This window comes from Zea mays, chromosome 2 (assembly GCF_902167145.1).
Source record: "Zea mays cultivar B73 chromosome 2, Zm-B73-REFERENCE-NAM-5.0, whole genome shotgun sequence".
NCBI lineage: Eukaryota > Viridiplantae > Streptophyta > Magnoliopsida > Poales > Poaceae > Zea > Zea mays.
This window is the reverse complement of record NC_050097.1, coordinates 5,243,178-5,383,846: the sequence shown is the minus strand read 5'-3', so window position 1 is coordinate 5,383,846 and position 140,669 is coordinate 5,243,178. Positions and strand designations below refer to the sequence as shown.

Here is a 140,669-nt window from a genome sequence, read left to right as displayed (position 1 = left end):
CCGTCGCACCTCCGACAGCCACGACATCACGCCAGCAAGGTGCCAAGACCTCTCCGGCTGCCACATTGGCATGTACCTAGGGCGCTAGCTCTCCCTCCGCTAGACACGTAGCACTCTGCTACACCCCCCATTGTACACCTGGACCCTCTCCTTACGACTATAAAAGGGAGGACCAGGGCCTTCTTAGAGAAGGTTGGCCGCGCGGGACCGAGGACGGGACAGGCGCTCTCTTGGGGCCGCTCGCTTCCCTCACCCGCGTGGACGCTTGTAACCCCCCTACTGCAAGCGCACCCGACCTGGGCGCGGGACGAACACGAAGGCCGCGGGACTTCCACCTCTCTCACGCTCGACTCCGGCCACCTCGCCTCTCCCCCCTTCGCGCTCGCCCACGCGCTCGACCCATCTGGGCTGGGGCACGCAGCACACTCACTCGTCGGCTTAGGGACCCCCCCTGTCTCGAAACGCCGACAAAGGGCATTAGCATTTAACATTCTGTGTTGCCTTGTTCCTAATTCATAGCATTTGAGAACAAGTCCCCAACATTGGCGCCCACCTCCGGTGAACTCACTTCCACTCTTTGAGTTTTGAACATCTTCGGCAATCATAAACCTTCGCTATGGCGCCGAAGAAAGCTTCAGCAACTGGGGTTGCAGCTCTGCAACCGCTGGACCCCAATCAGGAGACTCTCTCCCTTCGGGAGGCCCGAAGCCAGAAGAGGAAGGCTGTCAGCCCAACATCGCCAGAGGATGAGCTAGACCAAGAAATCAGAGACATGGAGATGCTTCATCAACAGGTGCAGAGGAAGAAGGAAAAGATGGCTAGGCTAGCTGAACTACAAAGGCAGATAGACGAAGCCTCTGAAGAAGTTCGTCATCTTACTCAGGATGAGCAGAACCGAAGGCCTCAGCATAAAGACCTTCATCAGGAGGATTTCTTCAACGAAGATGAGTGGTATGAGAATTTCCACCATGGAAATTTTGCTTTTGATGATGCTTCTCCTATGTCTGCTGAGTTGCAGGCTACACCTTGGCCTCCGTCCTACAAGCCACCTCAGCTTCCCATATTCGACGGCCATTCAGACCCGAAGCAGTTTTTGATGAGCTACGAAGCAACAGTATCTTCGTATGGTGGCAATACTGCAGTCATGGCAAAATCTTTTGTTATGGCTGTCAGGAGTGTTGCTCAAACTTGGTATTCCTCCCTCCGACCAGGAACGATCACTTCATGGCAAAAGCTGAAGGACATGTTTTTAACCAGCTTCCAAGGGTTTCAGACGAAGCCGGTCACTGCTCAAGCTCTATTCCAGTGCACTCAGGATCACGAAGAATACCTTCAGGCGTATGTCCGGAGGTTCTTGCGTTTGAGGGCACACGCACCAACAGTGCCCAACGAGATTGTCATTGAGGCCATGATCAAGGGACTTCGGCCAGGACCTTCAGCTCAGTACTTTGCTAGGAAGCCTCCTCAAACTTTGGAGAAGCTGCTCCATAAGATGGACGAGTATATTCGTGCCGACAATGATTTTCGTCAAAGAAGGGAGGAGGCTTCCAGGTTTTCCGAAATGACTAGGGGCTTCGGAGGAAGATTTTATCCGAGGCACGTTAGGTCAATTCACAACTCTACTCAAAGTGATGATAAGGGGAGTCAGCAGCAAAGGCCACAGTGCTCCTCACAGGCTTCGGGGCAACAGCAAAGCTCCTTCCGGCCGCCAGCTCCAAGAGGCAGAGGCGCCAGGGGCTTCGGCGGAAGATTTGGGGATCAACCAAGGAGAATATTTTGCTTGTTCTGTGGTGAAAACAAGGGCCATACCACCAGGATGTGCCATGTTACCATCCAGAAGCAAAAGGAGATAGCCGAAGCTGCAGCACAACAGGGTCAGCCGAAGCAGATCATGCACACTGCTTCGTATCATTCGCCTTATATCCCAGAATATGTAGGCAACCACCCTGCAGTTTCTGTTGCTTCGGCGAGTCAACCTCAAGCTTCCTGGCAACAGCCTCCGCCTCCACCACCGATGCAACAAGGCCAGCAGCCAGAAGGGGGCCAATATGCTCAACAACAAAGGGACTTCAGAGAACAGTCCGAAGCTCGCACAGTCAATAGCACTGTGCCAGAGTCGAAGCACATTTATTGACAAATATCCTACCTTGATAGTAGTCTTTTCCATTCAGTTTTATTTTCTATGTAATAAAGGACACTTTTTAAATCTCATGTAATAGTTTCATTGTTTGCCACAAGGAAAATATATCTTCCCCACAGGCTTAAGTTGGTGAAGCTTAAAGATTTGCGATAGCAAGGAGGACCTTCGAATTATCAAAAATTTATTTTAAAAGGCACGGTATGAATTCTTCGAAGCAACAAAAAGTCGTTCTAAGGAACGCAGAGTAAGTTTGCTGAAGTTACAAAAAGCCGTTCCAAAGGGAGCGCAGTGTAAGTTTTCTGCTCCAAAGTCGTTCCAAAGGGAATGCAGAGCTTACAGCGAAAAATAAACGCTGATACCGCCTAAGTAAAAGGCGAAGCGCGAAAAGTCAACGCGAATACCGCCGAAAGTAAAAGGCGAAGAAGCTCCTAAGGGAGGCTTATAGCGAAAAATAAACGCTGATTCCGCTGAAGTAAAAGGCGAAGAAGCTCCTAAGGGAGGCTTACAGCGAAAAGTCAACGCTGATTTAAAAAGATTATGTGTTTTGTTGCGGGGATGTGCGTGTATCTTCGGAATAAATACCATTTTACATAGCATAACATCATCACATCATTTTGCATAGCATAAGCATCATACATCATGCTGCATATGGCACAAGAAGGGGACACAATATCGATCTTCGGAAGAATGCTTTGAAAAAGGGAAAACATGTTAAGTCACAAGGAGATACAATATTGATCTTCGGAATGTAGCTTCGGAGAATATTTTCACGAAGCTTGGATATTCTTCATCAGAACACTATGGGTATTGTTGTGATAAATGAAAATTCTTCTTCACGAAGCATGAAAAGAAGGGAAGGTGTTTTTTCGTCAAAGACTCAAAAAAGGTACGTATGTAAAATTTCATGCATCGTAAAGAGTTGAACCATAAAAAAAACAAGTATATTACATTCAGAGTTACAAGATATTACATATATTACATTTCAGAAGTTTTTACAATAACACTTAGTCTTCCCTAAGTACAACTTCCGCAGCTTCGTTCAGGAGTTGATTAACAACTTGATCCATGATAGCTTCAGCCATCTTTTTAATTTCGTCGTCTTCTTTCGGGTGAGGGCCCGGGGACGCTTTAGTAGGATCTGAAGGAGGACAGGATATGGCTACATTGTTATTACAAATTGCGAACGAAGTTTAAAATAAAAAATTACAACACAATAAAAACCATTAGTTAATACCTATTTGCCCTTCAGGCTCTACGCTTTTCTCAGCAGCCTCTGCTACTTTTCTAGCATCATGGATGCCCTTTTTGCTTTTTTGGATAATTTCTCGGGTCATTTCTCGACCACCATTGTCCCAGACATTGGTGAAAAATTTTCCACCAACCATGCTAGCTTCGGCTGAAGGATCTTTTGCATCTTCGAAGGACAAGGTAGCTTCGGATTGCGCTAAAATCTTTACATGCTCGCAGCCCTTTTCTCCAAAATGGTGGTAATCCCCCTGGCACCCGAAAAAGCACATATGTCTCCGCGGCTATTTAAAATTTCCTCAAAGGCCTCAGCTTCGTGATTAATCCATTCGATGGGACCTTCAGGGTTGCCTCTTGTAAAGTTTTCTTCGCTCGAGAATGCGCCAACGCTGGCGAAGCTAGCTCTCATTTTCTTAACACACTCCATAGATTTGACATAGCATCTTTTCTTGGACGAACGAAGCTCTTCAACAGTTCCTTCTAAATGATTTGCCCATTGGTCGCTAAGTTCTCGTTTCGTTTCTTCAAGTATGCGTTCCTCTTTAGCTCTGGCTAGTTGTTTTCGAAGATCTTCAATTTCACGCTTCTGAGCCTCAGCTTGACCTTTAAAAGTAGCTTCGTCTTCTTTTATTCTATTTATCAATGAATGTAATATTTTATCTTTTTCGAGACCTTCGTTCCTTAGTTCAATTACTTCGGAACGAAGGTTGCTCAGGGCCATAACACAACCTTCGTCTTCGGCATCTTTTTGGGTCCTGAGGGCATTGCTAAGTATAAGGCCCTGCAAAGAAAAATGTGTGTGCGTCAATAAATTTAAGCAAACGAAAAATTTTGGTCTCAAGAAAAAATACAAAGGCCTGATTCTTTTTTTTGCACCTTTAAGCTATTGTACGCCAAGCTGTCGGCCAGCTCGTTTTTCGACAACACCGAGAGCCCGTCTTCTAGTGTTGGGAATCCGAAGCTCTTGCTCATTTCCCGACAGACAGAAATCTCCTTGCTGTCAGGGAGACAATACAAGAAGTCTTCTTCTCCGCTGCCGTTGAATATCAACGCCCCCTTTGGATATTTCAGTTTTTGGGCGTAAAACTGGGCCTCTTGTTTTTCTTTTTCAGACAACTTTTTCCCCGAAGCATGTCGAACAATATAATCAAGGACTTTGGGGGATGCTTCGGGGGCAACAACACTGATTTCTTCAACAAGAATTGGATCCATCATTTTTTCTTCCTCGGTTTTCAAGGATTTTGCCTTCGTGGGGTCTGAAGGCCCAGCTTCAGCCTCAGTTTGTTGCTTTGGAGCTTTAGTATCAAAAATTTCAGTTTCCGCTTCGGAAGTTTCAACAGTCTTCTTCGGAGTTGTGCTTGAGGACTTAATTGTCTCCAGAACATCTAGCACATTGACCATTCTTTTTCTTTTTGGGGTCACTGTTGGCCCCTTCTTAATTCCTGCTACTTCAATTTCTACTGAAGGACTTAAAATTTCTGATATTTTTGATCCCTCAATTGATCCTTTTGCTTCTTCCATCTTTTCTGTCGATGGCGCTTCGCCCATCTCTTTGGTTTCTGGTAATAAAATCTTCGGTTCCTCCAATTCTGTTGTTGTTGGCGCTTCGGCCATTTCTGCGACTTCTGGTAGCAAGGTTGGCTCTTCAGCCTCGGTGGCCGAAGAGATCTCTCCGGTGAACTTAGGCACCAAGGCTGGTTCAATATAGCGTGGCCGATGTGTGAGGACCTTTATCCTTTTTATTTTCGGTGCTGGCTCACTAGGAACAGCTGCAGCTTCTTCTTTCGTAGAAGTCGTGCCTTTTCTTTTCTGCCCTCGAATGGGATAACGATAGTCAGGGTAGACGAACCCGATTGCATCAAATACCCGGTTGAGTCTTTTCCTTTTTCGGCCTCCGAAGGCCGCTGACAATGCAGTGTCTTCGGCCTTCGAGTATGCCCCAAGCAATTCATCACTTACAGTCTCAATGCTCTTTAACCAATCATCATCTGGTTCAACGAATTTGTCTCTATACTTGAATGTGTACTTCAGCCGGACTAGCCCACTTTTGTCAGTTTCTTTAATAGTTTCTTGCGGCATTTCCCAATTATCCGCAAGAGGCCACACTCTGAAGGCTATATGTTCTTGTGTCAAATCCCTCGTCCCAATAAAAGAGCAATCAACTCCGAAGGCTCTCTGGCATTCTTCGGCTGATTCGTTCATTTCCACCTTCGGCCTTCGCAGGCCGAAGCTTTGCCAGATGGGGCGCATAATGATCTTCTTTATATCTTCTCGAGAGTTTAAATCATTTTTCACGTAAAACCATTCCGTCATCCAGTCGCCAGGCCACCTCTTGCGAAAGGTCGGCACTGGGCAGCTTGACCCAGAGCGAGAGTCGAAGCTATAGCGGCCAAAGTTGTTGTGATATTGTTCCTTACCCCAGGGTTTTGTCTCGTATAACAATTCGTGTATGTTGCAAAAACTTTTTGCGTCAGGTTCCAGACCTTGGCTTCTCGTGGCCCACACGAAGATATTCATCCTTATGATTGCTTCGGGGGTAAGTTGGTGAAGATAGACTTCAAATATTTTCAGCACCTCTACGACAAAGCTGCTCAGGGGAAATCGTAGTCCAGCTTTCAAAAAGCTTCGGAACACTACGACTTCATTTTCCTCAGGGGACGGGCAAGTCCTCTCTCCTTCGTCGGCCCTCACAATGGATAAGTCCCGGAAATATCTTCCTCTCATGTTGACAAGATGATTTTCTTTGATACTTGATTTGCCAAAAACCGCATGGCTTGGTCGCCAGGGGCGATCTTCGGAGTCTTCACCACCACTATCCACATCATAACTGTCGCTGTCATCAGTATCTTCAGATAAACCTTCTAAAATCTCTTTGGTGATCTTTTCTGTATTGGTCTTCGACATTGCTATAAGAAACCCCAGGTTTTTCTCTTCAGAGAGACTCAGCTTCATCTCGGCAGCAACCTTCTTATCTTCAGACATCTTCGAAAACACTAAAAAACTGTTTTCAAATCCGAAGCTTAAAAACTTAAAAAGCTAAGCAAGTCTTGGTGCGCAAGAGCTAAAAATTGAGTAAGCAAGAGCAGATGGCAAGAGACCGTACCAAATAAGCTCGCGGTATGCTCTTATTTATACGCCCAGTGCATTGAAAATTGGAAGACCCCGCTTGTCAGTGAATGTTGCTATTCTAGCAAAGGGAAGGTGTTTTTTCGGACCTTCGGCTTAAGGCCTTCGTCCATGTCGCAATCTAAATTTATCATTCTAACAAATTAATATTGCGAGGGGCTACTGTTGGGGGCCTTCGGCTTCCGAAGGTCCTCAAAAACATGATTTAACAATGTTTCTGGAGTATAATGTGTGAACAGGTATCTTCGAACTCGAATCGGCACCACAGTGGGAGAAGCCCAAAGAATACGAAGGTTGATACAGCACCGAAGCTGTGAGCAGGAAAGCTTCGGCGTGATAGCAGAAAAGGAAACCGACTTAAAGATAAAAAGGCCATTTAGACCTCGATGGATTACTATAGAGTTATTAGCAAATGCAAAGGGCATGGTTGTAATTTTACATGGGCTGTGTCCCGCGCCTATAAATAGGTGAACAGTATCCACGTACTGTTCACGCTGACTTGGCATTTGGCTCTTGCGTCACGCTTGTACTTTTACCTTCTTTTAAGCCGAAGGTACATTTGTAATTTGATATCATTTCCATTTTTCCATAATAGTAATATAGAAATGAGTTGATGATGATTGCTTATATTGTCTCTTATATTTCATATGCTTCTTCTTTTATTAACATATATTTCGATCATGAAGGTATGTCCTTCATGACCTTCGTCTGAAGATCATTATATCCTAAGGAAAATAATGCTTCGTAGGACGAAGGGCATTAGCATTTAACATTCTGTGTTGCCTTGTTCCTAATTCATAGCATTTGAGAACAAGTCCCCAACAATTACAATTTGCTTTCTGTATCTCAATTATGCAAAATGGGCTACAACTGTCTCTTTACTGATGTAGGTGTCACTGTCTTTAGAAGAAGTGATGATTCAATAGCATTTAAGGGTGTGTTAGAGGGTCAGCTATACTTAGTAGATTTTGATAGAGCTGAACTCGACACATGCTTAATTGCTAAGACTAACATGGGTTGGCTCTGGCACCGCCGACTAGCCCATGTTGGGATGAAGAATCTTCATAAGCTTCTAAAGGGTGAGCACATTTTAGGATTAACCAATGTTCATTTTGAGAAAGACAGGGTTTGTAGCGCATGCCAGGCAGGAAAGCAAGTTGGAGCCCATCATCCACACAAGAACATCATGACGACCGACAGGCCGCTTGAGCTACTTCACATGGATCTATTCGACCCGATTGCTTACATAAGCATCAGCGGGAGTAAGTATTGTCGTGTAATAGTGGATGATTATTCTCGCTTCACTTGGGTGTTCTTTTTGTAGGAAAAATCTCAAACCCAAGAAACCTTAAAGGGATTCTTGAGACGAGCTCAAAACGAGTTCGGATTAAGGATCAAGAAAATTAGAAGCGACAACGGGACGGAGTTCAAGAACTCACAAATTGAAGGCTTCCTTGAGGAGGAGGGCATCAAGCATGAGTTCTCTTCTCCCTACACCCCTCAACAAAATGGTGTAGTGGAGAGGAAGAATCGAACTCTATTGGACATGGCTAGAACCATGCTTGATGAGTACAAGACTTCGGATCGGTTTTGGGCGGAGGCGATCAACACCGCTTGCTACGCCATCAACCGGTTGTATCTACACCGAATCCTCGAGAAGACATCCTATGAACTCCTAACCGGTAAAAAGTCCAACATTTCATATTTTAGAGTTTTTGGTAGCAAATGCTTTATTCTTGTTAAAAGAGGTAGAAAATCCAAATTTGCTCCTAAGACTGTAGAAGGCTTTTTACTAGGATATGATTCAAACACAAGGGCATATAGAGTCTTTAACAAGACCACTGGACAAGTTGAAGTTTCTTGTGACGTTGTGTTTGATGAGACTAACGGCTCTCAAGTAGAGCAAGTTGATCTTGATGAGATAGGTAATGAAGAGGCTCCATGCATCGCGCTAAGGAACATGTCCATTGGGGATGTGTGTCCTAAGGAATCCGAAGAGCCTCCAAATGCACAAGATCAACCGTCCTCCTCCACGCAAGCATCTCCACCAACTCAAAATGAGGATGAAGCTCAAGTTGATGGAGTGGAAGATCAAACAAAAGAGCCACCTCAAGATGATGGCAATGATCAAGGGGGAGATACAAATGATCAAGACAAGGAGGATGAAGAGCAAAGGCCACCACACCCAAGAGTCCACCAAGCAATCCAACGAGATCACCCCGTCGACACCATCCTCGGCGACATTCATAAGGGGGTAACTACTAGATCTCGTGTTGCACATTTTTGTGAACATTACTCTTTTGTTTCCTCTATTGAGCCGCACAGGGTAGAGGAAGCACTCCAAGATTCGGATTGGGTGGTGGCAATGCAAGAGGAGCTCAACAACTTCACTAGGAATGAGGTATGGCATTTAGTTCCACGTCCTAATCAAAATGTTGTAGGAACCAAATGGGTCTTCCGCAACAAGCAAGATGAGCATGGTGTGGTGACAAGGAACAAAGCTCGACTTGTGGCCAAGGGATACTCCCAAGTCGAAGGTTTGGATTTCGGTGAAACCTATGCACCCGTAGCTAGGCTTGAGTCAATTCGCATATTATTGGCCTATGCTACTTACCATGGCTTTAAGCTTTATCAAATGGACGTGAAAAGTGTCTTCCTCAATGGACCAATCAAGGAAGAGGTCTATGTTGAGCAACCTCCCGGCTTTGAAGACAGTGAGTACCCTAACCATGTTTATAAACTCTCTAAGGCGCTTTATGGGCTCAAGCAAGCCCCAAGAGCATGGTATGAATGCCTTAGGGATTTTCTCATCACTAATGAATTCAAAGTCGGAAAGACCGATCCTACTCTATTTACTAAAACTATTAAAAATGACTTGTTTGTATGCCAAATTTATGTTGATGATATTATATTTGGGTCTACTAACGAGTCAACATGTAAAGAATTTAGTAGGATCATGACACAAAAGTTCGAGATGTCTATGATGGGGGAGTTGAAGTACTTCTTGGGATTTCAAGTGAAGCAACTCCAAGAAGGCACCTTCATTAGCCAAACGAAGTATACTCAAGACATTCTAAACAAGTTTGGGATGAAGGATGCCAAGCCCATCAAGACACCCATGAGAACTAATGGGCATCTCGACCTCGACACGGGAGGTAAGTCCGTGGATCAAAAGGTATACCGGTCGATGATAGGTTCTTTACTCTATTTATGTGCATCTTGACCGGATATTATGCTTTCTGTATGCATGTGTGCAAGATTCCAAGCCGACCCTAAGGAAGCTCACCTTACGGCCGTAAAACGAATCTTGAGATATTTGGCTTATACTCCTAAGTTTGGGCTTTGGTATCCTAGGGGATCCACATTTGATTTGATTGGTTATTCGGATGCCGATTGGGCAGGGTGTAAAATCAATAGGAAGAGCACATCGAGGACTTGCCAGTTCTTGGGAAGATCCTTGGTGTCTTGGGCTTCAAAGAAGCAAAATTCGGTTGCTCTTTCCACCGCCGAAGCCGAGTATATTGCCGCAGGTCATTGTTGCGCGCAATTGCTTTGGATGAGGCAAACCCTGCGGGACTACAGTTACAAATTAACCAAAGTCCCTTTGCTATGTGATAATGAGAGTGCAATCAAGATGGCGGATAATCCCGTCGAGCATAGCCGCACTAAACACATAGCCATTCGATATCATTTTCTTAGGGATCACCAACAAAAGGGAGATATCGAGATTTCTTACATTAACACTAAAGATCAATTAGCCGATATCTTTACCAAGCCTCTTGATGAACAAACTTTTAACAAACTTAGGCATGAGCTCAATATTCTTGATTCGCGCAATTTCTTTTGCTAACTTGCTCACATAGCTCATTTGTATACCTTTGACCATGTCTCTTTCATATGCTATGACTAATGTGTTTTTCAAGTCTATTTCAAACCAAGTCATAGGTATATTGAAAGGGAATTGGAGTCTTCGGCGAAGACAAAGGCTTCCACTCCGTAACTCATCCTTCGCCGTCGCTCCGTGCCACTCTCCATCTTTGGGGGAGAGAGCAAAAGGACTTCGTCTTTGGTATAATCTTATCTCATTTATTTATGACCAAAGGGGAAGAAAGAACAAAAGGGCTCTAATGATTCCATTTTTGGCGATTCATGCCAAAGGGGGAGAAAGTATGAGCCCAAAGCAAAAGGACCGCGGCACCACCAATTTCAAAAACTTAGTTTTTCAAAGAGTATTTTAAATTGGTATCTTATCGTGTTCAAAAGGGGGAGAAAGCAGTATTTCAAAAATGGTATATCAAAACCCTCTTGAACACTAAGAGGAGGATCTCATTTAGGGGGAGTTTTGTTAAGTCAAAGGAAAAAGCATTTGAAACAAGGGGAGAAAATTTCAAATCTTAAAGATGCTTTGCAAAATCTTATTCATTTACTTTTGACTATTTGCAAAAGAACTTTGAAAAGGATTTACAAAACAATTTGCAAAAACAAAACATGTGGTGCAAGCGTGGTCCAAAATGTTAAAAACAAAGAAACAATCCATGCATATCTTGTAAAAATTTATATTGGCTCAATTCCAAGCAACCTTTGCACTTACATTATGCAAACTAGTTCAATTATGCACTTCTATATTTGCTTTGTTTTGTGTTGGCATCAATCACCAAAAAGGGGGAGATTGAAAGGGAATTAGGCTTACACCTAGTTCCTAAATAATTTTGGTGGTTGAATTGCCCAACACAAATAATTGGACTAACTAGTTTGCCCTAGTGTATAGATTATATAGGTGTAAAAGGTTCACACTCAGCCAATAAAATGACCAAGTATTGGGTTCAACAAAGGAGCAAAAGGTCAACCGAAGGCACCTCTGGTCTGGGGCACCGGACAGTGTCCGGTGCACCACCGGACAGTGGCCGGTGCACCAGAGGACTCAAACTCGAACTCGTCGCCTTCGGGAATTTCCAGAGGTACTCGCGCTATAATTCACCGGACTGTCCGGTGTACACCGGACAGTGTCCGGTGCTCCAAGAAGACGCGACTCTGGAACTTGGCAGCCTCGGGAATTCACAACGGCTGCTCCGCTATAATTCACCGGACATGTCCAGTGTACACCGGACTATCCGGTGTAACTGCGGGGCAACGACTACTTCGCGCCAACGGTCACCTGCAACAGCATTTAATGCGCGCCAGAAGCGCGCAGAAGTCAGGCACGCGCGTAGTGGCGCATCGGACACTCTACAGTACATGTCCGGTGCGCCACCGGACATCCAGGCGGGCCCAGAAGTCAGAACTCCAACGGTCGAAATCCAACGGCTTTGGTGACGTGGCTGGTGCACCGGACTGTCCGGTGCACCATACGACAGACAGCCTCCACCAACGGTCATGTTTGGTGGTTGGGGCTATAAATACCCCAACCACCCCACCATTCATTGCATCCAAGTTTTCCAGCTTCCAACCACTATACAAGAGCTAGCATTCATTGCAAAGCACACCAAAGAGATCAAATCCTCTCCCAACTCCACACAAAGCTTTAGTGACTAGAGAGAGTGATTTGTAGTGTTCATTTGAGCTCTTGCGCTTGGATCACCTCTTTTCTTTCGCATTCCTTCTTGAGATCATACTCACTTGTAATTGAGGCAAGAGACATCAATTGTGTGGTGGTCCTTGCGGGAAGCTTGATTCCCAAGTGATTTGAGAAGAGAAGCTCACTCGGTCCGAGGGACCATTTGAGAGAGGGAAGGGTTGAAAGAGACCCGGTCTTTGTGACCACCTCAACGGGGAGTAGGTTTGCGAGAACCGAACCTCGGTAAAACAAATCCTTGTGTCACACTCCTTATTTGCTCGAGATTTGTTTTGCACCCTCTCTCACGGACTTGTTTTTATTTCTAACGCTAACCCGGCTTGTAGTTGTGTTTATATTTGTAAATTTTAGTTTCGCCCTATTCACCCCCCCTCTAGGCGACTATCAAGAAGTGTTGCCCATATCCTTACCCATGGGCGAGATTTCTTACCCGTATCCATGCCCATCAGGTACGAAACCCGCGGATATCCGTGCCCGCGGGCAGAATTGCCATCCCTATCGGCACCCCCTGCAGTCGGCGCATCGGGTACCTCCTCGACTAAGGGGGCAGGTTTCCGATCGCCGACCTCGAGTAGCGGCGCCTCGACCATCTCAACATCGGCGGTGACGGGTGGCTCCACGGCCAGAACGGCAACAGCCTCGGCAGAAGCCGGTGCCAGCGCCGGCAACACGTCAGGTGGGCTCGAGGCCGCGACCGCACCAGCAGTCTCCCTCGGCACGACGGCCGCCTCGACGGAGGGGTCAGCCTCGGGAGCTCGCCCCACGGCAACTCGTATCGCATGAGCCCCCTGCTTGGGGGCATCTTGTGAGGAGGCCAGCCGACCGGCGTGGCCCGGTGCGGCGCTGGATGCAGAAGCCGGCGCCGTCTTGAGGACCTTCTGGGGAGCTAGACCGGTCGAGCCGTGCCTCCGTTTGCTGGGAGGAAAAGGAAAAGCAGGATCAGGACACACGAAGAAGGAGTCGGGACAGAGGTATCCTCAGATACTTACCCACTCCGGACCAAGGCCAATCGTGCCTGCGGGGAGGCCCCTCGGGCCTCGGCCCCCACAGGCGCTGCCAAGGTTTGCCCCGCTGCCGGCTTTGGCACCATCCCCGCCTCGGGCCCCCGGGGCGCCGAAGGGACGGTCTGCCCAGGTGCTGTCACGATGACCTGAGGACCAACCACCTGTGCGGCCGGCATGGGCGACTGCTCTTGGGGGACAGGCGGGTCGGCCTGACTCTCTGGGGTCACCTCAACTACCTCGGCCGAGGGGTCAAGTACCCCCTCGGTCTGCCCCTATTCTTCGGACCGGGACCCTGATGTCCCCGCCCCGGATACCAACGGCGCCAGCCCACTCGGGGGCTGACTCGACGACCCCTGGCCCAGCCTCAGATCCGGGCTGAGGCCAAGGCGGGCCGCCATGTCATCGTCTTCATCATCGTCGTCGTCGTCGTCGTCAGGCGTCTCCGGCGACGGCTCCCTCGGGAGCCCGTCCCTCTCCTGCTTCCGACGAAGCCTCTCCAAGGCGTCCCGAGCCCGCATCCGCTCGCGGGCCCGAGCCTTTTTCGCGTCCTTCTTCTCCTTCTTCTTCTCCGCAGCCACCCTCCGCGCGGCTCGGTCCACCACGTCCTCCGGGACCGGTGGCAGGGAAGGCTTGTGAAACCCCAACTCCTGGAGACAGACGGAAATCTCGACTGTGAGAACCAAGGGCAATCTGACACAAGAAAGAAGAAGGAGCGGACACTCACCAGGGATATGCACCCGCGCTCGGGACGCATCGAGGGCTGGGTAAGGGCGCCGGCGTCCAGCCTCCCTACCATGCTGGCTACCCGCCTGTGGAGGTCATCGGTGGGAAGGGGGACCGTGGACATCTGCAAACCCTCCAAGTCGACCCCCGGCGTCATCTCCGAAAGCGGCAGCCGCCACTCCGTCAAAGGGAGCACCCTCCGGCGATGGATGGCGGCAACCACCCCCGCGACGGTGAGCCCTCCGTCTCACAGCTCCTGCAAGGCCTCTAGAAGGGCCTGGAGATTCTTCTGTCTCTCGCGTGGGGCCCCATAGCGCCAGTTGCTGCCGGCGACAGTCACCACTCGTTGAGAAAATGACGGGAGCCTCCCATCGTCGTTCCGGAGGTAAAACCACCGGCGCTGCCACCCCTTGTTCGAAGACACAAGGATGGTGGGGATGTACTGTTGCGCACGCGCCTGCCTCAACTGGAGGATGCAGCCACCAGCCCGCACCGCCATGCAGACTCTCTTTTCCCCCGTCGTCGAGGCAAAAGGCTCTGTGGAGAAGAGATGGGTCCACAGATCCCAGTGGGGGTCAATCCCCAAAAATCCTTCGCAAACCGCCACGAAGATGGCTGCTTGCGCGATAGAGTTAGGGTTGAGATTGTGCAGCTCCACCCCATAGAAATGCAGAATCGCCCGCATGAAACGGCTTGCTGGCACTCCGAACCCCCGCTCATGGAAAGAGACGAAACTCAGCACATACCCCGACGGCGGGGACGGGGCGGCTCCGCTCGGAGGGACCATCCACTCCAGCTGCGGGTCACCGGAGAGGGGACGAAGCAAGCCATCGGCAACAAGGGCCTCCAGATCATCCGCCGTGACGGTGGAGAAAGGCCACGGGTCGCGCGGCGGAACGACGGTTACCCGGTCGGCCATCACCAAGCGAAGGGGGTGGCGGTGGAGCGGACAAGGTGCGTGGTTTTCTTTCTCTGGCTATTCCCTCAGGTTGCGGAAACTAAAGCAGGAGGCAAGCAGCAGAGTAAAGAACCACCACCGGTCCCTCTTCCGAATATATAAAGGCCCGGGCAAGACCCGTTCAACACTTCGCCCGAACCCGCTGCGAAATTCAAAACTCGAAGGCGAAACGCCCGTTCCTCGAATGGCTCGCGCAACGGCTGCCCCGCGAACCACTCGTCCCGTCGCATTAACTCCGCGGCAGGGCAGGCGACACCTTTGGCAGGCGAAGCGGGCGATGCTTCACCTCCGCCATGATGACCGCGTCAAAAAAGGTGCGCCACGACGTTCAATTTCGTATCATTTTCCCCTTTCCCTTTCTCTCTCTTGCTACAGGGACCGGGAAAGGGAATACTCCGAAAGGGATCCTTCTCCGCGAAGGAAGCGGGCCCCGAGCCCCCTACTGATCAGAGGTTCGAAGGCTGGCCCCTCGGAAGGGTTCGATAGCCGCCTCAGAGCACTCGGGCTCCAAGTCCTCCTACTGATCAGAGGTTCGAAGGCTGGCCCCTCGGAAGGGTTCGACAGCCGCCTCAGAGCACTCGGGCTCCGCGCCCACTACTGGTCAGAAGTTCGAAGGTTGGCCCCTCGGAAGGGTTCGACAGCTGCCTCAGGCCACTCAGGCTCCGCGCCCACTACTGATCAGGGATTCGAAGGCTGGCCCCCCGAAGGGTTCGACAGCCGTCTCAGAACACGCAGAGCGAGGGATGACTCTGGGTACATCCGATACATGGCCGAGGCTCGGGCTACGCTCCCGAGGTACCCTAAGACATTTCCGAGACCAGCAGGAGCGATTCTGTAACGGAATCCCATCAGAGGGAGGCATTGAGCCCTCGGACCCTATCAAACGGGACCGGGTCCAGCAAATCACCTGCAGGTACTTTTGGAGCGCGCCTCTGGGCCACTAGCCGACCCTTATCGAACGGGGCACGGGCGTCCACTCGGATTACCCGTTAGCAACTCACTGGAGACACCATGTTCGGCGCCCTCCGAGGGCAACATGGCGCTTTCCCCCCTCCTCCTTGCGGAAAGGCGACGAAGGGGCATATGAAAAAGACGAGTCAGTCCTTGACCGTCCTCTCGCCCTGGGCAGAGGCTCGGGGGCTGCTCTCGCAAACCCGACTCCGGCCAAACCGTTGACAGCGTCAACATACCAGCCCGAGAACTCAGAACCTGACTATGCACCCGGGCTACGACTAGTTCGCATGAGGGAACAACCAGACCGACCGAGGCATCACGAAAGGCATTAAGACCTCGAAGGAGTCAAACCACTCCTCCGAGACCTCGGGGGCTACACCCGGCGGGTGCGCTCGCGCGCACCCACCGGAACAAAATGCAACCGAGAAAGGCCGGTCCCCTTGCAAAAAAGTGCGACAAAGCCTCCAAGCGAGTACCAACACTCCCTTTGAGGCTCGGGGGCTACTGTCGGGGACCATAATTAGGGGTACCCCCAAGACTCCTAAACTCGGCTGGTAACCACCATCAGCACAAAGCTGCAAAGGCCTAATGGGCACAATTCAGGTCAAGGCTCCGTCCAAGGGACACGATCTCGCCTTGCCCGAGCCCAACCTCGGGCAGGAACAGTAGACCCAGGCAGATTCATGCCTCGCCCGAGGGCCTCCTCAAGTAACGGGCGCACCTTCGACTCGCTCGAGGCCCAGCTCGGGCAGGCTTCGCAGTGAAGCAACCTTGGCCAGATCGCCTCGCCAACCGACCGTATCACAGGAGCATTCAATGCAAGGATCGCTTGACACCTTATCCTGATGCACGCTCCTCATTCGACAAGGCCGAAGTGACCGCAGTCACTTCGCCCCTCCACTGACTGACCTGACAGGAAAACAACGTCGCCTGCACTGCTCCAACTGCTGTGCCACCCGCCAGGGTGAGGCTGACAGCCGCCGAGTCCAACCTCAGGCACCATAGGAAGCTCCGCCTTGCCCGACCCCAGGGCTCGGACTCCACCTCGACCTCGAAAGACGGTCTCTGCCTCGCCCGACCCCAGGGCTCGGACTCCACCTCGACCTCGGAAGACAGTCTCCACCTCGTCCGACCACAGGGCTCGGACTCCACCTCGACCTCGGAAGACGGTCTCCGTCTCGCCTGACCCTAAGGCTCAGACTCCACCTCGACCTCGGAAGACGGTCTCCGCCTCGCCCGACCCCAGGGCTTGGACTCAGCCTCGACCTCGGAAGACGGTCTCCGCCTTGCCCGACCCCAGGGCTCGGACTCAGCCTCGACCTCGGAGGATTCACTGCCTTGCCCGACCTTGGGCTCGGACCGACCACGTCGCAGGGGGGTACATCATTACCCTACCCCTAGCTAGCTTAGGCTATGGGGAACAAGACCGGCGTCCCATCTGGCTCGCCCCGGTAAAACAAGTAATAATGGCACCCCGCGTGCTCCATGACGATGACGGTTCTCAGCCCCTTACGGAAGCAAGGAGACATCAGCAAGGACCCGACAGCCCCGACAGTTGTGCTTCTACAGGGCTCAAGCGCTCCTCCGACGGCCACGACATCACATGAACAGGGCACCAACACCTCTCCAACAACCACGTCGGCATGTACATAAGGCTCTGGCTCCTCTCTGCTAGACACGTTAGCACATTGCTACACTCCCCATTGTACACCTGGGCCTTCTCCTTACGTCTATAAAAGGAAGGTCCAGGGCCCTCGTACGAGAAGGTGACCGCGCGGGATAACGGGTTGACGGACATGCTCTCTCTCTCTCTCTCTCTATCTCTCTCTCTCTCCCTCGCGAACGCTTGTAACCCCCTACTGCAAGCGCATCCGCCCTGGGCGCAGGACAACACGAGCCGCAGTTCCCCTTATTGTTCCCCCTTGTGTTCCGTCTCGCGCCGACCCATCTGGGCTGGGACACGTAGCGACAATTTACTCGTCGGTCCAGAGACCCCCCGGGGTCGAAACGCCGACACTAGTTGAACATACTCATAACGAGTTTAAGTCATAGTAAATAAGATATGGAGAAAAGTGTCAAATTTTAGTTGTTTTGGGATGTAGCGGACTGGTGGCGCACCGGGCCTTCTTTCTAGAGGCGGCTACAGGAAGCTTGAGCGGCCTGGTGCACCGAACCACTTTACCAAAAAGTACTACAAGAGCGCAACTGAGGCCTAGTGCACCGGTGTCATGCCAGACCTCTTTTCCAGAGAGGTTTGCAGATGAAGCTCGAAGCACCTTTGGCACGCCGAACCAATCCAGTGTGCACCAGACTAGTCGGGTCCAAATGAAATTTTTAGAGTTCAACGACCGGCTTCAACGACTAGCTGTCATGATAGGGCACATGACAGGGTCTGGTGGTGCACCAGATCGGTCTGATGACTCCACTTAAGGTAGTGTCAGAGGCAATCCCATTAATTGAGGTTACTGTAGAGAGACTTCGTGCTTTGAGATACCTCAACTGGGACGTAGGTTCTTCGAAAATGAACCTCGATAAAACAATTTGTCACTCTTGTTTTCATTGTGACTTGTTCTTCTCTCTCTCCCTCAATAATCTGTCTTTATTGGACTTTGATTTATATCACTTGAGTTGCTCACTAAATCAAATTCTATGTTCATAAGAGCAACAAGTCCAAGAGAATTTCCTCTTATTTCTCCTATCCATATTGATTATATTGGCCTAACCTATAATTTGGGACTTAGTTTGTTTTAAGTATTTAATTTTCAGGTGCATGGTGAAAGAGATAGAAGAGAGAAAAGAAGAAACAAGGATAGAAGGACATGACAAGTGTCCCGTATGTCAGTTTGCCACGACCTGCATAGAGAGGGTTAAGATCTGTTTGGATCTAGATGAAACCGGAAACCAAGTTTAGGGACTTAAAGATAGTAATTTTGGAAGTACATAGATCTATGTGACATCTTATACCAAGTTTAAGAACAAGTTGTGTTCTTATCATCTATACATGTCAATGCGTCTTGCAATTTAGAATAGAGAGAACAAGAAACTAGCCATATGTAGTATTTTGCCATAGAACCCTTAAATTGATATTTAATAACCCATGCCAATGTTGCAAAAATGATGCAGATATTTCGTCACTCAACATAACTCAGAGGAGAGGATCCAAGTTTTTGGTTAGACCCTTTGACAATTCCTTAGCACACGTTCAAATATATAAGTGTTGATAGTTAACAACTAATTATTAGTAAGCGAAGATTTACATGGCCTTGTAGTAGGGATGGTCATGTTTACTCGCTTAGGAGCTGATGTAAAGATGATAACAAACACTGTTGGTTCACTTGCATCATCAAACACTTATAAAACCACACTATTAATAAGTGGATCCAAATAAAGATCTCTACAACTATTAAGAGTGAAGCGTAGACTGCCCCCGCCTCTACCAACTCCTCCTGCTACCGCGCGCCCAGCCCCCGCGAAAATCGCCGCAACCGAACGCCCGCCTGCGCGAAACGCCCGCACGCCCGTCTGTCCGCCGCAGCGCATGCTCCGCGCATCCCGCCGCGAATCCCTCCGCTGTCGAACCGCCCTCGCCGTTCTCCAGCGGGGCGCTCCAAGAACTCCACGCATACCATGTGGGTGCTGCTCCTCAAGACGCACCGCTCGCTGGGTGCCTCGCCTCGCTAGCCTCCGCCGCCGTCGCGCTGGGCGATGCGGCCAGGCATACGGTGGCCGGGGAGAGGACCTACGCGCGAGGCCCGCATGGTAGTCGCCGCCGGCGAGAGCCCCCTGGTGCGCTCTAGGTTCTGGTGCGCCATGGACCCCTCCCTGTTCGATGCACATTCTCCCTCCCCGACGCTCTATCCCTAGATCCACTTCTCGCGTCGCTCTCCCGTCGCCCCCGGCAAGCTCGCCTTCTGCAATTGCCACTCCGCGCTGCTTGCGATGTCAAGCCAGCCACCATCCACCCGTACATCGCCTGACACTAAGGTGCCGAGGACCGGGGAGCTGGCCCTGAGGAGGGCGATCCCCGCTAACCCGAACATGAAGGCCATACAGGTTTGCCTGCTCCTGAGGATTTGCATGTAGGTTTGCTTATTCGATTCTTCCGTCTGGGCGTTGCCTTACATTCCTACATTTGGCAGGAATCGCTGGAGGATATTTCGTACTTGTTGAGGATACCGCAGAGGAAGCCGTACGGTTCCATGGAGGGCGATGTGAAGAAGTCCATGAAAGTAAATTGTCTGTCTCCATGGCATGTTAATTTTTCTGGTTGCTCTTCAGAGTTGAGAGTAACTATTTCCTGGAGCTATCTAGACTGATGGCACATGTTTGATCCGTGCTCTTGTGCACTTGCCAGTTCCACTTGATAGGATTGCACTTCATTCATATACTACTCTGATGCTCTTGTGCAGATAGCAATGGACAACAAGGAGGCAATCCTGGCAAGCATTCCTGAAGAGCATAAGGAGGAGGGTGCCAAGCTATATACCTCATTACTCGAAGAGAAGGTAATTAAAAAATGCTAAGGGTGCAAAATGTAGTTCACGGAACAAACATGAACCTATTTTTTACCTGTATTTAGCCATGATCTTTATTCTTGTAGCATGATAGCTGAGCTATTTTGCACCATCTGCAGACTGGTTTGCAGACTCTCTTGAAATATATTAAGGAGAATAACCCTGACAAACTTTCTATAGCACTTGCTTCATCACTTGACACTGTTGCTGAATTGGAGCTGTTACTAGAGATGGCAATGGGTACCCGAAACCCGAAACCCGATGGGTTTTTACCCCATTAGGGTACGGGTTTGGGTCAATTTTCATACCCATGGGTTTGTTAATGGGCATAAATCTATACCCGACGGGTTTATGGGTACGGGTTTGTTCCTATAGTACCCAAACCCGTGAACCCGTGGGTTTTTTAAACCCGACCAAACCTAGTGCATATTGTCATTTTATTTTATAAACGACCAACAAACTTGTTATTCCTTATTTACTTCATAATTTTTATCAATTGGTGAATGCATCAGTAGTCGGTGAGAGTGTTGCTTGCTTGCTATTATAGTTTTTACTAGCGTTATATATGTGGTGGATGGATAACTTAGTGCAAGGTCACTTAATTATACAACTTATTATTTGTATTTCATTCTCTCTACTAATAATTTTTATACCAAATCATGAACTCGTTGTTCATTACATAGATTTTGGATCATGATCTCATTAATCATTACGATAATTATTGATTATGAGAAGAACAAGTATATTGGAGATGAAACCCGCGGGTAACCCATGGGTACCCGCTAACCCGATGGGTACGGGTTTGGGCAAAATCTCAAACCCGTCATGGGTACGGGTTTTTTAACGGGCATGGATATTTTTCACGGGTACGGGTTTGGGACGGCAAAACCTAGCGGGTTTGTACCCGTTGCCATCTCTAGCTGTTACAGGTACCTCAGTGAACCCATAGACTATCGGATAGAACTTAGACAATGCTTAGAACAAGGTTCCAGTGATCATTCTGAATTTATGATTACTTGAAACGTTTTCCCTCTCTTTGAATAGGCTCCTGGTCTGTCCTTTCTCCTGGTCTGTCCTTTCTCCGTAGAGGAAAGACTTGCTGGCTGCAGGTACCTTGCACCAGAGTATGCAGGTGATCATCCTATATTTCTTCTTACCAAGTATCATATGTGTTCACTTCAATTGACAAGCACATTACATCTAACCTACAACTACCTGTAATAATATTATTTAATGGTTTATTATTAATAGTGAGGTAGCTGGTTATTTTCAACAGTCCACCGACAGCACTCGCTCGCCCTAAACCCTCACCTCTCAGATCCTGCCCCTCGCTCGCCGCCCAATCAACAGCTCAGACGTTGCCGCCACATCCGAGCAAAGGTGGAGGCGTCTGCCTCCACACACCTCGCCCTCGCCACCGCCGTCCCTAGAGAAGACACGGAGGTGCAGAGAAGACACGGAGGTACGTCACAATTTCAAACTGTTGGTTAAACATTACTGAGAATGGCAAATGTAAATAGGATTTTAAAGCATAAGCACTGTGATCACAATGTTGGTTAAACATTATTCAAACTGTTGGTTAGTGAATGTGGAAGTTTTCATGTATTTTTGTTATGAGTGCAAGGTGCAGTTTCTGTATCTAACTACCCCTTTCTTAACATCATGTGGCTATTCTATCGGCATGAATAATTGATTAGTCCTAGATCATTATGTATGGTGGTCTTGCATTAGTCTTTTTATACTTCTGATTTATAGCATGACCTCTTTGAGTATTGATCAGTGTTATATCAATTCTTTCTTAATTCTTATAACATTTTTTTGTTTATATGCATTCTTCCGGTACATATCGGTTGATGCTAATTTTAAGATAAGGACCAATACGTGTCCTGTTTATGGGTCTCACACGAGTCATCATTTGGTCTCCCAGTTACTCCGTCAGCATTACAAACTTGAGTTGGCTTCACCTTTCTGATCTCCTCCAACAGCTCAAAGCGCTCCTCCAAACGTCCTTTCCCATACTCATATGGTATCCCTTGCTTGTCACAAATCTTACCAAGGAGGCCACCAATCCATCCAGTCCTGCCATATATTAAAAACTTGTACAAAGGCTTTTGAGGGGCAGCAGTGGTCCTTTTGGCACTGGTTGCAGGAGCTGTTCGTGCCCGTTCGTTGCATATGGTTCTTGAATCTGGGAGGGAAGAAGATTTTTCCTCAATTTCCGTTGACCATTTCAATCAACAACCATGCTGCATCTATGAGATATCTTTCACCTGTAGTGGATACATTCAATAACTTCTGCAGAAGTTATGCAAGGCAAGAAAGTACCCCTTTCACGTGAACAAGTCCAATGTAGCCTGAATCCTTATGCTCTTTAATGTTTGTGTCAAGCCATAGAACCAAGGGACATAATCCTTTCGCTTTGGATGGCCCAGCTAGCAGACATGAATTAGATTCATCTACAATATAACAATCAATAAGGTTAGCACAAATATCACTTCACATGAGACATACTTCATGGATTTGGATACCAGTTTCTCAGACCTATAATTTTAAAAGTTATCTACCAATATTGGAACTTTACTCATCTTCTCTAATAAAACTAACAATCACACATTCAGAAAGTAGATGGGTTGATTGTAGCAAATAGATGATAATGTTCAGTTACAAACATGCACCTATATATGCGGAAAAAGAGGTTCAGATTAATGGAAAAGATAAGAAATGCTAAATTTTTCATGTGGTGGTGCATCTTTCGCACCTTCTAGAGCCTAATCCTAGAGTAGTATATTGTGGTGATTCAACAAAACTCTGCAATCTCTGCTAGACTTGCGACAGTACACGGACTACACCACTTCCTGAATAACTGTAGCATTTAAGGGAAAGGGGGGGAAGGCCACAATACTACAAGGGCAAGGAAACCGCTGATGGCACAACAAACCAGCAAGGCCAGGCCTGGAAGTGTTTTACACAGCGAGCGTAGGCATGGCGGCTTCTGGCCACGGAGAATCATTGGGAAGATGATCTACCATATTGCCATGGGCTGAACTTGACTGAAGTGACATTTGTCTCGTCGGTGACATCGGAGCCGTCTATGGCAGCCCGGTGCTCTGTGTATTTTCCGTTGTATTCATAAATTTCCAGGTCACCCCACGGTGTAGGGGAGACCACATCTGTCAGGTTGAACCATCTAGGAGTAAATTGCTCGCCCTTGGCCTCTCGAGTTCGTTTCTCAGCTCTCTGTTGTTCCTCGAGCCTGAAAGTTTGCAGAAACTCGGGGGTGGTGTCAAAACTGAAGGCAGGAAAACAGGCCATTCGAAATTCCAATATACAATCAGAAAAGCAGAGAATGGGGAAAGTACCTGCTCTTCTCTGCCCCAGACTTAGACATGTCACCCTTCTCGAGGGCATATCTATCAGGCCTCAACCGTGAATCAGATGCCAACAGCTTCTTAGGTGCCGTGTCGAAGCTGTTTATTTTGTGTGCAAATTGTGTGTACTGATACTTGTCGCCCTGTGGGGCAGGAGCAACTCTCCAGATCTGCAGTCAATCAAGTATGACCAGTTCAGTGCATCAGTCATCCGCAAATATGTGAAAGAAAGTACGACCTCCTTCAGCTCCGTGCCTGGAAGCGGATCGCCTTCTTGGTCACATGGTTGGCAACTCAGGGACTTGTTCCACTTCCCTGTAATCATAATTCTGGGTTCTTCCGCTGCACTGTACACATACCCATCCACCTCGTAACGGCCAGCCCTAAAATGTTAGGGTAAATTGAGACAAGCCTAGACAAAGAAATAAACACTGGACTGAGAGAACTATAAGACAATAAAAAAACCCAAAATGTAGCCTGAATCCTTATGCTCTTTAATGTTTTTGTCAAGCCATAGAACCAAGGGACATAATCCTTTCGCTTTGGATGGCCTAGCTGGTAGACACGAATTAGATTCATCTACAATATAACAATCAATAAGGTTAGCACAAATATCACTTCACATGAGACATACTTCATGGCTTTGGATACCAGTTTCTCAGACCTATAATTTTAAAAGTTATCTACCAATATTGGAACATTACTCATCTTCTCTAATAAAACTAACAATCACACATTCAGAAAGTAGATGGGTTGATTGTAGCAAATAGATGATAATGTTCAGTTACAAACATGCACCTATATATGCGGAAAAAGAGGTTCAGATTAATGGAAAAGATAAGAAAAGAGCCATGGCACTAGAAAGCACAAGCCTCATATGAATTCTCTGAAGCTTGCAATTTGTGAAGTAAGCAGCCAACTCCTTTTGGCGGGTCACCTCATCCCTCAATTCCTTTCTCTTGAGTTCCATCTTCAGACCAAGAATATACTCTCTCACTATCTCAATTAATTCTTTCACCTCATCAACTTCTCTCCGTGTAGTTCAAGAGTTGTCTTGTGAATCTAACCTGATCTTACACGTATACAAGACACGAGACGCACAGCGAAAAAACTAACCACTGTAAAGTACAGTTTCCAGCATCAGTTGGCGTCTGCATCATGGTTGTACTGCGGCTGATGTTAGTTTTCTGTGGCGGTGAAGGCGAAGTCATGGGCACAGGCTGCTGCCCTGCAGGCTGCGGTCTGCCAAAAACCAAGGAAATATATGAAGGAAATCAACAAGGAAATACCACTGCAACAGTTTGTTCAGAGAACTGCTCTTAAGGTCTAAGATGAGGAGATGAAAATGCTGCAAGGACCAAAGAAAATTTCGCAGCAACTCCTAAAACAGAGATACTCTTCTCACAAGCTTAGTTAGCAACTGGGAATCTGAGATAATTAAGTGGTTGAAAGGCAGAGTGCAGGTGCTGGCCCTCTGTGAAAGCACACGTGCTGGCGTTCTTTCCGGAATTGAAAGTTTTTTAAAACCCTTGAGTCGTCTCCAGGTTTTCTTTTGCTTACTAATTATTTGTTAATATACACTATACTAAATGAAAATGTAGCTGCAAGTTAATGACAATTTCTGTGGTGCATGAATAATCTTCAGGTACTTATCATATCTTATGAGACTTTCTGCATGCATTCTTCAAAATTTCAATCTATTCATGTATGCGTTTCTGAACTTTCGATGCTTCAATTCATTTGCGGGAATAAGTTTGGTTTAATCTAGAAGACTGTTTGATCTTGCTTATATGCTTACTTGTGATCTTTCTTTTTCGCCAAGTGAACAGGACCCGCATCTCGGCATCTGCGCGACTGCGTTAAGATCGCACACCATGTCTGAGATTGTCAATCAAGGAAAACTGGTGTCTGATGAGATCATCATAAATCTGTTGTCAAGACGCCTGGAAGAGGGAGAAGAAAAGGGTGAATTGGGGTTCATCCTTGATGGCTTTCCTCGAACCATGAGACAAGCGGTAAGCTAATTATTTGACCTGACCATAAGTATGCAAAAACAAATACTTGCCTTTGATCAGGAAGCATTTTTCACTTGCTTTCGTTAACGAAATGGCCCGATCTGTGGTTTGTTGGTCAATGCCATGTTTTTTTATTACTGTCTTATGCTGGGAGCAAAATAGAAACAGAGAATAGCTTCAATTGATGCCTTTTAGAACGGATTCTGTAGAGCAACTCATGGATACTTTCTGCTTGTTTTAACAAACGCGGCAGTGGGCGAGCTCTGGTGTAGGTAGAAGATGACCCAGATCATGTTCGAGACCTTCAATACCCCAGCTATGTACGTCGCCATCCAGGCCGTGCTCTCTCTGTATGCCAGTGGTCGTACCACAGGTGAGCTAATTCCGTTCTCTGCTTAACAATTTCCAAATCCGATTTTCTCCTGCAGTCCGTAATCTCTAAAATCTGTGGCCTCTCTCAGGTATCGTGCTCGACTCGGGAGATGGTGTGAGCCACACCGTCCCCATCTACGAGGGATACGCCCTCCCCCACGCCATCCTTCGTCTTGACCTGGCCGGTCGCGACCTCACCGACTGCTCATCTGCGCTAGACTGTGTTTGTTCAAAAGATATTATTCAAATTTAACTGAAAGATTTTATTCGTTGCACAATTATTGTATTGCTTTGTTTGTTGAATATTATTTGCTTGGCGATGGGCTGCTGTTGCTGCTAGCAGGATTGAGAACGGATGGGCTGCAATCTATTGTTGGTGCCTGGTATCAGAGAGGGAGACAGGGGTGCACCTGTTCACAATCTTGAGGTGAGAATATCGAAACTGTCTAAGAGACTTCTCGAGGTGAGAATACCGAAACTCTCTTAATTAGAGGTGTGTAGTAATTACACAATAACATTATCAATCTTAATTATTTATCTGATTCCTAGCCATTGTTGCCGCCTCAGCCCGCGCTCGACCACCGCCACCGCTACTTCAAGCAGTTAGCTTAGCTGTGTGGTAAAATGATTGGTTAGCGATCTTTTCTACTTTTATATACTGTCTGCATAGTACACAGTAGGTACATATAACTTTCTTTATCTTTCTCCTCTTTTCTTTTGACATGATCAAATAAGCTTCTTTATAGCTTGGCTAGCAAAAGTTCACCCATGTTTCTTCTGTGTGCTGTTCAGATTTTCACTAAAATAACAGATAACATGTACTTGATGCAGTTTAACATGATCATGTTGATGTTCCATTGGGAGCATTTGGTACATTTCCCAAGTGATATGAAATCATACCTTGCAGTTTATGTTTGACCTACACTAGAGAAATTCTGTTTCTTATGAACACTGATTTGATGCAGTTTCTTACAAACATTTTGGTACATCAAGACGCATGACTAAAAAGTGGTTTCCAAAAGAGCCTGAGGCATATGCTGAGCAGCCCGAACTAAGTGTGGATTCTTCCTCATAGCAGCTTGTTAGCATTCCATCTTCCTCACTTGAAATTGTACCAATGCCTCCTGTGAATGAACTTGTGCCACCGGTGGAATGTGCAGCAGAGGTTGTTTCAACATTGTCCCCACCTAGGAAATTAAGGAAAGCTGTGAAAAAGATAACTCCAAAGAAGAAGATCCAAGCCATGTACAACTGTAATTTGGTTCCTGAAATCTGAAATGTGTGATCCTATGCCATGCAACAGCAGTTGGTTCACTCAAAATGTGTGGTTCTGTACTTGGATACCACTTGGTTCACTCCAAATGTGTGTTCTCGTTTTTAGTCTAAATGTTTGTAGCAACCCAGTTTTATTCTAAATGTTTGTAGAAGTTAGTCTTGGTTCTGGACTTGGATATCAATTGGTTCTGGTCTTGGACAGCTGAAATTGTCACCTACTACTATGACTCATGTTTAACCGTGGCCTGCATTTTGGAAAGCAAGTTCTGGTCTTAGCACTGATACTGGTGTTCTCTGATCATGCTTGTTAACAAGTTCTGTTAACTTTGCGAATGTTTATATCATGTTATTTTGCCCAAAAGTTAGATATCATGTATGGAATCACTTACTTCATTATCATCTGTGGAGACAATGACATAGTTACAGGCAGATACTTGTTGTAGTGCTCTCTTTACAATTTCTGTGTACTATATGCTGTATTCGCAGGTAGTCTGGCTGAACGGCTGCCCCAGTGGAAGAGATGACCGCGCAGTGCAGTGCAGCACCGCGTTGGTGGATGATCGATCGTCCAGTTGTATGTGACTAAAACGCCACGCCCTGTGCATTAGAGAAGATAGAGAATCGCCATGCCCTGTACAGGACAGTGAGCCAAATTCTTGTTCATTTTGCACTATGATACAGATTGATTCATTAGGCCCTAGGTTGGAGGTTGTGATTGATGAGTTGGGAAGGGATTACTTGATTGGTGGTGTACAATTCTTGGACAGGATACAGGTTCCAGTTTTTGGTCCATTAGTTCAGGAATTGTTTCATTTACATGTATATTCAGTACACTCGTATAATGGAAACAGGCAAATCTCTATCTCATTCTTTGGTTATCGTGTTATTATACGGTTCCGTTGCAACGCACGGGCACCCACCTAGTATAATAATAATTATTATTTATAGGACTGTTAGGACTAACGAATCTAGTCACAATCCTATCATTTGTGAAAGGTTATCATACATAAAAACATAACCTATATATGCATGCAACACCCTAGAGTTAGCAGTGTTAGAAACTGATTATTAGTTCTCTAGAGGTCAGCATGACAAAAGACAAGGAGTGGGAAATTGAAATAGGCTCATGGTATCTTGGGAAGCAACGATCGAGGTGGCTTTGTAAAGGAAAAGGTTCACAATCTACCTCTCTGAACTGTTTTTGTGGTTTAAATTTTCTCTTCAAACTTTAAAACCAGACATTTTGAAGCGTAGTTTTAAATGGTGTATTAAAACAAATCTATACACCAATCAGAATGTTTTTTTAAAAATATATATTTTTATGGATATCTTTCTAATTTCCTAGAGCTAAAATCTCTACTACTTATTAAGGCTCTAAGGGTAGCCTGCCGTTCTGCCTTCGTTCAATCTGGATCGTCCATCGCTGTTGTTCAATCTGGATCGTCCATCGCCACACTATCCTGCTAGCCGCGCCACATGCTCGCTTCGCGCAAAAAATCGACACAAGTTAACAATACCAAGAGCTGATTACACAAGCTAACTGCTTCTTCTGTAGCAGGAAGGTTTATAAGTTGCTATCGCAACCTTTGGCTAGCCGATATGGTACATTATATTTGCACTACGGTAGCCTACGTGGGCTGAGTTATTTGGTTACCGTACGAGGCCCAAGGAAGTACAAGTGAAGTTTAATTCAAACACGACTCATCGTCGGGACTTCGTGCGCAGCCGCCACCCACACGACCGCACGTTCTTCCAGCCCAGTATCCCAGATCAAGTCCACTACTCCACTCCCATTCCCCCAAGTCTAGCAGCCAAAGCATCGCCCGCCGCGATGGCGTCTCCGCCCCACTCAGTCGAGGTCCGGACCCCCAGCGACTCGCCGCGGCCCACCGCCGCTCTCCTCTCCCCCTCTGTGGCCGCACCCCAGCCCTCCACCGCCTCCTGCTCTTCCTCACCGTGGTCGTCGCCGCCGCTACGGCCTTTGTCCTGCTCCGCCCGCCCATCACCGTCGTGACCGCGGCGTCCGCTCTCCAAGCCCGTGGTGCTGCTCATTTCCTCGGACGGCTTCTGCTTCGGGTACCAGTACAAGGCCCCCCTCCCGCACATCCGCCGCCTCTTCGCCAACAGCACATCCGCCGCCGAGGACCTGATCCCCGTCTTCCCCACGCTCACCTTCCCCAACCACTACTCCATCATCACCGGCCTCTACCCCTCCTCCCACGGCATCATCAACAACTAGTTCCCCGATCCCATCTCGGGGGACTACTTCACCATGAAAAACCACGATCCCAAGTGGTGGCTTGGGGAGCCGCTCTGGGCCACCGCTGCCGCCCAGGGGGTCCTATCTGCCACATTCTTCTGGCCAGGTTTGGAGGTTACGAAGGGTTCCTGGAACTGCCTCGACAAGTACTGCCGCCACTACAATGGCTCGGTGCCGTTTGAGGAGAGGGTCGACACCATCCTTGGCTATTTTGATCTCTTGCCTAACCAAATACCACAGTTCCTGATGCTGTACTTTGGATTTCAGCTTGCTAAGTGAAATTCAACCACACATTTGGATGCGCTAGCAAAATTGGAGTTCGTTTGCATTGGTGTAGTAGCTATTCAATTTGATCTGCACTTCTGAGTTAAATTGCAATCTTGTGGTAGCCAATTTAGGTGTGTGTGGGTATGGGCATACGTGTAATAAAGGAGTTTTTCATTATGTGCCCAGTTGAAGGTTTGCAACGGGAAGCTTCTACACGTTATCACTTCAGTAAAGGGTTTCTACTTGCCAGTGAAGCCACACAACGTTAGGCGCTCCCTGGTGGGCTTGCTGCAACAACTCAGCAATGCGTTTGCTAATGTAAGTAACCTTGAATCCTAAATCTTCATCATCTTCTATGCTTAGGAGTCTTTACTTAATGTTTTTATTTATTATTGATAAAATAAATAACTGGCAATTATCATTCTTTTTCTATAAGCATATGAGGTTAGCCTATGTTTCTACCTTACAACTTATAACATACTCTTCGGGTCGCTTCCTATACTGGAAATGTAGCATATAAATATCTCTCCCTATATGTCCAGCAATAATATACAAATATATTATGTATAAAATCATATAGTATACAAGTATATTAGGAAACATATCTGGTGCAACCAGACCAATTGGTACAACCATGCAACCAAGACACATGAATAAAGGTGGGAGTACCTTTTAAAAAAAATCCAAGGAGAGGTGGAAGGGTTGTTTTGAAAACGATGTTTTTAAAGAAGTCCTCCCACATCCATTCCTGTGTCTTGGTTATATGGTTACACTAGATATGTTTCCAATATATTATGTATAAAACTATATTAGCTTAATTGATCTATGTCTAAATTATGATTATTAGATTGGAAGTCCATTCCAATGATCCAAATGGGGCATTATGAAATTTAGTAACATTTAGATGGAATTTGTGTGCTTTAGAGAGTCCATCCCCTTTTGTTCAATGGAGTAAATAATTTCTAAAATAAGTAGTCCAAGCTTAGTTTACATCTTAATTTGGATGTCTAGCTTCACTGATGTACTGAAGAGGCAATATAATTACAATCTCGAACAAGTTTCACAATAATATCCCCCGTCTTTTTTACATTATATAAACTCTTAATGAATACCTGCAAAGCCATGGGTTGCTAAAAACTTTCCCTTTAGTTCACCTATGTAGATTTCATGTACCGCCTCATTAGGTGGATTACGTCTGGTCGTTAGCTGCAGCTCTGGACCATTTTGTTTCTTCGATTCAGATAATGAAGCATTACTGAATATATTCATAAGCCAATGGCATCTTGAAACATAACAAGGCCTTTGTTTAATTTTTTTATTTTGATCATTTGATGTGCTATATTGGTTTAATCACAGATACTTGAACTTCACATGACTCCTCCATGAATGTGATCTTAACGTGGAAACTGTTATCGCCATGACATGGCAAAGATCGTCGATCTTCCTTCAGCCATGCCTTGTATTGGAACCGACAAACATACCAAGTTTTTCATCTATATGACTATATTTGTTGCGTTCAAACAATTTCCCAATAAATCCAATAGAATTATTTATTTTATATCTCAAATAATTGTTACTTCTTCCTTTATCATTTAGTATCCCGATCACATTACGATAATCACCACTAAAACTACAGAAAACAACAGTTTACCTCTGTTGGTATTTAGGCTGCTTTGCTACCTCAGTGCTATTATATTATTGTTTTTCTCTAGGTTAACACTTTGTATGATGTGTTGGAATTCTATATCCTAGGCCCCACATCCTGTTTTGTTTCATGATTGGTCTGGTCAACGACGTATTATAGAGTAATGCCCAACACCCCTTCAACTGTTGGACAAGCTGTATCAAGTAGAATTTACTGACAAACCATGGTCCAGGTTTAACCTGTGAATAATACATGAAATTTGGTATGTTTTTTTGCAGTAATATCTAATGTTTTTACTTCTCGGTCATGTGCTTGTGAGAGATGGCTACTCAGGATGATGAAAACCGTGTACAGAAGTTATTCAGTGCCATTGGAAAAGTTTGGATGGCTGTAGAGAAATATTTTGATGATATAACTGGCCTAAGGTACGTAACAGATTATGTATGTGGTGCTGAAATAGGGTGATAATATTTAAGGGTGAAGCTAATTTCTGTATTTTTAATGTTATTATAGTGGTAGTGGTTCGACCTACATTTTCTTAGCATAGAGGCCATGGCTGATGATGGAGTTTCATACTTCATTCATGTTCATAACAATTATTGTATAGTTTGGTCTATGGATCTTCAAATGTTCTTTTTTCTACTTGGGAGATGAACCCACTTCTATGTGTTTATATGAAATTTGAGAGGCTATATGTTCCCCTTTTTTTATATAGTGCAACCATGATATAGTTTAATCTGTAATATGATGTGTGTGTTTTTTTTGGAAACTTCCTTCATTCCTTCGTTGCTAATGGAAACTATGTGAAAGCTGTAAACTATGAGTGTGTTGTCTGCTACCATCTGAGTCAAGGCCAAGCACGCCGGCGTCATGCACGAGATATACATCAGCTTCGATGCCTCCTTCGGTCAGTCCCTACAGGCTTGTGTTTCTATTTTGGATTATCTGGCTAGCCTACCTCGAAGAAGTTTGCTTGTGAGAGTCTCTAATCATTCATTTGAAGGGCTTTGGAGAGTCTCTATTTAATTTATTTTAGTTTCTGTATTTATATTTCTGTGTCAAATACTCTAATTACAACCTTTGGATGGCTGCTTTTCAAGCTTGAATGCTGCTTTGATTTCATACCATTGATCCCCATCAGCATCCACTTGCCCACAATTGACCCATTAGTTTTTATACACAGCAAGACTGACAATTACATGGTGATGTCCATGTCCTCCGGGCCCAAATCGTACCCAAGCAGATACTCTGTAAGTGACATGCAATCTTAGCTTATCAGTTATGACCTACTAAGGACCCATCCAAGCATCTATGCGGTTCATGGCAAGGATATAATAGCCACTTATATGCTTCTGGCTTCCACGGTCCTTCAAGATAGAAGGTAGCATATGGGGTGCTTCAGTCTGGATACTCAATCAACATGAACCATAGGACACCACCCAGAAAGCCCACGAGTGAAGGCATTATTGTGCAATATATTAGTTCCATACAGAACATTCTGTAATATTTAACAAATAAATATTCTTTGATTAGAGAGGACAATTTTATAGTATCTTTTACAGTATCATGACAGATGAAAGTTATAACAAAAGAAAAAAAAGGTTTCATAAGTCTCAAGAGTCAGGATCGTTCACATGCAAATAATCTCAGACTGTAAGAAGCAGTTAGCCTACAAACCTCAATGTTTGGGCATGGTGCAGCTTGGAGCTTTCTTGATGGAGATAAGACAAGACCATCTATAAGAATGTCAATTCCAACAGGGGGCCCTTCTATGACAATAATAGCTTTGGTAAAGGGAGCATGAAGGATGAACTTTCCTTTCAAATGTGTTCATTGCTTATCACAAGTCTGATTTTTTGGTTATAGAAAGGAAAGTAAGGAATAATGTCATTGGCTCCTAAAAAGGGCATTATCAACAAAGAACAAGAAACAAGAATAACTTACTTGGCAAGTCCCACATATCGAAATTGCCTATCAGGTGTTTGTTAATATCATCTTACTTATCGTTATGTGTTTACTGGCGCCAATGTTTTTGGGTTTCTGCGATCTCTCATTTGTGTTTGTTACCTCTATGCATTATGATTATGAAGCTTCAACCACCTTACATGTGTCGATTAGAGCAATCCTAGCCAACACTGTCTCATAAGTCTTGTGTCGTTTAGTTGTATAAACTATGAGTATGGATTTTCTTTAGATTAAAAGAAAGGTAAAACATTTCTTAGTCCACTGTCTGTCATAAACAGTTTTAGAGAGTATAGAGTAGATATGGCTGACACACCATCGTTTCTTCTAATATTTTTTTGTTCTCACGAATGAACATAAAAGTATTTCAAAGGAACTTGAAATGAACTGATCTCTTCTTTGATCAAAATTGCTGCTACTCATACAATTGGACACCTACAAGTTCAAGTGTTTCAAATGTGATATTAATATAAGGCTAATTAACATAGTCCCCTTATAAACTGTGTAAGTTTAACATCTTGTATTAGTTGATTATTGGTGTTTACAGTAAACACCTTCAGTTAACTTAGTGTCTGCATGTCTCTTTTAAGATTTGTACAAACATTGTTTACCTCAGTCATCAAGACAACTATTGTGTATCTATGACACATGTGGTGTTAATTTCTTTTCGATTGATTTTCTCCCTGCTGACATACATGCTTATAAATAAAATCAAAATAGTAGTGAAATCGTAATATATTCACTATGAAATAAAGTATACTTATTGTGAAAATCAAACGTGAGAGGAGTGCTGCTTCACATACAGAACAACTTACCCTTGAAAGCTATATGAAGATGAGTAGATGGTCTCCAATTACTTCCTCATTTTTATGTATCTGACATGTTATTGGTACTAACTTAATTTAAGATGTTGTACTTCTCTAGATGGAAATGAGGTAGGGAAGGTACAATGCAGAGGGAGAAGAATAGAGCTGCTTCGTCGTCATCGTGAAGCCATCAAACTTGAAGAGACTGCGGGTACGGTCCTTCCTCCACCGCCTGCCTCCCTGTGCCTTCAGTTTTTTCATAGGTATCCTGGGTTGCATGTGTGGGTGGGTGAGGGGGTCAGTTTGTTGTGGTATGTTGTTTTCTCATAAACAACATCATTGCCATGTTGTCTTATATATTTCTTTGTGTAACTTCGGTTTGGTACCACAACAGAATAGCTTTGCTTATTAATTATGGTGGACCAATCAACAGAATAGATATCTTAAGTATCAGCCATATACCATTCATATTTTGGTGATTGCTTGCAGGTGCTCCTTACAATGCCAACCACACAAACAGATCGGATGAAGGAAATTGCACAAGCTTCACAAGAATTTCTTTATATTATGAGTATCGAGAAGATCAACAGTATCCTTGGTTTATCTCATGGATTTCTTCTAGAACATTTGTAATCACTCGAACTTGATTTTCCAAAGAACATGAGTGTGATTGTCGTATGCCCCAATGGAATGGGTCCATCCATCCACAGGCTTTATGGACAGGGCAAAAAAGTCAATGGTGGTAGCATCAACTCTAGCTTTGATGTGCACCAGGCATGTTTAAAGCTTTGTTGTGCTTATCAATGTTTCTGTTTTCATTTCTCTTTCTTTGATTTTTTGAAAAACATATTTCAGATGTGTTTGGTGACAGATGTGCTTTATTCTTTTACTAATGTTTTTTCATTGTGTAGGATGCTGATGGGAGGGCTACTGATGTTGCTTAACATGGCCAGTTCACCTGGTTCCCCCATCGCCTTAGCTACTACTTTGGAATAGGAGTACAATAGTGATATCTTTGGAGAGCGAGGTGAGCATACTGGCCTGTTCATGATATATTTTGTATTCTCTACTGTTATTTATTTGTATCGATAGGTCTTGCTTTCTTCAGGTAAGGTTTTCATATGCTTGCTGATGAAATTGGTAGAATCATGACACATTTCTTTCCCTCTATTTCGCCTGATCAATCCCTTATTTCTCTACAGTTTGCCGCTGGCATTCGTGGGGAAGCTCATTCCTGTTCCTGAACATCCATTAGGAGAATTCTTTGCATGCTATTGTAAGAGGAGCAAACAAGGAAGCCATCGCACTGCAAAATCTTTTATTGCTTGCCGATTTAAGTGGTGCGTGATGGAGTGATCAAAAACAAGTTGTCACTTTTAAACAAGTTCCATTTTCTTAGCACAAGTCTGCTTCTTTGCAGCATGTCAACTAAGTAGTCATATCTTTGTTGAAGCAAGCAATAGATGTTGCTACCAGCAAAAAGGTAATTGAAATATTTTTAGTTTTCTTCTTTTTTATTCTTCTCCATTTTTAGAAACTGTAACTTTACTTTGAATGCACATATTTTAGAATTCTTTGGATGTTTCTTCTTGCTATTTTAGAAACTGTAACTTTACTTTGTGCACCCATGCTAATAATCGTAGTATTGACTCTCTACTTTTTAGAAAAATATCCTTTAATCAACCATTTATTGTCCAAGTGTGAAAATCGTGACAATGTAGGAAAGCTGGAAGATGACCACATGAAGGCTAAAGCTTTGGTAGGTCTATTTTCGCTATTCTAAAAGAACTTAGTCAGAATTAGAATGGAGAAGAATAAAAAATGTCAAGTATTTTTCTAATAACATTTAACATGTTGAAAAAGGTGAAGTTCCACTCAGTATCTTAGGATTTAGCATGTAAATTGTTTTTAAAATATGATTAGCATTTTCAATAGCTTTGTTGATGCTATCATATCACTAACATCACCAACACTACTAAAATTAACAATATCAGTAGGTTTTTGAAATCCAAACAATACCATTGTACTACATCCATTCTAACTATTCATATGACCTTTATTTATGCAGTGTCAGGCTTGTCCAATCGTCATTTATGACCGCAATTGGTAGAGGCGTGCTGCACGAGGCGATTCTGTAATATGAATTGGATTTCGGTCTACTAGACCAGTGGTGCTGCTACCTAGCAGACTTTAGCATGAGCTCAGGGCATAGAGAACTTCTTAGTTTGATGCTCTGTATGCTACAAGATTTTCCTTGTGTTATTTTTAGTAATTGATGTAGCTCGTGCTTACATGTAAAATCTGACATAATCAATAGATAACGCTATGAACTGGCTCACTGAGGCTGTTGATGCACATTTTAGGTGTAGTTTTGTGGGGATACAAGATCCTTGTGTGTCGCTTCAATAGTATTTTGTTAGGATCAACTAGGTGGTTCTTGCCTTTTGATCTATTCTAAGTTCTGAGTACGGCTTAGTTGCCTGAATTCTTTGGGCCACTAATAGAAGTATTGTATTTCCAGGACATCATACAAACAGATCATATTATTCTTGGCATTTTTATATCGTAATTGTGTTTTACTATATATATGATGGTACTTGTATAGAACTACAGATGTAACTTCAGTAATATCTTTCTGTAGTTGGACAAGATGGTGAACAGCAGTGGGATTATTGAATCAGGGGAGCACGAGAAGGTCTTGCTGCTCATGGAGAGTGGTGTCAGGATACCCTGGTGTATGCATTTCTGTAGTGACAAGAGCACCACCCCTTTAGATTTCAATCTGAAACTACGAAAGCTCATTCATAACAAGAGACTTGAAGATGTCCATATGCTCAGATATGACAGGGTATTGTTCCAGTTTTTCTTTCTCTCAGATAAACATTTCATGTAAGCAGATTTGTATTGTTGTTTGTTGGCTATTTAATTTGACCGTTTTTTGTTTGTGCAGATTATCCTTTTCCAATTTGGGCTTCATAGTAATGTACATTTCATAATTTTAGATCTCTATGCACAAGGAAACATTCTTCTCATGGATTTAGAATACACAGTAATGACACTACGTTCTCACAGGTTGTTGCCTAATTGATAATTTTTCGTAGCATGTATTACCATTGTTACAACAATATTGACTAATAAGGATAAGAAAATATTAGAGTTACCATGTTGTGCTATGACCGCTCCCCCTGGCTGGTCCTCGACTTCTTCCTCTTTGCCTCCATCGAGGCGCTCTACTTCTCGGTGTCGCTGATCAAGTTCCTGGAGGGCGCGTGGGTGTCTATCCTCTTGGCCCTCATCCTGCTCGTCATCATGTTCGTGTGGCACCATACCACCATCCAGAAGTATGAGTACGACGTGCACAACAAGGTGACCCTGGAGTGGCTGCTGACGCTAGGCGACATGCTGGGCACAACACAATGTGCGAAAACTTGTTTACAATTTTTTACATTTGAAGCGATGATAATTTAAAATTTCTTTATAATTTTTATGTATGAATAGTTGTGAGTTCTTAATCCTTTGCATTCATCTTAGTATTCAAATAATTGGAACAAAATTGTATCAAATTATCTTTATGGTACTTTATTTGTTTTAAATGGTCCACAGCAAGCTTGGCTTATCTGGCCCGTGTTAATGGAGTTTCATGGAGAACTTTGTGGGCATTAAATTATAGAACGCATCAACAATTCTAAATTAAAATTGGCATGACATGAAAGCTAGGGTTTGAAGTGGATTAGTATTCATGAGAATATTTAAATTTTCCGTAGCAACGCACGGGCATATACCTAGTTATTTTTATGTATATAGAGATATTTTCATGACCTCAACATATTATATTTGGATTTTTTTATTCCCAATCTATCTTTAGTTGTTTTCTTTTTTAAAAGCATATAAACATTTTATGTGGTTTAAAAACCTTAAGTATTTATCAAAAAATTTAACTAAAAAGACAAAAGTATCTTTAAAAGCCTTCAAACCAGCACACATATAGGTGTGGTATGGTTCACAAATAACAGCGACAACTCAAAGTGGATGGATAAACGATGGTAATGGGAATGGAATCATTTGCTTACTTATTTTGTTTGGTTGAGTAGGCAGTCAATCAAAATGTTACCGTAATCCTTTAACACATAAATCAAGCGGGAATGGATTTTAGTAGCGACGACATCTATTATAGGGGCAACATTGCAACAAAATACATTGGATATTAAGCAAACAGAAACTAATGTAATTGGTTGGCGATGTGATCTGTTGAACCTGTAAAATGAGCGAACCAAACAATGAAACAACACCATAATTCGAACGGTTTTAATAATCGAAGGGATATGATGGTTAGAGGCTAAAGAGAAAAATCAAAATACAGCTTTAGTCCAAAGACCAAACATGTTTGGACCCTCAGCTTGATAATGTGTTAGATTATCTCCAGCAAAATCTCTATCTCAAACTCAACTCTACGACTAGTGTCATATACAGCGCAAAAAGTATTTTAAGGCATTGTCAACCTCGATCCGACTGAAAGGCTCGTCGAGGCTCAACAAGGAATTAATCAGCCTACATCATGTGCAATCAATCATATACATTTAATTAAAATTTAATACTATTATATATTTAATATTTTAATCTTGAATTCTGATAGAATATAAGATTGTCTCGAGCAATGTTCTCTATATTCTTTCTTTATAGATTTGTTTCTTTGTATCTTTTCTCTCTCTAAGAGCAACTCCAAGAGATTAGCTAAAAAGACTGGCCAAATTTACTGATTTAGTTACTCTCTAAAATAGATTTTAGAGAAAAAATGTAGGCTAATCCAACAGACTCGGTAAAACTACAGACTGAGTAGAGAGTGGACCAGGCTATCCAAAATTGGAGAGCGAAGATGGAGAAATAGAGAGCCACTAAATTTGAAGAGTCGTTTACAGAGTCTATTGGATACAATTTTCTTTTAATATTAGCTAAATTTACCTTTACAAAACCATATACCTAGTCTTTTAGAGTTGCTATAATACGGCAACATCGTTATCTATATCTCGTTCTCTATTCATAAAATACTTGTATTAAAGATACATTCTACTCTAATTTTTTATATACTCTCAATTATTATTTATATATATTAGTTTTATTTAATCTATTATTTAAAGTATTGAGTGAATAGATAAAAATAAAGAAAATCTCTACATATAAATGCTATGCATAGTATATTTAGAGGGCATTTTAAAAATGCTGCTAGATCGTATACATGAGAGTATAACTCCTTTTACCCAATTGTCGGGGACCATAATTAGGGGTACCCTCAAGGCGCCTAATTCTCAGCTGGTAACCCCCATCAGCATAAAGCTGCAAAGGCCTGATGGGTACGATTAAGTCAGGGATCGGTCCACACGAGTGACTCGATCACGCTTCACCCGAGCCTAGCCTCGGCCAAGGGCAGCCGACCTCGAGAGACCTCCGTCTCGCCCGAGGCCCCCCTTTTTTACGGCGGACACATCACCGGCTCGCCCAAGGCCTTGGCTTCGCTCAGAAGCAACCTTGACTAAATCGACACACCGACTGACCAAATTGCAGGAGCATTTAACGCAAAGGTGGCCTGACACCTTTATCCTGACACGCGCCCCCGGCAGAGCCGAAGTGACCGTCGTCACTCCACCGCTCCACTGGCCAGTCTGACAGAAGGACAGCGCCGCCTGCGCCACTCCGACTGCAGTGCCACTCGACAGAGTGAGTCTGACAGGCAGTCAGGCCTTGCCAAAAGCGCCACGGCGAACTCCGCTCCGCCCGACCCCAGGGCTCGGACTCGGGCTAAGACCCGGAAGACGGCGAACTCCGCTCCGCCCGACCCCAGGGCTCGGACTCGGGCTAAGACCCGGAAGACGACGAAACTCCGCCTCGCCCGACCCCAGGGCTCGGACTCGGGCTAAGACCCGGAAGACGACGAAACTCCGCCTCGCCCGACCCCAGGGCTCGGACTCGGGCTAAGACCCGGAAGATGACGAAACTTCGCCTCGCCCGACCCCAGGGCTCGGACTCGGGCTAAGACCCGGAAGACGACGAAACTCCGCCTCGCCCGACCCCAGGGCTCGGACTCCGCCCTGGCCTCAGCCGAACGACTTCCGCCTCGCCCGACCCCATGGCTCGGGCTCGGCCTCGGCAACAGAGGACAGACTCAACCTCGGCTTCGGAGGAGCCCCCACGTCACCCTGCCTAGGGCACAGACCCGCCACGTCAACAGGAAGCGCCATCATCATCCTACCCCGAATCGACTCGGGTCACGGAGAACAAGACCGGCATCCCATCCGGACAGCTCCGCCGGATGGGCAATGATGGCGCTCCACCAGCTCTGTGACGACGGCGGCCCCCGGCTCTCTTACGGAGGCAGGACGACGTCAGCAGGGACTCGACCGCTCCGACAGCTGTCCCTCCGCCAGGCTCCGCCGCACCTCCGACAGCCACGACATCACGCCAGCAGGGTGCCAAGATCTCTCCGGCTGCCACATTGGCATGTACCTAGGGCGCTAGCTCTCCCTCCGCTAGACACGTAGCACTCCGCTACACCCCCCATTGTACACCTGGATCCTCTCCTTACGACTATAAAAGGGAGGACCAGGGCCTTCTTAGAGAAGGTTGGCCGCGCGGGACCGAGGACGGGACAGGCGCTCTCTTGGGGCCGCTCGCTTCCCTCACCCGCGTGGACGCTTGTAACCCCCCTACTGCAAGCGCACCTGACCTGGGCGCGGGACGAACACGAAGGCCGCGGGACTTCCACCTCTCTCACGCTCGACTCCGGCCACCTCGCCTCTCCCCCCTTCGCGCTCGCCCACGCGCTCGACCCATCTGGGCTGGGGCACGCAGCACACTCACTCGTCGGCTTAGGGACCCCCTGTCTCGAAACACCGACAGTTGGCGCGCCAGGTAGGGGCCTGCTGCGTGCTGACGAACAGCTCCCCGTCAAGCTCCAGATGGGCAGTCTCCAGCAACCTCTCCGGCCCGGGACGGTGCTTCGTTTCGGGACTCTTGAGTTCATGTCCTTCGACGGCAGCTACGACATGATACTTCTTCCACCGCCGCGTGACCACGACAATGGCGGCCGACAACCCGCCCGCCGGCGGCGGAATCGACGACATCTTCCCCGCGTGGTGGAAGAGCAACATTCGGGCTCGCTCCGTTCTCTCCCCCGCCAACGGAGGAGGAGGCGGGGCCATCAAGGCCAGGCGGGAGGCCGCGCTTCGTCGGCCGTCGAGCGAATCGACGCCCCCAACGCCCCGACGGAAGGCACGCCGGACGTCGACCTCGCGTTCAAGACGGAGGCAAGCGCCGTCCCCCCGCAACACGCTGACCCCGAGCAAGAAGACGACGCCGGCGCGCTCGCGGAAAGCCTGCAGGACGTCGCCCTCGTACCTGAGATGACGGTGCAACCAGTCCCCGATGTGACTACGTCGCTCCTCGTCGACCAAAAGGTACCGACTAACTCCCATCTTGCGTCATTTCGACTCGGCCTCAACCCGCCAAACGACCTCGTTTTGGCGGGCGCTCTCATTGAGGCGAGCGCAACCCCACTGGGGTTTCGTATGCGGTCGCCTTGGGACCGACTGACGGACGTCTCGACCTACGAGCCCTCTGGGTCCGAGGAAGATGACGATCCCAGCATCTGTTGGGATTTCTCCGGACTTGGCAACCCCAGTGCCGTGCGGGACTTCATGACCGCATGTGACTACTGCCTCTCCGACTGTTCCGACGGAAGCCGCAGCCTTGGCGACGAGAGCTGCGGCCCAAGCCGCGAATGTTTCCACATCGAGCTAGGGGATCCCTCCGAAGGCAACCATCTCGGCATGCCGGAGGACGGTGATCTCCCTAGGCCGGTGCCTCGCGCCGACATCCCACGGGAGCTAGCTGTGGTCCCCGCTCCGGTGGGGGGTTACGACCCACAACTCGAGCAAGTCCGCGAGGCGCAGGCCAGGCTCAACGAGGGAACAGGAGCGCTTGAGCCGATCCGTCGGGACGTCGGACAGGCATGGGTGGGCCAACCCCTGGCCGGAGAAATACGTCACCTGCCCCAAGGTCTCCAGCACCGCGTCGCCAGCGATGTCAGGATCAGGTCGCCGCCCGCATCCAGCGGGGTTGGTCAGAACCTGGCAGCCGCAACGATGCTCATCCGCGCGATGCCGGAGCCATCAACCACCGAGGGTCGGCGAATCCAGGGAGAGCTCAAGAATCTCCTGGAAGGCGCTGCGGCCCGACGGGCCGAGAGCACTGCCTCCCGAAGGCAAGGATATCCCTCGGAACCTCATGCCGCGGCTTCCCGATTCATGCGGGAAGCCTCGGTCTACACCGGGCGCACGCGCAACACCGCGCCTGCGGCCCCGGGCCACCTCGGCAACGAGCACCATCGGCGCGACCGTCGGGCCCACCTCGACGAAAGGGTGCGCCGAGGCTACCACCCCAGGCGTGGGGGGCGCTACAACAGCGGGGAGGATCGGAGTCCCTCGCCCGAACCACCCGGTCCGCAGGCCTTCAGTCGGGCCATCCGACGGGCGCCATTCCCGACCCGGTTCCGACCCCCGACTACTATCACGAAGTACTCGGGGGAAACGAGACCGGAACTGTGGCTCGCGGACTACCGCCTTGCCTGCCAACTGGGTGGGACGGACAACGACAATCTCATCATCTGTAACCTCCCCCTGTTCCTCTCCGACACTGCTCGCGCCCGTTTGGAGCACCTGCCTCCGGGGCAGATCTCCAATTGGGACGACTTGGTCCAAGCCTTCGCTGGCAATTTCCAGGGCACATACGTGCGCCCCGGGAATTCCTGGGACCTTCGAAGCTGCCGGCAACAGCCGGGGGAGTCGCTCCGGGACTACATCCGGCGATTCTCGAAGCAGCGCACCGAGCTGCCCAACATCACCGACTCGGATGTCATCGGCGCGTTCCTCGCCGGCACCACTTGCCGCGACTTGGTGAGCAAGCTGGGTCGCAAAACCCCCACCAGGGCGAGCGAGCTGATGGACATCGCCACCAAGTTCGCCTCTGGCCAGGAGGCGGTCGAGGCTATCTTCCGAAAGGACAAGCAGCCCTAGGGCCGCCCATCGGAAGAGGCTCCCGAGGCGTCTGCTCCGCGCGGCGCCAAGAAGAAAGGCAAGAAGAAGTCGCAATCGAAACGCGACGCCGCTGACGCGGACCTTGTCGCCGCCGCCGAGTACAAGAACCCTCGGAAGCCCCCCGGAGGTGCAAACCTCTTCGACAAGATGCTCAAGGAGCCGTGCCCTTACCATCAGGGGCCCGTCAAGCACACCCTCGAGGAGTGCGTTATGCTTCGGCGTCACTTCCACAAGGCCGGGCCACCCGCCGAGGGTGGCAGGGCCCGCGACGACGACAAGAACGAAGATCACCAAGCAGGAGAGTTCCCCGAGGTCCGCGACTGCTTCATGATCTATGGAGGGCATACGGCGAATGCCTCGGCTCGGCATCGCAAGCAAGAGCGCCGGGAGGTCTGCTCGGTGAAGGTGGCGGCGCCAGTCTACCTAGACTGGTCCGACAAGCCCATCACCTTCGACCAGGCCGACCACCCCGACCATGTGTCGAGCCCGGGGAAATACCCGCTCGTCGTCGACCCCGTTGTCGGCAATGTCAAGCTCACCAAGGTCCTGATGGATGGGGGCAGCTGCCTCAACATCATCTACGCCGAGACCCTCAAGCTCCTGCGCGTCGATCTGTCCTCCGTCCGAGCAGGCGCTGCGCCCTTCCACGGGATCATCCCTGGGAAGCGCGTCCAGCCCCTCGGGCGACTCGACCTCCCCGTCTGCTTCGGGACGCCCTCCAACTTCCGAAGGGAGACCCTGACGTTCGAGGTGGTCGGGTTCCGAGGAACCTACCACGCCGTACTAGGGAGGCCATGCTACGCGAAGTTCATGGCCGTCCCCAACTACACCTACCTGAAGCTCAAGATGCCGGGCCCCAACGGGGTCATCACCGTCGGCCCCACGTACAAACACGCGTTCGAATGCGACGTGGAGTGCGTGGAGTACGCCGAGGCCCTCGCCGAGTCCGAGGCCCTCATCGCCGACCTGGAGAACCTCTCCAAGGAGGTCCCAGACGTGAAGCGCCATGCCGGCAACTTCGAGCCAGCGGAGACGGTCAAGGTCGTCCCTCTCGACCCCAGTGGCGACACCACCAAGCAGGTCCGGATCGGTTCCGGGCTCGACCCCAAATAGGAAGCAGTGCTCGTCGACTTTCTCCGCGCAAACGCCGACGTCTTTGCGTGGAGTCCCTCGGACATGCCCGGCATACCGAGGGATGTCGCCGAGCACTCGCTGGATATTCGGGCCGGAGCCCGACCCGTCAGGCAACCTCTGCGCCGATTCGACGAGGAGAAGCGCAGAGTGATTGGCGAAGAGATCCACAAGCTAATGGCAGCAGGGTTCATCAAAGAGGTATTCCATCCCGAATGGCTTGCCAACCCTGTGCTTGTGAGGAAGAAAGGGGGGAAATGGCGGATGGTCTCAACAAAGCATGTCCGAAGGTTCCCTACCCTCTGCCTCGCATCGACCAAATCGTGGATTCCACCGCTGGGTGCGAAACCCTGTCCTTCCTCGATGCCTACTCAGGGTATCACCAGATCCGGATGAAAGAGTCCGACCAGCTCGCGACTTCTTTCATCACGCCGTTCGGCATGTACTGCTATATCACCATGCCGTTCGGTTTGAGGAATGCGGGCGCGACATACCAGCGGTGCATGAACCATGTGTTCGGCGAACACATCGGTCACACAGTCGAGGCCTACGTCGATGACATCATAGTCAAGACAAGGAAGGCTCCCGACCTCCTCTCCGACCTTGAAGTGACATTCCGATGTCTCAAGGCGAAAGGAGTCAAGCTCAATCCTGAGAAGTGTGTCTTCGGGGTGCCCCGAGGCATGCTCCTAGGGTTCATCGTCTCCGAGCGAGGCATCGAAGCCAACCCGGAGAAGATCGCGGCCATCACCAGCATGGGACTCATCAAGGACTTAAAAGGTGTACAGAGGGTCATGGGATGCCTCGCGGCCCTGAGCCGCTTCATCTCACGCCTCGGCGAAAGAGGTCTGCCTCTGTACCGCCTCTTAAGGAAGGCCGAGTGTTTCGCTTGGACCCCTGAGGCCGAGGAAGCCCTCGGCAACCTGAAGGCGCTCCTTACAAAGGCGCCAGTCTTGGTGCCCCCGGCGGATGGAGAAGCCCTCTTGGTCTACGTCGCCGCGACCACTCAGGTGGTTAGCGCCGCGATCGTGGTCGAGAGGCAAGAGGAAGGGCATGCATTGCCCGTTCAGAGGCCGGTCTACTTCGTCAGCGAAGTGCTGTCCGAGACCAAGATCCGCTACCCACAAATTCAAAAGCTGTTGTATGTTGTGATCCTGACAAGGCGGAAGCTGCGACACTACTTCGAGTCTCATCCGGTAACTGTGGTGTCATCCTTCCCCCTGGGGGAGATCATCCAGTGCCGAGAGGCCTCGGGCAGGATCGCAAAGTGGGCGGTGGAAATCATGGGCGAAACGATCTCGTTCGCCCCTCGGAAGGCCATCAAGTCCCAGGTGTTGGCGGATTTCGTGGCCGAATGGGTCGACACCCAGTTGCCGACGGCTCCGATCCAACCGGAGCTCTGGACCATGTTTTTCGACGGGTCACTGATGAAGACAGGAGCCGGTGCGGGCCTGCTCTTCATCTCGCCCCTCGGAAAGCACTTGCGCTACGTGCTGCGCCTCCATTTCCCGGCGTCCAACAATGCGGCCGAGTACGAAGCTCTGGTCAACGGGTTGCGGATCGCCATCGAGCTAGGGGTCAGACGCCTCGACGCCCGCGGTGATTCGCAGCTCGTCATCGACCAAGTCATGAAGAACTCCCACTGCCGCGACCCGAAGATGGAGGCCTACTGCGACGAGGTTCGGCGCCTGGAAGACAAGTTCTTCGGGCTCGAGCTCAACCACATCGCTCGGCGCTACAACGAAACTGCAGACGAGCTGGCTAAAATAGCCTCGGGGCGAACGACGGTCCCCCCGGACGTCTTCTCCCGGGATCTGCATCAACCCTCCGTCAAGCTCGGCGACGCGCCCGAGCCTGAGGTACCCTCGGCTCAGCCCGAGGTACCCTCGGCCCCCGAGGGCGAGGCACTGGACGTCGAGGAAGAGCAGAGCGGGGCCACGCCAAATCAAGATTGGCAGGCCCCGTACCTGCAATATCTCCGTCGAGGAGAGCTACCCCTCGACCAAGTCGAGGCTCGGCGGGTAGCGCGACGCGCCAAGTCATTCGTCTTGCTGGGCGACGAAGAGGAGCTCTACCATCGCAGCCCCTCGGGCATCCTCCAGCGATGCATCTCCATCGCCGAAGAAGGCGCCCGGGGGCTACACGCACCTGCTGGTCGCCATCGACAAATTCTCCAAGTGGATCGAGGTCCGACCTCTGAACAACATCAGGTCCGAGCAGGCGATGGCGTTCTTCACCAACATCATCCATCACTTCGGGGTCCCGAACTCCATCATCACCGACAACGGTACCCAGTTCACCGGCAAAAAATTCTTGGATTTTTGCGAGGATCACCATATCCGGGTGGACTGGGCCGCCGTGGCTCATCCCATGTCGAATGGGCAAGTAGAGCGTGCCAACGGCATGATTCTACAAGGGCTCAAGCCTCGGATCTACAACGACCTCAACAAGTTCGGCAAGCGATGGATGAAGGAACTCCCCTCGGTGGTCTGGAGCCTAAGGACGACGCCGAGTCGTGCCACGGGTTTCACGCCGTTTTTCCTGGTCTACGGGGCTGAAGCTATCTTGCCCACTGACCTGGAATACGGCTCCCCGAGGACGAGGGCCTACACCGATCAAAGCAACCAAGCTAGCCGAGAGGAATCGCTGGACCAGCTGGAGGAGGCTCGGGACAGGGCCTTACTACACTCGGCGCGGTACCAGCAGTCCCTGCGACGCTACCACGCCCGAGGGGTCCGGTCCCGAGACCTCCAGGTGGGCGATCTGGTGCTTCGGCTGCGGCAAGACGCCCGAGGGAGGCACAAGCTCACGCCCCCCTGGGAAGGGCCATTCGTCATCGCCAAAGTTCTGAAGCCCGGAACATACAAGCTGGCCAACAATCAAGGCGAGATCTACGGCAACGCTTGGAACATCAAACAGCTACGTCGCTTCTACCCTTAAGATGTTTTCAAGTTGTTCATATACCTCGCACCTACGCAAAGTTTAGTCGTCAAGGAAGGGTCGGCCTAGCCTCGGCAAAGCCCGACCCTCCCTCGGAGGCTAAAAGGGGGGGGAGACCCCCTCTGCGTCGAATTTTTCCTCGAAAAAGGGTCTCTTTTTAGCAGGATTGCTTTCGTGCTTCTTGACTACTTCGGAAAGCGGATCCTGGAAACGGCGGAGTACACGTAAGCAGCCAAGGCTGACCGAGCCAAGGGACTCCCACGCCTCCGGGATACGGATACCTCACTCATCACCTTCTGCGAGAAGTAACTCGCGCTTGGATAAAGCGACTCCGTGGACCGAACAAGTCTTCACGTTCGGAAGCTCTCCTGCCGAAGCAGTCCTTCAAGCTTTCTCGACTAAGTCGGGGACAGGGCCTCATGGACGGGTGAAAGTACGCGTAAGCGGCAAGGCCGACCGAGCCGAGGGATTCCCACGCCTCTGGGATACGGATACCTCACTCGTCCCTTCCGCGAGAAGCAACTCTCGCTCACACAAACATCCCTGTTACCGACAGAGTCCAGATGCTCGAAACAAGAGGAAAAAAGATGCAGCTTCGCAAGCGCGGCGAGGGTGTGTTTTTTCTGGCCTCGGCGGCCGCAGAAGGCACACGCTACAAGACGGTCTGATCCTGCAGGCTCGGGTCTTCACGCTGAAGGGAGCCGTAGCACCCTCGGCATCGACAACGTCTTCAGCAAAGTCCGACCCAGCCTCGGACGGCGACGCGGTCTAGGGACTCCTCCGGGAATCCGGCCCGAGCAGGCGGCTCGGCCGGTTACCCCTGGGGCCTCGGTCAACCGGCTTCCAAGGGCGCCAGCCCGACCCGAGGCCTCGGCTGATCGACTTTGGCGTCGGCTCCACAGACGGACAACACGACTAGGCTCCGGCCAACCAGGTTCCCATTCTCGAGCCAACTCCGCCTCTGTTCATACTGATATCGCTACCCCTGGCCTCGGTCCATCGAAGGGCGGCCGAGGGGTCTCTTTAACTAAGCTAGAGGAGCCCCAGACAACAAGGTCGAACGGGCCGAGGGATTCCTACGCCTCCGGGATACGGATACCTCACCTGTCACCTTGACACGGGGCGACTCATGCTTGGTAAAGCGGTTCAGATAATCAACAGGCGAGACTTAGTGCTCGAAAATGAGGAAAAACACGGCTCCGTGCCAAAATTACATACATGTTCAGGCCCCGACAGCCACAATGAACAAAAAACACTGGCATCCAAGGTGCCATTACAAACGGAACTCTGGTTCCCCCTCCGCAGGTACGAACGACCCCACTCCGAGGGGGAAGGCCTGCGGAGCAACGGGAGGCCGACGGATGGCGCGCCGTCACCTGCTCCAGCAGCGGCGACTACGACGACTTCTGCTCCGAGGGGCCAAGCAGCGGCAACGCTGACCTCAGGCTAGATGCCGCTGCCAGGAGGCCCCCGCCCATGCCGAAACTCGTAAGGCAAGGACGGGCAGAAGGCCGTAGAGTTGGAGGTCAGTCCGTGGCTGGCCCCGGCTATCTCGCCGGCAGCAGAACCTCTTCAAGCTGCCGTGGCGGATGCCGGCACTGCGAGCGGCTCCGAAGCCACTCGCGCCCGAAAGCCAGGCACGCTGCAGCTGCCAGCGCCACGGACGACGGCCGCCCTTCCCTCCGATCACTGAGTGAAGGAGCGGGCCGCCGCCCACGCGGGGGCCGACCTCAACTCGGCGCACTCCCCTCCCCAGCCCTGGTGATGAAAATCCTTGAGGCTGAGGGAGGGGAAGAGGCCGCAGCCCGGCTCGCTTTCCCCCACCATCAAGCCGGAGGTCGCCATCTCAGGTGACCGCCGGTGGGGGGTGCGACCGGGCTGCGTGATGAAAATCCTTGAAGCCGAACGATGGCTGAGAGGTACCAACTCCCATGGAGTTGCGTTCCTCCAACGAGGAGGCGGAAAGGCGGCGGATACCCCCCATCCGGGGGCTTGGAAGATGGAAAGACACGACGCATAAGGGAGGAAGAAGACATGGTTGCCTTCCGAAAGGAGTCTCCCTCCTTTTAAAGGCAACTCTCCCTACGTGCGCCCCCAGACGCCGCGGGCTGAGTTTTCTCCAACACGCTCCAAGGCCCTCCCCTGCGACTCGGGGGCTGGGTCCCGCATGTCATGCAAACCAGCTCAGGGCAGAAGAAGCCAAACCGCCGCGCGTGGTGCGCACGACCGTCCAGCGGTTACAAGCGACCCCCCACTTTCGCCCAGACCAACGGGCGGAAGGGGCAGGCAGCCACGCAGGCGGCATGCAACCGCGCCAGGTGGACGCGCTTCTCCGACTTCTGACACGCCAGCTTGGGAACCCAGGCCCACGCGTCAAGCAACCGACGCGCCAGTTGCTGCATGCAAGCAACCGCACCGCCACTTGTGCCACCATCGCGCCTCTTCGGTTGCGGAGCCTATGCCGCGACTCGAGGCGACCCAACAGCGCCAGCCTGGCGCGTCGGTCAAAGCGACCGAAAGTGGGCCGACAGTAATGGCGGTGGCAGGCGGGCGGATGCAGCGGTCACGTCGCCAGCCAGGCTCACGTCCCATCCTGGGACAGCAAGAGAGCCTCCTCTCACGGCGTGAAGACGGTGCACCCGTGACCCGTTCCTCGAACGGATCGCGCACGCGCAACGGCCGCCCCGCCAACCACTCGCCCCGTCGCATTAACTCCGCGGCGGGACAAGCGGCGCCTCTGACGGGAGGAGCGCGCGACGCTTCACCTTCGCCATAATAACCGCGTCAGAAAAGGTACGCCACGTCGTCCGATTTCGTATCCTTTTCCGTTTTCCTCTTTCTCTATCTCTTGCAACAGGGACCGGGAAAGGGGGATACCCCGAAAGGGATCCTTCTCCGCGAAGGAACCGGGCTCCGAGCCCCCCACTACTGATCAGGGGTTCGAAGGCTGGCCCTCCGAAGGGTTCAACAGTCGCCTCAGATCGCGTGGGCCCGACACCCACTACTGGTCAGGGGTTCGAAGGCCAGCCCCCCGAAGGGTTCCATGGCCGCCTCAGGCTACTCGGGCTCCGCGCCCATTACTGATCAGGGGTTCGAAGGCTGGCCCCCGAAGGGTTCACAGTCGCCTCAGACACCGAGCGAGGGATGACCAGGGGTACGTTCGATACATAACCGAGGCTCGGGCTGCGCTCCCGAGGTACCCTAGGACATTTCCGAGACCAGCGGGAACGATCTTGTAACGGAATCCCATCAGAGGGAGGCATCGAGCCCTCGGACCCCGTCGCCAGGGGACCGGGTCCGGCAAATCACCCGCAGGTACTTTTGGGCGTGCCTCCGGGCCCCTAGCCGACCCCCAACGAACGGGGCACGGACGTCCACTCGGATTACCCGCTTGCAGCTCACCGGAGACACCATGTTCGGTGCCCATCGAGGGTAACATGGCGCACTCCCCCCCTCCTCCTTGCGGAAAGGCGACGTAGGGGCGTATGTAAAAAGTCGAGTCTGTCCCTGATCGTCCTCTCGCCCTGTGCAGAGGCTCGGGGGCTGCTCTCGCAAAAACCGGCTCCGGCCAAACCGTTGACAGCGTCAACATACCAGCCCGAGAGCTTGGGCCCCGACCGTGCACCCGGGCTACGGCCAGTTCGCATGAGGGAACGACCAGACCAGCCGAAGCGTTACGCGAGGTATTAAGACCTCGAAGGAGTGTAACCACTCCTCCGAGGCCTCGGGGGCTACACCCGGCGGGTGCGCTCGCGCGCACCCACCGGAACAAAATGCAACCGAGAAAGGCTGGTCCCCTTGCAAAAAAGTGCGACGAAAGCCTCCAAGCGAGTGCTAACACTCCCTTCGAGGCTCGGGGGCTACTGTCGGGGACCATAATTAGGGGTACCCTCAAGGCGCCTAATTCTCAGCTGGTAACCCCCATCAGCATAAAGCTGCAAAGGCCTGATGGGTACGATTAAGTCAGGGATCGGTCCACACGAGTGACTCGATCACGCTTCACCCGAGCCTAGCCTCGGCCAAGGGCAGCCGACCTCGAGAGACCTCCGTCTCGCCCGAGGCCCCCCTTTTTTACGGCGGACACATCACCGGCTCGCCCAAGGCCTTGGCTTCGCTCAGAAGCAACCTTGACTAAACCGCCACACCGACTGACCAAATTGCAGGAGCATTTAACGCAAAGGTGGCCTGACACCTTTATCCTGACACGCGCCCCCGGCAGAGCCGAAGTGACCGCCGTCACTCCACCGCTCCACTGGCCAGTCTGACAGAAGGACAGCGCCGCCTGCGCCACTCCGACTGCAGTGCCACTCGACAGAGTGAGTCTGACAGGCAGTCAGGCCTTGCCAAAAGCGCCACGGCGAACTCCGCTCCGCCCGACCCCAGGGCTCGGACTCGGGCTAAGACCCGGAAGACGGCGAACTCCGCTTCGCCCGACCCCAGGGCTCGGACTCGGGCTAAGACCCGGAAGACGACGAAACTCCGCCTCGCCCGACCCCAGGGCTCGGACTCGGGCTAAGACCCAGAAGACGACGAAATCCGCCTCGCCCGACCCCAGGGCTCGGACTCGGTCTAAGACCCGGAAGACGACGAAACTTCGCCTCGCCCGACCCCAGGGCTCGGACTCGGGCTAAGACCCGGAAGACGACGAAACTCCGCCTCGCCCGACCCCAGGGCTCGGACTCCGCCCTGGCCTCAGCCGAACGACTTCCGCCTCGCCCGACCCCATGGCTCGGGCTCGGCCTCGGCAACAGAGGACAGACTCAACCTCGGCTTCGGAGGAGCCCCCACGTCACCCTGCCTAGGGCACAGACCCGCCACGTCAACAGGAAGCGCCATCATCATCCTACCCCGAATCGACTCGGGTCACGGAGAACAAGACCGGCATCCCATCCGGACAGCTCCGCCGGATGGGCAATGATGGCGCTCCACCAGCTCTGTGACGACGGCGGCCCCCAGCTCTCTTACGGAGGCAGGACGACGTCAGCAGGGACTCGACCGCTCCGACAGCTGTCCCTCCGCCAGGCTCCGCCGCACCTCCGACAGCCACGACATCACGCCAGCAGGGTGCCAAGATCTCTCCGGCTGCCACATTGGCATGTACCTAGGGCGCTAGCTCTCCCTCCGCTAGACACGTAGCACTCCGCTACACCCCCCATTGTACACCTGGATCCTCTCCTTACGACTATAAAAGGGAGGACCAGGGCCTTCTTAGAGAAGGTTGGCCGCGCGGGACCGAGGACGGGACAGGCGCTCTCTTGGGGCCGCTCGCTTCCCTCACCCGCGTGGACGCTTGTAACCCCCCTACTGCAAGCGCACCTGACCTGGGCGCGGGACGAACACGAAGGCCGCGGGACTTCCACCTCTCTCACGCTCGACTCCGGCCACCTCGCCTCTCCCCCCTTCGCGCTCGCCCACGCGCTCGACCCATCTGGGCTGGGGCACGCAGCACACTCACTCGTCGGCTTAGGGACCCCCTGTCTCGAAACGCCGACACCAATATTGCTGGAGGTTGTCTAAGGTTTGTTTATTTCATTGTAGATTTATATAACCCATCTAATTTTATATAGGTTATATAATCTTTATTTACTACCTCGTTTTTAAATATTTGTTGCCGGCTATTTTATTTTTAACTAAAATCTGACAAATAAAAAAGAAAATATAATCTACTTCATATAATTTTATTAAAATATTTGTTTACATAATTTATTAGTGTGTAAAAAGCTAAACACTAATTTAAAATAAGTACCTAATGATCTACTTATTGATTATTATAATCTAGATAACTAAATTATATATCCACTATAATAATCTGTGCCGTTTATTTGTATCTCTTAACTTATTTAAATTGAATTACACATTCTAGAAGGTAAATAACCAGGATCTAAAACAAATTAATTGTATACCTGTATGCATTCCCTTCACGAAAACCTGGTGAGGAATCTACCAATTGCTTTTCGTCTCCTGTCCATCCCTTGTGCGCTACCGCTCCTCTCCCTTGGCAACGACGACTGGCGCCGCCGCTGCCAGACTTCGCTGGGCATCTCGCCGGCGACGAGCTCCCACCAGGTAATTCCATCCTCTACTCCCTTAATGCTGTGCGAAACCGAGGACCCAATGACCCTAACTTAAGCTATTTGGCTATTTTTATTCGGATCCGATCTAATTACGAGTGCAACAGGATTAGAGAAGGTGATGGCGAGGAGTGACAGCTGCCTGGCGCGCGTGGGTGCCGGAGTTGCGATCGGTGGCGCGGTCGGCGGAGCCGTCGGTAACTTTCCTGTTTCCTCCCTAAACCCCTAAACCCTAGACTTGCAGCATCCATCCATCTGTGCGAGCTGCTTCGCCCATGGGTGTGAATTTTTGATGTGGATTAGTGTGCGATTTCAGGGATCTTCTGGAGCTAGCTACTACTGATCCCTGGTATGTCTGGTTAGCTGGCGGCTATAGATGTAATAACCATATGGCCTTTGTTAAGAGTTCGTGCTTAGGTAGCATCTTCTGCCTTCTGGTTCTGGAGGTGGAACATATCAATGCTCTAGTTGGAGTTTATTTTCCCAATTGCTTGTGCTCTTAGAGCTGTTGCCGATTTGGTGTACTGTGATTTGGTTAGTTTCCAGCTAGTGGTGAGGACTTGGGATGAAACATGCATGATTTTCTATTTGCTTTTGATTTGACTGAATGCTTGACTCTTCTAGTGTCAAAAAGCTTGTTCAATGCCACTTTGGAATGTACCAATCAGTAGATTCAAATTTTGGTTTCAATTCCTGATTTGGACTCCATTGTAACAGAAAGATGACAACATATGGAATTGTCTGTATGTTGAATTACTGGTATTTGCTGTCAGAAAGTTATCCTTCCGTTTAGTGGTTTTGTATCTAGCTTGTGGAGAGAATACTGACCACAAGGACTTGAATAGTTGGATATTATAGTAGCAAAGACACCAAGGTACCCTAGAAAATATTGCTAGGGGATCAAGAGCTTAATACACAACGATTTTTTATAGAGTTTTAGGCCGCAGTGTGCGTAATACCCTATGTATTTTTGCTGAACTTGGATTATTGTATATAGATGCTGTACAATGTTACAAGCTCCAACCCAATAAGCCACGACACCTTGTTAAGGAGGGAGATGAGACAAACTAGATTAACTCAAACTGTTGCAGCCTTGGCCGGGTTGAATTGAACTCCTTTGGTTTGGGTTTGGTGGAACTAGGTGTGACATCTTTGGTGTGATCAAACTTCTGGGCCTAAATTGAATGCTGCTCTACTACTCCTTTCATAGTCCAAAGGAGCGGTAGTTTTACATGTATATACCACATGTGGTCCCTATATATCACAAGGCCAACTCTCCATGTCCTGTCTTGTGGCTGTGATCATATGTCCTGCAACAGGCATGCACCGGTGTAATCATTCCTGTGAGACGAGTAGCTGCGGGTCTGCCTACTGTGTATTAATAGTTCCTAGTATGGTTCCTCGTACGCTTTATCACAATTTAGAACCCCTGTATTGCTAGTGACGACTATAACGGTTCTCCCAATCCTGCAGCAGGCAAGATCACCTGTGCAGATACATTCGTAAATACTAAAGTATGTTTGAGCAGCAGCCTCGGGTACACTTGCCCCCTGTGTGCATGTCAGGGCGAAGGTGTGCCCGTAATGTTGTGCTGGCATTTAACGCGAGCTCTGTTGTAGTTATCTCTTCTCAAGGTGACTGTCACACCGGCTGCTGGGGTAGGTATGATAATTGATAACTTACGCCTATGGATACCAAGACCTGGGCTAAGCTGTCCCGGGGCAATTGGTTGTCGGTAAAGTCTCTTGTAGTTTATTATATTGCAGCTATTGCTCGGTACACCATGCGTGCCCTTGTGTGGTTACAGGACCGATGCGTGCACCATGTAGCGACCTCAAGTGCACTACAGTCTATGTTGCTTGTCTGCATGCTGAGTCAGTCCCATTATGTCACATATCGTGCATTTGATATGTTGTACTCGAGACTTATCCATTAAGCTATTGCCATGGATAGTTTTCTGGGCATTTAGGTGCGGGGCCCATGACTCGTGCCGTTCTACCACCGGTTGGCCCGCCACATCCATTAGCCCCGAGATAGGGCTAGTATGTCTGAGATGACCACACCTTGGCCGTAGGTGGTAGGGATGCGAGGTTGGGGGTCATGGCCTGTAGATGTAGACGCGGCAACGCTGAACTGGAGACACCGTGCTAGCGCACGGCGACTGGCTAGGATGTGGGAACGTGAGAGGTAAGGAGATAATCCTTAGAGTAATTCTCCTCTGAACTTTGTTCAATCATCTCCTATGCATTATATAGCACAGACACCCTAATACATCATCTAATTTGACTCCAACAACCTAACAACCTTTTGACTTAATCTATCTAGCTCATCTCCTATTTTGACTCTCTGCTAACAAACCCTCACCCTATCTGGCCAGCGGCTAGGACTCAGTGTCCAACTCGCCCTGGCCTTCTTACATAGCTGGTTGGGCCTTGGGCCTTCTAGTATAGCGGTCATAACATCTCTCTGCTCCTCGACGAACAGCTCGTCCTCGAGTTGGTGATCTAGGTAGGATTTCTGGAATTGCAGAAGAGGTTCCCAGGTTGCTTCAGCTTCTGATGACCCTTCCCAGTGAACAAGAACATGCCATATTCCCCTCCGAAGCCGAGCACGTAAGATCTGTACTGGACGAGGATGCGATCTGCCATTCTCCATTTGAGGCAAGGGTGCTGGCGCTATTGGTGGGGTCCCAAAGAATGGTCTTAAGAGGCCCACATGAAAGACATTATGGATTCGAGCTTCTGCTGGTAGTTGGAGCCTGTATGCCACAGTGCCGATCCTCTCCTTGACTTGCAAGGGTCCCGGGCAGCGAGTATCAAGCTTCCCTTTTGGTCGTTCCACCAATGATAGAGCCTGGCGATTGAGGAGTCTGAGCCACACCTAGTCGCCAACTTTGAACTCGAGGTCGCGGTGCTTTGCATTGTAGAACCTTCGGCCGTGCTCTTGTGCCTGATGAAGCCTGCCACGTACCTCTGATAAGAACTGATCACGTTCCTGCAGCATGCTATCAACCTTAGTTGTAGTGGATGACCCATTCTGGTATGGTAGCAGCGGTGGAGGGTCCCTGCCATACACTACTCGGAATGGAGTGGTACACAGGGATGAGTGGAAGGCTGTGTTGTAGCAGTATTCGTCCCAAGGGAGCCAATCAACCCAAGCTCGCAGACGATCCCCAGTGATGTACCTCAAATACATTGCTATGACTTTGTTCATGACTTCTGACTAGCCGTCTGTCTGGGGGTGGAATGTTGTGCTCATTCAGAGTTTTACCCCTGCCATTTTAAAAGGATCACGCCACACGTTTCCTGTGAAGACTGGGTCACGATCACTGATGATGGAACTGGGAAACCCATGTAGGCAGACAATGCCTTCGAAGAATGAACGAGCAACTGATGTAGCTGTATAATGATGGCCAAGGGTGATGAAATGCACATATTTGGAGAATCTATCCACCACTGTTAAGATCATTGATTTGTCATGGACTTTTGGAAGACCTCCAATGAAGTCCATCGATATATCCGTCCATACCTGTGATGGGACGTCCAATGGCTGTAGAAGCCCGGACGAGTGAAGTGCCACTGTCTTGTTTTGCTGGCAGGCTGTGCAAGCTCGCACCCAGTCACGCACTAAGGCCTTGTCCTTGGGTACAAAGAAATCTGCTCGGAGTCTGTGTAATGTCTTCTGAATGCCTCCATGACCGGCTGTGAGTGCTAACTGGAGAATTAGGGGAATCAAGGATGAGGTAGTAGGCACAAAGACCCGATGCCCGTGGTGGATCAGGCCATCAGTAATGTTCCATGGGCTGCCCAGTTTACCAGACCTAATCTGCTCCTGCATACTTTGCCATTCACTGTCCTGAGGACACTTCTTGCGCAGGTCATTGTACAGCTGGAATGACGGGCTTGAGATTGCTGTTGATCCCAGAACTTCGGCCTCTTGTCAGGACAAAGCATCGGCTACTGTGTTGAACCAGCCTGCACGGTATTCAACTGTAAAATCATAGCCAAAAAGTTTGTTGATCCATTGGTGTTGGGGAATTGTTGCGAGGCACTGGTCCAGCATGAACTTAAGACTGAAGTGGTCTGTCCTGATGATGAACTGTCTTCCCCATAGGTATGGTCTCTACTTTCTAGTGCCGAACAGCTTGGATGAGGCCAATTAGCTTGCGCTCATATGCTGCGAGCTCGACATGGCGTGCTGCAAATGTCCAGCTAAAAATTGCCAGAGGTCCGGCTTCCTGGTGCTGGACAGCTCCAAACCCGGTCCCTGAGGCATCGCAGCCGACGACGAACGACTGTTCAAAGTTTGGGAGCTGCAGAACAGGAGCTGTGGAGAGGGCTGTTTTAAGTGCCTGTAATGCTTGCTCAGAGTCCTCAATCCACTGAAAGGAGTCCTTTTGAGCAGTTTGGTGAGAGGAGCTGCAATCAATCCAAAATCCTTGATGAATTTGCGGTAATAATCGGCTAGACCCAGAAATCCCCGGAGGCCTCAGGCAGCTCGAGGAGCTGAACAGGAGGTGATTGCCTCGACCTTACTGTTATCCGTGGTTACTCCTTGTGCTGATATGACATGGCCTAAATAAGCAATGGAATCTGTCCCAAACTAACACTTGGACTGTTTGGCAAAGAGGTGATTAGTTTGTAGGGATTGTAGGACTGCTTTGACATGTTGTAGGTGCTCAGACCATGGTGCACTATAAATGAGGATGTCATCAAAGAAAACCAGGACACACTTTCTCAAGAATGGATGAAGGACCTCATTCATCAAACTCTGGAAGGTTGCTGGTGCGTTTGTAAGTACAAACGGCATGACCAAGAACTCAAAGTGACCATGATGAGTGTGAAATGATGTTTCTGAATGTCATCAGGATGTACCCGGACTTGGTGATATCCGGATCACAAATCCAGTTTGGTGAAGACATGGGCACCGTGTAGCTCGTCAAGGAGTTCTTCCACAATGGTATTGGGTACTTATCTTTCACTGTTTGTTCATTCAAGGGCCGATAATGAATACAAAAGTGCCATGATTTGTCCTGCTTCCTTACCAATAGTACCGGTGCTAAAAAAGCCAAAGTGCTGGGTCTAATGATTCCTTGCGCTAACATGGATACACACTGCACTTCGAGCTCATCCTTTTGCAACTGCGGGTAGTGATATGGGCGTACTCCTACCGGTGCGACTCCTGGCTTCATGTGTATTCTGTGGTCACAGTGGCGAGCTGGGGGAAGATCGCGTGGTTCCTCGAATATTCCTGCAAACTGCTGCAGCAGGCGGTCCATTAACGGAGTCGGGTCTGCGAGAGCAGCCCGAGCTGCTGCCCTCATCAGAATGTCGCTGCGGGTGGATCCCCATCCCTTCCATAGAATGCATTTGCTGTGGCGCTAGAATGCCATGCATAGATCATCCAAGTCCCATAGAATTGGACCCAAAGTGCGGAGGAAGTCGACACACAAAATCACATCAAGGCTGTCGAGGGGAATGGCAAAAGTTTTCAAACTGAATTCCTGTGATGCAAACCGAAAGTTGAGGCAATTGGCAATCCCCTTGCAAGCAACTTTATCTCCATTGGCCACTGCTACGGTGAGACCCGAACATGGGCGGAACTCCAGTCCAAGGCACTCTGCTATCTTTTGATTGATGAAGGTGTGTGTAGATCCTGTATCCAATAATGCCACGAGTTCACTGCCCTGGATGATGACTTGGAGCTGCATAGTGTCCTCGGTGCGGATCCCAGTGATGACATGCAAGGATATAACCGGTTCTGGCTCTGTTGTGGCTGTTTCCTCTGGTACTCTCCTGTCGCTGTCCTCATCCATGACTTCAGGTAGAAAAGTCTAGAGCAGCAGTGTCCCCGGACGTACTGCTCATCACAATTGTAGCATAATCCTTGACGACGTCGTTCCTTGACGACGTCGTTCTGCCATCTCTGAAGGTGTGAGACGTTTGAATGAGCGCGTCGACTGTGTGGTGCATCCCGTCTGGACTGCTGTAACTGGTGGTGCGGATGATGATGGGTTTGGTGTGGCTGTTCGGGCTGGTGGTCTAGTGCTGCGTACTTTTGCTGGCTGTGGAAGGGTATCCAAAGTTTGTGATCGTCGCTCATAAGCCCTCACCAACTTAAGGGCTTGATGAAGATCTAGGGCCCCTATGAGCTCGACGTCGAATGCGATCTGGTAACCTTGCTGTGAATAGCTGTACTTGCTGCCGACAATAATGGCTCCACGTGACCCAACAATGCGCAGAACCGTTCTTGATACTCCACTGTGGTGCGGAACTGCAGACGTGCCAGTTCGCCCAGCGGATTCTGTCGGAGGGGTGGGCCGAAACGCTCGTTGCAGAGTTCCCGGAAGCGCTCCCATGACATGTTGGCGTTATCACGTTCCACCATGTCATACCAGGTTCAGGCAACACCAATCAGGTGATAGGATGCTAGCCACACTTTGTCTCCTTCCAGAGTTCGCTGGTCGCGGAAGAACCTGACGCAGTGATTCAGCCATCCCAGTGGGTCACCTTTGCCGTCATAGGTTGGGAATTCCAACTTGTAGTAGTGAGGAATGCCACTGGCGGTGGCGGAACCCTCTGGGTGGCCAGATGGGTTTGCCAACGAGGAGGGTAATGATGGCTGGAAGGAATGCAGCGATGGTGGAATTGCTGGTATGGGTGATGGGGAAGGAGGGAATGGTATTTGATGTATGGGAAAGCGCGGTGTGGTGGAGGTGGATGGCAATGGGAGCATGTTCTGCATGGTGGCCGCCGGGAGGCCGCCTTATCCGGGCAGGCCATGTGGGAAGTCTGGCGGATTGGTGGGGAAGGGGTGGAGATGGTGGGGCGTGATTCAATGTCGGTAACATGTGTGGACAGATCAGAGAATTTGGTGGCTAGGTCGGTGACGATCTTGAGGACGTGGTCGAGTTTCTGATCGGATCCCGTGATGTTGGTAGCGACGGAGGTTGCTGTCGCGTCGCCGTCCATGGATCATGGCATATCCGATACCAGATTGAGATGGCTACGCCTTGGCCGGAGGTGGTAGGGATGCGAAGTTGGGGGTCGCGGCCTGTAGACGCGGCGGCGGCGGCGGACTGGAGACGACATGCTGGCGCACGACGGCTGGCTGGGACGTGGGAACGTGAGAGGCGAGGAGATGATCCTTTCTTAGATCAGTTCTCCTCTGAACTTTATTCAATCATCTCCTGTGCATTATATAGCATAGACACCCTAATACATCATCTAATTTGACTCCAACTACCTAACAACGTTTTGACTTAATCTATCTAGCTCATCTCCTATTTTGACTCTTTGCTAACAAACCCTCATCCTATCCGGCCGTCGGCTAGGACTCAGTGTCCAGCTCGCCCTAGCCTTATTCTATAGCCGGTTGGGCCTTGGGCCTTATAGTATAGACTTTGCCGGTCATAACAATGTCATCCAGTCCTTGATTCCTCTGGAGGGTCCTTGAGCCCTAGGGGTATATACCATCAGGTGAACCATGATGTGAGGTGCCCTAGGGGCTTATTTTGTTAGTTGCTCCTGGGCTCGAGGGACCTGAGAGCTTACACCATCTTGTGCCACAGGGCGCGAGGGGCCCGGGCCTTACACTTTCACGCGAGGGGCCCGGGCCTTACACTTTCAGGTGTCCCAGGACACGAGGGATCCTTGGGGCTTATACTGTCAGGTGCCCGGGAGGCCGGGACGCAAGGGGCCTCAAGGGCTTATACCATAAGGTGGCCCAGGACGTGAAGGGCCTTGGGAGCTTGTATCGTTAGGCGCCCCAGGGCGCGATACTGTCACGTGTTCCAGGGCACGAGGGCCTCCGGGGGCTTATGCCTGTATGCCATGGTATATGGTCCTGAAAACTTAGTTTAGAATGCATCCTTGTATAAACTTACTTTGAGAGTTGTGGCCCTTCATTGACCGGGGCGGCCATAGGCCCCAGGAGCAGTGTCCCCTCGTCTGGGGACTTGGAAGTCAGTCACCTGCCTAAGGATCTTTGAGTGTGTCTTGGCAGCAGCCTGTGGTAATGCCTTTTCTCGGGCGCTGACAGATATGGTCGTGTGTTAGGCTACCAGTCTGGCTTTCTTACCTTGGTAGTCACTACTTTTGTGTTTTTGTAAGTTAGAAAAGATGCGCCTGTGGGAAGTTACTTTTAGGGCTAGTTTGGGAACTCCATTTTTCCAAGAGATTCCTATTTTCCTAAGGAAAAATGAACTAATTTCGCTTGAAAAAATGGAAATCCCTTGGGAAAATGGGGAGTTTGGGAACCCTAATTTTTCTAAGGTCATGTTTGTTTCCTTTCATTTTGAGGAATTGGAATAGGCTATTTTTTTAGAATGTGGCATTCCACCACTTTCTAAAGTTATCATATAAGCCTATATCAAATTCATGGGATGAGAGATGTAAATTGATTCTATAGATTTACATGTTATTTTTCCGATGTACAACTTATAGCATACTCTTCTACTTGCTTCACTATACCATAAATATAGTATATAACTATCTCTCTCAAATGATTTAGGATAATATACAAATATATTACATATATAAATATATGAACTTAATTAGTTTTGTCTAAATTATAATTATTAAAATGGAATTCAATTCCAACGAAACAAACGGGCCTAAGGGTTTTTTATTTTCCCAAGGGAAATCAGTTCATTTTCCCTTGGGAAATTGAAAATCTTATGGGAAAATAGGGTCGCCAAACTAGCCCTTCTTAATGGTATTTTTACGGGACCGGGGCTTAAAGGATGTACCTAGCATGCTTGGCTGGCTTCTTTTGTGCATTACTCTTATATAATCGTTCTTTCAAGATGTAGCTCAAACATAGTTGCTTATATTCCCTTCGCCCACTAGAAGATGTTTAAGGCAGCCTAATTAGCATTCATGCACTGTATTCTGTCCTAAATTTCATCCTTGTATGAGTAGAGTGAGTTGGTAGTTCTCAAAGGGCTCTTTTGCCCACGTGCTTCCTAGGATATGAATATCACAGTAATAAAATGGTATATTTTCCTTCTTTCTGCTGCCATAGCATGAGTTCCAAGTTACTAAGGGTGTATTTGGTTGCGGGACAGCCAGGACAACGACGTCCCTGGCGTTCTCTCTCGTCCCTCCAATTTTGAGGGATAACTGGGGACAACACTGAGAGAGTCCTGTCTCAATCATTGACCCTGAACCAAACAACCTTATTTGAGTGATCGTCCCGTCTTGTCATTGCAACCAAACACATCCTAATTTGCATGTTTTTTCCCTCTGCAGGTGCTTGTTATGGAACTTTTGAGGCATTCAGATACAAGGTACACATACACTATTTGCCTTATTTTATACAAAATTTGATTTTGCTTTCAATGTTTGGTTTTGTGTCATTCTCTCATGATGAACAAATTCCACAAACTTTTGGATACTGATGCATCTGAACAGACTAGGAAATAAATTGATTATCCTGTCCTTCAGTATGCAAAGGGTTCAATTTGATTAGGTCTTGATTGTGAACTTCGTTAGCCTTAGATGAGATTTACTTTATTGAACTCATGGCGTAATGTATGGTTTTTTAACTGTCAAGAGATAAGTATCTGAGATAAAATCTTAGAGTTGTTTTGGGGTTATTATGAACGCTAATCAGTTGCTATTCTGTTGCACAGATCCCTGGATTGCTAAAGATCAGACATATCGGGCAAACTACTGTTGGCAGCGCTGCAATTTTTGGGCTTTTCTTGGGGGCTGGGAGCTTGATTCACTGCGGAAAATCCTACTAGTTTGTTTCCCTCCTTTTTCTGAACACGACTTTGTCGATGTGCTTCAGAGGAGGATTCTAGATTTTGAGCGCTACCCTGAGTGGCTTCAGTGAAAACTATTCAACGCCTGTACAATTTAACAGCTAATACCTCAGGGTTGGAAAGAGCAATCAAGTTATGTCCTGGTTTGGTGTGGATGGAAATACTCCCTCCATTTCAAATTAAAATAAAATTCGTTTTAAATACTTAATAGGTTTATACAATATTTTATGTATATGTTTTATGTGTCTAGATTTATTATCTTCTAGTTAAATATAGACAAAAATCTAAAACTAAAACGAATACTATTTTAAGATAGAGGGAGTAGAATTCATGTTTATACGAGAATAGCCAATCTCTAATCTAGCGTATTAGGGCTTGTTTAGTAGAGTTTCGCTCTATGATTCTCTAGTTTTGAGAGCTGATGATCAAATAGAGCGATTATGAATGATTATCTAGTAGTAGTGAATCTATTTTACGAAAATCGTTTGACAAATAGTATGATTATCTAGTAGTATCTAGTAGTAGTGAATCTATTTTACGAAAATCGTTTGACAAATAGTATGATTATCTAGTAGTAGTGAATCTATTTTACGAAAATCGTTTGACAAATAGTTCATGAAGCGATTTATGAGGGGTTGGAGAGTGGAGAGCAACGGGAAGAGAGTCTTTTTTATTCCCACTCTCAAGTACAAAATAAAGTTTAGATTTACTTCGCTCCTACCATGGAGTAATTCAGTTTTTTGTCGTTTGGTTACATGAGAGTGATTGATTCTCACTAGGAGCATAGCTAAGCTCTGCCAAACGCCTGTTTACATTTTTCATCTCATTTTCTTAGAAAATGTAAGGATTTCATTTACTCAACAATAACAATTCTTAATTTTTGTTAGGTGGATGTAATATCGCTTAAAACTTAATGACAGCTATCGTGTATTTTTTTTGGTAATAGCAGATTGTCCAGTGAGAATCTCGACATCTCGTACGTTTAGCTAATGGCTCAAGATACAACAATTCAGTATGCATCGGCCCTGTTTGCTGTAGATTGCCGAACATCCAACTTACGAGAATTATCCAACTTATGAGAATTATTTATCAAAACTATCCAAAATCAACGTGAACATATAATCCACCGAGTCGTTGCACTAATAGAAAATCGTCAATTTCTAAATCCTACATCATATACTCTTTAATCTTCCTCCGCACGTAATCTTGATGCTCAGATTCTCTGTATAGCCAGATTGCCAGATTCTCTGTACAACTAGATCTCCAGATTTTTTTCATAGCTAGATTTTCAAAAAAGCTATAAAAAAAGCTAAACCAAAAGCCCGATCAACAGCTATCAGCTGCAACAATTCACGCTGCCAACGAGTCATTCATGCTGATGCGTTCATTCATATTGTACATATGCTTTGCTTGACTTTGACGTCAAGGATACAAGTACAGATAGTAAGCATTCTCGCTCGAATAAACTCCAGTGGATCTGGACCAGTTACACAGTCATGGACAAAGCTCGCAGTACTAGACACTGGAGTAAACTAGGACATCCTACACTACACCATAGTTCTAGGAGTAGGACAACTACAATTACCAGAACTTCATATTGTTTAATGTTCAGAAGGGGCAGAATTACAAACGTTAGGATCTCAAAACACCTATAGAATAGTTATGGCATACTAACTGTCACAGACCAATCAGCGCCCGAGGTCGGTGCTCGATGGTTAGCAAGGACATACCAGACTGGGAAACAGCTCTTACAAAACCCATGTTAGCAGTCAAAGTAGGGGCCCGCCAATGGTCACCTGTGCCAAAAACAATTTTATTTTTCATCGCGAGCTTCCTTGTGGTTGGAAGATCCATCATTCGTGCTGAAGGATTGTCTGGGACAATGCTGCAGGCCCAAAAAGTGTTCGTAAATACTCTGTAAGATACTGGTTGCGTACTTGCGTGGTTTAAGAAAAACGAATTCAAGACCATTTGCAAGCCCCAAACACACTGGATATGATAATCAGTGACTTGTGGAAAATAGGAAAGTTACTAGTCTACCATGGGTACGATACCAATTTGTATGAACAGGAAAATATTATCTAGGTCAGAGAACAACTATTTGCAGGCGAAGAGGGCAGGAAAACAGCTAGCCAGCAGATGCAGCATGTTCCACTCAGTGTTACTAGAAGCAAAAGCAGTTTCAGTTATATACCAATTTAGAAAATACTCTGGGTATGATAAACAGTGACTTGTGGCAAATAAGAAAGTTCCTAGTCTACTATGCAGTGTTCTTAAGGCGCCTAGGCGAGCAAGTGAACAGAACAACCGCCTTAACGCCTAGGCAGGCAAGGCGGCAAGATTTCTCCGAGGGACTGGATGCCTAGGCGACGCCTTAAGAACACTGCTACTGTTAGAATTACCCCGGCTGCGGAGGTTGTATGAGTGGCTAATGGTTGGAGGGTTGGAGGAAGAGGTGTGAGAGATTGCCGTGGTGACGCCTGACCTAGGGTTCAGGCGCAGCAATGGAGTTGAGAACAACAGGGAGGCAAGACTCAATCTCTTTCTTTGATTAATCTTTCCTGATTACAAACTAAAGGCATAGAGGGCTTATATATTGCCCTGGCCTAACAAGACTTCCTCCTTTTAAGGGGATCTAAACAAACTACCTTTATTTAAGGAAAATCTAAACGACTCTAGCTATCTTATCTGAGTACTTATCTGCTCAGTCTAGCTTATCTTCCTGGCTGCTTAGGCCGGTGCCCATATACTTTTCCAGTCATAACATCTCTCCCTCCCTCGACGAACAGCTCGTCCTCGAGCTGAAATTGTGGGTAGGAAGTTCTGAATTGCTGCAGGGGCTCCCATGTGGCCTGCTCTAGCTGCTCTGCATTCCACTGAACCAGAATGAACCATTTACCACGCTGAAGTCGAGCTTTGAGAACTTTTTGTGGTGTGGGCAGAAGCCTGCCGTTTTCTAGTACTGGCAGAGCTGGTGGTAGAACAGGAGGTGATCCTCTGAAAGGCTTGAGTAGTCCTACGTGGAAAACATCATGGATGCGGGCTCCTTTAGGCAATTACAGACGGTATGCCACTGAGCCGATGCGTTCCAGAACTTGGAAGGGCCCTGCATACCTTGGTCCCAGTTTCCCTTTTGGTCGGCTGACCAGTGATTGTGCCTGTCGGTGTAACAGGCGTAGCCAAACCCAGTCGCCCACCTTGAACTCCAGATCTCGGTGATGGCCATCATAAAACCGCCTAGCATGTTCCTGGGCCTGTAGGAGTCTGTCTCTGACTTCCGCGAGAAAGCAGTCCCGTTCGCGAAACATTTCTTCTATAGTTGGTGTAGCTGCTGCTCCTTGCTAGTACGGGATGAGTGGAGGGGGGTCTCTGCCATAGACCACTTTAAACGGGGTTGTCTTCAGGGCTGAGTGATAAGAGGTATTGTAGCAATATTCAGCCCAAGCAATCCAGTCAACCCAGGCCCTCGGACGATCCCCTGTGATGCAGCGCAGGTACATGGCGATAGTTTTATTGACCACTTCGGATTGCCCATCAGTCTGTGGATGAAAGGCTGTGCTCATCCTTAGTTTGACGCCGGCTAGCTTGAAAAGGTCCCTCCAAATGTGTCCCGTGAACACTGGGTCTCGGTCACTGACTATAGAGCTTGGGAACCCATGCAGTCGGACAATCTCATCAAAGAATGCCCTTGCTACTGTGGCTGCTGTGTATGGATGACTCAATGGAATGAAGTGGGCATATTTGGAGAATCGATCGACGACTGTAAGAATGACTGATTTGCCATATACCTTTGGTAGGGCTTCGATGAAATCCATTGAGATGTCTGACCAAATCTGAGCTGGTACCTCCAAGGGTTGCAATAGTCCTGCTGGATGGAGTGTTTCTGTTTTGTTTTGCTGGCAAACTGCACAAGAACGAACCCAATCTCTAACCAGTGCCCTGTCCCTGTGAACAAAGAAATCTGTCCTCAACCTTTGCAGGGTTTTCTGGATGCCGCCGTGGCCTGCGGAGTGGGCTGTGTGCAGGATAGCAGGAAGTATGCTGGAGGATTGTGGTACAAAAATCTGATTGCCATGCATTATGAGTCCCTCTTTGATCTGCCATGGCGCACCCTGCTGCCCTGTGCTGATCTGATTGTGCAGGAGCTGAAACTCTTGGTTGCTTGCACAGTCTTGCTGGAGGTCTTTGTAGAGTTGAAAGGTTGGTGTTGAGATCGTATAGACCGATCCACTGGTGGTTTCCCTGCGCGAAAGAGCGTCTGCTACTGTATTTAGTCGGCCAGCCCTATATTCCACCTTGAAGTCGAAACCAAATAGCTTACTAATCCACTGATGCTGAGGTACAGTTGAGAGCCGTTGATCGAGCATATACTTGAGGCTGAAATGGTCTGTACGTACCACAAATTTCCTGCCCCACAAGTATGGACGCCAATGGCGTACTGCTTGTACCAGTCCAATGAGTTCTCTCTCATATGCAGCGAGCTTGACATGTCGGGCTGCAAAGGGGCGGCTGTTGGTCCCTCATCTTGATGCAGTACAGCGCCAAAACCTGAGCCGGACGCATCACAGTCAACAATGAATGAGTTGGCAAAATTTGGGAGTTGCAAGACAGGGGCTGTAGAGAGAGCTCTTTTCAGTGCCTCAAATGCTTTGTCTGCCTCCGGACTCCACTGGAAACCCTCTTTTTTTAGGAGTTTTGTTAGTGGTGCAGCTATTACTCCAAAACCCTTGATAAACTTGCGATAGTAGCCTGCCAACCCCAGAAATCCTCGCAGTCCTCGTGGTGCCTGTGGCTGTGGCCAGGAGGTGACAGCCTCCACCTTGGCACTATCCATGGCGACTCCCTCTGCAGAAATCACATGTCCCAGATAGGTGACGGTTGTGGTTCCAAAGGAACACTTAGACTGCTTGGCGAACAGCTTGTTGGCTTTCAGGGACTCCAAAACCGCCTTGACATGTATTAGGTGGTCAGACCATGATGCACTGTAAATGAGAATGTCATCAAAAAATACGAGCACAAATCGCCGAAGGAACTGTCCCAACACTTCATTCATGAGGGCCTGGAATGTTGCCGGGGCATTGGAGAGACCAAATGGCATGACCAAGAATTCAAAATGACCATGATGTGTCTGGAAGGCTGTTTTGTGCACATCATCGGGGTGAACACGGACCTGGTGATAACCTGAACGCAGATCCAATTTGGTGAAGAATCTTGCACCCTGAAGTTCGTCCAACAATTCATCCACTACAGGTATAGGATATTTATCCTTTACTGTCTTCTCATTCAAGGCTCTGTAGTCAATGCAAAAGCGCCAAGAATTGTCACTTTTCTTTACTAACAATACTGGGGCTGAGAAAGCCGATGTGCTGTGACGGATGATGCCTTGTTGGAGCATGGCCTTACACTGGGCTTCAAGTTCATCTTTCTGGAGCTGTGGATATCTGTAAGGTCGTACTGCTACTGGTGCTGTTCCTGGGAGGAGATGAATCCGGTGATCGCAGCACCTAGCTGGGGGAAGGCCACTAGGTGTCTCAAACACTTCCTGAAGCTGCTGTAGCAGACATTCCATCATAGGTTTGGGCTCTGCCTTGAGTGACCGGACTGCAGGTCTCATGGAAATGTCCCAGCGTTGTGAACCTAGTCCCTTCCAGAGAATACGTTGTCCTCTCCTCCAGAATGCCATACATAGATCTTCAAGATCCCAAAGGATGGTCCCAAAGTACGCAGAAATGTGATACCCAATATAATGTCAAAGGAATCTAGAGGAATGGCATATGCGTCCATCAAGAACTCTTCACCGGCAATGGACATACCAATACTGTTAGCAATCTGTCGGCAGTGAATCTTGTCGCCATTTGCTACTGTGGCCTGGAAACCTTGGTTGGAATTGTAGGCTAGCTGCAGCCCATCTGCAGTTTTGAGGCTGACAAAATTGTGGGTAGAGCCCGTGCCAAGAAGAGCTGTGAGGGTGTATCCCCGAATGTCGACTTGCAGTTGCATGGTGCCCTCTGAGCGGATGCCTGTTAAGACGTGGAGTGAAATAATGGGTGCTGGATCCTCTGGATTGGATTCATCCTCGATTCCTGTATCCTCTTCAGAATCTGTGACCTCCAGATAGAATAGACGCGGGCACCGATGACCACGAACGTATTGTTCGTCACAGTTGTAACACAGTCCCTGTTTGCGGCGCTCAGCCATCTCGCCGGGGGTGAGCTTCTTAAATGGACGTTGTGCCCCCGTGCTGGTTGGTGCTGCTACTGTTATAGTGGACTGTTGTGCTGGAATAGGAAATGACGGCTGCTGGGGAGGCCTCGACGACTTGCTGGTAGTTGATGTCTGGTGGACGTCGAGTGCCTGAGCCCTTCGTTCATATGCTCTTGCCAAACTTAATGCATGATTGAGATCCCGAGGAGCCATAAGTTCGACATCGATCTTGATACGCTCTGGAAGACCTGCCGTGAAGAGTTGTACCTTCTGTTCCGGAGTGAGTGGCGTGGTGTGGGCCAGTAAATCCCAGAACCTCTCCTGATAATCCTCCACTGTTGTCCGGAATGGAAGCCTTGCCAATTCCCCGAGTGGGTTGCTGTGAAGCGGTGGTCCAAATCGGAGTTGGCATAGCTGCTTGAAACGCCCCCATGACAGGGGTGGTTCATCACGCAGGAGCTGGCTGTACCAAGTCCGTGCAGCACCGAGCATGTGATATGAAGCCAACCAGACTTTCTCCTCTTCCAACGTGCGTTGTCCCTCGAAGAATTGTTCACATCGAGTCAACCAGTGCATTGGATCTTCCTTGCCATCAAAGGTTGCAAACTCCAAGCGGTGGAAGCGAGGAACAGCAGCAGATGGTGGTGGAGAGAAAGCACTGGGTATGGTGTGCGGTAGTGGGGGAAAGGATGGAATGGGAGACGGTGAATGTGGTAACGGCAGCAGGTGCGGTGGAAGTGAGGTGGTGGTGTGTGCTGGTGCGGATATGGTGGTGGGTGGTGGTGGAAGGTGGCCATCGGCCGCTGTCATAGCCGGTGGCAGTCCACCATATCCAGGCATGTCGTAGGGGCAGTCTGGTGGCGGCGCCATGGCCGATGTTCCTGGGGTGGATTCCACCGCGGCAATGCGGGAGGACATGGAGGCCATCTGCGTGGCGAAGAGCCCCAGTTGGCGCTGGACTTCAGCAAGGGCAGTGGTGATTGCTGCCAACTCCGACGGCTGGGCTGAAGCTGCAGTTTCAGCTTCAGCAGATCCTGGCATATCTGATACCAGGTTGTTAGAATTACCCCGGCTGCGGAGGTTGTATGAGTGGCTAATGGTTGGAGGAAGAGGTGTGAGAGATTGCCGTGGTGACGCCTGACCTAGGGTTCAGGCGCAGCAATGGAGTTGAGAACAACAGGGAGGCAAGACTCAATCTCTTTCTTTGATTAATCTTTCCTGATTAGAAACTAAAGGCATAGAGGGCTTCTATATTGCCCTGGCCTAACAAGACTTCCTCCTTTTAAGGGGATCTAAACAAACTACCTTTATTTAAGGAAAATCTAAACAACTCTAGCTATCTTATCTGAGTACTTATCTGTTCAGTCTAGCTTATCTTCCTGGCTGCTTAGGCCGGCGCCCATATACTTTTCCAGTCATAACATCTACCATGTGTATGATAGCAATTTGTATGATCAGGAAAATATTATCTAGGTCAGAGAACAAATATTTGCAGATGAAGAGGGCAGAAAAACATCTAATTAGTAGATGCAGCATGTTTTACTCAGTGTTACTGGAAGCAAAAGCAGTTTCAGTTATATACCAGTTTAGAAAATACCCCTTCCGTTCCAATTTATAGGTTGCTTTGGCTTTTCTAGATAGACAACTTTTATTATGTATCTAGACACATCGTATCTCTAGGTGCATAGCAAAAGCTATGTACCTAGAAAAGACAAAACAACTTACAATTTAGGATTACCTCACAAATGAAATGCACATAACGATAGGAAATGAATGAGCAAGAGTGCTTCATGAACTTGATCATGTGTAAGCTCTCAAAAGAAAAACTTGATGTGTTATGTCATAAATGTTGTAACTTGTAAGTAATATACGGTAACAGAAGAATCACACTCAAAATTCAAAGTTGCTAACATAATAATCTCACTCAAAATTCCAAGTTAGGGTTACTAGATAGTGGCACACAATACTGCACCTTGAGAAATCAAATTAGCTATGTAACAGAACTTACGTAAGTTGTTTCAACAAATGTCTTGCTCTGGTGTTCTCCTCAGGCCCACCACACATAGAAACAATTTCTTTGAATTCCAAGTTGACAGTTTCACATATGATACATTGCTTCCCCTCCACTGCTTTCCGTAACTCTATGAGTATTGGAAACTGCAGTTCGTATTGTGCCTACAAAGCAAGCATAGAATAATTTAAGATGAGATCTACTACATGGTATTCTTGTGTAAGTACTAACTACAAAGAACACAGTTCTCTAATAAAGATTCACTCTTTGCAGAAACGAATTTTCTGAATATTCTGTTAAGTGTTTGATGTGGGCGTACTTACAGAAATTACAAGTAAACACAATGAAATCTGTGTACTTGATTAGCGATTGCGGTAAACAAGTGATCAACAAAATTTAGAACTGGGTGATGAAAGACAGGCTCCTAGACTGTAAAGCAAACATTTCCAAGCGACCTGATCCATGACGAACTTGTAGTTGCACTTGAACCTTGCTCTGGTCTCTGCCTCAGGTGCAGCCATCAGCTTCCCTACCCCGCCATTGCTGATCCCTGACACTATAGCGACCAGTGCCGTGGTGTCCAGATTCACCAGCTCCCTCGATACTTTCCACATCTTCTCCATAAAGGCAGCAAAGGATCCCCAGAAACCCAAAAGCTCTTCCTCATCAGCACTTACCTCGTCCACCGCGACGTCTGATGGAAGCAAAACCTCACTAGCACCCTCCACGACATCAATCTCGAACGCCCTGAAATTCCTGAGCTCCTCACTCGAGTCCAAGCTGATGACAACCCACCCGTGCTCATTCTCCTCCTCGGAGTCGCCAATGAACTCCTCGAGCAAGTCAGCCTCCACGGCCTCGAACCCCTCGGTTAGCCCCCGCGCGATATCCACGCCGACACCGCGGGAGAAGACTACAAGCAGCTTCTCGGGCCGCGTAGCGGGCGGGGCACCGCGCGCGGCTTCTAGCGCCGCCGCGAAGCGGGCACGGAGACCCCCGGGCGGGGCCCAGGCGAGCCTGGCGGGGTTGCTCGCGGACACGAGCACCCACGCGGGCCGGCCGCGGAAGGCGCAGGAGAAATCTACGCCGGGGAGCGGCGAGAGCCGGGACGGGCTCCGTATGGCAGGGTGGGTGAGGACGAGGTGGAGCGCCACGAGGTGGGGCAGGTTGGAGGAGAGCGGCGTGGCCGGGGCGAGGCGGAGCGAGGAGAGGAAGCGCAGCTCGGCGTTGACGAGGCGAAGGAGGGAGCGGAGCGCGGGATGGCGTGGCAGGTCCGGCGAAGCGGCGAGGTGGTCCTGCAGCGCGACGCACCGGGCCCGCGCCAGCTGGAGCTCAGAGTCGGCGGCGCACACAAACCGTGCATCCATTTTCGCTCGCTGCGATCCGTTTCGGCCGTGGTGGGGGTAGGGATGGCAGTGGGTAAGGTACCAGTGGACACACGAAGCCATACCCATTAGAAAAAAATTGACCCATACCTACTACCCATCATGGGTACAAAATTACGCCATATCCATACCCACCATGGGTAGCGGGTACCCATCGGGTACCCATACCCATTAACATTATGATAGACATGATCATTTGAATCGTAAAAATAAATACCAACATAACAAATATATCAAACCCAACATAATTTTATCACAGGTTCAACAATATTCAATATTAAATGGCAATATCATGCCTTCAAATCACACAAAACATAGCATTGATTCTACAAAACTATGGACAAAACGTAGCATTCATTTTATATGAGACATATAAATCTGGACCCACATGTCATATATTAGCGGGTTCCCCATCGGGTAGCGGGTATGGGGCAAAAGAGAACATACTCACGCCCACCATACCCGATGGGCATAACAAATGACCCAATAAAATACCTATGGGTATCAAAATCCGCCATACCCGTGCCCTAATAGGGTTTTTACCCATCGGGTTTCGGGTTTCGGGTACCCATTGCCATCCCTGGGTGGGAGAGTAAACTATGGATCTAAATGGGCCGGCTTACATGCAGCACGAGAAGTGGGCTGAAAGCCGCGAAACAGAAAAGGGCCCACGACTCGTCTGCTGAAGTATAAAAGTTAGGGGCCGAAAATATAGCCGTTGAGCGCACACCTGCCATTCGCCGTGCGGTACTCCGGGCCCTCCCAGTTTTCCCCCTCTCCCTTCCAGTACCGGCGCCGCTGGCCGACTCCCGTGGCGACAACCTGAGACCGGAGCGCCATAATCCTCCGGATTCGAGACACCGAGCGCACCGCGAACTTTATCTGCTGGTATACTTTCAAGATCTGGTCCTCCGTTTGCTTGTGCTCTGCGAATTATGCGATGCTTTCGTTTCGTATCCCACTGCCACACGGGTGTGCTCCCATGCGTTCTCCGGAGGGCCATTTGTTTGGCCTCTTTAATCGGCAGGCGCTGGTTTGAATGGCGCAGTGGTTTGTCTGGTCAGCTGTTGTGCTGTGTCGAGAGGTAACGTCTAGGGTTTGGGGAATTTGTGACCAGTTCTCATTCAAATTTTTAGGTATTTAGTTAATAATTGCACAAGATTTTTAGATTCAGTTTTGCGGGATGTCAAACTAGAATTTCGTCTTTTCATTTAGGGCACTTCATAGTTCATAGGACATCACAGATATGTCTGTCCAGCGTTTCTTTTGGGTTGGATTGGCCCTAATTCATGTATATTTCCACAAGTAGATTTGTATTTTTTATTTTTAAGTAATTAGTATCTATTCGTGATTGGATACTTGTGAAGTACAAGTACCTTGTGGCATTACTAGGGGATATGGCTATGAGTATGGCCATATAACATATAAGTCAATGTTTGCTACTCTTAGATAACATTGTACTGTACTAGTTTATGAAGTTCTCCCATGTCCATGTACATCTATGCATTCAGGATTTATGTTCGATTTAGTTTGCAGCATGTTACTGATGGCCCCATTGTTGTAGTGTTTGGAGCTGAAAATGAGTGAGGCGAATACTACTCAGCTTGACCTTGAGAAAGGATTTTCTCAAGTGTCTAATGATAATGATTCGAGTAGCCCTGCGACCATGCACAAGATGAAAGTTGAGACAGAAGATGGTGGAAGTGAGATTGAATCACCCACTCCAGAAAAACGTGAATCTAGAAGCAAAGGGGTCGTTGTGAGTTCACTGGCAAGGAATTTGCTTGCAGAGAGGTACAGAGACAGATTTTCAAATCAGCTGGTGGAAGATGAGGGTCAGACAGATGATGAAGACTATAATGGAAGTGTTTCGCCTAGTAGTAGCCAATCACTTTTTTCAGAAAGCATTGAACTGCTTGATAAGTGAGTCATTTTCTTATCATTTCAATATTTCATGCACATGTGTGCTGCCTGGCCATGATTATTCACCTTGTCTTTCTTGTTCACAATGGAAGACACAAGGATTTGCTGAGTCTTTTCAATAGAATGGAGAGTTCTATTAGATTGCTTCACCTGCGTAAGAAGATGGCTACATTTAATAATATTGCCACCCAGGTGGAGATTCTCACAAAAAGGTAGTAATGGTGATGAAAGTGTCATATGGGTTGTTGTATTTATTATTTGTTTGTTTGTTACAGTTGGATGTTAATCTTTCTGCATTACAGGAAGTTATTATACAGTCATTTGGCCCAGATGAAGCATTTATTCCCAGAAGCAATCCAGATAAAGAGGATACTAGTACATGATGAGAAGAGCCTATGCATGTATGCTGATATGGAAATCACACTTTTAATGGATGTTGTGGAATGCACAAGTCCTGATCAGTCTCCATCCATGACAATTTGTGAGGCTTTTTACTCAAAGCTATTGAGTTTTTTGGATGCTCATCATAAGGTACTAAACTTAATTTAGTTAGCCCTTGCTCAGGTATTAGTTAATTGATGGATGTTCACTTATTATATTTCAAGCACTTCAACTGAAGTTCTGTCTTTTCATTTCAAGTGAACCTATATAGTTATATGTTCTTTTTTGGGGGTTAGATAGACCTATATGCAGTTTTGATTATGTTAGTCTTCAGGCCATGATAAAGTGATGATTCACTCAGCATTCTCATTGCAAATTGTTATTTATGCAGGGTGCAGACATTCCTGAGGCAATCCTACCGGAACTCTTTAATTCAAAGCCAAGGGAGAAGTTATATCTTGAGGCAGTACACAATGGATATGCTGCTGAGTCACCTCTGCAGGGTGCCACTGAGGAGAGATTCTTAAATGCTTCCCACTTTCCACAATCTTTTCGAAAACTCATGTCGCAGAAAATCATTGCTGATGGAATTCAAAAGACTCAATTGCTGTCTGATCCAGCAGATTTGAGTTCTGTGATTGCTTATGGTACAAAAGGGTCAAACGGAAACCCTAAAAAGGAAGATGAACATGCTCCAGTTCCAGGGAAGTATGAAATTTCTGCTACTCCAAGCCGCCATTTGATCTCTTGTTGTCAAGAGGGTACGCCAAAACAAGGGACCTCAGAGTCACCATTGTTCTCTGGAACACCTGTAATGCAGACACCAAAAAGGCAATTGCCGACTTCACTTGACAAACCCAAGGCCACATGTGGACACATTAGTGAACCATGTTCAGCCAGTTCTGCCCGCAGATCACTAAATACATTGTTAAAGTTTGAAGTAGGAAGCCCTTATTATGATGGAGTGGAACATACGGATACAACTAAAAAGGGCATGATCTCAGAAGACTCATCGAATTTTAACAAGTCATTTGAGGTACCTGATTCCCATCCATCACATAAAATTTTATCTGTTTGTATAGCACATAACTGCATTCTAGAAGATCACAGATAGTCAATAACATAAACTGCTCATGCTTGGATCCTGATTTTTTTTGAAAACCCAGTGTGCAATGTAATAAGTTAATAACTATGGACAACTCTTTCTGCATTTAATTCTGTGTATTAACAACATTAATGTGGGTTATGTCAAATACATTTCCTAACTAACTACCTTCATCTAACACAATATTCAGGGAATAGGTATATATGACTGTTCAATAGTTCCTAGAATGCTAGCACTGCAGTTGTTGATGCTTTGGAAAAAAGCCAGCCATCAAACTATTAAATACTAATAACCAGAGCAGTTTTCCAGTAAAATTGGAAATTTATAATCTGAGGCGCAGTGATAAGTTTGTTAGACAGAATGACCATTTCTCTTTTGTTGTCTGTAGAAATGCTCAGATGCATTATAAAAGCAAAGTAATGTACTCTTGGTTTTCTAGATATGACATGTTGTATGATGACTAACAGATCTCTTGTTTCCTGCTCTGTTATTTTATTTTGCTATAGCCTGTAATAATAGTTGGAAGACTTGAACAATTCCAAGCAAGGTTATTAAAACGATAAAACGTTGGAACGCTCATGGATCAAATTTTGACTTTTAAACGTTTAAACGTAGTTTTAAACAACACAGGAAAAATACCAATACATCATAATTTCAGACAATAATATGAAATTAAATACAAAATAGAGAGGTTAGTGGCTTACCAAAACTTTACCCATGACCTGGATTGAACCTCAAAAGTAACTAATAGACTGGGCCCAAAAGTAGCTAATGGTCTAAAATGCATAAAACACTGTGTTTTACAGTTTAGAACGCCAAAACGCTAAAATGTGGTTTCAACCTCTAATTAGAGTTTGACGTTTAAACGTAGTTTAAACATCGTTTAAACGTAGTTTTAATAACACTGATTCCAAGGTTGTTTCAGTTCATTTGCCTGTTGGTTGTTTCATTGACCAAACAAACCTTTTTCTTGCAGGAAGATAGTCCTGTCTTATTTATTGATAAAGACAAAATCGACGAAGTAGACTCAGTGGATAGCCAGGAAAAGATAGCTTCGCTACATACCACATTTGACATAGTCTGCGACATTTCTCATCCTACCAAGAATTCACTTATCACGAAACAGGAACTTTTCCATAATATTCTTGCCAACAACTTGGAGATAGAAGAAATTGGTAATGAAGATCACTTGATCTGTGTACACTCCAAATTATACTTGACGTTTCCTGAGCTATGCTGATCGTATAGCCTTTTTTTACTATTAGGGGAGATAGAAGAGCAGCTGAATATTTTAGAGGATCTGGCTCCTGATTTGATATCAAAGAAGATGATAAATGGAGGAGAAATACTTTATAGGTAAGTTTTATTTGGTATTACTAGACATCAACCTTCTTTATTTTCTTAGTACTAGTTTGGTAACTCCATTTTCCCAAGGGAAAATGAACTAATTTCCCTTGGAAAAATGAAGCTCTCAAACTAGCCCTTAAAGTTTTTCAGTGGAATACTGACATATTCTATTTTCAATGGCAGCATCCAACCTATATCAGATCAAAATTCAGTTCGGGTTAGGCTTGTAGAACCTGTATGAGATAGCTACGGTTGGTTCAAAGCTGAAGAAATTATTTATATGTATGTACCACTAATGAAACCCACATTAGCTAATTAACATCATGGAAGCATCTGCATCAGCAGCATCGCTCTTGTCTGATTGGACTTGAAATCTATATTTTTTGTTGACCCTGCTCAATGCTGAAATTTTAATGAAACTTAAATTTGCACTAGCTGCTCAATGCTGAAATTTCAATAATGATATATATTATATCTATATATAGTAATGACATGGCACACATAAATTACACTAGTGATGGCAATGATCCCACGATCTGTATCCTCTAATCATTGTAATCATATGTATGTACACGACATATATATCAAGTGCTAACAGATGGAGGAAACACAGTTATCAACTGCCTCTCACTCCTCAGACCAGGTGATGTCCACCATTCCGACGTTCTGGTCGAGTCCCAGGGCGTCCCAAACCGCTGGCGAGGCGTCGACGATGTTGTTGTCGCACGGCGGCTCAAAGTTGTGCTCGTCATCGCAGCCATGCACGGAGTCGCACTCGTCCACCACCTTGGCGTACACGGAGTTGCCGTTGGCGCTGATCCTGATTCGGTGCCCGCAGCGCGCCATGTTGCTGAACCACCCCGTGGAGAGCGCCACCACCTTCTCCGAGTCGCTGTGGTACGCGTTGTCGCACTCCGACGGGCCGCCGCCGTCCTTGCCCTTCTCGAAGCTGTTGAGCGTCAGCACGGCCTTGGTGCTCGCCGTCACCGGCGGCGAGCAGTGGTACTGCGGATACATCTTGCCGTCCTCGCAGCAGTCCGGGTCGTTGCTCTTCTCGCAGTTGCCGGAGCGGCCCGGGAGGTATCCGCTGGCGCGGCACGTGCCGAGGCCGGCGCCGGGGCGGAGGGAGGACGCCGTGTGGGAGGCGGAGAGCGCGACTAGGAAGAACATGCCCATGGCGGCTGTCCCTCTCGCAGTGGCCATCTTTGCTTGCCTGAAGAAATGATCGAGCTCCTTGTCACTCTGCTGTGTTTGTGGTGCTCTGCTCTGCTTGATGGTTTTGAGATTAGTCGTGCATGGGATTATATAGTTGCATTTCCCGCTTGCATTGCTACATTAGTATGAACTTGCATCGATGCACATGGCGTACGGAATGGTTTGAGTGGATGCCATTTGCTCTGCAGCGGAAGCTAGTCTTTGAGTCGGGGGACTGTCATGTTCTTTGACAGTATTCCAAATAAAAGATGGTACCCAACGATTTGGCACCGGTGTTTTCAGTAATGGATGCTTCCGTGTGTTTTTTTTTTAAAAACTAGATGTACCGTATACGATATGCCCGTATGAAATGGTTTGAGCTAGTCCAATGGCAACATGTGGATTATAGAAGATTTGTTTGGCCAGAAACGTGGTGTTCACGTCGTTGGTTAATTTTATAGTTGTACGGAAATTGAACAAATCGGAAAAAATATATAGGCCTTTCTTACGCCCAATTTTAATCATGGTAGCGAGAATTGTACATAATTTTTTTGCAAACTTGCTACCATCCGGTCAGTGTGATCCAGTGACCCGTAAATCATTACCATATATGTTCAACCCATAAAATTCAATTTTCTGAATATTCGACTAATATTTTGAGTCTGGTTTGTTGGTTTGTGTGTGGGGTGGGGGCTTTAGTCTTCAACCCATAAAAAAACAATTTTCTGAATGGGGGGTGGGGGCTTTAGCCCTAATAAAAGAACCATGGGTCTTATAGAGACCTTAAGGGGTGGCTGAATCTATCTAGAGGTTGATGGAAGATCTTGATATTAATTCGGCTTCCTAGGGCCTCGACTGTTTCAAGAGGATTTGTGTCTCGTCCACATCTCGCTCGCCAATGTGTGGCCCCAAATCTTTGGTGTAGCATTATTCTCCTCAGAAGTCTTCGTGGGAAACATTTGTGACATCCCCACAATGTATGTGTCCACCCCCGCGAACATAGAGTTTGTGGGCAGTCAACTACGTGTCAAAGTCAATCCTCGACCTCCTCGCAGATGAATCGCTAGGTATCAGAAGAAAGAAGCCCAACAAAACGAGTGCTATAATATAAAAAATTGGGTATCACATATCCGTATCCCAAAATCAAGGCAACATAGGTTACTAGACAACATACCTCATTTATTTCTTAAAGTTTTTAGTGAAACACTGACATGTTTTATTTTTGATGACGACATCAAACCTATATCAGATCAAAATTCAGTTCGGTCTAGGCTTGTAGAACCTGTATGGGATAGTTGTGGTTGGTTGAAAGCTTAAGAAATTATCTATATGTATGTACCACTATGAAACCCACATTAGCTAATTACCATCATGGAAGCATTTGCATCGCTCTTGTCTGATTCGACTTGAACTCCGTCTTTGTTGACCCTGGTCAACGCTGAAATTTCAATGAAACTTAAGTTTGCACCAGCTGCTCTATGCTGAAATTTCAATAATAATATATATATTATATCTATATATACAATGACATGGCACACATACATTACACTAGTGATGGCAATGACCCACGACCTGTCGACCTGTATCCTATAATCATATGCATGTACACGACAGCGACATATATCGGGTGCTAACAGATGGAGGATCGGAAAGTGGAAACACAGCACTGAACTGCCTCTCACTCCTCAGACCAGGTGATGTCCACCATCCCGACGTTCTGGTCGAGTCCCAGGGCGTTCCAAACCGCCGGCGAGGCATCGACGATGTTGTTGTCGCACGGCGGCTCAAAGTTGTGCTCGTCGTCGCAGCCGTGCACGGAGTCGCACTCGTCCACCACCTTGGCGTACACGGAGTTGCCGTTGGCGCTGATCTTGATTCGGTGCCCGCAGCGCGCCATGTTGCTGAACCACCCCGTGGAGAGCGCCACCACCTTCTCCGAGTCGCTGTGGTACGCGTTGTCGCACTCCGAGGGGCCGCCGCCGTCCTTGCCCTTCTCGAAGCTGTTCAGCGTCAGCACGGCCTTGGTGCTCGCCGTCACCGGCGGCGAGCAGCGGTACTGCGGGTACATCTTGCCGTCCTCGCAGCAGTCCGGGTCGTTGCTCTTCTCGCAGTTGCCGGAGCGGCCCGGGAGGTATCCGCTGGCGCGGCACGTGCCGAGGCCGGCGCCGGGGCGGAGGGAGGACGCCGTGTGGGAGGCGGAGAGCGCGACCAGGAAGAACATCGCCATGGCGGCTATCCCTCTCGCAGTGGCCATCTTTGCTTGCTTGCAGAAGAAACGGTCGAGCTCCTTGTCACTCTGCTGTGTTTGCGGTGCTCTGCTTTGCTTGATGGTTTTGAGATTAGCCGTGCAATGCATGGGATTATATAGTTGCATTTCCCGCTTGCATTGCTACATTAGTATGAACTTGCACTGATGCACATGGCGTAAGGAATGGTTTGAGTGGATGCCATTTGCCGAGACGGCAATCCGTTCTCCAATTAGATGTGCGATGTGCCGTATACGGTATGGCCGTATGAAATGGTTTGAGCTCGTTCAATGGAAACATATAGATTTTAGAAGGTTTGTTTGACCAGAAACGTGGGGTTCACGTCGTAGGTTAATTTCATAGCCGTGTTGGAAATTGAACCATTGGACAAATCGGGAAAAAATATAGGCTTCAGTGATCAGTCGTATCTTTCTTACGCCCAACTCTAACCATGGTGACGACAATTTTAGATAATTTTGTAAACTTGCTGCAACCTGGTTGATGATCCAATGATCCGTAATTTACGATAGGTTTAAGGTTGATGATCTAAACCTAGGATTTACGGTAGAGCCTCCACTCGTCAATTTGAGATCTACTGTGAAAGTTTGGGTGACGCAGCAGCTTCAACTCACACAAGGACATTTCAGTTGAAATGGTCTCTTTAACTCTGGGACAGTTCATAGATGTCTGATCTATTTTCCTTCCTGCAGGGGAAAAAACATCGAGCGTATGTAAACAAAAACTCTGGGGTTTGTGGTCCCATAGGGCCCACTTGTATGGTAGTTGGATCAGGACAACGTCATTAGTTTTGGTCGGGCCGCTTGGAAGATGGCCCGAAGAAATGATCCCTGACCCATCGGCCCATTTGAAATGAGTCGTCCTGTCCCCCTGGCTCCAGCTGCTGCTCATCCACCTCGGAGTCTCGGGCTGTCTGCTCCTGTCCTCCGTTCGTCGCCCTGCCAAGTGCCCTGTGCGGCTGGGTGGGCTGCGGCTGCTCCGCGCACGTCCCTCAGGCCTCAGCAGAATGGAGCTAAGCAGAGCCATTGTCTGTGCCTCGCTCCGGCAGGTTTACTCCCTCCACGGCCGCTGCGGTCCTCCCACCGGAGCGTTCTTAACGCCGCGATCGTCTCCTACCGTGGTGGGTGTTCTCGTGCCCTTCGCTTGGTCCTCTTGCCTCCGACGGGGTGACGGACTCGGCAACTGGGCTCTTCTTCATCTTCTGCAGGAAGTGCGCCGGTGCTGCATCAGCAGGGCGCTGCGGCCGCGGCAGCAAGAGTGGGTGGAGGGCTGGGTCCGGCGAAACGACACGCTGGTCCGCGGCCTGCCCATCCTCGTCGGCGGCGCCTCCCTCGTCGCTGTCCTTCTCAACCGCGCCGTTTCTGGAATCGCCGCCGTAGCCGACGCCTCCAGGTCTGCCTGTGCCTGCGAACACCCAGAATTGATGCGATTTGGGTGTACTAATCATTTGTTCTGTTCCCCCCCTTAAACAGTTCGCAGTCGAGGGCCGACATATTGACGCTTGCTCTCTCCGTGACTGATATTCTTGCCGGACTCGTTTGGTTATCCATCCGTCCGAAATCCATTTCTCCGGTGAGAAATGAGATTCTGAACCACATTTCTTTTATTCTGAATCCATTGTTCTGATGTTGTTGGAATTGTAAATATGATGCTAGGTGGTTCCTAGAGGTGTCGAGTGTAAACGAGTTGGTCCGGGTGTGTCAAGTTCTGCTCTTCATGAACTACTTTGGTAACTGCTCTAGCTATATACAGAATTTCTTCTTATTTTACCATGCAAAAGTAACATGATTCAGAGTGACCCTGAATCATGATCTGAAAAATGACACTTGATGAGCCACTGCTAGGTGATAGCCCACTGCCAGCCTGTTAAGTTTGGACTCTGGATAACTGTAACGCTGCATACATCTTTTCAGTGAATGCATGTTTTGGGGTACTAAAGTCTTAACTCTGAAAATCTCCCCTGATGTACGGCTACCGTCTATGGCTGAAAGCCCATGTGCTAATAATAGTCCACTGCCGTTTGAAGTAGGACTCTGAATAAATGCATACATCTTTCTAGCTAAAGCAATGCATTTGGGTATTAACTCTGAAAATCTGACCTAATGTACCGCTAGCAGCTGATAGTGACAGGTGGTAACCCACATTCAAGTAATAGTCATCTGCCATATGAGTTTGGACCCTGAATAATTGCATGTACCTTTTAGTGAAAAGTGCTGCTTTAGGGTGGTTGATGATCATGTGGTACTCTTGTCAATTATAATTCTGTATGAATCGAATATATTTGAGCTTACTAAACCTGTGCTGGTAACAATTAGGCAATTAGCTATCTTATTTATGTCCTGACTTGTATGAATCCACGACTTCATATGTGCAGTTACACAAAGGTTTTATGTTGTGAAGCTAGCCATACCTTATTTTTCTTACAAATAGGACATGGGATTCCCTCACTACTGCAACTTGTTGCAAATCATTGGTTATTGTGTATGGAGGTAATTGCGCTCTTCAAATCGGGGTTGCTGCGGGATCTCCAGAAGATGGTAATGCACTTAATGTGGATGTACAAAAGTTTACCCAAGGCTCTCTTTACAAAAGTGTCATGGAATCCAAGAAACGTGAGTATATCTTTACAAAACTCCATCAGTCTTCTTGCAGAATCTTATCTAGAAACTTCACCATAGTCTTCTTGCAGAATCTTATCTGGCAAATCTTGTTTTGTATCCTGGGAGGTCTGAATTGCCGTTCTTGCCTGCTAACACACAGGTTCTGATTTGCTTTGTTTTAGAAATATTTTAAATTGAAGCATATATTTGGGGCAATTGATACTTGTTCAAACTCTCGATGGCTGATTTTTTTATCCTTATGAAAATAATATACAAAAGCACAATCTATTTACTTGTGAAAGAAGTCTTATTTTCATGTCCAGATAAGCAATTAAGCATCATCCAAAAGTCAGATGGAGGGATTATCAGAAGTATTTGAATCAAAGCATTATAACTTAGTTTGTATTTGTAGGCACTGATATTGCAGCCAATTGGTGATAAAGGGATTGCAATTGTTGGTGGCGACACTATAAGAGGTTTCACTAATATTGATCAGGTATTACCATTTAAATTGGTTACGGTATCAGGAACAAACAAAGATTTTTATGTAAAACACTCCATTTCATGTTTTTCTGAAGACCGTTTGCCATTGCGGAGTGACTTATCGTCCACTTGATATTCCTTGCTTCCCTGCAGGCTTGGATCGCAATGATCGCAGACAAGCTGGATGCCACATTGTCTAAGTCTTAAAACGCTGGACTGCCTATTTGATGCTGGTTCACCATCTCCCGTCTCCTGAGCACATCGTCGCCCTACAAATCCACCCCTTATGGTTGTAGTGAGTATCAGCAGCGGATGTCCGGGCACAGGCAAATTGCTGAAACCAACTCATTCGGCAATCAGATCCAGCAAGAGTTTTCACAACACTAGTAACCAATTCTGAACGGCTGACGGTTAGCTGAAGCCTGAATGTTTGTTAAGTGACAACACAGCCACAGTACAGGCCTACAGGGCTTCATTACATCTTCCCAATTTTTTGGTATGCACAACCAAATGTGAAAACGGATATTGTACTGTTACAGTAAATATGAGTAAACCAGTGTGTGCGGGCAGCAGGTGGCACTTTGATCGTGATAACTATGGCGAGAGGAACTCCTGAGAACAAGAGTCTAGCGATGTCCAACTCGAGAGAGAAAAAATGGAGCAAAATCATTACCCCAAAATAGCAGTCAAATCTGTTCAAACAAAATTCCCTAACAATATCCTACTTTCTGAACCACACACAGCTCTGTCAGTGTAATGGATTAAGAAAATGAACCCTAGCAGATAGTAAAGTGGACCATTAGCAATGTAGCAGAAACACAGCTTAACGAAAGCATGATTGGGGATGAGGTAAACTGGCATGCTATCTGGTAAAGGAGCTAGGTTCCCCATGGTCAGAAGCCGAGCCAAGAACCACCCTTCAAAGGGGTTTCCCAAAGTCATGACCAAACACCTCACGATAACCTCTTCTCAAAGAATACAAGCATCGCCAATCTCTTGGCATCCATTAGTGACAGGAATATCCCAGTATCTCTCACGAAGTTTATTCATTCCACCATCAACTCATTTTCCTTGTTTGCGTGTTTTTTACTTCTCTTCTTTTGCTGAACCTTTGCATGTTTTTTACTTCTCTTCTTTTGCTGAATCCCCTCAGTAGGCTCTGGTCTCTTCTTTGGCTCTGGATCCTCAGTAGGATCTGATCTCTTCTTCGGCTCTAGATCCTCAGTATCTTCCTTGTTTGCGTGTTTTTTACTTCTCTTCTTTCGCTGAACCCCCTCGGCATGCTCTTTCTTTGGCTCTGGATCCTCAATAGGCTCTGGTCTCTTCTTTGGCTCTGGATCCTCAGTATCTCTCACAAAGTTATTTCTCTTCTTTTGCTGAACCCCCTTGGCATGCTCTTTCTTTGGCTCTGGATCCTCAGTAGGCTCTGGTCTCTTCCTTGGAACTTCGATCTGTTTGGGCCAGGAATCGTATACCATCTTCCGAACATAGAAGCTCACGACATCTCCATTGTCAAGCTTCAGCAGTACATGCTTTTGAAGTCTCCCACCTGAGTCCTGCATGTTTAAAGAAAAAGTTAAAAGGCAGAGGCTTAGTAGTATATTGATGATATTAAACCAATAAGATGGTAAGCAAAAGCTAACAATCAGCAGTGTATGTTCTAATATTCAATTGTGAAAATGATTCTGTGGTCCTTGTATGTACAGTTGTGCACCTTGGTCTTTTGGCCATCCAGTTCTTCAAATGCCTTGTCCACCTCATCTACGTCATTGAATGAAATACATGTGGAATAAAATTCACCTCGTATTCTCGAATCAATCTGTTGAAAAGGAAAGTAGTGGAATAGTGTTATTAAATAACTGCATAAAAACACACATATTTGGTGAACAAATAAAACTTTTAAGGTAACCTTGTCATCAATATTGGGGTTCCCAGAGAAAATTTTGCACAGCTCTTGACAAGGCAGGTACACTGGAATTCTATGAGCGAGCAACTTCACCACATCAGATTCAGTTACCTAGGAAGGTACCACAAAGAAGTAAGGCGGCATCATCTATACTAATGGTGAGATTTAAGAACATAATTTTTTTCGTCGCTTACACTACTTGCAGCAATTTCAATGGGGTCATTAAACTCATTCTTAAGCTTTGCAAGAACTAGATTCATCGCAGCTTCTGCATCCTTCAAGCAATTATGTGGTTCTCCTTCTTCTCGAACTGAATACCCCAAAATAGCCTAAGAAGACAAAGAATAAACAGATTAAGGCACCATTCATAGTTACATACAATCACATATCATTGAAAATTAACCCCGCTAAAACAGAAGTAGGAAATACCATACATATAGTTATATCAAGCACTATTGTGTATAAAACTCAGGGGAGAAATAGGAAAGACAAAGTGTGTTCACAGTCACTATTCTGAAACTAAGGGTGTGTTTGGCATGGCTCTGCTCCACCCCAGAGCAGCTCTACTCTAAAACTCTGGGTGGAGCAGCTCTGCTCCAGAGTTTAGATTGTTTCTCATAACCAGTGGCAATGGCGGGTAAATAACTCAAAACTCTATGACTAGGTTGCTTTTTTGGAGTTTTCAGAGCAGCAAAAGAGGTACTCCAAAAAATTGTACTGCAGCTCCAAAAACTCCATAGAGTTTACAACTCTGGAGTTAGGGTGTTTGGCATGCTCTGGCCAGCTCCTCCTTGGAGTTTTGCTCTGGAGTCATGCACTCATGCCAAACAGGCCTTAAGTTTTAACTGGCACCATCAATCAAAACTTCAACTCGAAAAACAAAAGCAGATAAGGCAGACACTGTTGTGACTTTATGCCAATACCTTGCACAGACTGTTCAAGGAAGGTGATGCAGTAGTTGGTAAATTTGCATACTTAAATATGTATGCTGTATCAATAACTTGAGAGTAATCAATCTTTAAGGCTGCAAAAGAGAAAATAATGAGACCAATTGAATTAAATGGTACTAAAAACAGTAAAGAAGCATGTTCAACTAAACGCAAAGTACACATCCGATTGACACATCAGATAGATCAGACACAAAATAAAAACCACACCTTACCGCATAAATCTCTATGTAAGCTATGGCCAATCAAAATATTTCCTTTGGATAACATTCTCTTCAGCGATTTCTAGAAAAGGAATATAACTTCCATGAGATAATATATTCATAGAAAATACATAGAGGTTAAAGACAATATACCTGAACATCAACTAATGATGATGTGACTCCTTCTAAATCCTTCTTAGATACACCAGTGATGTGTGTCCTATAGTCAGCAACAGTCTTCGATGGGTTTACAAGTATGTCCAACTTAGCCTGGAGAAGAAAAGGGAGAATTTATTGAGACCATAGAACAAAGATGAAAAGCTGTGACATGATTTAGAATCAATGACAAGCAAATATGTATTGTGTAAGTATTGACAGGAACTTTATTGGATCCGTCTAACTTTACAGTAATGTGATAGCTATTATCATTAATGCACTAGATAGTTCCGTGAATCTTACACAACAAACTTATATTGTGAGTAAATAACATACTACCTTAAGCTTGTCGTCTACAACACATACTCTGACCACAGCCTCTGTGCCATCACTGCAAAGGACCATCTCACAGTCAATTGACAACATAGCACTTGAGCTCGTTAAACTAGAGACATCTATCTGCAATACTTTCGACGCCTGAAAATACCATTAATAGCTCGTTATTGATCAGTTTCATTGTTATCAATTACGAGACAAGAAAATACAATATGGATACAAATTTGGTTCATCCATTATGGAGATGACAGTTTAGAATTTCGAGTAGCAAAAAGCATGTCTTTGTGAAGAGTACAAGACAAGGTGCAACTTTAGGCAAAGTACTCCCTCCGTTCTTTTTTATTTGTCGTGTTTTAGTTCAAAAATGAGGTAGTATATCATGAAGATTAGTGGACTCCAATGTTTTAAGAATTGGTCACCAAAACATGAACAGGACATATCAAAGGAAGATCACCAACGAAAGTGTACAATCCAAAAAGGGCTTAATCATCATTCGTGGATTAACAGCACAGAAAAGTTCATACCTCCTGGTACGATGGGAAGCAGTAGTGTTTTCTGTACTCTGGGTGCTCTGCCGTCAGTTGAACAAGTTTCTGCATTTAGCATGTACATCAATACAACTGTCGACCAACTGATGCTTGACACCCAGGCATCAACCCTTTCAATGTAACTTAGAAATTCTAAAAACAAAAACCGCATGATCTAGCATACACATCACCTGCTGGGGAGAAACTTCGTCGGGGAAATCAGCCACATACTGCTGAACAGCACTTCTTTCATTATGACGCTTCACTAATTTGCCGAAGTACTGGAACCAGAACGTAGCAAGGTTTAAACTCTCAAAACAGACCGGGAGGAAACCGCTTACACACCACAGCAGCTAGCAGTGAAGCCGGGCATGCTGAACTGAAGTCTGAAGAAGAAACAAAAAAGAGTGACCAACCTTCTGGAAATCCTTGGGGAAGGTCTGCAGGAAGGCGAGCAGCACATCCCTGGAGCGCTTCCTGGGGTCGCTGACCGACGCGCCAAACTTCCTGTCGTTCCGGGCCAGGAAATCCTTCCAGCCGCCGTCACAGCCCCTCAGGCCGCTCTTCTGCGTGAACCTCACCACCTCGACGAGCACCTGGCGCAGACGGAACGGGTGAGCGAAACGAGGCGGCCTGCCCGGTCCCGGTGGGCTGCTCTGTTGGCGCGCCGCCCCCTACCTCTTTGTCGGCGCCGGCGAGCCGCTTGGCCATCGGACGGCTGCGCGGAGACGAGAAGCAGCGGGGGGCGGAGGCGGTAGTAACCGCGAGTGGTTGTGGTCGGCGTCGGCGGCGCCGCGGCGGCGGTGGTGGTCGAGTGGCGGCGGACGGCTTGGCGAAGCCCACAAATGATAATGGCAAAATTGCCAATGGCTCCTCGGGGTAACGGCCGGAGAAAACCCTTTTTTCCCAGTCAGGAACGTAGCCAGGCCGACTGAATAGCACGATTGCCGGTGGGGGGCCGCCGATGGTCCTTACTCTTCGGCCCGAAGTTGAAGAAGCCCGTTTGGATTGAAACCATGGGCTTTCATGATTTCGGTCGGTTCTGAGTACTGGCCCAGTTGGCGGCGTTGCAGAATCCATTTTTTTTTCCAGCTCTGCTTGCCCCTAGCCCCCTAGCTACCATACCGGAAATCAACCAAAAAAAAGGCCCCTACCATGCCGTGTCATGCTTCACATGCAGTGGCGAGGCAACGATGAGTCAGCAGCGGTAGCGCGTGCTTCACATGCAGAGGCGAGGCGAGCGATGGTGAGTCAGCAGCACTAGCGCGGTAGAGATCACGGGGGCCGGGTGGGTAAGGCAAGGCAGGCGCTTGAGCTAATGAGCTGGACAGGACTCTAGCATAGCAACCGAACCCCCAGCCGCCTCCGATCGGATCATCTCTGATGTCACAGACACGATGACGTCAAGATCAAAATCAGAGCAGATGACACCCAAATCGTACACGCAACGCATACGTATCCAGCCATTGCTTGCTTAAACTCGGGCGCGCGCGTGCTCATCAGTCCCAATTCAATTTGTTAAAAATGTGCTGCGGCTAGCTGGAAGGAGTCGCCAGTTTTCCCGATGGCACCTCAAATCGTACACGCATACGTACACCCGAGTTTTCCCTCCGGCACCACTGCTGCAGCGCACGCACGAGACGATGCCCTCAAGCTGGCGATCGAGCGCGTTCTCTAGCGTGGGCGTGGCATCCTGAGCGCACTGCAGCCACGGGCCCACGGCCACGGTCAGCGCGCGGCGGAGTCAGAAATTAAAGAAGCCAATCCGGAATGGATGCATGCATGCGTACTTCCTGGCTTCCTGCGTCGTAGCTAAAGAACGCGTCAAGTCGTCATATACAACCAGGTGCCAGGCTCATTACGCGTCTCAAGCTAATCTGATCAAGGTAGCGTACGTACGCGAGAGAGAAGAGATAATAATGTTATGCCTTCTAGCAAGAATGCAAGATAGCCTTATCTCCTGCGTCGTCACCGTGAGCAAGCGTGCTTAGCGCCAACCAGATTGCGGCAAAGAAAAAGAAAGACAATTAGTAATGCTAGGCCTAGCTAGCATAGACACGTCACCCAGCTTCAGCTCGATCGTCCGGCCGTCCTCCGTTCGTGTCGTCGTGAGTCACGACGTAGTACTGTTGTATGTAGAAACCCCCGGTCCAAGCCCCAACGTGTGTCACGTTCAAACCGTTTCCGGCCTTCTGCTCAGGAAAGGGACCGGACACTGCTAGGCTATTTTCTGCACTGTACTTTAGACAAGCTAGCACGGCTGCATGGGCACCTACGACATTGCCATACTTGATTGCTCCTACCCTGATTAGTCTGCCCGAGCTCGAGCTGAGATAGTGTTTTGCTCGTGCAAAAATATATTGCACGAGATAAACAATGGGCAGTCTTTGGACGTATATTTATTTATTACGTGATACACATTCTCTTAATTCTCTTTCCTTGATATTATTATATAATCACTCTCGTTCTGTTTCAATTACAGGGCGTTTTAGTATTTCTAGATAGAAAATAAAATCAATGCATCCAGAAGCAACAGAACACATTTTTGGCGTTTCAATTACAGGACGATTTTGACCGTGCTCGAGCACGCATTGCAGTCGCGCAGAGGAGATGCTTTACCGTTACGTGGCAGTACGTGTAGGTAGCTGCGGCTGTCCAGCACAGTAGTAACAATTCGAGAGTTTGCTTGTTTTGTTCTCAATTCACATGGATTGTGTGCATTTAAATCATAAGCAAGTTAAAAAAATTCATAATTATTTTCAATCTGATCGAATCCACGTAGAATAGAAATAAGTAAATAACCTAGCAAGATCTCACAGGGCGTTCCGGTAAAGCCGGCTATGGGTTGGAAACTTGGAATTCACCGTGGATCTGTCCGTAGGGCCAGCGAGACTGACCAGGAGATCCAGGACGATCTTGGGCTCTAGGCAGTGGACCAGTGCCCAGTGGTGGGCACTGAAGGAGTACTGAACACACACACACACAGGCCGATCGGTCCCTCGAGAATCGCGCTCACGACTTTCCGCGAGGACCAACCAAACCCACCATCGACATGCAGCCTCGACACGGGAATCTCGCCGCGAGTTCTGGCCGCGCGGATCCCACTGCGCGCGCCGGCGGCCGGCCAGCTAGCTGCTAGCCTCGCCAAAACGGACGGCCGCGGTCTCTCTGCGGGCCTGCCCTTCACGTGCCATGCGTGTCTCTCTCTCTCCCTCCGCCTACCGTACAAGGAATGGTGCTGTCACTGTAGTGCACAGTATAGGTGCATAGGTGATAGAATAATCAGCGATGAATAGAGAGTAGACCAAACTAGCAGGTCAGGGTTTGTATAGGGTTTCACCTCGGGAGTACCTCCCATCCAATGGTTACGGGCAACTTGTTTATGGCCAAACTCTGTTGCGCGTTACTAGTAGACATCAGGTCAGCTGTACCTGTACGTAACGCTTGCGGCGACACAACAGTATTGAATATTGTGATCACGTGGGTGAATTTAAGTACTGTGCGACGGCACGCACTACTAGCTGAGATGGTTGGATCTACTCTACTGTTGTTTAGCAGTTAACTATTTTCCTTAAGAGAGAGAGAGAGAGAGAGAGAGAGAGAGAGAGAGAGAGAGAGAGAGAGAGAGAGAGAGAGAGAGTCAGAGAGAGGTGAGCACACACCTGCATGAGTCGTCGGTGTTCAATGCACCCGCCACCAGGTACAGCAGTCCTCTGAAACTAGAAACGAAACGCACCACTGCTAGCAGCCGGCCTGTAGTGGGAGTACGTACTTTCTTCAGCGGCGCCAACTCAGCCTGCCCCCCATTTTAATTCGACGAGATCAGATTAAATAACCGCTCGGATTTGTCACGCCTGCACTGGCCGACTGGCGGCTGTTTGTCCTGTCCCTTTTCCTGATTGCTGACAGCCGCTCCGCTCCCATGATTCAGCTCCGGAGAAGTAGGATCTCCATTAGGCACGATAGATGCTTACATTACAGCCGCGCGCACGACCGAGTACTTTTTGTTAGGCTTTAGCTTCGTTCCGATCTTCGCAAGTGGTATCATCACAAGCCAAAAACTCTGTACTTTTGGTTTGGAACACACACACACAAAAATCAAGCTGCATGCATATGCTTCCAACGCGAGCAAATATCTATCTAACAACCAACTCGTACAAGTAAAATATACTTTACAAACCCCTAGTATTTAGTTTGGTTGTAATCTCTGGCTCCTGAGTTGCTCAAGGGCTGCTGTCTGTCGCCATACCCCACTGTGTCACTGCTACTGCCCGTGCCCCCCGTCGAAGCGTGGTCCGTTGCGCGACGCTAGGGGGCAGGCATTGAGCTGCGCGTGGCGGCTCGTTTCCTCTTGCGGCGCGGCCCCACAGGTCAGCCCCCCAAACCGCGAACTCGCCTCGGCCCACACTTCAGTGTCCACTGCCCAGCCCCCCCGCTCCACGCCACCCAGCTCGTCGTGTGCTCTCTCCACTCACGTCACGTGCGCGCACCCAACCAATGAACCAAGGTCCAAGGCAGCGGGGCAGACAATCTTGCTCGTGGTCGCCACCCGGAGATTCGAATCTCCGGGGGCCCCCGACGCGGCCATTTCTCCCAGCTCGTCGCTAGTGCCTGGGACACGAGATTCCAAGATGCGGCACGTAGGGCCTGTATGTTCCCAATCCCAGGAGAGAGAAAAAAATATATGGACTACGGTCCGCAATTCCTAAAAACACGGCCTCTCTTCGCTCAATTGTGACGCCAAAGCCATCCCAAACACGGCCTTGCTCTCTCAGTTCACGGTTCTAGAAAAAAAAATAGATAAAGCAAATTATCTTCATCTTAACTTTTTCTGTAAAAGATTTTATACGTATGGTTTCAAATAAATGCCGTTTTGTTTGTCGTAAATGATTTTAGTATTTCAGAAAAAAAGCGACCTGGGGGCTGAATGCCTGATGCGCGGTGGGTTTTGTTTTGTCGCTGTTCTTATCGCTGACAAGCTGGCGGTGTATTGATTGGGTAAAGGCTCGAAACAGGTGGTTGGTCCTGGATCGAGTGCGGCGATGTCCAGCGCCTTCGATTCACAAGAAAATGACAGTGACTGTACAATTGAGAGGGAAGACGCCATGAGCCACCGTTCATTTGATGTGTATATATGGCAATCCTGATTAGTACAGCCACAACGTACGTGTGATATTTTTGGAACCATGACTGATTGCAGGTCGTACTGACTCCTATGATAAGAGTGCCTTAAATTAGTGAATTGTTTTAAAATATAGGGATTAGCTTATAAGAAAAGGCTCCAACGAATTTTATTTTATATGTTTAAAAATATATATATAGCAGACTATATATATAAAGTGATTCAAATACATCTCAAATTAGCGTCCTGTTCTTGTTTTCTTTTCTCTGAAATATTCAACGTTCCTTTTCTTAGTTTCTTTCTGGCTTCACCAATATTAGTAACAGTGACAAGGCATCGGTGCGTTTTCCGTGCATGTCATTTTACGAGATAATCGGTATCATATGATGACATGAAAGCGAGACCACGTCCCAGAAGACTATTGATTGACTTGTGATGGCAAGGTAAAATTAGACTAGTGTTTTTTTCGATGCATTTTTCTCTAAACACGGTATAGAAAAAAAAAAGCAGACCTTCACACACATATATGCGCTCTGCAGTCTGCACACATGTATCCTACGTATAATAGCGTCTCGGAGAGGTTGAGCTGTTAGAGCTCAGTATTGCTAAACACGATCGAGGTTGAGCTGTTAGAGCTCAGTGTTGTCCATAAGCATTACTGAATGGGTAGCGTCATTTATTCTTCTTATAATAAATTCATGAGAATACAAAATCCTATATAAAATTCAGTACTTACACCCACTTTTGGCCACAATAAGTGCACTTTAAGAGTTTAAAATTTGTGACAAAACAAATATACCCTAGCTCTAGTTGTATCTTTCTCTCTTTTTTGTACTTTGTTTCTTTTCAAGTACAATAATAGTTGCTAGTTTTTTTTTTCTAAAAAAATCATATGCCCCATCTAGTTGCTATTCATTTTCTTAACTGATTATACTATTCATGTATACTATTCATTTTCTTAACTGATTATACTAGTTACTAGTTGCTAGTTGTCTAGAAGCATCCCTGAATGGGTACCGTCATTTATTAGTCTTATAATAAGTTCAAGATAATACAAAATCCTATATAAACTTCAGTACTTATACTCACTTTGTGCCACAATAAGTGCACTTTGAAGAGTTTAAAATTTGTAACAAAACAAATACACATCTATATATGAAGACAACCTAACTTTAATTGTCTTTTATCTCTCTCTCTCTTTTTACTTTCTTTCTTTTCAAGTACAATAATTATATTTTTAATATAGTTATGTATGTAGCTTCTCGATAGCATTGATCTTATAATCTCAAACTTAGAAGTGTAATTATTTTGGGATACAGCAATCATTTTTTCATCTCATAAAAAATCAAGGTAATACAAACATGTATACTATTCATTTTCTTAACTGATCATACTAGTTGCTAATTTTTTTTGTCTCTAAAAAAGCATATGCCCCATTTTTTATGGTACTCTTCGCTATGTACTATATCTTAGGATTTTGATTCCTCGATCGGTTCAGCTGATAAGCGAAGGTGACTCAAAGGCAGCACACCACTACTAGGAGATGGAAAGAGGGCATGTCTCCTTCTCACCTTTTCCTCCCTCTTCCCAGCATTAAGCAGTGGTGTCTAGCGTCGATGACCCCACCGGGGTGGAGCGAGGGGATCTCGAATCCTTGATGCTGGCCGGAGCAGCCTAGCATGAGCATGACAGACGGACGAGGGGTAAAAAAAAACCACCTTGTTTTTTGTCGCGAAATTTCGATATTTAACTTTTTGTTTATATTTTTCCCACATCTAATTTGCAGACCTTGGAAAATTGACCCTAGGCTTAACACCTACAGTAATTTGTAGACTTTGGGAATTTTACCCTAGGCATGTAAATTGTGATCTCTTCCAATTTGGTGGAGGGGCATTCTAGTGTTTTTTTCAAGGCATGGGTAGAGTGAGAAGAAACTTTGGAAAGATAAAAACGAATAGAATGGAATCCCTTAAATCAAAACAATTACCGTGACTAGAGTTAAGCTTTCAAAAATGTGCTAGCTAGATGCTAAACGTAGAAAGGCATACAAAATGAGGGTTAAATATCGAAATTTGTCCTCTTCTCCTCGGCTACGACGACCCGTCGGCCGCCCTACCGCCCGCCCGCTCCCCACAGGTATGGTCTCCGCTGCTCAACGCCGTATAGTGTAAAGCGCAGCCGTGAACGTCACATGCTCAGTTTTTTTCACGTCCATGTGCTGTGCCCAGTCCAAAGCACTCCTATCCCATAGTCTTCTACTTGACCATTGGGCTCCCATGCAGTCGCTAATTCCTCGTAGGGGACTGTCGTTTGGTTCACTGACCAGTTCTGAGTATCTGGCTGTGGAGCTATGCGAAGAATCTGAGTATCGTGAGGATTACATGCGAAGGAAAATAAAGTGTGGTCTAAATGGTTCAAGATCTATAAAGTGATATATTTCTACTATACGACGACTTAACCGATTTTCTTTTCATGTTGATTGATTTTACTAAAGCAAATTTTTATAGAAGTGGGTTAAAAAGTTAGTGCGTTTTGTAATCCGCGGCACAATTTGGTAAAAAAAAAGCCCTGTTAATTTGGTAAAAAAAGCCCAGACAGGGCTATAGCCTCATCGTTGCGCGGGAGGAGGGCTCGCAGTAGCTCCACGACGTGTCGGCCTGCGGAGCTCTCAGGATGTAGGATTTCCATGGACCATGGCTGCTTCTTATCTGGGTCTTGGTCGTGTGCCAACATGTTGACAGCTGGAAAAGAAACCGAAAAACATGTAGCTCTACTCTACATCTCCCTGCGCTGCACGGGTTCGCTAGCTCCATGCTGGTGGAGCGCTCACGACGGGACACATCGATAGGAGGAGACTGGAAGGTACCAATTACAGTACTAACTTGTGACGCCCTGCCTAACCCTTGATGTGAATGTCAGCCTATTTTAGGCAGCACTTGCTCACTTAGTCGTCCCAATAATACTACACACAGCTTGCATTGCCCATGCAATCCAAGTTTTGTTTTGTATCATCGACTAGAAAGAAAAACTCTAGCCGATGATCCTTTTGTGCTCGTACGTCAGAATTTTTTTTTTCTTCCACAGAGTTCCTTTTGATTGCTTCTTTTTGTTCGCTACATGATGGAAGGATGCATGCATGCAATTTCCTTTTGGTAACTACTGCTTAGCTGCACCGGACTAAGACGACTGCTGATTTGTTAACACAAAGCACGATACTTAGCTTTAGCTATAGCTTGTGTGCGTTTCTCGCCTGCAACTTGCCGACGATCCTGACAGCAGCATATACTTCGGGTTTGAGGAAAAGCCTCACGTGTTGGGCTAACTCCGATTGGCTGGTGACTGGTGGGGTGACGTCGTCGAATGCCGCCTGTGTATGCCCCGTGATGTTGGTCGAAAGAGATGCAATTGCGTCCGGGATGCTTTTGGTCTGAAAGTATCTAGCAGTTGAAAACGAGGGGTAAAACGAATCTCCAGGTGCTCAGTGATGAAAGGACTACGAAATTTCAGTTGAAAACCTTATGGATGGACCATAAAAACCACCCTAGCTAATCAAACACGACAAGACAAAACAAGAAGCCACATCCAAAGAAATCATTCAGGCCTAACACGATACAAAGTCACACGCAGCGTAACACTTCTACATAGTGTTACCCCGCTAACGGAGAAGAGCGATCAACGAGATATTAAAAAAATGGGTGGACTCTTTTTCAACTTATATATTTATAGGTCTTTTGGTCAAGATAAAATGTAATATTTGTTATTATTAATTTAATATATGGTATGTGGATCACATATACGCTTTGATATTAATTTTTAAAGAGTCTACCACATTGGCTTGCCATTGATTCCTCGCATATCGTCCTAGAGTCTAGCCCATCTAACTAATATAATTAAATATGATTGTATGTTGTTGCAACGCACAAACATTGTATCAGCCCAGTTCAATATGTATAATTATTTTGCGATGAAAAGTATAATATAATTGTCGTGTAATTAAATTAATTTAAATTATTTATTTTGTCAATATACCTGATTTTAAGCTCTTATTTAGCTTATGCTAACATATATATGTATATAATTCGTCATTTATATTAGATAATTTTCACTTTTATATCGCTAGACTACACACCTGTTTTCGCTTTGTTTTCCGGCGAGCTCACCAAATTTCGCGAACGAGAATCACTGGCCAATCCAGATTAAATCAACGATTTTAACGCCGCCCTTGTTACGGGGCCGCAATAAAAGAAAAGCCGACCCAGATTCACCACAGAAATTAGAAAAGTGGAATTGACAGCGATCCCAGCGGTGGAATCTGCACGCAATCCGAGGAGATTAGCGCATCACGGCGGACCAGCCGGCTGGGGCACAGATTCCGCTGCCGCAGCTCAGTCTCAGTGCGCGTCAGATTCCAACTTGCGTGGTCGCTTGTGTGGATTCCAGCACGAGACTAGGTGCTGGGCTGGGTCGGTCGGTTGGTCACCTCAGAATCGCACGCGCCCGCTGATCTTCTGCGCCAGCGACTCTGGATTCCGGTCTGTGCGCCGGCTGCCGCCGCCAGCCAATTGGAGCGGCTTTTACTCGCAGGTCGCAGCACTAGTTAGCTTTGAGTAGAGAGTAATTTAGGTTGACTGTTGTTTATCGCATGATAACTTGACGGTATGTGTATGTGGTCAACGTACTTTAGTGGATCCTAAGCTGTCGGGGGTAAATTCATGCGAAAAAAACGCTTGTACTGACCTCAGCCAGTGAGTCCCTTTCCTTCCATTGACTTGTTTTGCTCGACAGACGGCCAAGGGCCAAATTTTCTTTTTCACGGCTGAGCTCCCACGGCACATGGTTTAAGCGAAATGTCAGGCAAGACATGGAGAAACTAAACACCACCTGTGATAGCTTGAGAGAGCCGGCTAATGCCTTTTTACGGCGTTTCCCAAAATAAACTTTCAACCTAAGTACATTCGGTGAGATTAAAAAAAAAGAAATTATCTCCAACAGCCTGTAACCCTACCTTCAAAGGAGCTGCGTGCCGACGCGGGCGCATGTCCACATCCACTGTATGGATGGCAGGCGGGAGATGCAGCTGCACCTGCACTGTACTACCTCGACAAGTCCACGGGCACGGGCTTCGGAACGCGGGGCTCCCTTGCTCCTACCTCTGCGGCGGCGACACCGCGGGCACCGTCACGGTCTTCTACTTACCTACCTTGCTTTTGTTGTTCTGTTCTTTGCCTCGCTCTTGCCGGTGCGCTGTAATCTGACTGCTGGCCGACTCGTGGCCGTGGCCGTGGCCGGAGAAGAGCCCGGGACGCGATGCTCCGGCGAAATATCTATTATTTTTATCTCCTTTGAATCGATAGCAAAATAGCTTTTTTATCTCGATTATTTTAAAAGGTACAAAACCAAAAGTCAAAAATAGATCTAAAGTGCTTCAAAAATATATTACTTAAAAGTAACCACCAAACAACCCATTTACTAGTTTTTTTTTAGCTTTTGAACTGAAAAATAAACAGCCCAAAACCTGACTAAACGGAGCCTTTTGAGATGTTTGAATGAACGAATGAACCGGATATAATAGTTAGCTAACTAAAAAATGTCAATGGACTTAGCTAAAAGTAGCTAATAATTGGATATGCTCTTAGGCATGTGATAAGTACTCTCTTAGAGTTAGCCTTAAGCTCTTAACTGGGGTGTTTGGATATGTCTAGCTAAAAGTAGCTAATAACAGAAGTAGAACTATTAACTAAGTTGTTAGGATGTTCCCATGTAATTTAGCAGCTAACTATTATCTCTAATCTATTTACACATTGACATTACTCTGCCCAAAGCAACTATTTTTTAACGTTTGGCAATTTATTTTAGTCAATCTAAACTTAGCCTAGGTGTTAGAATATAACACTTGTATGCAGTATTATTAGGTTATACTTGTAACAAGAGCGTGTATATGAGCGCGTAAAGTACCATTTTACACTATATATTGTATAATCTACAAAAAGATGAGTTTGAAGTAGATAGTTAGATAGGCGATGGGATATGGAAGCTGGTGGAGATAGTCTAAAATGTTCAGTTTTTTTATCAAACTATGCTTATACTCCAGCCGTCTAAAAATAGTAGTCGTTTTAGCTCTAAATTGTTATGTCTATATTCATGAATATAGATGATTATAAACCTAGACATATATACAACACATGTATAACACATGTATTAATTATTGTATACATTTAATAATATAATCTTCCGAAATCTTGAATGACGCTAACTCGATTTACTCACATGGCCTAATATTATACCCATTTATACACTAAAGATCGCATCCCTTTAAAATAAGGATTCGCTCCGGACCGGGCCGGACCGGCCAGTGGGGCGGCTGTGGCCTGTGGGAGCCAGGCGGCCGCTCCCGGACTTGAGATTCTCAAAACTCAGCTGAATTCCCCCTGGCGTCCGGCGGGCCACAGGAGCACAACCCACAGGCCACAACCACAGCACAGCAGCACGAGAAGGGCAGACCGCAGACGCCAGACGCCTATAAATACCCCCGCCTTCCCACCCAGCATTCTCCATCCTCACATCGTCCACAGAATTTCACGCATCGCACGGGGAACACCGATCGATCGATCCCTCGAGAAGCAGAGACAAGTAGCCCGCCCGCCCGCCCGCACACATAGAGACAGAGAGAATCAAGCCGCCGCCGACCAGTGACATGGCGCCCTGGGCCATTGCCATCCACGGCGGCGCGGGCGTGGACCCGAACCTCCCGGAGCACCGGCAGGAGGAGGCGAAGCGCGTGCTGGCGCGGTGCCTGCAGGTGGGCGTGGACCTGCTGCGCGCGGGCGCGCAGGCGCTGGACGTCGTGGAGGCCGTGGTGCGCGAGCTGGAGACGGACCCCTTCTTCAACTCGGGGCGCGGGTCCGCGCTCACCCGCGCCGGCACCGTGGAGATGGAGGCCAGCATCATGGACGGCCGCGGCCGCCGCTGCGGCGCCGTGTCCGGCGTCTCCACCGTCAAGAACCCCGTGTCCCTGGCGCGCCGCGTCATGGACAACTCGCCCCACTCGTACCTCGCCTTCGACGGCGCCGAGGAGTTCGCCCGTGCGCAGGTGAGGGCCGCCCGCCCGCCGACCCAACTAATTCCTCCCTGGTTAATCTCGCGTCCTCGTCACCTTCACTGTTTCTCTTCTCGGTTCTCGCTGCATGAATCGTGCATGGCTAGCTAGCTCCCCCAGTGCAAACGAAACCCCCTAACAAACACAAATTTCTTCAAGTAAAAAAAAACGCCATTTTTATGGAGATAAAATGTAAATGGAAGGACGCGAGAGAATGCCGGATAAATAAACGGAAACGGAATTTACCGCGAAATTAGGGTGAACCGGTGAAGCTAGAACTTAAAACAGAACTGGTTGAAAACCCGTGAGCGTGACGTGGGTGCAGGACAGCCGTCTGCAGGCATGTGCAAGGCACGTAGTACAGTCTCTCTGTTTTTTTCCCGCCGCAACAGAACGGCTGCAGGACCCGTGTCTTGAAAGGTGAATCTTCGCTGGCCATGTGAATTTCCAGCAAGATTCTGCACATCTGCTAGTGCTAGTGCAAGGAGAGCGTCTGGTCCACGAAATTGGCCGACGAAATTCACTTTATTTGGGATTTTCCTTTGGCTGCACCTGCATCCCGTTTCCTCCTGAACATGACAGGCTCGATACTTATCTAGCTCCGTTTACGTCTCTTGAGAGGTTTGTTTTCTGTCAGCAAGGCACGCAACTTCGCCTTTAATTTGCATGTGTAGACAGCCCATATTGTTGCATCTTAGTCTAGCAGTAGAAACTAGATTAGCACTCTGCTTTACGTTTGTTCGTGCACGTGCCTCCCACTTTTTTGCCGCCGCCCCATGGTCCTCGGAGGATTTCACATCAGCTGAAAGCAACCGCTGCGTGATTTGCTGCTGGGACCCGCGCCAAAACTAGCTGTCCATTTCTCGTTTAAAAATATATATAATTATAGCAGTACATGTTACAAGTTCAATACGCTGTACTGTAACACGATTTGATACCTATCTCTCTCTTTTTTTTCTTGTTCACCATATTCCACGAAGATTCATTTGTAGGATGCTCTGCTACGTAATACCATGCCACTCCTCCAACTCACGTTTGTCCACCAAAGAACCGCACCTACCTACCAAGCAGAAAAAGAAAAAGTGTACTCACTGTTCCTCCCCTCCCGGGCCTCACGTTCTTTCCACACTCAGAGTACTAAACAAAGAGCGTGCTCTGCTGACCAGCTGTGGAACAGCTGGGGGCGGTTTTGTCAGTTCATGACAACCTAGGACGGGTCGGTTCCCCCACCCCAAGCTGGCAATTGAAGCGAACGTAGCACAGCTCCTGCCTGCTCCACCCACTGTGCACCTCACGCGCCATGCTTCTCTGTTAACCAAGCTCGTGGGCCGTGGCCGCTGGTGTTGTTGGTGCGCGTGTGGGCGCCGAGGCCCGAGCCGCATCCACGGAATCCACGCAGGGACCATCGGCCTCCACTTGGCCCCTGTGGCTGTACGTGTCCGCCTCGCGCCCGAATCTGTCGCCACGCCGTGGTCCACCGTGGCCAACAACACGGCAAGATCCGAGCGCGCGCGGCCCAGATTAGCTGGGGATTTTCAACAGTTTTTGTATTTTCATTTTTGAAATTTTGTTCTGATGTTGGTTCGCTATTTTTCTCTAGGGCCTGGAGACCGTGGACAACAGCTACTTCATCACGGATGACAACGTCGGCATGCTCAAGCTCGCCAAGGAGGCCGGCAGCATCCTGGTTGGTTCCGTCCGCCTACAACACCCACTCCTGTCAACTTTTTTTCTTTTCCTTTTGGGTTTCCGAAATCAATCCAGAGGTGGTGACCTGACTGACCACGCACGGATGTGGGCGCGCGTGCAGTTCGACTACCGGATCCCGCTGGCGGGGACGGACACGTGCAGCGCGCTGGCGGGCGCGGCGGACAGCAACGGCGGCGGCGTGCACAAGGCGGGGATGGTCATGAACGGGCTGCCCATCAGCGTGTACGCGCCGGAGACGGTGGGGTGCGCGGTGGTGGACGCGTCGGGGGCCTGCGCGGCGGCCACGTCCACGGGCGGGCTCATGAACAAGATGGCCGGCCGCATCGGGGACTCGCCGCTCATCGGCTCCGGCACCTACGCGTGCGGCGCCTGCGCCGTGTCGTGCACGGGCGAGGGCGAGGCCATCATCCGCTGCACGCTCGCGCGCGACGTGGCCGCCGTCATGGAGTACAAGGGACTGCCCCTGCAGCAGGCCGTCGACTACTGCGTCAAGGAGCGCCTCGACCAGGGATTCGCCGGCCTCATCGCCGTCTCCGGCACCGGCGAGGTGGCGTACGGATTCAACTGCACCGGCATGTTCCGGGGCTGCGCCACCGAGGACGGGTTCATGGAGGTCGGCATCTGGGAGTGAGCTGGAGGCCCCGCCATCTAAACACAAATCAAAATCAGTGTGCGTGCAGCTGCATGTGGCCATCCTGCGATTGCCATGTGTTTAATCTCCGGGTCACAGGTGTTGTCGATGATCCACCACTAGTAGTAGCGATTGCATGGAGATTGGTGCTCGGGTCAATAATGATGGTGATTGTGACGGAGTGCCCTGCAAAATAATTAATAATTCGTGTGAAAAAGTTGATTATATGGTTCCTGACACTATGATGTTCGGCCTTTTTTTTTGTCTTCATCTGTCTTTCATTCGATTATTAAACATGTCCTCATTGGGTTGATAGAAATCTGGGCTGATAGTTGGCCCAAGCCCAACCCAAGTTTCGGTACCCCAAATGGTTCCTAGAGTTTTGGGCCCCAATACTAACATGTCCAAAACCGTTTTGTACTCTTCACTGCCTTTTGGATGCTAACCCAAAATGTTCCTAGAGTGTGCAACGCAAGACGGAGTATGTATTTTTCTCGGTTTGTTTACATATAGAGTAGTATGTATTTATGCCAGTGATTATAAGATTCGAAATGTAGTACGTATTATATATGCTAGTGATTCTAAGGTTTGCAAGTGTCATGCACTCATGACTTAAAAAAAAGTCATTTTTCATGCTTTCTCATAAACGGATTATAGAATATAATTGAATTTTACTGTTTTTTAAAAAACTAGATACATCACTACGGAGAAATAAAAAAAGGGAACGTGTCGTATGCTTTGTATATATATAACATGCGTACCGTATGTAAACGTGTTAGCAGCTGATCATGATGTGCCACTACTACTATTTGATACTGTAAGATCAAGAAGAAAACAATATGGATATTTGCATTTTTATAAACCTACAGTATTTATTACAAAACTATATTTCACGCTCAATCCAATAGAGCCCATTCGACAGTGGCGATTGTCAAGTTAAAGAGCGCCGAATACTCCGTAGCAGTTTTTGTGGAAGTGGAACACGTCTGCCTTTCGGTGAAGCGGAGAGCGGCGGCGCTCGCGAAGACGCAAACCAACTAACTGTTGGGTCATTCGGTTTGGAAGCCCATCATGCACGCGGATTGTAGTCCACTGTGAAGCCCGTAAACAAGGCAGCCGAAAGCTTTTGCGCTTGGCAAGGCAGAACCCACCAAAGGCAGCTCGGCGCGAAGGTTCCACCGTTAATCGTAATCTAGTGCGTGCCACTTCAAAAAATCCTCCAAGCGTGTGTGGGTCCCGTCCCGTCCCGTCCCGAGCGCACAGCACACAGCGTCGCCACCATCCGCCGATCCCCGGGTTCCAACGGCTCCCGCGGTCGCGCCACTTGACCGCGGTGCGCGAGATCCAATGGATGCACCCCCCCGTTGCCGTTGCCAACTTTTTCTGCCAGTCCGGAACCGGGAGAGGCGGACAGCCAGAGTCCCCGCTTTGGCTGGCGCGGCGCGGCCGTCAGTCTAGCCACCAACCACACTGGCGTTGGTGGGCGGGCACACCGCAGACCTACTCCTGCACTGCACGTACTTTGCCCGCTGCCGTGCCGTCGCCACCGTTTCCCTGTCCGCCCACGGCTCATAGCCCGCCACCAACCGTGCTACTCCGTTCGATTCAACAGACGTTTCACCGGCACACGTTACCTCACTTCACCTAACCTCGCTATAATAGTAAAGTGAGAGCGCCGCACCAAGCCACACCACCACCAGACGCCACCCAACACCCTAAACCCTTCGACCCAACCCGCCTCCAACTCCAAAGCCGTCATGGCGGCGCCGTCCCCGACCACTACCGCCGCCGCCGCCGCCGCCGCCACGACCCACCACCGCGTGCTCCTCCCATCCGCGCGCCCCCGCGCCGCGCCCTCTTCTCTCCGCCTCCCGCTCCGCGCGCAGCCCCACGCCCACGCCCACGCCCAGCGCGCGCGCCTCGCCGCCCCCGTCGCGGCCGCGGCCCCGGCCCCGGCGGCGTCGACGGCCTCCCCCGAGTCCCCCGCGTCGGGCGCCGTCGCGGGGAAGCCCACGGTGCTCGTGGCCGAGAAGCTCGGCGCCGCGGGGCTCGCGCTGCTGCGGGAGTTCGCCAACGTCGACTGCTCCTACGGCCTCTCCCCCGAGGACCTCCGCGCCAAGATCTCGCTCTGCGACGCGCTCATCGTCAGGTCCGGGACCAAGGTCGGCCGCGACGTCTTCGAGGCGTCCGGGGGCAGGCTCCGCGTCGTCGGCCGCGCCGGCGTCGGGATCGACAACGTCGACCTCGCCGCCGCCACCGAGCACGGCTGCCTCGTCGTCAACGCGCCCACCGCCAACACCGTCGCCGCTGCCGAGCATGGCATCGCGCTGCTCACCGCCATGGCCAGGAACATCGCGCAGGCCGACGCGTCACTCAAGGCTGGTCAGTTTTCGTTCATCACTGCACTCCCCTTCCACTCTAGAAATTATTCGTGTTTCTGTTTTTGTCATGATGCTTCCATTATCTTTCGAATCTGTGACCCAAAGCGTTAACAAACGGCATTCCGCATGGACCCACGCTAGATTCTTAGATTGTTTAGTATCGTGCACGCATTCGCTATAGTACAAAAACTGTTCAACCGTCCTCTACCTTTCACTAATAGTTAGCTAGATATTTGTTAGCTAGCTATTTCACTGGCAATTTTGTAGCCAACTAACTATTAGCTCTAGTGCATTCAAACATCCCCTTAATATAGAGCTGTTCAGCTATCCTCTATCGCTCAGGCATGTTTAGAATATACTTGTCTCTTATTCGATAGAGCGGAGACGATGATTTTACAGTAACTATAAATCCCACTTATTTTTCATGGAAAAGGTTAGCAAGCATGGCAATGAGTAGATCATACCCTGTTCTTGTCTCTTATTGCTGAATTGAATCTTGCACAGGTAAATGGCAGCGCAACAAGTATGTTGGTGTATCTCTTGTGGGAAAAACTCTCGCTATTCTCGGATTTGGAAAGGTCGGATCTGAAGTTGCTCGTCGTGCTAAAGGCTTAGGAATGCATGTGATTGCACATGATCCATATGCTTCTGCTGACCGGGCTCGTGCAATCGGGGTTGAACTAGTTAGCATGGAGGAGGCCATGACAACTGCTGACTTTATCTCGTTACACATGCCTCTTACGCCTGCAACGGACAAGATGCTCAATGATGAGGCCTTCGCTAAGATGAAGAAGGGTGTTCGCATTATAAATGTTGCACGTGGTGGCGTAATTGATGAAGAAGCTCTAGTCAGGGCACTTGATTCAGGGGTAGTAGCACAGGTTTGTTTGATTATCTTAATGCACCTCTTTGCGTTTCATGCTCTAATCAATTTCAGTGAAAAGTCGTTGATATGTTTCCCTGGAATCATGCTTATGTTTTCTCATTTTTTATTCTGTATATTAGGCTGCTCTTGATGTTTTCACTAAAGAACCCCCAGCAGCTGACAACAAGTTGGTACTGCACGGGAATGTTACTGTCACACCTCACCTTGGTGCCAGCACAGTGGAGGCACAGGTATGCTGAGTTAGCTCAGAAATAACCCATCCATGTTATCTATCGTAGCTATCAGTTTGCTTAACACAAGTTTCACAGGAAGGGGTGGCTATTGAGATAGCTGAAGCTGTCATTGGAGCTCTGAAAGGGGAGCTTGCAGCTTCTGCAGTGAACGCGCCGATGGTTCCTGCTGAGGTATGAAACTTTTGTTATCTGCTTACTGCAAATCATATACCTTCTGCCCATTTAATATGTTACATGTATTCGGTTCATGCAGGTGCTGTCAGAGCTTGCACCTTTTGTTGTGCTCGCAGAAAAGCTTGGGCGCTTGGCTGTGCAACTAGTTGCTGGTGGTGGTGGTATCAAGTCTGTGAAAGTGACCTATGCATCTGCGCGGGCCCCTGATGATCTTGACACGAGACTTCTCCGTGCAATGATCACCAAGGGATTGATTGAACCAATCTCCAGCGTTTTTGTCAATCTGGTAAATGCCGACTTCACCGCAAAGCAGAGGGGAGTTCGCATCACGGAGGAGAGGATCCTGCTGGACGGCTCACCTGAAACACCTATCGACTACATTCAAGTTCAGATTGCCAATGTCGAGTCCAAATTTCCCAGTGCGATATCTGAGACTGGAGAAATCACTGTGGAGGGCAGAGTGAAGGATGGTGTTCCTCATCTAACAAAGGTTGGAGCATTCCAGGTGGATGTGAGCTTGGAAGGAAGCCTCATCCTCTGCAGGCAGGTTGATCAACCGGGTATGATTGGGTCAGTTGGAAGCGTCTTGGGTGAGGAGAACGTTAATGTCAGTTTCATGAGTGTCGGAAGAATTGCTCCTCGCAAGCATGCTGTCATGGCAATTGGTGTTGATGAGGAACCAAGCAAGGGCACACTGACGAAGATCGGGGAGATTCCAGCGATCGAAGAGTTTGTTTTCCTCAAGCTCTAGGCGCGAATGTATGTTTGAAGTTGCAAGCATGGTGTGCAATTTTGATGTAGCTAGCAATCCGGAGGACGGATGGTTCTCCTTGAAATAAGCTTTTAGGAGTATTTTTGTAGTGGCGCTCTTGAATATGGTCTGGTATCGATGCCTACTTTTGAACGGGGTGTTTATTAATAAAAACTTATATATCAATGCTTGGCTCATTGGTTGATTCACTTGGCTTCTTTGGTACAGTTATCTGTTTGCTTTGTTGCATGCAGTCTCGGTTTGAAAGGCAGGGTTGAAATTTGTAGCTGATTTGTTTTTCAGCTAGTGTCGAATAATTTTGTACCTGCTAAAACATTTGTCCGATATATGTTTGGGTTTGAATTCAAACCTGCTGCCCCTGTCTGCTGGAGCTGCTCACACTGGACATAAAACCCGAGCCCATAGCTCGAAACCTAAAAAACCCGAGCTAGAACCCGTATAGCCTAATACTTGTTACCTGAAATATGTGTGCGGGTAGTAAAACTTAAAACCCAATATTATTTTTGGATTTAATAGGGTAAGTCATCTCGAGCAAAGAGTACTGAAGATCAATTGCTAATCAAGGTCAGTTTTTATTTTGCTTCCTTGCTTCCAGTTCCAATTAAAAAATATTTCTCGCAACCAAACCTGGTGCAACGTGAATATGTGAATATGTGATTGAACGTGAGCTGCAAGTCTGTTGTTATAGCAGCAAGTCAGCCAGTTCGGTTGGCTGACAGATTCTGGTAATTCTCAGTTTCTGACTGATTCGGTAGTTTTTCGCTGTTTTGTGAGGAGAAAAGTTGGCTGATTCTAGCTGACAAGCCAAACAGACTGGCTGTGCTAGTGTCCTTTATTAAGGGTACAAAGCAACAAGTCTTGGTGTTACTTTTGTCAAACTTGCAATGTGCAAATACTAATGATATAATGTGGTTTGTTCCTGTTATTTTTGTCAAAATATATGTGCAAGCTGTTACAATGATATGCACTAAAATCGGGTAGAACGGGTTACCCGTATCCTAACCTAATTTTTTTGGGTACCCGAAATTTTAGGTTTAGTTTAGATTGGGTAGGTACTCGGGTATCATTTCTGGAAATCCGAATTGTCGAAAGCCTAAATTGCCCGACCTGAAAATTCGGGCTAACACGAATGTCCAGACTAAGAAGCTGCAGTGCCGCCCAACCTTTGCTCTGCGGCTGCGGTCTTTCGAAACTTATCTAAAACATCTTAGGGTCGGTTTGAAAGTATTTTTTTTATATTTTGTATGTAACACCATAGTTTTTAAAAGCACGGTATGTTAGTGAAAGGGAAATAAGGTCAAACATTTTTCCTAAAAGATTTTGGTGGTTAAATTGTCCAACACAAATAATTGGACTAACTAGTTTTCTCTAGAATAAATGTTCTACAGGTGCCAAAAGTTCACATCAAACCAATACAAAGTCAAAAGAAAGGGCTCAAAAGAAAGGAGCAAAGGAAACCGAAGTGCTCCCTGGTCTGGCGCACCGGACTGTCCGGTGTGCCACGGGATAGTGTCCGGTACACCAGGGAAGATCGACCTCAAACTCTTCAGATTCGGGTTTCTCAGGCGCAGCTCCGCTATAATTCACCGAACTGTCCGGTGGGCCAGCGGAGCAACGACTATCTGCGCGCAACGATCGACTCTGACAGTGAACAGTGCAGCACAGTGAACGCGGCAGAAGTCAGAGCAGTTGGTCAGAGGGGCACCGGACTGTCCGGTGGCGCACCGGACTGTCCGATGCCGCATGAGGACAAGCCTCCAACGGTCGACTAGCTCCAAGCCCAAACGGGAGGATGACGTGGTGGCTCACCGGACACTGTCCAGTGGCGCACCGGACACTGTCCGTGTGACGGAACCTCCCAAGTAATTAGGCCCACCTACAGTTGTCCTTGTCCAACGGACCTCAGACAACCCTATAGGTGCCCATGAACTACTTGACAAGTTCGGTATCTTTCCTTACCTTACCAGGAACGTTTCACCCGTCATGCAGACATTACAGAACATCGGAGATAAAGAAATGCGGAAGCGATTACATAAGCTTACATTTATTAAAAAGTAAGATCACGTTGTTTATTACAGACCAGTACTATATAACGAGTGCAGAGTATTATTATTACACATACCAAGGGAGGCAAAACTCCTCCCGACAACTATCACAAAAGTCTTAATGGAGGATCCTTTCCTCCCGCACTTTATTCTTGTTTCTCTTCATTAGGAACCACCTTGGCACAGAAGCAGCAGAAATCTACTACTTCCTCACCTAAAAACAACGAAGTGATAAACCCTGAGTATGGAATTACTCAGCAAGACTTACCCGACTAAAGAAAAGACTCTCAAGGGTATGCTGGTTATATGGGAGTCAAGGTACGGCTTTTCAATAATCAAAGACTCTGTTTTGCAGAAATGCTTACTAAAGTGGATCCTTAAATCCAGTTTTATTTGTCAAGTTAAGTAGAATTACCTGTAACTAGAGTTCTTTCTACCCTAGTTCAATCACTGGTCCTGCACTAGCCAATTTTTTAGCAAAAACCCATCATCTTTAGTGGAATGCTACGTGTAGGGCAGTGACCAAGTCTTCATAACCGCGAAGGTACGGCGATCCGAATCGATTATACTCACTAAGGATCTCCAATCACACGACATATGTAGCACTTAACCCTTGCATATGTCAACCCGCCACCGGGTTTCTTAAGACCAGATCAGGTTCACACAAACCGAGAGCACAGATACACCACCGTCCAGCCTCTTGCCACGGAGGGTACACGCTACTCTCGCCACCGCTCCACGCCCATTTCGTGTTATCTTATTCTGGCCTTAGTCTGCCCGAGGCAAGGCTTACCCATGACGAGGCATGTGACCAGTTAAAGGGTCCTCGATCATCAAGCCTACATCGAGACGGTCCTTAATCGACTCAGACGGAGACACTACACCGAGACTCTCTTCTCGTGCAAGTCACCCGCCCGGTCTCATCTTAATCATTTAAACCCGAATCTTGGTACCTGGCAGAGGTACATCTTTTCCGATGTTGAACCCATCAGGGCCCTGATGGATCCACCATCAAATTTTATTTTCGAAAACAACCCTCCCATTTTTCCAAACATCTTTTGTAAAACAATTCCTTTTGTTTTTTCTAAAGCAATACTAAGCATAGAAAAACCTTTTTGTAAAAACAGGGTTTCAAGAAAGGTAATCAAGTTCAAGGAAGGTAATGCAGGAATTGTTTAAGCAACCAACTCCTATCACCTAATGCAGCAAGCAAGTGAGAAAGATTTTAAAAACATCAAGGGAGGTGGCAAATGCACCGGGGCTTGCCTTTGTTAACAGGTGAGTCCGGCTCGGATCCGCAAATATCAAAGTAAAAGCAGTTGCCTGCTTGAGAATCCGAGGGTGGTGGTGTCCTTTCTTCGGTGACTTCTTCTTCTTCTTCGTGTTCTAAGCATAACCATACATAGGTATGAGAATGGATGCCATGGGATGCTCATGAGGGTGCAAAGATAATATAAACTTATTATCTAAGTCTTGAGTACAACTTTCCTTCACGGTACTCCGAGAACCTAGGGTTTCCGGAGTCAGTAAAGGAGTTCATAGGGCACCGGGGGGGGTGTTTTGGGGTTTGGTGATCAAACAAGGTCCAAATCAACCCAGATTCTACCCAAGGCTTCTAAATATTGTTTTAAGTTCCCATAAAAAGTTTGGGCATTTTTGGACTTACCAATTATTTTCTAAAAATCCATAACAAATTCTTTAAACTACTTTAAATGCCCTAAAATTCTCTGTTTAAACTAAAAATCATGAAACTATTTTTATTAAATACTAGGGAAAATAACAAGCCTAGGAAAATTGGTTTCACAATTTTAGGATTTTTCTACAATTTTTAACCGATTTCCAAATCTCTGTTGAAAAAGAAAAAGAAAAGGATTCAACAGGACTGGGCTCAAACCGGCCTAAGCGGCCCAAACCCACGCAGAAGCGTGCGCGCGCCCGCGCCCGCGCCCGCTGTGGAATTTTTGCAGAAGGGCCCTCAGGTTATAGACTAAATGGATACACGTTCGTTTACTGTTTCCCCGCGTCGCTGACAGGTTGCAAAAAGACCCTCGGTCTTCTATTCTTTTGCGCGACGAGGTCCACGACGGTGCTTCGCATGGGCGGCACAACTCCGGCGAGTTAGACCGGCCGGAGAAGACCGAGACCGGTACTCCGCTTCGGATTAAATCAGATTCGTGACCTAAAGAGTATTTCCCCTAACTTAATTGCACAAATAACCAACCCCTGAGCTCTGGCCACGGTGACCGAGAGCAGAGCGGCAAGATCGTCGTGTTCCCGGCGACCAGAGAGCTCCTAGCGCAATTACATGGGTCGGCAAGCATCATGGAGTCACGAGAAAGCTCAAACGAGAGAGAGAGAAGGATGAGCTGACCGGAAAGGGGCTGGCCACGGTGAAGCCGGTTTCACGGTGTTCTTCGATTGGTTTGGGGGAAATCTTAAATTCTAGCTCACTGGTGGATGATGGCTAACGATCATTGGTGGCTGAGTGGGTGATGATGTTACGCAGCTAGGGGAGGGCTCAATTTATAGGCGGAGTGAGCGGTGGCCGCAAATTTTGGACGAGCAACGCGGCGGCCGGAGGTGAGGAAGAATCCTGGGCGCGGTGAATACGTGTCCAGAGGTGTGGCGGTTGTTCCGGCGATCGATGGGGAGTTAGAGTAAGTCGTGGCGGTGCGGTGGAAAGTGAGAGCCACGCGGCGCACGGCCGGGAGGCGGCGGTTCACCGGCGAGCCTATCGCTCAGCCGTAGAGCAAAAGGGGCAGTCACGGTGAGTCACCGGAGTTATCCCCAGGGGGTGGCTTTTACCTGGCGGTCTTACCTGATCACCGGCGACGTGAATCGCAACGGCGGCGGCGTGAATCTCAGCGGAGATTGGTCGTCGGCGGTGAGGGACTGCCGTGCTATCGTTCTGATCTGTCTGAGTCACTGTACCATGGCAAGCTCGTTTCAGACAGCCTGACAGTGCAACTTCAGAGCCATTTCTCTTCAATTTTTGCATTACAACTTTGTCATCTATCTACACCAAAGTTGTAGGGCTATCATCCAACTATAACTTTGTTACAAGGTGCTCTCACAAACAGTCACTGGATCATGCTTAACATTAAGCCCTAAGTCCATGTCATCCCACTGTTAAACTGAATTTCAGACTGAATCAGCCTGACAGCCAATCTTCAGGCTTAATTATCTCCAATATTTCCTTAACAACAATGCTCACACTCTTAAGCAAAGTTGTTCTCCTTTAATTGCTTTACAAATTTGGTGTGGTGACCTAGGGCAAAGACCCTATGCTTTGAATGCTACAAAGCCCTAAAGTTGAGCCTTCAACACTGAATTTCAGACTTAGTATAGAACTCAAAGTTGGGGTCCTTTTTGCAAATGAGTCCAAAACTCAACATTTGGCTTTCAAGTCCACACATTTGTGAACCAAAGGACTTAAAACACTTATTTGACTTGGTTTTTGCACTTTAGCCCAAAAGTGGACTAATTTTGCACTTAGGCCCCTAGGGTTTAGTCTTAGGGTTTTCCAGGGTTCCAATTAGGGTTTTTAGTATCCCAGGGTATAATTGTGGTTCAACTTTGTTTTTTTGGGGATATTTTATAACTATTACCCTAAAGTGTTTAGATTTTCTCAAGTTGGGTTAAGTCTTGCCCCTTTAATCCCTGTTTAGGGTAAAGCTTCCTATCTAGGGTCCTATTTGCAAAACCTTAAAACAATACAACTTGTTTGAAATTTTTGCCTAGTGAATGCACTCTAGGTGTGTCAAACACATGCAATGTTAATGCTTATGATGTCATGCTCAAGTTTTAGTTACAGTAACACCAGGGGTGTTACATCCTTTCCCCCATAAAAGAATCTCGTCCCGAGATTTAAAGTCCTAGGGTGAGTAATGGAAAAGGAAATGTGTCACATTTTTATTTCCTTATTTCTGGTACAAGGCAGGGGTGGTGTGGAGATTCACTCCTTTATTGCAATAACTATATACACTTTACAAATTACATGAGGCTAAAAAGTCTGGGAAATTCTGATTTAAAAAGTCTTGAGTTTCCCAAGTAGCCTCTTCCTCAGAATGTTGGTTCCATTGTATCTTGTAGAACTTGAGAGTCTTTCTCCGGGTAACCCTGTCCTTTTGATCCAGAACTCGAATAGGATGTTCCGAGTATGTTAAATCTGGTTGCAGGACAACATCTGTCACTTCAATGGTTCGATCGGGAACCCGAAGACACTTTTTCAATTGCGACACATGGAACACATTATGTACAACAGACAATGTTTCGGGAAGTTGAAGTCGATACGCCACTGGCCCATATCTTTGAAGAATAGGAAATGGACCAATGTACCTGGGTGCAAGCTTTCCTTTTATCCCGAAACGCGATACCCCCTTCATTGGTGAAACCTTTAAGTAAACATAGTCCCCTTCAAGGAAATACAAGGGCATTCGCCGTTTATCTGCATAGCTCTTTTGCCGAGCTTGGGCTTTCTTCAGATTATGAATAACTTTCTGAACCTTTTCCTCGGCCTCCTTTACTATGTCAGGCCTAAAGAAATACCTTTCTCTAGGTTCAGACCAATTTAGCGGAGTTTGACACCGTCGTCCATATAAAGCTTCAAAAGGTGCCATCTTAATACTTTCTTGATAGCTATTATTATATGAAAACTCCGCCAAAGGCAAACATTCATCCCATTTCGGTGAGAAGTCCAGAACGCATGCTCGCAACATATCTTCAAGTATTTGATTCACTCTCTCAGTTTGTCCACTGGTTTGAGGATGATAGGCCGAACTGTGGAGCAGTTTAGTACCCAGGAATTTATGAAGTTCCTCCCAGAATTTGGATACAAATTGTGGTCCACGATCCGACACTATAGTCTTTGGAACACCATGCAAACTGAGAATACGGGCGATGTACAACTCCGCATAGGTAATGACGGGGTATTTTACCTTGACAGGGAGGAAGTGGGCGATCTTGGTAAATCGATCAATGATAACCCAAATAGAGTCATATCCTTTTGTGGTCCTGGGCAATCCCACAATGAAGTTGAAAGGGAAATGTGCCCTTGGGCCATTTCTAAGTATTTTGGTGATTGAGTGCAAACACAAGGGCCTAAATGTGAATTTATGTACATGGATGAACAAGGTGAAAATCATGAAGTAAAGGTATGTTTCTAAGCCTTAGTACATTGGTTTTAAGTACTAATATATTTGTCTAAGTGTTAGAAACAGAAAGAAGAAGAATAGAGAAAAGGAGAAGGGACTTGGCTGTGTGCTGCCAAGACCCAGCTCGGTCTGGAGCACCGGACTGTCCGGTGTGCACCGGACAGTGTCCGGTGCGCCAGGCTGGCGCGACTCGAAGAGGCCGCTCTCGGGTTTTTCTCCGGCGACTTCGGCTAAAATTCACCGGACTGTCCGGTGTGCACCGGACTGTCCGGTGAGCCAACGGTCGGCCAGGGCCAACGGTCGGCCGCGCAATCCGCGCGGGACACGTGGCCGAGCCAACGGTCGGAAGACGGCACCGGACTGTCCGGTGTGCACCGGACATGTCCGGTGCGCCAACAGAGCCAGATCTGCCAACGGTCTGCAACGGTCGTCTTCGCCGTTTAAGGAAACAAATCGGGCACCGGACAGTGTCCGGTGTGCACCGGACTGTCCGGTGCCCCCGACGACAGAAGGCAAAGATGGCCTTCCGGATTTGCTCTCAACGGCTCCTAGCTGCCTTGAGGCTATAAAAGGAGCCCCTAGGCGCATGGAGGAGATACACAAGCAACCTTTGAGCATTCTTGATCATCCACACTAAGTCTCTGCGCATTCGTTTGTGTCTCTAAGTGATTCGAGCTCTGTTCTAAGTGAGAACTCTGAGATAGTCTTGTGAGCTCGATTCTTGGCCGTGTGTGTGCGCTTTTGCTGTGGATTTGTGTGTGTTGCTTCCCTCCCTTACTCTGTGTTTCATTTGTGATCATATACTTGTAAGGGCAAGAGACTCCAATTTGTGGAGATTCCTTGCAAACGGGATAGTGAAAGGAAAACAAAACACCGTGGTATTCAAGTGGGTCTTTGGACCGCTTGAGAGGGGTTGATTGCAACCCTCGTCCGTTGGGACGCCACAACGTGGAGTAGGCAAGCGTTGGTCTTGGCCGAACCACGGGATAAAACCACTGTGTCACTCTGTGCTTGATTCTCTTGTTGTACTGTGTTTTGTTGAGATTGTTGAGACTTCACCTTAGCCATTTGGCAATAATCGTGCTAACACTTAACAAGTTTTTGTGGCTTAAGTTTGAAGTTTTTACAGGATCACCTATTCACCCCCCCCTCTAGGTGCTCTCAATTGGTATCGGAGCCGTTCTCTTCAAGAAAGGGACTAACCGCCCGAAGAGATGGATCCTAAGGGGAAGGGAATTGTGATCAACGACAAGGAGAAGGAGTCCTTCGTCAACGAGCCAAGGGATGACAAGTCCAATGACTCGGGCTCGGGCCACAAGCGAAGAGATGGGAAGAAGAAGAAGACAAGACGCATCAAGGAGATCGTCTACTACGACAGCGATGAGTCCTCTTCTTCCCAAAAGGACGACGACCACGACAAACAAAGGAAACCGGTTAATTCGAACTTTTCATTTGATTATTCTCGTATTCCACATAGTTCGAATTCGCATTTGCTTTCCATTCCTCTTGGTAAACCTCCACATTTTGATGGGGAGGACTACGGATATTGGAGTCACAAAATGCGTAGTCATTTATTCTCTCTCCATCCAAGCATATGGGAGATTGTAGAGAATGGAATGAAATTTGATAGCTCGGATAGCCCTATGTTTATCAATGAACAAATTCATAAAAATGCACAAGCTACTACTGTTCTCTTAGCATCTTTGTGCAGGGAAGAGTACAATAAGGTGAGCGGCTTGGACAATGCCAAGCAGATATGGGACACCCTCAAGATCTCTCACGAGGGGAACGACATCACCATGCTCACCAAGATGGAGTTGGTGGAGGGCGAGCTTGGACGATTCGCCATGATAAGGGGAGAAGAGCCAACTCAAACTTACAACCGGCTTAAGACCCTTATCAACAAGATAAGGAGCTACGGAAGCACGCGTTGGACGGATCACGACGTCGTCCGCCTAATGCTCAGGTCATTTACCGTTCTTGATCCTCACTTGGTGAACAATATACGTGAAAATCCCAGGTACACCAAGATGTCGCCCGAAGAAGTTCTTGGGAAATTTGTTAGCGGGTGAATGATGATCAAGGAGGCGAGATATGTGGACGACGCCTTGAATGGTCCGATCAACGAGCCGCAACCTCTCGCTCTCAAGGCAACACGAAGCAAGGAGGCGCTACCTAGCAAGGTGGCACAAATTGAGGCGGCCGGACTCAACGATGAAGAGATGGCTCTCATCATCAAGAGATTCAAGACGGCGCTAAATGGTCGCAAGGGGCAGCCAAGCAAGACCAAGACCAAGGGGAAGCGCTCATGCTTCAAATGCGGTAAGCTTGGTCATTTTATCGCTAACTGTCCCGATAATGAAAGTGACCAGGAAAAGGGGAACAAAAGAGAAAAGAAGAAGCAATACAAGAAGGCAAAGGGCGAGGCGCATCTAGGAAAGGAGTGGGACTCGGATTGCTCCTCCTCCGACTCCGACAACGAAGGACTCGCCGCCACTGCCTTCAACAAATCGGCTCTCTTCCCCAACGAGCGTCTCACATGTCTTATGGCAAGGGAGAAGAAGGTGAGTACTCAAGACTCCACTTATGCTTCTTCTAGTGATAGTGAGTCTAGTGATGATGACATAGATTATTCATGCTTGTTCAAGGGCTTAGATAGATCTAAGATAGATAAAATCAATGAATTGATTGATGCATTGAATGAAAAGGATAGGCTTTTAGAAAAGCAGGAGGATTTATTGTATGATGAACATGATAAATTTGTAGAGGCACAAAAATCATATGCTTTAGAAGTAAAAAGAAATGAAATGCTTTCTTATGAACTATCTACTTGTCATGAAACCATTTCTACTTTACAAGGTTTTAACAATGATTTAAATGCTAAGTTAGAAGTAGCAAATAAATCTAATTCTTGTGTAGAACATGTTAAGATTTGCACTAGGTGTAAGGATTTCGATGTTGATGCCTGTAGTGAACATCTAGTTTTAATTTCCAAATTAAATAAGGAAGTGGCTAGTCTTAATGCCCAACTTAAGACTAGCAAGAATGAAGTTGATAAAATAAAATTTGCAAGGGATGCCTATACGGTTGGTAGACACCCCTCAATTAAGGATGGTCTTGGCTTCAAGAGAGAGGCCAAGAACTTAACAAGCCATAAGGCTCCCATCTTCGTCAAGGAGAAAGGGAAGGCCCCTATGGCTAGTAATGCTAAAAAGAACCATGCTTTTATGTATTATGATAGAAGAAATGCTAGAAATGCTTATAATGATTTTGATTCACATGTTTATGATTCTCATGCCATGTTTGCCTCTAGTTCTTCTTATAAGCATGATAGGGATATGCCTAGGAGAAATATTGCTCATGTGCCTAGAAAGAATGTTATTCATGCTCCTAGGAAAGCAGTGAATGAACCTTCTATAATTTATTGTGCTTTAAACACTTCCTTTGCTATCTGTAGAAAGGATAGGAAAATAGTTGCTAGGAAGTTAGGGGCAAAATACAAGGGAGACAGGACTCGCATTTGGGTCCCTAAGGACATTTGTGCTAACCTTGCAGGACCCAACATGAGTTGGGTACCTAAGACCCAAGCCTAAATTTGCCTTGCAGGTTTATGCATCCGGGGGTTCAAGCTGGATTATTGACAGCGGATGCACAAACCATATGACGGGGGAGAAGAAGATGTTCACCTCCTACGTCAAAAATAAGGATTCCCAAGATTCAATTATATTCGGTGATGGGAATCAAGGCAAGGTAAAAGGGCTAGGTAAAATTGCAATTTCAAATGAGCATTCTATATCAAATGTATTCTTAGTGGAGAGTCTTGGATATAATTTGCTATCTGTCAGTCAATTATGTCAAATGGGATATAATTGTTTATTTACAAATGTAGATGTGTCTGTCGTTAGAAGATGTGATGGTTCACTAGCTTTTAAGGGTGTACTAGACGGCAAACTTTATTTAGTTGATTTTGCAAAAGAAGAGGCCGGTCTAGATGCATGCTTAATGGCTAAGACTTGCATGGGCTGGCTGTGGCATCGCCGCTTAGCACATGTGGGGATGAAGAACCTTCACAAGCTTCTAAAGGGAGAACATGTGATAGGTCTAACAAATGTACATTTCGAAAAAGATAGACCTTGTGCAGCTTGTCAGGCAGGTAAACAGGTGGGAGGAGCGCATCACAGCAAGAATGTGATGACCACGTCAAGACCCCTGGAGCTACTGCATATGGACCTCTTCGGACCCGTCGCCTATCTAAGCATAGGGGGAAGATAAGTCTGAAACCCAAGGGACCCTCAAACGCTTCCTCAGGAGAGCTCAAAATGAGTTTGAGCTCAAAGTGAAAAAGATAAGAAGCGACAACGGGTCCGAGTTCAAGAACTCTCAAGTGGAGGAGTTCCTTGAAGAGGAAGGGATCAAGCACGAGTTCTCCGCTCCCTACACACCACAGCAAAATGGTGTGGTAGAGAGGAAGAACAGGACGCTCATTGACATGGCGAGGACGATGCTAGGAGAGTTCAAGACCCCCGAGTGCTTTTGGACGGAAGCCGTGAACACTGCTTGCCACGCCATCAACAGGGTCTACCTTCATCGCCTCCTCAAGAAGACGTCGTATGAGCTTCTAACCGGTAACAAACCCAATGTATCGTACTTTCGTGTATTTGGGAGTAAATGCTACATTCTAGTGAAGAAGGGTAGAAATTCTAAGTTTGCTCCCAAAGCTGTAGAAGGGTTTTTGTTAGGTTATGACTCAAATACAAAGGCGTATAGAGTCTTCAACAAATCATCGGGTTTGGTTGAAGTCTCTAGCGACGTTGTATTTGATGAGACTAATGGCTCTCCAAGAGAGCAAGTTGTTGATTGTGATGATGTAGATGAAGAAGATGTTCCGACGGCCGCTATACGAACCATGGCGATTGGAGAAGTGCGGCCACAGGAACAAGATGAGCAAGATCAACCCTCTTCCTCAATTATGGTGCATCCCCCGACTCAAGACGATGAACAGGTTCATCATAAGGAGGCGTGTGATCAAGGGGAGCACAAGATGATCAAGTGATAGAGGAAGAAGCGCAACCGGCACCTCCAACTCAAGTTCGAGCGATGATTCAAAGGGATCATCCCGTCGACCAAATTCTGGGTGACATCAGCAAGGGAGTAACTACTCGATCTCGATTAGTTAATTTTTGTGAGCATTACTCCTTTGTCTCTTCTATTGAGCCTTTCAGGGTAGAAGAGGCCTTGCTAGATCCGGACTGGGTGTTGGCCATGCAAGAGGAGTTAAACAACTTCAAGCGCAATGAAGTTTGGACACTGGTGCCTCGTCCGAAGCAAAATGTTGTGGGAACCAAGTGGGTGTTCCGCAACAAACAGGACGAGCACGGGGTGGTGACGAGGAACAAGGCTCGACTTGTGGCAAAAGGTTATGCCCAAGTCGCAGGTTTGGATTTCGAGGAGACTTTTGCTCCTGTGGCTAGGCTAGAATCAATTCGTATCTTGCTAGCATATGCCGCTCACCATTCTTTCAGGTTGTTTCAAATGGATGTGAAGAGCGCCTTCCTCAACGGGCCAATCAAGGAGGAGGTGTACGTGGAGCAACCCCTGGCTTCGAGGATGAACGGTACCCCGACCATGTGTGTAAGCTCTCTAAGGCGCTCTATGGACTTAAGCAAGCCCCAAGAGCATGGTATGAATGCCTTAGAGATTTCTTAATTGCTAATGCTTTCAAGGTTGGGAAAGCCGATCCAACTCTTTTTACTAAGACTTGTAATGGTGATTTGTTTGTGTGCCAAATTTATGTCGATGACATAATATTTGGTTCTACTAACCAAAAGTCTTGTGAAGAGTTTAGCAGGGTGATGACGCAGAAATTCGAGATGTCGATGATGGGCGAGTTGAACTACTTCCTTGGGTTCCAAGTGAAGCAACTCAAGGACGGCACCTTCATCTCCCAAACGAAGTACACGCAAGATCTGCTAAAGCGGTTTGGGATGAAGGACGCCAAGCCCGCAAAGACTCCGATGGGGACCGACGGACACACCGACCTCAACAAAGGAGGTAAGTCCGTTGATCAAAAAGCATACCGGTCAATGATAGGTTCTTTGCTTTACTTATGTGCTAGTAGACCGGATATTATGCTTAGCGTATGCATGTGTGCTAGATTTCAATCCGATCCTAAGGAGTGTCACTTAGTGGCGGTGAAGCGAATTCTTAGATATTTGGTTGCTACGCCTTGCTTCGGGCTCTGGTATCCAAAGGGGTCTACCTTTGACTTAGTTGGATACTCAGACTCCGACTATGCTGGATGTAAGGTCGATAGGAAGAGTACATCGGGGACGTGCCAATTCTTAGGAAGGTCCCTGGTGTCATGGAACTCTAAGAAACAAACATCCGTTGCCCTATCCACCGCTGAGGCCGAGTATGTTGCCGCAGGACAGTGTTGCGCGCAACTACTTTGGATGAGGCAAACCCTCCGGGACTTTGGCTACAATCTGAGCAAAGTCCCACTCCTATGTGACAATGAGAGTGCTATCCGCATGGCGGAGAATCCTGTTGAGCACAGCCGCACAAAGCACATAGACATCCGGCATCATTTTTTGAGAGACCACCAGCAAAAGGGAGATATCGAAGTGTTTCATGTTAGCACCGAGAACCAGCTAGCCGATATCTTTACCAAGCCTCTAGATGAGAAGACCTTTTGCAGGCTGCGTAGTGAGCTAAATGTCTTAGATTCGCGGAACTTGGATTGAATTATAGCATACATGTGTTTATGCATTTGATCAGGTTCATTCTGCATTTTGTTGCTTATTGTGGTGCTCAAGTTGTACCAACACTCCCTGGACCTCACAAGTCCGTTGCAAAGTGATGCACATGTTTAGGGGGAGATATGTTACAACTTGACCCTTTGAGACTAACCATTTGCTTGAGTTTGCTTGATTTAGTCTCGAAGGTGAATTGAAAGGGAAAAGGTGGACTTGGACCATGAAAGACTTCCACTGCACTCCGATGAGAGGGTAACTTATTCCAAGTTCATCTTTAGACTCTTATTGCCTCTTTGTACTCTTATTGAAGATTTTGGTGAGGCAATGGGGTTAAAGGGCCAAGATTGATCCCGTTTTGGTGCTTGATGCCAAAGGGGGAGAAAATAAAGGCCAAAGCGATAAATGGATCAGCTACCACTTGAGAGATTTAGAATAGAGTTTTTGTTTTGTCTCTTATTGTCTCTATTTTCAAAAGTTGGCTTCTTGTGGGAAGAAGTGTTGATTATGGGAAAAAGGGGGAGTTTTTGAAATCCGTGGTCAAATTCTTTTGAAATGACTCTCTTTATGCTTCAATATGTGTGTTTGACTTATAGATAGAGATTTGAGTTTGATTTGCAAAAACAAACCAAGTGGTGGCAAAGGATGATCCATATATGCCAAAATTGAATCAAAACCAATTTGAGTTTTTATTTGAAGTGATTTTGCACTTGTTCCACTTGCTTTATGTTGTGTTGGCATAAATCACCAAAAAGGGGGAGATTGAAAGGGAAATGTGCCCTTGGGCCATTTCTAAGTATTTTGGTGATTGAGTGCAAACACAAGGGCCTAAATGTGAATTTATGTACATGGATGAACAAGGTGAAAATCATGAAGTAAAGGTATGTTTCTAAGCCTTAGTACATTGGTTTTAAGTACTAATATATTTGTCTAAGTGTTAGAAACAGAAAGAAGAAGAATAGAGAAAAGGAGAAGGGACTTGGCTGTGTGCTGCCAAGACCCAGCTCGGTCTGGAGCACCGGACTGTCCGGTGTGCACCGGACAGTGTCCGGTGCGCCAGGCTGGCGCGACTCGAAGAGGCCGCTCTCGGGTTTTTCTCCGGCGACTTCGGCTAAAATTCACCGGACTGTCCGGTGTGCACCGGACTGTCCGGTGAGCCAACGGTCGGCCAGGGCCAACGGTCGGCCGCGCAATCCGCGCGGGACACGTGGCCGAGCCAACGGTCGGAAGACGGCACCGGACTGTCCGGTGTGCACCGGACATGTCCGGTGCGCCAACAGAGCCAGATCTGCCAACGGTCTGCAACGGTCGTCTTCGCCGTTTAAGGAAACAAATCGGGCACCGGACAGTGTCCGGTGTGCACCGGACTGTCCGGTGCCCCCGACGACAGAAGGCAAAGATGGCCTTCCGGATTTGCTCTCAACGGCTCCTAGCTGCCTTGAGGCTATAAAAGGAGCCCCTAGGCGCATGGAGGAGATACACAAGCAACCTTTGAGCATTCTTGATCATCCACACTAAGTCTCTGCGCATTCGTTTGTGTCTCTAAGTGATTCGAGCTCTGGTCTAAGTGAGAACTCTGAGATAGTCTTGTGAGCTCGATTCTTGGCCGTGTGTGTGCGCTTTTGCTGTGGATTTGTGTGTGTTGCTTCCCTCCCTTACTCTGTGTTTCATTTGTGATCATATACTTGTAAGGGCAAGAGACTCCAATTTGTGGAGATTCCTTGCAAACGGGATAGTGAAAGGAAAACAAAACACCGTGGTATTCAAGTGGGTCTTTGGACCGCTTGAGAGGGGTTGATTGCAACCCTCGTCCGTTGGGACGCCACAACGTGGAGTAGGCAAGCGTTGGTCTTGGCCGAACCACGGGATAAAACCACTGTGTCACTCTGTGCTTGATTCTCTTGTTGTACTGTGTTTTGTTGAGATTGTTGAGACTTCACCTTAGCCATTTGGCAATAATCGTGCTAACACTTAACAAGTTTTTGTGGCTTAAGTTTGAAGTTTTTACAGGATCACCTATTCACCCCCCCCTCTAGGTGCTCTCAGAAGTCCATGCTTATGTCTTCCCATTTCCATGTTGGTATTGGTAATGACTGCAATGGACCGGCAGTTGTCATGTGTATGGCTTTGACACGTCTACAAGTGTCACACTTAGCCACATAGCGTGCAATTTCAATTTTCATCTTCGTCCACCAGTAATGTTGCTTTAAGTCTTGGTACATCTTAGTGCTTCCAGGATGAATAGAATAACGACTAAGATGTGCTTCATCAAGAATTTGCTGGCGGAGTTCTTCATTCTTCGGCACTACTATGCGGTTATTAAACCATATCACACCTTGATCGTCTTCCTTGAAACATTTGGCTGTTCCAGCCTTTATTCTCTCCCGTATGTGCTTCATACCCAGATTATCCTTTTGAGCATCAATTATCCTTTGCAAAATGACCGACTCAAGCTTTAGCTGATTTAGAGTCCCTTGTTGGATCATTCCCAGGTTTAACTTTTCCATCTCTTGACATAAAGTGTTGTCAGAGGTTTTCACCATAAGGCAGTGGCAAGAAGCCTTACGGCTTAGTGCATCTGCCACCACATTGGCCTTGCCTGGGTGATAATGGATCTCCAGTTCATAGTCCTTAATAAGCTCAAGCCATCGTCTTTGCCTCATATTTAATTCTGACTGGGTGAAGATGTACTTCAAGCTTTTATGATCTGTATATATGTGACAGATATTTCCCAGCAGATAGTGACGCCAAATTTTCAGGGCATGAACCACAGCAGCTAGCTCCAGATCATGAGTTGGGTAATGCTCCTCATGTCGGCGCAACTGCCTTGAAGCATACGCAATTACTCGGCCCTCTTGCATTAATACACAGCCGAGTCCACTGCCAGATGCATCACAATATACATCAAAAGGCTTAGTGATGTCCGGTTGAGCCAATACCGGAGCAGTGGTTAATAATGTCTTCAATTGCTCAAAGGCTTCATTACACTTAGAAGACCAATTGGACTTAATGTCATTCTTCAATAAACTTGTGATTGGCTTCACAAGCTTAGAAAAATCGGGTATGAATCTGCGATAATATCCAGCTAGTCCAAGAAAACTTCGACTTGGTGAACAGTGGTTGGGGGTTTCCACTCCAGAATATCTTTGACTTCGCTAGGATCTACCGCAATTCCTTTGGCTGATAACACGTGCCCCAAAAATTGAATTTCCTCCAGCCAGAACGCGCACTTACTGAACTTGGCATACAGCTGATGTTCCCTCAGGCGCGTCAATACAATCCGTAGATGCTGAGCATGCTCCTCTTCATTTTTGGAGTATATCAAAATATCGTCGATGAAGACCACCACGAACTTGTCCAACTCGGGCATGAACACCGAGTTCATCAAATAGGTGAAGTGGGCAGGAGCATTAGTGAGCCCGAAAGACATTACCAAGTATTCAAACAATCCATACCGCGTAGTAAATGCGGTCTTCGGTATATCCTCGGGCCGAATACGGATTTGATGATAGCCCGACCTGAGATCAATTTTGGAAAATACCCTCGCCCCAGTTAATTGATCAAATAGGATGTCCTTGGAAGAGGGTACTTATTCTTGATGGTGATCTCATTCAGGGGCCGATAATCCACGCACATCCGCAAGGTTTGATCCTTCTTTTTAACAAAAATGGCGGGGCAACCCCATGGAGACGAGCTTGGCCGGATGAATCCCTTATTCAATAGATCTTGTAATTGAATCTTCAATTCCGCCAACTCATTAGGGGGCATACGGTACGATCTTCGGGAGATGGGAGCTGTACCGGGCTTTAGCTCAATTACAAATTCTACATCTCTTTCTGGGGGCAGTCCAGGCAAATCTTCCGGAAATACATCTGGAAACTCACATACTACCGGAATATCCTTGATTTTCGGTACAATGGCTTCATATACTCTACCAGAAGCTTTGGCCGGATTGGTCACGGGGAGAGGCAAAAGAATTTCTTCTTGATTATAGCTCAACCTGACGGTTCTGAGTTCAGTGTTGAGTATTGCCTTGTATTGGGTTAACCAATTCATACCTAAAATTACATCTATATCCTGGCCTTTCAGAACAATCATGTTAGCAGGAAAGTTCCGTCCGGCCATTATTACTGGCACTTCATAGGCCACTTCTCGAGTAAAAATATATCCCCCAGGTGAATGAATTTTAAATCCCTCTTTTGATTCATGGCATGCAATGTGATGTTGCTCCACAAATTTCTTGCTAATGAAGGTATGCGAAGCACCAGAATCAAAAAGAATAATTGCAGGGTGACTGGCCACGGGAAACGTATCCATCATCACCGGCTCTCCTTCCGGTGTAGTGGCCACTTGGGTGTAGTATACACGCCCCGTTTTCTTGGTATTCCTCCCCACATCATTTCCCTTGGGTTGAGTGGACTTCCCAGTTCCTTGCTGAGCATTGGGTTGATTTTGCTTGGGGTATGGGCAGTCTTTGATAAAATGTCCTGACTTGCCGCAGTTGAAACACCCAGTTGAAGAGCTGGGCAAGGCAGGGAATTGAGTGCCTGGGGCACCCGGCTGATTTGGGGAAGTGGGGGTATTGTTGGGGCGAATAATAATGGGCTGTTTGAAAGGGAATGCTGGTGGACGAGAAAAAGTGCGGTTTTGGCTAGAAGGTCGGATGACGAACCGTTGCCTCTTCGCTTGGCCCTGATTAGGCCTCTCACCACCGAACCCCTTATTCTTCCCAGAACTTGCGTATTTTGCTTCCACAGATAAGGCTGTACTGACAGCCTTTCCATACGTGAGATCAATACATGTGGCCATCTTTCGCTGCAACCGGTCATTTAGACCCCTCATGAAGTAGTTCTTTTTCTTCAAATCAGTATTCACCTGGTCGATGGCATACTGCGACAGGTGATTAAACTTGTTGAGATACTGATTGATGGTATCTCCTCCTTGTTTCAGCTTCATGAATTCCTCTTGTTTCATATGCAACACCCCTTCAGGTATGTAGTGCTCACGGAAGGCTGCTTTGAATTCTTCCCAAGTGATCTGATGGTCGACAGGTTGGATAGCCACAAAATTTCCCCACCAAGTACTGGCAGGGCCACGTAGTTGCTGTGCCGCGAACAATGGCTTCTGCGTTTCAGAACAACGAAGAAGACCAAACTTTTGTTCAATGACCCGTATCCACTCGTCGGCTTCTAGCGGGTCTTCTGCCTTGATGAATAGGGGTGGACGAGTCTCGGAGAAGTCCAGATAGGTGGTTTCACGGGGGCCTTGCTGAAAACCCTTTCCTGCCTGCTGCTGGAACTGCTGTAGACCCGCCATTTCCCTAAGGAAGCGGGTATTATCAGCGGTGGCATTTACCAAGGCGGCAATCGCCTCGGCTAGCGTGGGTGGAACCGGAGGTGGATTTGGGGTGACATCCCGACCCCCAGAAGTTCCGGCTGCGTCCTGTCCGCGAGTCCTGGTCGGCATCTGAGGCAAAAACATTTGAAATAAACATAATATGCCAAAGAGACCTTCCATTTTACATTACTATAAAAAGTAATGATACAGACTCGATATTACATAACAGGACACATTACCCATTGTACAAAAGTTCCACCTATTATACAACTTACTATTTCTACTTTTACAAGCTACACTACTATTCCTGCTTATTCTTGGTAGCTTCATCGTCAGGGGTGGGAGACCATACGTCGACCAACCTCAAAGAAGGAGGGGGCCTAAAAAGGTCTAGCTCTCCACCAAGCGCTTCGCCCGCAGTATGCGAGGGTCCGGCTTCAGACCTGACGGGATCCGTAGGGACATTTGGGTGTAGTTGCGATACAGTACATGAACTTCTTCATGCAAAGTATTGCAATATACCTGCAAGTTATCAACAGCAACGCTAAGTTCGTTGACTCGTGCTCGAGCCTTTGCTTCCTTAGCTAAAGCCACCGAACGAGACTGCACTGCCCAATCAAGTGCCAAATCTCGGTCAGCTAGTTGATCTTGCAGGGTGCGGATGTAACTTCTTAAATCATTGATTCGGTCACCGTCCGCAACCCATAGATTAGTCCTGCGCTGTAACTCCTCTTGGAGATGATTCACGCGAGCTTCAAGATCACCAATGGGATCGTTGCTCCCGCTACTGCTGTTTTGCTCTTGCTCTCGTGGGGCAAGTTGATACCGAGGCACACCAATGGGTCCAGTATGCTTACGTGCCGTTTTCCTTGTACGTGGCGGCATTTGCTAAGGGGGAAAATTTATTAGTATAATTCTTAGCATGATGCATGAATAAGTACAGAATCAACCTTAGTCGATTCAACCTTCTAACATTGCACTCTTCCTATCTGGTCCTTGAAATAAACTCTTCAGAAATACTTAGGTAAGAAGAGAAGCAATTTTCTAGATAAGTCTTAGAAAATCCTTTTAAAGATGCCACATAATATCTGTCAAGAAGGGCTACGCTCCGATACCAGCTGTGACGGAACCTCCCAAGTAATTAGGCCCACCTACAGTTGTCCTTATCCAACGGACCTCAGACAACCCTATAGGTGCCCCTGAACTACTTGACAAGTTCGGTATCTTTCCTTACCTTACCAGGAACGTTTCACCCGTCATGCAGACATTACAGAACATCGGAGATAAAGAAATGCGGAAGCGATTACATAAGCTTACATTTATTAAAAAGTAAGATCACGTTGTTTATTACAGACCAGTACTATATAACGAGTGCAGAGTATTATTATTACACATACCAAGGGAGGCAAAACTCCTCCCGACAACTATCACAAAAGTCTTAATGGAGGATCCTTTCCTCCCGCACTTTATTCTTGTTTCTCTTCATTAGGAACCACCTTGGCACAGAAGCAGCAGAAATCTGCTACTTCCTCACCTAAAAACAACGAAGGGATAAACCCTGAGTATGGAATTACTCAGCAAGACTTACCCGACTAAAGAAAAGACTCTCAAGGGTATGCTGGTTATATGGGAGTCAAGGTACGGCTTTTCAATAATCAAAGACTCTGTTTTGCAGAAATGCTTACTAAAGTGGATCCTTAAATCCAGTTTTATTTGTCAAGTTAAGTAGAATTACCTGTAACTAGAGTTCTTTCTACCCTAGTTCAATCACTGGTCCTGCACTAGCCAATTTTTTAGCAAAAACCCATCATCTTTAGTGGAATGCTACGTGTAGGGCAGTGACCAAGTCTTCATAACCGCGAAGGTACGGCGATCCGAATCGATTATACTCAGCTGAGGATCTCCAATCACACGACATATGTAGCACTTAACCCTTGCATATGTCAACCCGCCACCGGGTTTCTTAAGACCAGATCAGGTTCACGCAAACCGAGAGCACAGATACACCACCGTCCAGCCTCTTGCCACGGAGGGTACACGCTACTCTCGCCACCGCTCCACGCCCATTTCGTGTTATCTTATTCTGGCCTTAGTCTGCCCGAGGCAAGGCTTACCCATGACGAGGCATGTGACCAGTTAAAGGGTCCTCGATCATCAAGCCTACATCGAGACGGTCCTTAATCGACTCAGACGGAGACACTACACCGAGACTCTCTTCTCGTGCAAGTCACCCGCCCGGTCTCAGCTTAATCATTTAAACCCGAATCTTGGTACCTGGCAGAGGTACATCTTTTCCGATGTTGAACCCATCAGGGCCCTGATGGATCCACCATCAAATTTTATTTTCGAAAACAACCCTCCCATTTTGCCAAACATCTTTTGTAAAACAAATCCTTTTGTTTTTTCTAAAGCAATACTAAGCATAGAAAAACCTTTTTGTAAAAATAGGGTTTCAAGGAAGGTAATCAAGTTCAAGGAAGGTGATGCAGGAATTGTTTAAGCAACCAACTCCTATCACCTAATGCAGCAAGCAAGTGAGAAAGATTTTAAAAACATCAAGGGAGGTGGCAAATGCACCGGGGCTTGCCTTTGTTAACAGGTGAGTCCGGCTCGGATCCGCAAATATCAAAGTAAAAGCAGTTGCCTGCTTGAGAATCCGAGGGTGGTGGTGTCCTTTCTTCGGTGACTTCTTCTTCTTCTTCGTGTTCTAAGCATAACCATACATAGGTATGAGAATGGATGCCATGGGATGCTCATGAGGGTGCAAAGATAATATAAACTTATTATCTAAGTCTTGAGTACAACTTTCCTTCACGGTACTCCGAGAACCTAGGGTTTCCGGAGTCAGTAAAGGAGTTCATAGGGCACGGGGGGGGGGGGGGGTGTTTTGGGGTTTGGTGATCAAACAAGGTCCAAATCAACCCAGATTCTACCCAAGGCTTCTAAATATTGTTTTAAGTTCCCATAAAAAGTTTGGGCATTTTTGGACTTACCAATTATTTTCTAAAAATCCATAACAAATTCTTTAAACTACTTTAAATGCCCTAAAATTCTCTGTTTAAACTAAAAATCATGAAACTATTTTTATTAAATACTAGGGAAAATAACAAGCCTAGGAAAATTGGTTTCACAATTTTAGGATTTTTCTACAATTTTTAACCGATTTCCAAATCTCTGTTGAAAAAGAAAAAGAAAAGGATTCAACAGGACTGGGCTCAAACCGGCCTAAGCGGCCCAAACCCACGTAGAAGCGTGCACGCGCCCGCGCCCGCTGTGGAATTTTTGCAGAAGGGCCCTCGGGTTATAGACTAAATGGATACACGTTCGTTTACTGTTTCCCCGCGTCGCTGACAGGTTGCAAAAAGACCCTCGGTCTTCTATTCTTTTGCGCGACGAGGTCCACGACGGTGCTTCGCATGGGCGGCACAACTCCGGCGAGTTAGACCGGCCGGAGAAGACCGAGACCGGTACTCCGCTTCGGATTAAACCAGATTCGTGACCTAAAGAGTATTTCCCCTAACTTAATTGCACAAATAACCAACCCCTGAGCTTTGGCCACGGTGACCGAGAGCAGAGCGGCAAGATCGTCGTGTTCCCGGCGACCAGAGAGCTCCTAGCGCAATTACATGGGTCGGCAAGCATCATGGAGTTACGAGAAAGCTCAAACGAGAGAGAGAGAAGGATGAGCTGACCGGAAAGGGGCTGGCCACGGTGAAGCCGGTTTCACGGTGTTCTTCGATTGGTTTGGGGGAAATCTTAAATTCTAGCTCACTGGTGGATGATGGCTAACGATCGTTGGTGGCTGAGTGGGTGATGATGTTACGCAGCTAGGGGAGGGCTCAATTTATAGGCGGAGTGAGCGGTGGCCGCAAATTTTGGACGAGCAACGCGGCGGCCGGAGGTGAGGAAGAATCCTGGGCGCGGTGAATACGTGTCCAGAGGTGTGGCGGTTGTTCCGGCGATCGACGGGGAGTTAGAGTAAGTCGTGGCGGTGCGGTGGAAAGTGAGAGCCACGCGGCGCACGGCCGGGAGGCGGCGGTTCACCGGCGAGCCTATCGCTCAGCCGTAGAGCAAAAGGGGCAGTCACGGTGAGTCACCGGAGTTATCCCCAGGGGGTGGCTTTTACCTGGCGGTCTTACCTGATCACCGGCGACGTGAATCGCAACGGCGGCGGCGTGAATCTCAGCGGAGATTGGTCGTCGGCGGTGAGGGACTGCCGTGCTATCGTTCTGATCTGTCTGAGTCACTGTACCATGGCGAGCTCGTTTCAGACAGCCTGACAGTGCAACTTCAGAGCCATTTCTCTTCAATTTTTGCATTACAACTTTGTCATCTATCTACACCAAAGTTGTAGGGCTATCATCCAAATATAACTTTGTTACAAGGTGCTCTCACAAACAGTCACTGGATCATGCTTAACATTAAGCCCTAAGTCCATGTCATCCCACTGTTAAACTGAATTTCAGACTGAATCAGCCTGACAACCAATCTTCAGGCTTAATTATCTCCAATATTTCCTTAACAACAATGCTCACACTCTTAAGCAAAGTTGTTCTCCTTTAATTGCTTTACAAATTTGGTGTGGTGACCTAGGGCAAAGACCCTATGCTTTGAATGCTACAAAGCCCTAAAGTTGAGCCTTCAACACTGAATTTCAGACTTAGTATAGAACTCAAAGTTGGGGTCCTTTTTGCAAATGAGTCCAAAACTCAACATTTGGATTTCAAGTCCACACATTTGTGAACCAAAGGACTTAAAACACTTATTTGACTTGGTTTTTGCACTTTAGCCCAAAAGTGGACTAATTTTGCACTTAGGCCCCTAGGGTTTAGTCTTAGGGTTTTCCAGGGTTCCAATTAGGGTTTTTAGTATCCCAGGGTATAATTGTGGTTCAACTTTGTTTTTTTGGGATATTTTATAACTATTACCCTAAAGTGTTTAGATTTTCTCAACTTGGGTTAAGTCTTGCCCCTTTAATCCCTGTTTAGGGTAAAGCTTCCTATCCAAGGTCCTATTTGCAAAACCTTAAAACAATACAACTTGTTTGAAATTTTTGCCTAGTGAATGCACTCTAGGTGTCTCAAACACATGCAATGTTAATGCTTATGATGTCATGCTCAAGTTTTAGTTACAGTAACACCAGGGGTGTTACAGTCCGGTGGCGCACCGGACTGTCCGGTGCGCCCATCGCCAGCAGCCTTCTCCAACGGCTACATTTTGGATGGTGGCTATAAATACCACCCCAACCGGCCACTTCAATGTGGGGGAGCCCAAGCAACATTCCAAGTCATCTAGTTGACATATTCAAGCCCTCCCAACCACATCTATTCATTGATCCATCCTATACACAAGATTTAGACCACTATAACCAACACAAGTGCCGCAAAAGAGAGAGCAAGCAAAAGAGAGCTACTCATTTGAGTTTAGCACTAGTGCCTTGTGAGATTCATTGAGGGATAGTGTGTGCTACATCTTTGTGTTCATTTGCGCGTGGAGTTTTGACTCCCATTGAACTTCCTCCAAAGTTTTGGAGGCTTGTAAAGCTAGCAAGAGACACCAAAGAGTGTGGTGATCCTTGCGGGGTCTTAAGTGATCCTTGTGAAGAAGAAGAGCTCGCCGGTCTTTGGTGATTGGTGGAGAGAGGGAAAGGGTTGAAAGAGACCCGTCCTTAGTGGACTCCTCAACGGGGACTAGGCCTTCGAGGGCCGAACCTCGGTAAAACAAATCCTCGTGTCTCTTGTGTTCATTACTTGTGATTTGTTTGTTTTCCCTCACTCTAAGTTTTCTTGCACTATTCTTTGCTAAACATTAGTTGTTGTTGCTTCAAGTTAAATTCTCTTTTAGTGAAGCAACACCGTGCAAGAAAGAACTTGTGTTATTACTTTTCTTATCTAAGCCCTCTTGCTTTATTCTCATAGATCTTCTAGTTGCATTGATTTATCAATACCGCATTATTTGAAAGCAATACTCTTTACAAGCAAAGGACTTAGTTTTTATACTCCGATAATTGTGCATCTTGTTCTAACCACTAATCAAGGGATCTAGTTGGGGGATAAAGTTTTAATTTTCAGGTTTCGCCTATTCACCCCCCCTCTAGGCGACTTTCAATTGGTATCAAAGCTAGGCACTTCATCTTAAGTCTAACAACTCGAAGTGATGGGTCGTAGAAGATCCCAAAAGAACAAGAAGACCCAGGAGAACAAGGAAGTAACTCTTGAGATATTACTTTCCGATTGTTCTAATTATGATTCATGGTCTACTAGAGTGATAAATGCTTTTAGAACCATAGATCCACAATTAGAACAAATTTTAGACAAGAGTATTATTCCTCCTAGTTATACTAGGGAAAATGCTTCCGAGGAAGATCTAAGATGTATACGCTTAAACTATCTAGCTTATGACATCTTAAGTAAATCCCTTAGCAAAGAAGATTATCATGCCTTCATAATAAAATATGATAAAGCTATTTGTGATGTGCATGATATTTGGACTAGAATTTAAAACAAATTTGATGAGTCCAAACATGATAGTTCATTTTGTGCCTCTACTTCCTTTGGTATTTGTGAAACTAACCCTTTGAAGGAAGAAGAAGAAGAAAATGAACGATGGAGACCAAACGATGAATCCACCTCTCCAAAAGGTTTGTCTTCCCATTTTGATTCCCACATATGTTGTTTAGCTAATGAAAATGATAGCGGAAGCACAAATGAGGATGAGGAGGAGGAAAGAAGCTTCTTACAACTCTACGCTCGCCTAAGCCAAAAAGATAAGGCGGTCATGCTCAAACTTCTAAAAAGAGCGAGAGAGCAAAGCGAAGCTCGTCAAAGGCTAGAAGATATTCTCTCCATAAAATGCTAAGCTTTAACGAGTTGACTAAAGAACATAAGGAGCTAAAGTGCTCTCATGTTGATTTGGTCCAAAGGTATGAAACTATTTCAATTGAGTAAGATAACTCTTTACATTGTATCGCTCAATTAGTAAATAGGAATGCCTTACTTAAGGACCAAGTAGAAAAGCTAAAATTTGAAAATCTAGCTTTTCAAGAAAAATATGATATGCTTCTATGTTCTCATGAAAATCTTATGGATGATCATATCATATTAAATATTGTTCATGAGGTTGTGATAGAAAACTTAAAATCCCAACAACCTCACTCATGCACATGTACTCAAATTAAAACTACATTACCATGTGCTAATGCTTGTTGTCCGTTGACAAGCAAATCTTCCTTTGAGCTAGAATTTGCAGGAATGAAAGATGACACATATCAAAAGGTCAAAGAAGAAAATGAGAGGCTAAAAATGAGCTTGACACAACTAAAAGGGAAGTGCATTGCTCAACCCTCTCAAGATAACCGTGATCACATGGTGAAGAAGCTTGAGACGGGAACAACCGTGGCATGCACTAAATCCCTTGAAGAAAATGTCAAGGACTTGAGGATTGCCAAGAGGAAGAAACAAAAGAAGAAAATCAATACTTCTTCCAAAAGCCTCAACCACACCTCCATAAAAGGTAACATCCAAGGTAATAATCAAGTCACACTTCACACTAAGAGAAGTAAGAAGTGTAGTGAATGCTTTGAAAAGGGGCACTCGATTAGGTCATGTCCCTATATTAAAAATGACTTGATTATTAACAAGGATGATAAAGTTTGTTTTAAATGCTCCAAGAAGGGACACTTATTTAGAACTTGTCCCCATTTAAAACCAAAAGGCATAATGTTAGAAAAGAAAATATTCACTAACCATGTAGCAAGCAAGAAACAAGGAAGGAAGAAATCTTCAAGGCTCGAAGATCGCCTATGCTACATATGCCGAAAGAAGGGACATCAATGCAAAGATTGTCCCATTGGTAACACTTCCACTCCTATCTTGTCAATTAATTCTCTTGTAACTAGGCAACCCAAAATTGCAACTTGTGCTATAAAGGTAATGAGTTTACCTAGTGCTAACACAAAGGACTTTTGGGTTCCTAGATCCTTGCTGACTAACCTTGATGGACCCATCAAGAGATGGGTACCAAAATATGCTTGACAAGCTTTGCAGGAGAAGGAGATGATATGAAGCTTTGGGGGTGCTTGAGAGAGTCAATTCAATTAACTCAAGCTATCAATCTTCGATAATCTATATATCCAAGATTGACCCAAAGTTATTTAAATTTATTATATACTCATATCATCTCGGGAAAGATATTGATGTTGTAGGAAATAAAGAATTACCCTGTGCAAGAAAGATCAAGGCCTACAACATGGAGGAAAGCCAAAGGATGGTAACACTTATGCTTTCAAGTGCAAGTATATTAAATTATCATTTCTCATGTGTCTTGTGTAGTCACATAGAAAAAGAAGCACTTTAAATGTCTTTAAAATATGTCACCATTCTTTGAAGAAATTCCTCTCATATGATAGATTGCATAATCATCATTTCTATACTATGGCAATCTACATGCTTTAAATTATTGCAAGTACCTCATGGCATGCTTTTCACTAATTATCTTATTATTGCCATGATTCTAGATATAGAGAGATACTCCAAGTTCTTAAAAGAATAAGGTGTCATGTAAGGAATTCAAATCCTTAGGACACTTATATAAGGAAAATTCTCTCTATAACTAGAATAGTGAGACTGATGCTTGTATCTAAGTAATCTAAGTAGTCTCACTTGTAGAGAATAAGTTTCTCTTTGGAAGTGCGTAATCTAACATAAAAGGAGAAAAATCAATCCAATGACTTATGTTGTTGTGCTTCTTGCTTAAAATTGGATATGATTCTTCTACATTCATCACTCTCCATGTTATGAATTGGATTTGTTCCATAATCTTAAGAAATTATTTATGCTTGTTTTATGAGTTAAATTAAGCATAACATCATCTGGATAATCCAGTTCATGCTATGAAGTTTCCATGTTTTAGTATTCTATTTTTCATTCCTTTCAAAAATGATTACTAAAAGGGAAACTAGTGCTTGTGCTACTAATGACATATCCCTTGAGCTTACTTATGAAAATCGACAAGAGAGTAAGTGCAAGCCACAAGCCTCAAGGGTTTCTCTTCACCCAAAGGAAGAAAGGTAAAAGCAAAGGTATGGGAACTCTTTTTCCCATCAATGGTTATTCACTCTAAATTATCTTATTCTACCTATGTGAAGAATAGATTCTTTATTAGACTTGATTTTTTCTAAGTATGCATTCAATCTTGTTTTCATAAATGCACCAGTCCATTAGAATCTATTTCATGCCTTTGCTATACACATTCTCATATTGATTTACTTCTAAGTAATGATTAATAAATTCAATATGAAGAAGTAAATTTCCTATGATTGATCAAAATGTTTAAAGGGTGCATATTCCTCTTTCCTAATGATATGCACTAACGTTAAGGAATTTACTTCATATATATGTGAATTATGGATGATGGATTGTGTTTATTTCCTATCTAAAGAAATCATCCTTCATTATATACTCCCTTGTGCTATTAACATCTTTCTTGAGTATTTTGAATAAGTTTGGAAGGAAAAAGAAGCCACTGCAAAGGGAGGACTCTCAAATGAAAGAGGAGGATATCAAGAACAACACCACCTACTTCTACAAAACAATCAATGTTGTGGTTGTGAGTACTCTAAATCCTTTTCATTGTGAGAATATAAGGCATAAGGTGTTTATTGCAAATCTTATAAGCCTTGATCAAGATGTATAATGCTTCTCCCTACACGTCTCTAAAATGAATGCATCTATTCATCTCATTAAAATTCTTGATGCATATCTCTAGGGGGAGCCTACTTCTATATCTTGATTATATTGAGACTAACACTTTATCTTAGTAATCTCATATAGTCTCATGTTTGAGAATAACTTTCTCATGAATTATGCTACTACATATCAATCCAAAATGTTAAAATAATGTAACTTTTATCAATGATTGTTGCCTTCATTACTAAAGTAGCATATTTATTGGATTCTCCTATATTTACCTAATGCATATGTTGTTCTTTTGATCACATCTGTTATTTGTTTGATCACTGAATAACTTCAATCAACACTTATGTTTCTTAGTGCCGTCAATCGATATCTCTCTTGATATACACTAAGTTAAAAGGAGAATTCATGATACATTTATGCAATTTGTGATCCTTTTGATATATGCTAATAATGACTTGGAGAAGGATCACTAGTTGTAGAACTCTCTCTTGTGCAAAATATTTCCATATATTGTCTTGAGTATAGGTCTTAAGCAGCTAAGACTAAGGACAAAGCACAATGAAGAGAGCGTCTCTATGTGAAGGTACAAAAGGGTTGTAACACCCCAGGCTTTAAGGGACAAAGCCGGGTGCATCTCATACATGCGCCAAAGAAGACAACATATATAATAACAGAGTGTATAGAGATAAATATCACAATAATCAGAGTACTTATTACATAGCGGAAGTCTTACGAAATACAAGATAAATATAACAGGATCTAAAATCTATCATTGGCGCCAGAAAGTCGACTGGGAGACACCACCTAGATCGAATCGAACTCCTCGATATGCGGCTCCTCTTGAACCACCTGTTCTTCTCCTGTGGGGGGGTGTGAGACAGCAAGGGTGAGCTCACACATGTTCATCGCTCAACAAGTTGTGGGGAATAATGTGGCATGAACTCACCAAAGGTGGGAGATCATATGAAGTGTAAGGCTTACCAAAGAGAATGGTTAAAGTTGAACATTGCTTTTAAAGTTAGTCAAAATTTTATTAGCAATTACTAGGTGTAAGTAAATACCAAACCATAATAAATAATAGAACAAAATTAAGAACAAATCTCATGCAATGCAAATGACAAATTGAATTAGGTTCCATAAATTAATCATGTGAGGGTCCGAGCCGCTTATGACCGTGAGCACGGCTAGTATACTAGTTTTACACTCTGCAGAGGTTGCGCATCTTTACCCACAAGCCGTGTTACCCATCTGCCAAGGGGTCATGAATCCCATACACCTCTACCAAGGAAGCGAGGCAGGGTAACACTACGAGGCCTTTACAAAGTTCCACTAGCTTCAGAAAACCCGCTACAGTTTATAGGAAGCTCCAGTGCAGGAATCCCTCGCCTGACCGCCATCGCAGCAAAATCAACCCAAGGACCTCCCTACACTGACCACTCCCCTACTGCCCTTGCCCCTTTCGGGTAAGGTAGTCATCCACTAGCTTTCCTAGTTAATCAGCCAAGAGCGTCCCACTAAACCCTTGTGGTAGCACTGTTTTCCCGGGTGGTCGCTCCATGTTCCGATTAACATAATGATCTTATCATGAACATAAATAACATAACAAAATAATTGGAACATGGATGTAATGAAATATTATCCCAAAACCATATAAAGCAATAGCATAACTACCCAATTGATTCAGGGATAAACAAGGTAAACAGGATAAACAAATTAGGGTGACCTATTGGGTCCCATCAAAATTAAACCTATGCATTGAATAAGAGATAATAAAGAACATTATTGGGTAACAAATGTGATCAAGGGCACAACTTGCCTGGCACTTGAGATTCCAGTTATCAGGGTGATTCTTCAGATCCTCGTGATCTCACTGCTAGTCGTAGCAATATAAACAGACATGGTATAGACAAAATTAACATCACACCAAACATAAGAACATACTGTATAATAATAATCTACGTGTTGCTACGAGATCGTGGGGACATGAACCACTAAAATCGGAGTTACGGTTAAGGAGTTATGATTTTATAGAAGATCTATGTGATTAAAATATTAAACTATATTATAAATTGGTTAGTATAGATCATATGAGAAAATATTCTATAAATAATTATCTCAAATTTAATCCAAGTCATCATTTGATTAAAGATTATCTAGTTGAATTATAACCATAAAATTAGAATACTATATATTAATATTAAATAAGTTAATCCAATAGACATAGATTAACCCAATTATAAAAGTATGGGATATCATATAATAAATGTTGCTATTGTGTAGTAGATATTTATACGAAGCTATCGCAACTGTAACGAGTCAAATCGGATTTAACACGGAGGAGATACGAATTTCCTAAGGTTTTGTGTATTTGATATGAGATTAATTAAGAGATAAATTTTAATACCATTTTCATGTTAAAATAGAGACAATAGGTGATAAACAACATTATTACAAAATTATAGAAATTGGAATGGACCAATTTGGAGTTCATATGCATTTTCTATGAATTATATAAGTTTCACAATTATTTTTATACTCAAAATCAACTTCTAAATCTCTTTTTCCTATTTTCTTTAATTCCTAGACTGCACCACGAATACAGGAAAGCATAGGGGCCCTGGCACTAAATAACTAAGACACAGAGCACAGTACAATGGACTGCGGGTTGGTTTAACACAAGTGCAGGGGCTATTTTGTAAGTTAGCTATGGTGAAGGGGTACGCAGAGATCCTGGCCGCCTAGATCTAATTCTACGGCCTAGATTAGATCGCGGATGGGATGAAGCGGTACTAGTCTGAGGCCGTCAGATCACAGATCGACGGTTGTGGTCTTAAAGAAGCGCAATTTAATCCTATCCACGATCTCTTGATCCAACGGACACTAATTACCCGGACGAAACGGTATGTTCGACATAATCGCCGCCACACATCGCGCAACCAACGGACCAGGCATGTCTCCTACTTCCGACGGCCCAGGGCGGCGGCGCGCGCACACCGCACGGCGGCGATCACACTGGGGAACCGCCAACCCGCGCGCCTAAAGCCCTCACTTCAATCAAACGTGCGCTAAGCAACGAGAGGAGGACAGAGAGCATCCTAGCGCAGATACTTACCAATATCATTGCCTCAATGTCAGGCCTGTGCCTAACTGACAAGGCGTCATCAGAGAAGAGAAAGGCAAGAGGTTGCTGGTTGCGCAGCATTGGGCGTGTGTGGTTGTGTGGGCCGTTGTTGGGCCGTATTCTCATAGCTATGGAGATTGGTGTGGGTCGGCCAAGCGTGGCTTAAATACTGTAATCTCTAAGACTTGAGCAGAAAGAAAATAATAGAGAGAAAAACCACCGCACAAACTCACCTGAGAGTTGCGCGCGTTCATCCTGTGTTGTCTCACGTCGCGGCGACTCGCCGTCGGCCAAGGGGTGTCACAGTGGTATCAGATTCGGTCGATCTCGGCGTGGAGGGTCCCCGGCGGTCATCACGGCGCCGGTTGCGAAGCCATCGGTGCAGTCTCGCTTTATTCTGGAAGCGATGGCGGATAAGGCGAAGGAGGATGGCGATCGGTGGGAGCGTTTGATGACCAAGTTGGATCGACTTACCGACAAGGTGGTGGACATGGATGAGGTCCAACAGCAGTTGCTGGCTCAGGCGGAGCTCGCTGCTACCGTCGCCCAGAAGGCCGCAGAGGAGCGTCTGCGCCTCGCGCAGCGGATGGAGCAGACGGGGCGTGAAGTGGCGGAAATTCGTCTCGAGCTGATGGCAAGGGACATGGAATCGGCGGATGCTGGTGGGAATGACCAGAATCGCGGCGATCGGGACCGGCGTGATGCTGGTGGCAACAATCGAAGGTATCGTGATGTTTTTCCTGGTTTTCAGCGTGATGGGTTTGCTGGGCGGGTTGAGAACAGGGACGTCCAGAACATGCCGATTCCGAAGATGATGTTTCCCAGATTTGAAGGCTTTGAACCTAAAATCTGGTTACGTAAGTGTGTTGATTACTTCACTCTCTTCCATGTCCCTGAAGCTGTGTGGGTTACTAGTGCATCCTTGAATATGGAAGGCAATGCTTCCCGCTGGTTTGAGGTGTATAAGCTTCAGCATGGGCTCAGGGAGTGGCCAGAATTTGCTCAAGCTGTGTTGCAGAAGTTTGGGGTGGATGAGTATCCGCAGGCCATGCGAGTGTTGATGGATTTGTATCAGCGAGGAACTGTGGAGGAGTATTTGAAGGAGTTTGATGAGATCCGTTATTCTACCTCGGTTCATAATCATACATTGGATGAAACACTGTTTGTAGCACATTTCATTAAAGGACTGAAACCTGAACTTCAGGGTGTGGTTCAATCTCATTTGCCTACTACTGTTGATCGGGCTGCTTTGTTAGCTCAGATGCATCAATCTATTCTAGAGAAGCAGAAGCACAAATTGCTGAGGTTTTCAGGACAATCTCGAGTGTATGGTTCAGTGAGCAAATCTGAGGTTAAACCACTGTCTACTGGAGTTGATTTGTCCAA

At 47.0% G+C, this 140,669-nt stretch overlaps 11 protein-coding genes across 12 annotated transcripts; 7 read left to right on the top strand and 4 right to left on the bottom strand.

Annotated features, from left to right (window-relative positions):
- The first annotated feature begins 19,175 nt into the window (after positions 1-19,175).
- On the top strand, positions 19,176-20,334 carry LOC103645843 (peptidyl-prolyl cis-trans isomerase CYP37, chloroplastic-like). Its single transcript, XM_035965041.1, has 4 exons — positions 19,176-19,775; positions 19,862-19,951; positions 20,132-20,227; positions 20,323-20,334. Exons 1-4 carry the CDS (start codon positions 19,662-19,664, stop codon positions 20,332-20,334), a joined length of 312 nt encoding a protein of 103 aa, XP_035820934.1. The 5' UTR covers positions 19,176-19,661.
- A 2,698-nt stretch (positions 20,335-23,032) lies between these two features.
- LOC103648353 (oxysterol-binding protein-related protein 3C-like) lies at positions 23,033-24,067 on the bottom strand. The gene is made up of 3 exons (XM_008672837.2): positions 23,843-24,067; positions 23,596-23,774; positions 23,033-23,489 (listed from the first exon to the last, which is right to left on the bottom strand). Exons 1-3 carry the CDS (start codon positions 23,927-23,929, stop codon positions 23,243-23,245), a joined length of 513 nt encoding a protein of 170 aa, XP_008671059.2. The 5' UTR covers positions 23,930-24,067; the 3' UTR covers positions 23,033-23,242.
- Positions 24,068-25,556: 1,489 nt separating this feature from the next.
- Positions 25,557-26,642, top strand: LOC109943939 (actin-85C-like). The gene is made up of 2 exons (XM_020548026.2): positions 25,557-25,992; positions 26,081-26,642. Exons 1-2 carry the CDS (start codon positions 25,899-25,901, stop codon positions 26,242-26,244), a joined length of 258 nt encoding a protein of 85 aa, XP_020403615.1. The 5' UTR covers positions 25,557-25,898; the 3' UTR covers positions 26,245-26,642.
- A 26,620-nt stretch (positions 26,643-53,262) lies between these two features.
- Positions 53,263-63,403, top strand: LOC100278973 (uncharacterized). Its single transcript, NM_001318145.1, has 4 exons — positions 53,263-53,429; positions 53,542-53,631; positions 62,686-62,723; positions 63,069-63,403. The coding sequence occupies exons 2-4, from the start codon at positions 53,556-53,558 to the stop codon at positions 63,180-63,182; spliced, it is 228 nt and encodes a 75-aa protein (NP_001305074.1). The 5' UTR covers positions 53,263-53,429; positions 53,542-53,555; the 3' UTR covers positions 63,183-63,403.
- Positions 63,404-64,583: 1,180 nt separating this feature from the next.
- LOC100276539 (uncharacterized) lies at positions 64,584-72,791 on the bottom strand. The gene is made up of 3 exons (NM_001150303.1): positions 71,874-72,791; positions 71,416-71,582; positions 64,584-65,088 (listed from the first exon to the last, which is right to left on the bottom strand). The coding sequence occupies exons 1-3, from the start codon at positions 72,783-72,785 to the stop codon at positions 64,881-64,883; spliced, it is 1,287 nt and encodes a 428-aa protein (NP_001143775.1). The 5' UTR covers positions 72,786-72,791; the 3' UTR covers positions 64,584-64,880.
- A 732-nt stretch (positions 72,792-73,523) lies between these two features.
- LOC100280492 (CDT1a protein) lies at positions 73,524-79,055 on the top strand. Of its 2 annotated transcripts, NM_001407790.1 has the most exons (9): positions 73,524-73,691; positions 74,368-74,726; positions 74,819-74,938; positions 75,029-75,257; positions 75,499-76,143; positions 77,189-77,387; positions 77,478-77,568; positions 77,743-77,841; positions 78,198-79,055. In NM_001407790.1, the coding sequence occupies exons 2-8, from the start codon at positions 74,383-74,385 to the stop codon at positions 77,798-77,800; spliced, it is 1,686 nt and encodes a 561-aa protein (NP_001394719.1). In that variant the 5' UTR covers positions 73,524-73,691; positions 74,368-74,382; the 3' UTR covers positions 77,801-77,841; positions 78,198-79,055. The 2 variants fall into 2 exon arrangements, with proteins under 2 accessions (NP_001394719.1, NP_001146884.2); NM_001153412.2 differs by lacking the exon at positions 78,198-79,055 and having other exon boundaries at positions 77,743-78,002.
- Positions 78,020-81,109, bottom strand: LOC103648352 (uncharacterized). The gene is made up of 2 exons (XM_008672836.4): positions 80,439-81,109; positions 78,020-78,661 (listed from the first exon to the last, which is right to left on the bottom strand). The coding sequence occupies exons 1-2, from the start codon at positions 81,107-81,109 to the stop codon at positions 78,187-78,189; spliced, it is 1,146 nt and encodes a 381-aa protein (XP_008671058.3). The 3' UTR covers positions 78,020-78,186.
- A 743-nt stretch (positions 81,110-81,852) lies between these two features.
- Positions 81,853-84,694, top strand: LOC109943949 (protein COFACTOR ASSEMBLY OF COMPLEX C SUBUNIT B CCB4, chloroplastic). Its single transcript, XM_020548090.3, has 8 exons — positions 81,853-82,137; positions 82,225-82,409; positions 82,490-82,589; positions 82,673-82,746; positions 83,448-83,629; positions 83,707-83,777; positions 84,030-84,113; positions 84,254-84,694. The coding sequence occupies exons 1-8, from the start codon at positions 82,024-82,026 to the stop codon at positions 84,305-84,307; spliced, it is 864 nt and encodes a 287-aa protein (XP_020403679.1). The 5' UTR covers positions 81,853-82,023; the 3' UTR covers positions 84,308-84,694.
- Positions 84,695-84,744: 50 nt separating this feature from the next.
- Positions 84,745-89,161, bottom strand: LOC103645842 (small RNA degrading nuclease 1). The gene is made up of 12 exons (XM_008670554.2): positions 88,854-89,161; positions 88,592-88,771; positions 88,367-88,456; positions 88,173-88,241; positions 87,652-87,789; positions 87,310-87,426; positions 87,169-87,238; positions 86,930-87,030; positions 86,201-86,335; positions 86,010-86,117; positions 85,815-85,919; positions 84,745-85,656 (listed from the first exon to the last, which is right to left on the bottom strand). The coding sequence occupies exons 1-12, from the start codon at positions 88,884-88,886 to the stop codon at positions 85,147-85,149; spliced, it is 1,656 nt and encodes a 551-aa protein (XP_008668776.2). The 5' UTR covers positions 88,887-89,161; the 3' UTR covers positions 84,745-85,146.
- Positions 89,162-99,871: 10,710 nt separating this feature from the next.
- LOC103645841 (probable isoaspartyl peptidase/L-asparaginase 2) lies at positions 99,872-102,976 on the top strand. The gene is made up of 3 exons (NM_001326688.1): positions 99,872-100,387; positions 101,994-102,080; positions 102,204-102,976. The coding sequence occupies exons 1-3, from the start codon at positions 99,992-99,994 to the stop codon at positions 102,732-102,734; spliced, it is 1,014 nt and encodes a 337-aa protein (NP_001313617.1). The 5' UTR covers positions 99,872-99,991; the 3' UTR covers positions 102,735-102,976.
- Positions 102,977-104,328: 1,352 nt separating this feature from the next.
- On the top strand, positions 104,329-107,368 carry LOC103645840 (D-3-phosphoglycerate dehydrogenase 3, chloroplastic). Its single transcript, XM_008670552.4, has 5 exons — positions 104,329-105,116; positions 105,620-105,996; positions 106,121-106,231; positions 106,310-106,405; positions 106,488-107,368. Exons 1-5 carry the CDS (start codon positions 104,492-104,494, stop codon positions 107,157-107,159), a joined length of 1,881 nt encoding a protein of 626 aa, XP_008668774.1. The 5' UTR covers positions 104,329-104,491; the 3' UTR covers positions 107,160-107,368.
- Positions 107,369-140,669: the final 33,301 nt, after the last annotated feature.

Coding starts and splice junctions, on each gene's coding strand:
- LOC103645843 (XM_035965041.1), top strand. CDS start 19,662: ATGTCAAGCCAGCCACCATCCACCCGTACATCGCCTGACACTAAGGTG. Junction 19,776..19,861: donor CGAACATGAAGGCCATACAG/GTTTGCCTGCTC, acceptor TACATTTGGCAG/GAATCGCTGGAGGATATTTC. Junction 19,952..20,131: donor ATGTGAAGAAGTCCATGAAA/GTAAATTGTCTG, acceptor GCTCTTGTGCAG/ATAGCAATGGACAACAAGGA.
- LOC109943939 (XM_020548026.2), top strand. CDS start 25,899: ATGACCCAGATCATGTTCGAGACCTTCAATACCCCAGCTATGTACGTC. Junction 25,993..26,080: donor TGCCAGTGGTCGTACCACAG/GTGAGCTAATTC, acceptor GGCCTCTCTCAG/GTATCGTGCTCGACTCGGGA.
- LOC100280492 (NM_001407790.1), top strand. CDS start 74,383: ATGAGTGAGGCGAATACTACTCAGCTTGACCTTGAGAAAGGATTTTCT. Junction 76,144..77,188: donor ATTTTAACAAGTCATTTGAG/GTACCTGATTCC, acceptor TTTTTCTTGCAG/GAAGATAGTCCTGTCTTATT. Junction 77,569..77,742: donor GGAGGAGAAATACTTTATAG/GTAAGTTTTATT, acceptor TTTCAATGGCAG/CATCCAACCTATATCAGATC.
- LOC100276539 (NM_001150303.1), bottom strand. CDS start 72,785: ATGGATGCACGGTTTGTGTGCGCCGCCGACTCTGAGCTCCAGCTGGCG. Junction 71,583..71,873: donor ACAAGTTCGTCATGGATCAG/GTCGCTTGGAAA, acceptor CTTGCTTTGTAG/GCACAATACGAACTGCAGTT. Junction 65,089..71,415: donor CATTTGTTGAAACAACTTAC/GTAAGTTCTGTT, acceptor TTGGGCCTGCAG/CATTGTCCCAGACAATCCTT.
- LOC103648353 (XM_008672837.2), bottom strand. CDS start 23,929: ATGATTACAGGGAAGTGGAACAAGTCCCTGAGTTGCCAACCATGTGAC. Junction 23,775..23,842: donor CAGGCACGGAGCTGAAGGAG/GTCGTACTTTCT, acceptor GATTGACTGCAG/ATCTGGAGAGTTGCTCCTGC. Junction 23,490..23,595: donor TCTGGGGCAGAGAAGAGCAG/GTACTTTCCCCA, acceptor GCAAACTTTCAG/GCTCGAGGAACAACAGAGAG.
- LOC103648352 (XM_008672836.4), bottom strand. CDS start 81,109: ATGCATTGCACGGCTAATCTCAAAACCATCAAGCAAAGCAGAGCACCG. Junction 78,662..80,438: donor GTGGACATCACCTGGTCTGA/GGAGTGAGAGGC, acceptor CGCCGGCCTCGG/CACGTGCCGCGCCAGCGGAT.
- LOC103645840 (XM_008670552.4), top strand. CDS start 104,492: ATGGCGGCGCCGTCCCCGACCACTACCGCCGCCGCCGCCGCCGCCGCC. Junction 105,117..105,619: donor CGACGCGTCACTCAAGGCTG/GTCAGTTTTCGT, acceptor AATCTTGCACAG/GTAAATGGCAGCGCAACAAG. Junction 106,406..106,487: donor CGCCGATGGTTCCTGCTGAG/GTATGAAACTTT, acceptor CGGTTCATGCAG/GTGCTGTCAGAGCTTGCACC.
- LOC103645842 (XM_008670554.2), bottom strand. CDS start 88,886: ATGGCCAAGCGGCTCGCCGGCGCCGACAAAGAG. Junction 88,242..88,366: donor ACGAAGTTTCTCCCCAGCAG/GTGATGTGTATG, acceptor TGCTAAATGCAG/AAACTTGTTCAACTGACGGC. Junction 85,657..85,814: donor TGGATGGCCAAAAGACCAAG/GTGCACAACTGT, acceptor TTAAACATGCAG/GACTCAGGTGGGAGACTTCA.
- LOC109943949 (XM_020548090.3), top strand. CDS start 82,024: ATGGAGCTAAGCAGAGCCATTGTCTGTGCCTCGCTCCGGCAGGTTTAC. Junction 82,138..82,224: donor CGCGATCGTCTCCTACCGTG/GTGGGTGTTCTC, acceptor CATCTTCTGCAG/GAAGTGCGCCGGTGCTGCAT. Junction 82,590..82,672: donor GTCCGAAATCCATTTCTCCG/GTGAGAAATGAG, acceptor ATATGATGCTAG/GTGGTTCCTAGAGGTGTCGA.
- LOC100278973 (NM_001318145.1), top strand. CDS start 53,556: ATGGCGAGGAGTGACAGCTGCCTGGCGCGCGTGGGTGCCGGAGTTGCG. Junction 53,632..62,685: donor CGCGGTCGGCGGAGCCGTCG/GTAACTTTCCTG, acceptor TTCCCTCTGCAG/GTGCTTGTTATGGAACTTTT. Junction 62,724..63,068: donor TTGAGGCATTCAGATACAAG/GTACACATACAC, acceptor TCTGTTGCACAG/ATCCCTGGATTGCTAAAGAT.
- LOC103645841 (NM_001326688.1), top strand. CDS start 99,992: ATGGCGCCCTGGGCCATTGCCATCCACGGCGGCGCGGGCGTGGACCCG. Junction 100,388..101,993: donor AGGAGTTCGCCCGTGCGCAG/GTGAGGGCCGCC, acceptor ATTTTTCTCTAG/GGCCTGGAGACCGTGGACAA. Junction 102,081..102,203: donor AGGAGGCCGGCAGCATCCTG/GTTGGTTCCGTC, acceptor GCGCGCGTGCAG/TTCGACTACCGGATCCCGCT.